A 144,179-nucleotide genomic window follows, 5' to 3' on the forward strand; every position below is an offset into this window, starting at 1 on the left:
TTCCCTCTCATTCCCTCACATATTGAGCAGAAATAATGACTATTCTTGTGCTAGGCTGAGTATTTGTGTTATTGTTGTGGAGTGTCAGCAGCGGCCCCAGACGTTTGCCTAACGTGCTATCAGCGGGAGTGTACAAATACAAACACATTTGTCAGAGTTATTGACCTTTATCTCTCCACTTTCTTGACAGCCTTCTCCAGTTATTGACAATACAAACACGCGGGGCAAAGCATAACCTTTAATTTACAGAGTCCTCTCTTCCTCTCTCTCTCTCCCTCTCGTTTTCTCTATCCTATCTCTCTCTCCCTCCTCTCTCTTGCTATATATCCTCTCTCTCTCTCTCTCTCTGCTCTTTCAATTTGTTGAAATAAGATGGCAGACAATAGTACTGTTGATTTCTGCCATTTCTCTTTCATTCCAAATTTCAGAGGCTAATGTCATTAGACAGACACAATAGCTGCTATTCAGCCCCGGATATAAAGATACGTCAACTATTCAATCTAGTTTTGACATGGTGACATTAGAGCAGACTGTTGTTTTCATATTTGTTTGCTTACAATGCCAATAATATCATAAATCATATATTCCTTTAAACAAGCTATCTGTCCCCCTCGCATTTTCAAATGACCACTATATTTATATGTATGTAGGTATACATACAATTTATACTGTGGACATGTTCAAGTTCTAATGGCATATTCTGACACAAAACAGGGGACATAACTCACCATAATCAAACTAAGTCCATCTGTAGTAAGAGTAACATGTTCATGGCATTACAGGACACCTTTTATGAGAAATAATAATGATCCTGAGAATAGGCTTGAAGAATTTTCCTGCATCCATCTTTAATGGTAAACAACACAGTGATGATTAATTTACTTCACCGCCATCCTGCATCTGTGCAAAAAATAATGCTGCTTGTAAAAGATATTAGCACCACTCTTCCAGGAGAATTCACAGTGTTTTTGAATGTATCATTTTGCATTTTAATAATGAAAAATAACATCCATAATATATGGGTGTCCCCACCAGCCAGCCACTCTGCGGGCACTTCAGAGCTGAACATTACATTCTAAACTATCCAGACCAGTGTTTGGTGACCACGGTTAATCATCAAGAAACAAAGACATCAAACAATATTTGATAATGAGAGAAATGCCTCCAGGATATTAGGAATGGGGGAGAGAGAACACAGCATGAGCCTCGCTGCAGAGGTAGAGAAGCACACCAGACACAAGCCGCATTCCCCCAGCCACACTTTCCCTGAGCGGGGGACAAAAAGCACACACTCATCCACACACAAACACACGCCAACGGTTCTTATGGAGTTAAAAAGCCATTAAACATTGTCTCTTTTATTAAAGTTCATGATGAGATAATTAGAATTCAGCGAGTGGAGCCAGTGGTGAGATTAGAGCTTGTGGAAATGTGTTTCATTTTGAACCTCACTGCATCACAATTGAACCCAATTATCTGCAGTTAAAATGGCTTTGTGAGGGCCAGAACAGTAAAGCTCACACTGACAAAGATCCAAAGGAGATTAAAAAGATTAAGACAAAGATTAAAAAATAAGGTTGGATGGGATTTATTTTCCCCGGGTAAAAAAATATATTTCAAATCTTTCTACGGTATATGCATGGCTACAGGCTTGAGTTGTGTTCATATTTTACTGTACTGACTATACATATGGTATTCATTGAACAAAATATACCCACAAATTCCTGTAGATATTTGTACAAATACACATCGCATATCTATATACTTAAAAACTCACTGTGCTGTTATATAATGCAGACAGCATTTTTCCTAATATAGAAAGACTCAGTGGGCATGATATATGTTTGTTTCTCAGCTGATAATAAATCCATACTCTATTGGTTTCATTTTAAGACTTCTCGTCGTCAGTTTAATTAGTTTAGCTGAAATCAGTAGTTGGGGGGCCGATGTGTGTGTGTGCTTGAGTGTGTGTGTGTGTGTGTGTGTGTGTGTGTGTGTGCGCGTTTGTGTGTGTGTGCGTGTGTGTCAGGGCCCCTCTTCCCTTTCCCTTGCCTCAGACAGGGCATTACTTGGTTATCCTTGATTGACGTGATGTTAACGGTTTGGCCAAATCGAGGCAGATCCAGCAACCTGGGCCCAACTGCAGCATGTGTCGCCACCTCCGTCATGCAAATTGCATCCGGGCAGCCCGTTGACTATGATTAATGAGCCTGGGCTACAGCCTTTGTTTCCGCGTGCAGCCGTTTAGTGTGAAACACAATCCCAAAATATTATCTATCCCCTATTAATGCAGTAAATGTGTTCACACCACACAAGTTGTTTAGAGCAATTTACAAGGAGAATGAGAGGGGAAGAGTTTTGTGAGCACTATTGCATTTAATTACTTGCCCCCTAATTAAATGAAAGAAATAGCTCTGAAAACTCCAGCAAAACACACTTCTTGTCTTCCTTGATGTAAAATATGGATGTGGGATTTTCAGGGGCAGTCATGCTGTTAGGGGGGACGTTTTGTAGAAACGCACGAATCCGATACCTTGCTAATACTACAGGCATTTCCTGGTTATGGCTTGCCTCAAGATTAAACTGTTATTTTTTAGAGCTGAGAACCTAGACTCCCTGATGATTGGAGAGCAATTCTGTGGTGGAGAGAAGTGATGTCACTGAATGTGCAAAGACTGGGGGAAAAATGAAACATTATGACAACACGGCTGCCTGTATTCTATTACAAAAGTGTACCTTGTTATATGGTGAGTGATATGATATCATTGAAGATGGTAAGGTCCAATGTGGCGAGAGTGCAATTTCCTTAAACATAGTGTGATGTGTAAGGGAAATGAATCAAGGTCACAAATCCTCAGGATTAAACAGTTATGAACTGAAAGAATCAATAAAAAACAATGATTACTTTCTCTATGTCTCTCTCTGTCACACACACACACACACACACACACACACACACACACGCTCTCCCTCCGCTGATAGCAGAATGCAAATGTTTACCAGGCATTAAGGTATATAAGTGCCATTAGTACCACGGCGCTTAGCACTACAATTGTGTGCCCAGAGCTGTGGAGCAGAGATCAGTGCAGCGTCGTCTGGATATCAGAGGGAAACATCCTTTGTAAATGTATCTCCCACTGTGAGCAGGCTTCACAGCTGGTTAACGGCACTGTGTGTACCGCTGTCCTGTTTACATGCCGCCTCCAAAGCACTCCTCTCCTTTCCTTTCTTCCCCTCTCTCTTCTCTCTATCCTCACTCCTCTATCTCTTTCCTCTTCCAGCTACAGTGCCTTTGCAGCCTGCTGTGGCTCTCACTGTGTGTGAGACACACACGCACACACATGAACACATAGACTCAGACACTACTTGCATCCAAGCACACAGAACTGCTCAGTGCTCCCCCCATCTCCCCCGTAACCTCTGATACCAGCCTTTGGAGCCATTACAGTACGCTGCCTTACTGATTTTTGTATTTTTATACCATCACATTGATCCTTTATACTGCCTACTATAATGCCTATTACAAACTCTGCTCCCCACCAAAACCCCCTGATCCTTTGATACCTAGACGGGTAAACTGCTCCAGCCGCCCCTGACCTCAGCCTTTTATACCAATTAGATGAGACTGCCTCAGAGGCCCTGATTTTATCTCCTCATACTGATCCCAGTACACTGCTCCCTTTTGTAGCACATCACGGTACACTGAGCCCTTTTAGTCCCCGAGACCAGGCTGGTTCATACAACCCCCAGACCTGGGCTCATCACAGCCATCATACTACACTGCCCCACAACAATACAGCTTTATTTTGATACACCGCAGGTCAGGTCACAGTGAGTCTGGCAGGCCCGCGACACCTTTGTGTTCACCGTAAAGGGAAAACCATGTTCATTCATACAATACTAGTGCCAGGTGGTGTTGTGATGTTATGATACAAAATGACACATTATGACAAAAGTATAGATATAATCAAAGAATTGGAGACAATATCAAAGAAAAATAGGCAGGTCAATTTGTTTTCTTTGATCATTTATTGTGATTGAGAGATTTGATTTAATTTAAGTTCATGTTTTATTATCTTTTAAGCGCCAGACTATTCTAGGGTAACTAAACATCTAACATTGGCCTATTGTACAAAAATAAATAAATAGTCAAACTCACCGTAGAAATGACTTGATTATACTGCTTTCCTTCCATCAGGTACCTGTAAATGAAGTGTGTGAGAGAGACATTCTATTGGTCAAGACTGTGGTTTAGCACTGCCCAGAGAGTAATTGAGCCTATAAAATGAGACCATTGTAAAAATATATATTATATATTGATCTGACAGGAAATATATGACATAGTACATAAAAAATTTCAAAAGAGAGCACTCAATAACTGCATCATACAACATAGGCAAATACAATTACCCACAATTTCACTAGATTCGTGTTTTAAATAAATAATGTCTGTACCAGTGGAGGCTGCTGAGGGGAGGAAAGCTCATAATAACGTCTGCAATGGAGTCAATGGAATGGAATCAAACACGTGGTTTCCATGTGGTTGATACCATTACATTGACTCCATTCCAGCCATTATTATGAGCCATCCTCCTCTCAGCAGCCTTCACTGGTCTGCACTCATATATTACACTGAGTATATTGACAGTAAAATACAAGTCTAAATACTTTACTCTTTATGTAGGCCTATGCCACCAAATAATGAAGGGTATTTCACTTGAGGCACACACTTATGCACTAAGCTCAATAACCCAGCTTTTACAAATCTTCTGAGCTTTGTCTTCTATTATCCACAATGTTGTATATGTGTTCCTGCCACAGGCACTCGGAGTATAAACTATCAAGAGCTCTAATGAAATGAGATATAACACATCAAAAAATGATGCCTTCCTGCCTCATAGTAGGCTACCTTGTTACACGTTCCTTTCATACTTCATAAGAGCCAAAGTTGGCCCTGACCAACGACTACTTTTAAAGAGCAACATTTTCTAAACTACTCCCATTTGAAAACTGATCTGGAGTCAGTGGCGAGGGGCATCTTGGGATGTCACTAGGGTTTTGGAGTTAAAAAGAAGCCACTGTGTATTAATGCCTAAAAGAACATCCAGGTATTGTCTCTTTAATACAAAATCCCTTTAAAATATCCTTTGGCAGCAAAAAGAGGATTTCAGGGTTTCTTTAAGTGTTGATATATGATTGAGCGGAAAAAACTGACACCAGTTTATAATAGCCATATCAGTTTTGCAATTTATAATTTTAGATTTCCAGTTCATTATAAAAATGGCAAATGATTCAGGTTGTCATTTTGGTGAAAAACATTCAAAGTGAATGTATTATTCAGTAGTTTATTTAAATGTTTTAAGTATGCTCTTCCTTTCAATGCAGCTATTGTAGGCTATCAAGTAAATATTTATAGGTAAATACAGAGTTTTTTTTAAATCAGAAATGCATTTTGTATTTTGCTGTAGGGCTCAATTTATTTTTAGGCCACTATAATGAAATAGAGTACCATGCACTGGTCTTGAATGCAGCATAATTTGTCCAACTTCATGCTGTTATTAAATTACCGGACTATTTACTATCATTTATGCCACCGAATTCAAAGAGTTTGATACGCTGAACAAGATGGTTAGCTAAAAACACACTAGCAAACAATTTCACAGCTGATCTTGCCAGATGTTATCACGACAACATTATTTTGTTTGTTTAGACAAGCAGATTTAAAAAATAGTCCGTCTCGAGCTGAATACAAGGAGATAGTTAAATTAACCGAACATCTAAGACTCACATGTCAGTGTATGAAGATATAGAGGGAAATATTTCCAACGTGAGTGATGATGCTTCATAATGGATGTTTCAGACTTCGAATAGTTCACCTTATTGATTTTGTTATCAGCTTTTGCTATTTCATTTGCTTCTTATCTACTGTAGAGGCTATCCTAGCCCTAGCTCTCGAAAACTCTATTCCCTGGGGTCTTCAGCGGTTAGCGTCACCACGTTTGGCTGTGTGTAAACTACAATTCCGACACTGTTTCAAGATTTTTTTTAAATCATCACTTGTGAAACGGTTTTCGAAACATATGATGATATGCCCCTTATCTTTCAAATACAAAAGCTACAGTTACTGGAGCAGGTTTTCACAGATCCATGGCTGTGTGCTTCCAGTTAACTACACTGCATGCCCAGTTATGCTCACACACAGGTGTTCGGCGAAAGCTAGCTAGCTGATTAACACAGGTGGCCGCCTCTGTCTTCTGCAAACAAGCGTTGTAACATATAAAGGTGTGTATTAATTTTAACTTGTTTTTTGAAAATAATTTCTCACTGATATGAAAGATGCATTCTTTATGTTTCCAAAACCGCAAGCGATGCGTTTTAACGCATCAGGGCTCTGAACAAAACTCCCCTGACCAGAAGATACTATTGTGAATAATCGCTAAAAGGTAGTTAGCATCTATGAATGGGTTATCCTAGCCCTTATCATGACCCAAATTACATTGTATTACATTGGGTCATTGCACGTCACCTTTTGCCATGAGGGAAATGCCCCGACACTGGCCAAATGCTCTGTCTAAACGCAAATAGCCTACACCTCGCACGCGATACGGCTTAACTTTCATATGAGCGAGAAACATTTTCAAATACAAAAGATAAACTTAGGCCTGCTGCACACAGTTTAGCATAGTTGCACCCGGCTGTGTTTTGAGTAACACCTGCTTCCGGACAAAAAGGTGGAATGGAGTGGTCCAATAGAGGAAATGTGAGCGCAAGGTGAGAGGTTGTCTTACCTCGGCTTGAGGCTGTGTTACAGCCGGGTGCAACTTTGTTTAAACTGTGTACCATAAGTGTATCTTTTTTTTTAAGATTCTTAAACGCTCGTATGAGAGTTAAGTTCCAAAGGTTTCCAAAACCGTATCGCAAGCGACAACTATTAACGTCTCTAAATGTTAAAACAGTGTGTCGGCATTGCAGTTCACATGAAGCAAACTGTGGTCCATACTTTCAGCTGAGAACCCAAGAGGGGGAAGCTGTAAGCCCCTTTGGGTTCTCAAGAGCTAGAGGCTATTCCTGCATAATTTTGTAGCTGGAGGCTGTTGGGTGCTTTTGCTCATGTGTTGTTACCTGGGTAGGCTACTAGTCTCGCGAGTCAACCCTTCCAAATCTCGTCACATTGACTCCACTATTACCCGTGGCCACTGTTGAGAAAGATTTTAGCAGAGATTCTATAGGTTTGAAAACTCTGATATTAGCCTATTTAAAGCAGCGCATCTCTTTGAAAGGGGCCTATGTGGCATCGATGTGGGTCAGAAACAGTTATTCTAGTGTCACAATGTACTACGAAGTGTAAATAGGATCATGTTGGTCATAAAGTCAGTCTCGTATAAAACAGAGTTTGGAACATCCGTGCGTCACTATGGGTAAATTAAGGTTGGGTTTTGATTTAACAATATACATTTATTTGCCCACTACATTGGGTGAACAGTTGCGGTGATTGGATAGAGCGCAGTGAAACAGACAGAACTACTACACCAAGTTAGATGTAAAATGATGCAACTAAAACATCCTATGAAAAAACGTCAACATTTATTACAGATTTCTTGAGTTATCTTAGATACATTTTGGGGGGATTTTGAGGAAGTGAAATATGCTTCCGGGTCTACAGTGTCTCATGGGGGACAAACGTCGTAATCCAAATGCGGAATTGGTCAGGAAACACAGTTCCAAGACTTTCTAATGAGCAACAGAAAAACACACGTGCCAATCTGCTTTTCAGTGGCTCTTTAAATTACAGTAGAGGTTCTGCCTCTGCAACATAACATGCCTCCCACACCAGTAGGCAGTGTACTGTATGTCCAGACAAGGTCAATAGCTAATATTTTGTTAAAGAACATGCTTATTGAGAAAATATAAATACAATGAAAATCTGCTGTTTTCATGCATAGTAGTGTTTAAACTAATATTTTTTACATTGATTGACTGAATTATTTAAGAAATATATGTATCTTCCATTATGTAGGCTATAATATGAAGTGCAAAAAAGTGTGCATTTATTTCAAAATATTTTGTCCATAATGTCCTACTAAATTCAGCCTCAGTAAGAAATCATCTACAGACAATACTGTTCAATGTTTCTGCATTGAATTTCATTACATCAGCCAGCGTCTCCTCTGGTCCACTTATGTAGCTGGCTGCATGTTCAGAAATATAAGCGGGGGTTAATGGCTGTGTTTGCGTTTCTCCTTGACACTGAGGGGCAGCTCTTTATTGAATGTAACACATGTAATCCCCCAAGGCCACCAGGACACCGCTAGATTCTGCCGAGGTCACTTACAAAGTCGAATGAATTTGGAGCTTCCTACAAGCATTGTGCCCTAATCACCGCCAGAAGAAGGTACCGGGGTCCCCAAGGGGGGGGGGGGGGGGGGGGCACAGCCTACCTGCCTTTGTTCTCCGTGTCAGCATTTTACAGAATATGTTATGTGCAAAGTGCGTTTCAGCTACATATGTACTACCTTTTTGTCCATATTGGAATACATCTTTGTAATGTTTATTTAGGTTCTGAATGTGATCTTTAACATTAGTGTTTCTGTTTCTCAACCAAACCTCTAACTACCAGTATCCCTCCAGTAAGAACCGTTTTTTGGGGGTGATAATTAAAAGAAAACAAACATTTTCGTTCCAATATTTCTATATGGCTGGTCCTCCCAGCACTGCTGGCTCTTTTGTTTAGTCTTAGCAGTTATTGTTATTATTTCCTTCGACGTAACCGATCACGGGGAGGCCCCTGCTCTTTAAAAACCCTGAGTCTTGTCACCGGGCCTGACAGACAGGCACGGCAGCAGTGTTTTCACAGCCTGCAAAATTATTCTGCTTGTCCAATCAGCTGAGCCTGGCTCTGGAGGGTTAGTGATTGGACTGGCAGGAAATCAGGCTCTCAAGACATAACATATCGACTAGGCCATCCATCATCTCTTAGCATGCGTTCAGGCACGGCAGGCAGACAGGCAGGCAACCCCCCCCTCCCTCCCTCTCCTCTGACTGTGTGGGAGCCCTGCCACTGCGTAAATACTGGCCAGGCCGGATGTAGGCAGGTGGGTGGTTGGGAGAGTGGGAGATGGTGGACTGGCCCATACAGGGGGGGAGCAGCGATAGGAAACAGGTAGGCAGAGGGACAGGTATCACAATACTGAAAGGCTAAGGATGGATATAAAAGTAGCTGGTATAATGACTAGGCTACCTTAGAATCAGTGGTTTCATGACGGTCATGTTAATAACAAAACTGTCTCAATGCAGATGTATGACAAGCTAGATGCAGGAACTATTGGCTGTGAATAAAGTTATCTTAATATGGAACTGGTGATGTAGGCCTATGTCCTAAACATGGATAGCCTATTTCATAAATAGTTTATTATGTGAGTTCTGGCTGGGAACGCAGTTCATGCTATGTCATAAGGTAAAAATAAAAGAATAAAATTAACGTTTTACCTAACTTTGAGTTGCACTTACAGCCCAATTAATTGGAAAATATATTTCACGGTTCTAAGTGTTTAAGCACAATAGCATTTAGCAGTCATTGCTTTTGATAGGAGATTCAATGGGAAGAGGATCAAATCCCAAACGATAATGATTGTGATAGGCCATTTCAAGGTAATTTCCACAGGGCGTCTGTCAGTCTTTCTGCTGGGATATGAGTAGGGAGGGAGCAAAAGAGAAAGGGAGGGATGTGCCGGCCGCTGTCCCTCGGCTGTATTGCCTGCATAACACAGATGTTGGGAGTCATCTGTGAGCATGGCCTTTCCTGCAGAGCCCGGGCTGTTCTGAGGGGAAAAGAATTGGACACAGTGCTGTCACTTTTACCCCCCCTCACAATGAAGGGACATGCAAATGAATCCCCCCCGTCACCTCCCTCCTTCCAGGCTGTCCCTGTTCCTGCCTAGTGTCTGGCTGCCTGAGCCCCGGTCACAATGAGAACCAGGGAGGCAGCAGTGCGGGGGTGGGAGAGGGCTCAACACAGCCAATGTGACATCAGGCCTTTCTCTCAACAACATATTAGAATTGGAAATGATGGGCTGCTGCTCTGAGGCCTCGCCTGGCTTCCCCCGGTCCAGAGGGGACCACTGTCCCTCCACTCTCTTTGTCCCCAGGGAGAGGGAGGGGGGAGAGAGAGAGAGTGTGGGGGGACTCCTCTGGCCCTCTGTGCTACCTTATGAATGAATTTGGATGTAATGATTACTCCCCTCTTTAACACCCCGTTCAGCTCATTCTGCATGGCTCCTCTTGAGTTAGAGAAGGGTGTGGATGGGTGTGTGATGTGGGGGAAAAGAATGTGGCAGATGCTTTTGTTTTGGATACGTTTAAAATGAAAAAGTGTGAAGTCTACCCACCAACACACACACACACAGTAGTCCCCCGGCCCGTAGTCCCTGAACGTTTTCGAATCAGGCCCTAATTTGCCGTTTTCATCAGCAGTGAGGCGGGCTGCAATATGGTGCTGGGGGAATATGAATGTTGATTAAGCATGCGTTCAGTCTTTTGAAATTCTGAAGAAGTGTCAGAATAATGGATGTTGAGCAAATGTCAAGCATTTGTTAATTTCTCTGTTATTTGGGGTTTATCTAGCGTGATCTGGGGAGGAAAGCGGAGGCCAGCGTTGTTGTGGCATGTGCCATTGATATGGTGATTTCTTGGCTAGAGACACTTTGTTTTTGATGGTAGTATTCAGGCTAGGGAGGAAGCTGTGGGACTTGCTCATTGATTATTTATTGCGGCTATGGTGTTTCTCTCTATTACATGCCAGTTAATCCCAAGGATGCCACATTATTCTTTAACTAACTTCTGTGCCTGTGCTGATTTAACATTTTCAGCTTTGCACAAAGAGGATGGAAAATCATGTTGTTTTTGGTCGAATTGTTGACAAAAGTTATCCTGTTTATTTCCTTTTCCATGTTTTGCCCTATTTTCAGTTTAAAGTTTATTTAGCAAAATATGTGCCATGTATTTATACTGTTTATTGAATGTATTGAAGTCATTGTTGAGAGCTCTGTGGGCGATTTTCACTTCAAACATTTGGAGACTTGAGACTAGGCTAGCTAATTAAACTACTACATATCTTGGAACAGAATAGTTCACACGAACACACATAGCAACAGAAAAACGAAAACATTCGTTGCTAAATATCTCTGAAAACTCAAACACTTGGAAGAACTTAGAATCACATCTTTCTTTTCACTTTTACCGTAAAATGTAGTTTATTTAGGCCAGATTTCATTGTACCATTATTTTGTTCATCTTTTCACTGTACCCCAAGAATGTGTCCTACTGTACAATTGGATTTTAACTGAGGGTGTCTGAGCCTGGATGTGGGGATGACATTATCCAGGGCTGGGTCTAGCCCAGAGGCTGCAAGACAGGTCAGTAGTGAGGGCTAGCCTAACATCCTCCCCTGGCCTGGATGACCACTCCACATGCCTCTGGCTCTCAGCTCAGACGTAAACACAAGCTGTCAGCTAGGGCTTATGGGTGAAAACCACCCATTCAGTAGGAGTGCTGTCTGGAGCAGGCTGGGATGCTGTCGCTGGCTGGGAGGACTAATCACAGAACTGGACAGGTTTATGTAATCAGAAAGAATGGAGGGAGGGAGGAAACGAGGGAAGGAGCAGTGAGACTATGCTGAGTTTACAACTTGATGTCAGGCTGAGGAACTCATGAATAATAGATGTGATCAATTAGTTGATTAGGAAGCGGTGGAATAATATGCTTCCTCACAGGGATGTCCTACTCTGGCTTCAGCAAGCTCCCCAAATTGTAATGTAACGCCTCATTGGGCTAAAAAGTACTCCAATAAGATGCTGTCTATTGCCGGGAATGTGTTGTCAATGATAGCAGAACACTAGTTAATTTTCAGTAATTTTCTGCATTGTGGAAGTCACTTATTAAGTAAAGATTTGGAGTTAAAAAATAAATGAAACAACATTCACTGATTTCCATAGCAAACTCTGACAAATTTCTGCTATAAAATGGGCATGACTTTCAAAGATGATAAACAACACACAGGACACACACGGGGGAAGACATATGTAGTGCAGTGTACAGTACAGCTGGGCAGCTGTAGCCCCAGGATCTGTTTGCATACTGGGATCAATTGCGAAAAGGAGAATGGAACAAATTGCCCAGAATGGTGGCGTAACCGTGCTTGAGGGAGTAGGCAGGCAGTTGGTCAGCGTAATTTGTTTTCTTGCCAGACCAGATGACCCTTGCTGTATATGATGGACAACCAAGGTCTCATTTAAAAAAATGTCCATGAGTTTTCAGAGACAGCTATGATAATAATTGCACTGTAACAATAGTAACGTGCCATAATAGCTGGAACGTAGTTTGTCACGAAACACATATGGAGAGGCTGCTACCTTTCATGGCTATTCATAATTATGTCTGTGATGGTCTTATGGGACACTACTTTTACCACAGTTACATGAAAGCCCTGACATATTGGACACCTCTGAAGACACTTGATTTAAAAGATGATAATAATGAAGGGAGTGGGGTAATATATTCCTATTTCAGGACAGCTCTAGAGAGATACCCTGTTGTGTGCTTCTGTTAAAGCCATCTCTGTCGACACAGTCACACTACTCCGAAGAGAGCTGCAGTGGGCTATGGCTTCCTCGGAGAGAAGGAGGGAGATCCTGTCTGTAGTTTGATCCTCCCTGGTGCTGATGGGAGATGTGGTTCATTCCTGGGGGTTCTAATCTGAATCACTCTGAAGCCACAGATATTAATTGTATTGTTCTCCTGTCAATTAAATATTTGACTTGGTTTTCAATATAGGTCTTTGTTCATTGCTCTTCATTGCTTTTAAGGAGCATTTGCCACAATGTAACCACAATGGTGATTTATGTGTGTACGTGGTGACCTTGAAGATATCTTCACAAGAAAAGGAACACATTTCTGTTAACAAGATTACATTTTGGTTAAGTTGGTGTCGTGACTCTTTACATGCACATTCCCATTCTAGATAGGGCAATAGTAATGAAGAAAAAAAAATGTAATAGTAAATATTTTTGTTCAGTTAACAACTATTTGTTTGGAATGCCATTACTCTGAGATATCTATTTGTTTTTTGTGTTTTGTGTAAATGTATCACAGTTATACATGAAGAACTACACACCCCCCCTCCCCGATTCTGTCTTGCTGATGATGGTAGACTTTGGTAAGCAACATATGTTAGGCATCTTATCAGCATGTGTCATTAGAGGGATTTGCATATGCAGAGTATTTAACCAAAGCACATCCAGCTATATTCCTTTCAGTGCAATATAGATAATTTTATGGGAAAGATAATGTGTTTGAAATAACATTTCAGAATTATGTTTTTACTCATATATTAAATCTATTTTCACAGGGATGACTAAATATTTAAAAAATATGGATCAGATAATGGGTTGTTAATTGTTTTTAGCCATTCCACTCTCGGCCATATCACTGAGAAAAGGTCGTAATATCAACACTTAGCTAGACCAACTGTACAGCAGATGAAGGTACAGTAGCTTAATCAGACCTGGATAAACTGTCAACCATTAAAATGCTGACACCGACACTCATACTGACTTTCCTTTTCGTTTTCACCCCCCCCCAAACGTTGGAGTCATTAGTAGGAAATGTGCTATGCCTCAGTGAGCTTCGTGCCCTGAAGAGTCACGACACACACTGCTCTCTACATATAGATCCTCCAAATGCTAAGTACTGTCGCAGCATATGATACCCACACCATTAGCCAGGTGGCTTTCATTAGGGAAATTACTGCTATTGTTTATAATTAATTATTTGTAAATAGGAAGATTCTGAGAATAATTGATAGCTTGAAGTATAGCCCCTCAATTAATTAGCTAGTGAGACAATCTGGTGGTAATCTATTCACCGTTGGTCGTTTTTATTGTTTGTGATTAAAAAGCACTTCTGCCTTTTCATTGGTAATATTATGATGGTGCTTTTTTGGACAACTAAAGTAGGAAAAAAGGAACACTATTCACACTAAAATGATTTCATAAGAGAAACCGAGTGGGACTAGTTTCATCCTCGAGGGGGTTGGGGGAATCTACAGCATTGACAACATATGCCAACCAGAACCAGTATACATGTACACGGACTCAATTTGTTATTTACAATCCAATACTCTCTTCAGTGTCTTACAACGAACTGGCTTAAAATGTTAAACACATGGCGATGTGTAATATATCCCATGGTGAATTCTAGAAGTGAACAGACAGTCCTAGCAGCGTAGTAACAAAGTGAACATCCTAATTGTTTTATTTAAATCTGAGGCCCTACTATTTTGGGCTCCATGCATATTAATGTGGCTGTCTAGGGTTGTGGGGCTGGGTAAGGGTAATTACACAGAGAGAGAATGATTCCCTAACCACTCTTCTGTTTCCTAACCTTCTGTCTCTCCACATTCACAATTCACGGGCCGCCGGGAAGGATTGGATTCTGTTTTCCTTTTTGCAGAAAGGTCACTGTGTTTGTGGCAATTTTGACCCTTTGCAGCTTCATAATGACATGTTTTTCCTAAAACACTCAAGTTGCAAACGATTTTAAGATAGCTATGAATTGGCCAAACTAGATTATATAGATCATATATGCATTATTTGGTAACACTTTACTTGACACTCAGCTTCATAACACATTATGACACGGTCATAACCATGGCATAATGTCGTAATAGCTGACATAACTTGTCATAACCTGTCATATGGTCATAACACTGTCATGACATATATTTAGACCTGTTGTGACATATTGCATTATTTTATGGCTGGTTATGACACCGACATAAGTGTCAAAACCCACAAAACCTACCACACAAGGCAAATCATTCCATTACACCTTAGCCTGTTAACAGTATGTTTGTTATATAAAAATGTCTGACATTAACCATATTAAATGATCATTGTAATTGCGCGCACATGGATGTCAGACATGCACCTACCCAGATGCTCTGTTACTAATGAAGGGAATGAATACAGGAGCAGGACAAGACACCCTCTTTTTACTGATGACTGACATAAGGGCATTAACGTGATAGACCTATCTGGCTTATATGATTATGATGGTCATAATGCTTCTTGACAGTGTCATAAAGTGCATTTTCATATTCTAAGTAAAGTGACACAGGATGGTCATAATGCTTCTTGAAAAATCAAATTGTATTTGTCACATGCTCCGATTACAACAGTGAAATGCTTACTTACAAGCCCTTAACCAACAATGCAGTTCAAGAAATAGAGTTAAGAAAATATTTACTAAATAAACTAAAGTTAAGAAAATCTTATCAAAACGTAACACAAGAAAATGACAACAATAACGAGGCTATATACAGGGGGTACCGTTGCCAAGTCAATGTGCAGGGGTACAGGTTAGTCGAGGTCATTTGTTAAGTGACAATGCTTAGTTAACAAACAGTGTGTAGCAGCAGTGTAAAAACAGAGGGTGGGATGGTCAATGTAAATAGTCCTTGTGGCAATTTGATGAATTGTTCAGTAGTCTTACGGCTTGGGGATAGAAGCTGTTAAGGAGCCTTTTGGTCCTAGACTTGGCGCTCTGGTACCACATGCCGTGCAGTATTAGAGAGAACATTCTAATATGACTTGAGTGACTGGAGTCTTTGACAATTTTTGGGCCTTCTTCTGACAGGAAGCTTGGCCCCAGTGATGTACTGGGCCGTACGCACTACCCTCTGTAGTGCCTTACGGTCAGGATGCTCTCGATGTTGCAGCTGTAGAACTTTTTGAGGATCTGGGGACCCATGCCAAATCTTTTCAGTCTCCTGGGGGGAAAAGGTGTTGTCGTGCCTTCTTCACAACTGTACTGGTGTGTTTGGACCATGATAGATCGTTGGTCATGTGGACACCAAGGAACTTGAAACTCTCGACCCGCTCCATTTCAGCCCCGTTGATGTTACTGGGGGCCTGTTCGTCCCTTCTTTTCCTATAGTCCACAATCAGCTCCTTTGTTTTGCTCACGTTGAAGGAGAGATTGTTGTCCTGGCACCACACTGCTAGGTCTCTGACCTCCCTATAGGCTGTCTCATAAACTTAATGATGATGTTGTAGTCGTGCTTGGCCATGCAGTCGTGGGTGAACAGGGAGTACAGGAGGGGACTAAGCATGAACCACTGACGGTCCCCAGTATGGAGGATCAGCGTGGCAGATGTGTTGTTACCTACCCTCACCACCTGGGGGTGGCCCGTCAGGAAGTCCAAGATCCAGTTGCAGAGGAAGGTGTTTAGTCCCAGGGTCCTTAGCTTAGTGATGAGCTTTGTGGGCACTATGGTGTTGAACGCTTAGCTTAGTCAATAAACAGCATTCTCACATATATGTTCCTTTTATCCAGGTGGGAAAGGGCAGTGTGGAGTGCGATTGAGATTGCGTCATCTGTGAATCTGTTGGGCGGTATGCGAATTAGGGTGAGTCTAAGGTTTCCGGCATGCTGGTGTTGATGTGCGCCATGACCAGCCTTTCAAAGCACTTCATGGCTACCAACGTGAGTGCTACATGGCAGTAATCATTTAGGCGTGTTACCTTTGCATTCTTGGTCACAGGGACTATGGTGGTTTGTTTGAAACAGGTATTACAGACTCGTTCAGGGAGAGGTTGAAAATGCTTTGAGGACACGTCCTGGTAATCCATCTTGCTCACATCGGCTACGGAGAGCAGTCGTCTGGAACAGCTGGTGCTCTCATGCATGATTCAGTGTTGCTTGCCTCGAAGCGAGCATAAAAGGCATTTAGCTCGTCTGGTAGGCTCACGTCACTGGGAAGCTCACGACTGGGTTCCCCTTTTAGTGCATAATATTTTTCAAGCTCTGCCACATCCGACGAGTGTCAGAGCCGGTGTAGTAGGATTCAATCTTAGTCCTGTATTGACACATTGCCTTTTCGATGGTCCCGCTCCTTGAAAGTGGCAGCTCTAGCCTTTAGCTCGGTGCGGATGTTGCCTGTAATCCATGGCTTCTAGTTGGGAAATGTACATACGGTCACTGTGGGGATGATGTCGTCGATGCACTTATTGATGAACCTGGTGACTGAGGTGATATACTCCTCAATGCCATTGGGTGAATCCCGGAACATATTCCAACGGTGCAAGCAAAACAGTCCTGTAGCGTAGCATCCGCATCATCTGACCACTTCTGTATTGAGCGAGTCACTGGTACTTCCTGCTTTAGTTTTTTCTTGTAAGCAGAAATCTGGAGGATATAATTATGGTCAGATTTGCCAAATGGAGGGTGAGGGAGAGCTTTGTATGCATCTCTGTGTGTGGAGTTAAGATGGTCGAGAGTTTTTTTTTCCTCCGATTGCGTATGTGACATGCTGGTAGAAATTAGGTAAAACGGATTTAAGTTTGCCTGCATTAAAGTCCCCGGCCACTAGGAGCACCGGTTCTGGGTGAGCATTTCCAGCTAGCTCTATATTATCTGTGTCGTCGTTCAGCCACGTCTCTGTGAAACATAAGATATTAAAGTTTTGAATGTCCCGTTGGTAGGATAGTGTTAATCATAGATCATCCAGTTTGTTTTCCAGTGATTGCATGTTAGCCATTAAGTGTTGAAGTTAATTAAAATATGATGAAAGAAACATGACTATAAAGAATTCATTACAACAACAAAGGACTTAAGAAACAAACTTCCGAAGAAAATGAAACTTCTTGACAGGGAAAAAATACATTTGAATGTTGGTTTTGAAATTCTTATGTAGGTGTCATAACCATCCATAAAATAAAGCAAAACATGTCACAACAGGTGTAAATATAGGGGTCATGACAGTGTTATGGCCATATTATGACAGGTTATGTTAGCTGTTATAACATATTATGACATGGTTATGACCGTGCCATAATGTGTTATGATGCTGGGTGTCAAGTAAAGTTTCCCATTATTTTATATCTATTACTGTTATCATAATGGCTAGATAATACAACAGTCATAATACAACGCAAATGTCTCCTGCAGCAAGTCTAACCAAATGTTGACTCAGTTGGTCAGTACCTGGGTCACTGGCTCTCTCACCTCACACAATGCAAGGGTTAACTCTTCAGATTGACATAGCATCAGTATCAGGATGATATCCCAGTCCATAGTATCTGTTAGTCATACTGTGTATTGCTGGGGTAAAAACCGTCACTGTATTCACTCCTGAGATTCATCATGACATGATAAACTGAGAAGAGGCAGTGGTGAGTTCAGTTGAATCTCTATGTACTTAGCAAGGTGTGAAGTAACATCTTTATATACCTGGGTATTCCCAGATGCTGGGTAATCAGTGGTGGGCAGGTCATCCCAGGTACTGGACATTGTGAATTACCCCAGGTCTTCCATGGGAAAGAATTCATTTGATCTGCAGATAAACTCCTCCTTGTCTTATTTACCTTATCCTGTTTGTTATCTTTTGTTGATTTGTTTACTAGCTACACACTGATGTATGAAATATGAGGTAATATAGTACACTAATGTGCATCGTTACTGTTATCTCCTGTCGCCATGAACCTCTTATCTAGAATAGGATTATTAATCTTAGCCTGCTTTAGGATGCAATGAATGGGTGCACACACGCATATTGGAGTCTTAATAACTTTCCACTCAAAAAGGAAATCAAATCTGGTTCAGTTGGGCTCTTTTGTTGTGACATTACTGTGTTTACATTAAAAAAAAATGTTATCATAGCCACTAAAAAGAGTCAGAAATCCTCTTATTATGAAGCAGAGAGAGTGGTGAATAAATGTGGATATGGGAATGTAATGCTACTGTTGAGCGGGCTGGGAGATCAGACTATACTCTTGGCTCTCTCCTTTTTTGCATGAATTGAGCATACTGCACCCAGGAGTGCACAGGTTGAATATACATTAATGTAAAGCCTGCAATAACTTACTATTAATGTCTATTCAATGGATAGGGGGATTGCTTCAGTGTAAAACCTTGACAGACTCTGTAAACCCAGGACAAGCCTTGGTTTGTGTCCAGTTATGGAGCGCTCAAGCTCCCTGCTCTCCATCTTGTAATTTGTCTCTCCATGTCCAGCTTTTGTAACTTGGAAGAATAGAACAAAATGTTTTTTTTCTTCTATTCTGTGTTTTCACTGGATTTCCAGGTGGGATTAAAGCATCGCAGACAGAAGCGAAAAACAAAAACCAAACATTCTTAACCGCGCTGTTTGAAACATATGCTTTCACAGATATTAAGAGCAGTTTGTGTCCCTTTAAACTTAACAGGGTAAAAATGTAGCAATTAGGCAGTAATCACACTCATTATAAAGAGTAATCCATTTAAAACCTAACAGATGTCTGTTTCAGCAGAGGGAAGGAGGTTGTCCCGCTCAGAGAATAGGGCTGTAATGTTGTTGAAATGCTCAGGTGCAAGGTGGGGGAAAGTTATATTTTCTTTCCCCTAAGTGTCCACATGTTGACAGTTGACCGTTTAATGGCCCACTTAATTGCAGTGGCCTCTTGGTCCCTACGTATCATTGTAAATTAATGCCGTGTTTTCTCTCTGAGACCCTTTTTTTATTTTTTCATGTTACTTTCTTTCTTTCTTGACTTGAAACATTTTGACAAATAGTAGTTGATGGTTGTCCACATGACAGTGACATTAAACACTAGACACTAGCAGTATTGAAAATTAGGCTAGTTTTAGTCTTCCACAGTCACAGTGGTAAAACTGTTTACAACTGACATCTGGGGAAGTTAACACTGAGGCTTTTGCAGGGTTTAGGCCTATAGTCATCATAAACTACTAAACTATTCCAGTGCTGTAGTCCTTTTATCAATGCCTCAGATTCCTCTGGCTTTGTTTACATGTCACATATGGTCATTTCATGGTCTGCAGTGATTGATGGCAGAGGGCTATATGGACTCAATATTTCAATGCAGCTAGGAAACTAGGGCTTCTAGTCAGTATTTACATACCATTCTCAGGTGACTTGTAAAGAAAAGTCCATAAAATTTAACAATGAAATGTACTGAGAGCAGTATATGGAGACACAAAATCTCAGGAGACCATTGCTCTCTGCAGTTGGTGTGTGTGTACTGTACTTGCATGATGTGTGGGGGGATGTTTGTACCGTCCAATTAGGAAAAAAATCTGTCACTGCTTTAAATATTTTTGATTCAAAGAGAGGAGGTTTAGGTGGGTGGAAGAGAAGAGTAGCATCGGAGGGACTGTGAATCCCCGTCGGAGCACCAGGTTTTCCCCCACTGCCAGGTGTTTGACATTGACTGGAGTTGGAGATGAATGTAGCTTATGGCAATCCATGGAACTGACCGACTCCTGGGAGTCCCAGCTTCCTGCCGTGAAAGTTTCCATTTTCAAAGCACATCAGTTGCACTGGGAATGTTCCAGAACGTCCCATATGCCAGCACTGACAGTGCGGCAAACTTTCTCCCACCCCAAACACCCCCTGCCTACACCCCCCCTAACACCCCCACTCCCCACCCCTTTTGGAATTAGAAAGAATGAGGGCTCCCTAATCGCTAACAAAATGTATTTCAATATGTTGCCACTGGGCACTGTGTTCCCTGTACTGCTAATGGAATTGAACCCCATCAATTATTTACATGGATTTGCTTTGTTTCTCCCTCATGTTTGTGCCTTTGAGCTTGGTTACAAGCTAATAATACTGTCTCAGCGGTTTTCTACACCACCAGGATGCACTCAAAATAACAACGACGATACGACGATGGACTGGTCTATTGTGTCTGTGTTCGAGGGGCAGGAAAAGATGGTGTGAGCAATAAAAAAACAAAAATCACCAGCTAGACTATATTTTCTCTCATCTCATGCCACACACACCAACCTGCCCCTCCTCGCCTCTCTCCCTGCTGCTGGACCATCTCTGCAGGAATCCTTTGTCCGAGGTGTTCATCTGGAACAACTTTGCCACACTTGTTTTCATGTTCTTTTAGATTACAGGGCAGCCGAGCCGGCCCTGGCTTTGAAGCTACTCTCTCGCTCCCTTTGTCTCTGTGCAATGCACTCTGGTAATTAACTTTGTCCTTCTTTTATTTGTTCCAGTCACTCACAGTCCACTCTTCTGAGCATCTTCTCCCTGGAGTACCAGGTTAGACATTTTCTACCTTTGTGAGCCCTGACAGGTGCCTAATTGAATGATGAATGTCCCTTTATATCTTTGTAATTGAACTGCCAGCACTCTGATTGGTTTGGAGGATGCCCCCTCCCTCGTTGTCCTCTCTTTCACGTGGAGGGCCCTGCTTGCCTGAGTCTCGGTGGATGTCTGCCAAGCCTTCCCATCCATCTGTCTAATAACATCTAGCCGCTGCTTATTTGGTGGACCTGTAATAAATTATGCTAAACCATTATTATTCTGACAATAATAATTTCCCTGTGTAGTGCGGCTGCGTGTGCTAAATGTTTGCTGACTCGCACTGTCACTGCCGCTTTCCACGTCTGACAGCGGATGATGATAAATGACCGCTGCCGCGAGTGGCAGAAGGCAGCACAGGCAGAAAATGGAGTCATTTATCATCCCCCTGACAGGTGTCAGTCACGCCGCCCATCTCCAGGGAATTACATTTTTTGGTGTAGTAGTTTTTAAATAAGTCATTTTTTAAGCAATGCTCTTTCTCTCCTATCCCTCTGGTTAAGATGGGTTCAAATTGCATGATGGAAATGCGTAATGTTGGGGTGGCAGGCTGAGGAATAGGTTGCTGTTTGATCGAGGCCTTGCCTTGACTCGCTGTGAGACCCTAGGCAAACTTATATAGATTAAATTACTATGACCCCTCTCTCACTGCCTGTTCATACACAATACCATAGAGCCCCCAAGGCTGAGTGATTCTGTTCTTTGATTCGGGGAAAGAAAAGCTATATGTTTTTTTGCCTTTGTATTGCATTGCATGGATAACAAGTTTACCATATGGATATCAGCTGAAGCATGTGTAGAATGTCTTTCTTGCAAGCATGTTTATTCAAATGTTACTATTAATAATTGTTCCATTACAAAAATAAAATGTAATGCATTTAATATTAATAACATTGTGTACTCTTTGTTCCAGAAAATAACCAAAAGAACCATATCGAGGCATCATGCCCTTCCCTCACTCTCTCGCCTCCTGTCTCTCTTCTCTCTCAGGAAGGGAATCATTCAAGTCGCGTGATATGAAGTGGACAGGGCCTCCATGACAGATATAATCTCCTCCCAAAAAATCACCACCTTCAGGATTCATTCCAGACATCCACATGCACCTGCTGAGCCTTTCCTATCACACAGCCTCTCGTTCCTCCCCTGAAGAAAAGGCAAAACAGCAGGTGGACATTTACCTCACACAGGCTTTTGATTGGCTGATTATCCCTAATTCTATTAAATGTTAAACAAATAAGAAAAAAACTATAAAAGACAGGCTGAAGGGGGGTCAGGAAAAGCTTCTTTGCATATCACAATTGACCTTTATCTAGTTTATTGTGCTGTTGGAAATGAGGCCAGGATAATGCACTTCTAATCCACTTATATAACAACAAACCTCTGATGATCTGGGTTAGATCTGAGGGAGCTTTGGTGATTTCAGTTGCAAGGGGGGAAAAAAAACATTTTTGTGCAGACTGGGGTGTTAACTAACTAACTATCATGCTTGTCTGGCTTTAAAGAAATCTGAGTCTTCCAAGCACTGCCGTTTTAACCACAGCAAGCCTGCCATATGCCACTGAGGCCAAAGTCATCAGGGACATTAACATGTCTTGGCTGGCCTGGTCTCGTCCCCTCTCTCCTTCCGTCTGCCTTTGTGGGCTGTTCTTTTTTTCAGTACTGTCTGTTGTTTCTTTGTTATAATGAAGGTACACGAGCGAAGCCCTGTTGGAGCTGGTCAATGAGGTAATAGCATATAACCTCTTTCTCTCTTCCTCTACCCCCCCAACACACTTTATTTGTACTTTTATTTTCCATTTGAAGTGCACACAAGCAAGTCTGCACCAAATCTAGGTACAAACATAATTATCCCTTGAATACCCCTGAATGCGTTTCAAATAATTGTTTTTCCTTATGGAAATTTGACAACTGGTCCGGTCTATGGACCAATTATAATTGGTATTTAGTCCTTAACCCATTTAAGACAGATGTGAAAGTAGTTTGTTTTATTACATCTTTATTATGTCCATTTTATAATTGACATTCAAAACTGCCACAGTTACTTCAGACAGGTGAGGTGCAGGCAGGGCACTGGTTCACTCTTCGATTCATCACAATATTGTTTTAATCAGGCACCGCACTTCCCAATTACACCACAGAAAGAAATACGCTACTCTAAGCCTTCATGTTTGGGGTTTGGAATAATATACATTTTCACACTACTCAAAATATGTAATGCTAATTGAACATGTACCTGTCAGGTCAAACGTCAGTGTTTAGAAACTATTCTAGGTTACTGTGAGTTTTTTTTTTGTTTCAGTGTGTGAAAGCGCTGGGTGTTTGTATTAAACACTTGCTTGGTGCTATGAGTATTAAATTGTTGCACACGGCCAAGCTCTGACATATCACATTAATAAGAATGAATGTTCTTTGCGCTAACTGGTGTTTCCTGTGCATTGCAGCCAGTCAGCAAATTAACAATTAATATCGTGTTAGTCTCAAGGTTTAATGGGTAGTGAAAAGGTGTGTGCTACAGTAGCCGTAAGATGCTATGCTATTAGGGTAGCTACTTTCACACCATCCACATCCTTAGTACTGTTCCATGGGGGAAATGGAGCTAATGGACTCGTTGAAACAGAAAGCCTGGAAATAGATGTTTACCCAGACAGTAGCAGAGATTAGGTTTTAATATCCCCTTCCAATAATGATAATCTCTGTTCAAATGCGTTGGTGCAGCCATAGGTATCTAGGTCATGTAATTTTTAAATAAAATGTAGCCTATCAATAAACCTTACATATCAAAAAAAAATCTCAGTTCGTGACCTATTCAATTTCAAAGCATAGGCTTTTTTAAGCTGGAAAGCTAAAAAAGTATGACTAAACATATTTATTTATTTGGTTCACTCACACCTCTTTCTGTTGTCCTGGGGTCGTGTGTGTCCTGGGGTCGTGTGTGTCCTCTTTAATCTTTTTAAATTACATTCAAAATGTTTACTGCAGTGAGCAATTTTTCGAAATAAAAACATCTGAATAGTTCACATGCATCAGTGGCACCTCAAAGCTAACTGTCATTATTCATTCTCCATTTAATTGACATATGATTTTTTTTCAAATGATTAAACTCGAAGATAACTGTCTATGAACCATTTAACTGTCATTTTAATACACTACTTAACATTTAAACCAAGCACATGCTCTTGCAGACAGCTAATTGATGTAGTCTCAGCCATTTATGTGACATTATATCTCCTACAGGGGGAAATGATTAACATTGATGAACTATTATTTTTCCATGTGAAATATTTTTACATTTAAAAGTTGTTGTTTTTCGTGCATTTCTATGGTGCTACGTGAAGGTCAGTTAAGCACACATGCTTTAGGCTACAGGCATTAGACTGCATTAGGCTGTCTGTGAGTGTAACACCCTTTAGCATCAGGCTAATAAAACCAAGAATGGAGAGTTTCTTCATAACTGTAATTCTTTTCAGCAGGCATTCAAGGGCCTGTGAATCTTAGTCACATGTTAAACTCATGAAGTACTGTGATTTGAGAAGCTGGGAGATGGACTGATGATTAATATGAAAATTAGGGAGATGCAAGTACCTGAACTAATCAGCTGGTCCTTATGCAAGCTGGGCCAGCGTGGGTAATGTTGCCATTTTTCATGTGTCATAGCTGATGTGGGTTACTGGGGATGCAACCCTCTCTTGTTATCCCAGGGTTTATGTGAATGGAAGAGAGGGATGAATCTTGGAAGAGGGGAAGAGATGGCAAAAGAGAAAGAGGGGGAGGGGGAAGAGAGAGCGATTTGGAGAGATACCTGTAAACTACACAGGCTAAGATGCTCCCACACTAATAAAGATTTAGATTGTCTCCTAACCTCTGTTATAATTATAGACATGTTTGGTCTTAAGCTAGCTGCCTTTTGTATGCAGAATTATGGAGATGTTAACAAATACTACCGGCGATTGTTAAAGTCTTCGTGCAGAGTGGAGTACTCTCTCTCGCTTTCTCTGCTTCCAACACCACTAGGAAGGATCACACAGATGAAACACTACAATCTCACTACAAGCTGAGGGCAAAGTCACTTTTGGTCCCCAATTATGCTAACAAGAGAAAAATGTTCCCCGGCTGTAAGAACATTCGGTTTCCTAAAGAAGTCACTGAAAATGGCACACATTTAACTAGCCATCTTTGTGTATTATTGAGGCAATGGTGTTATTAGGTATTGAAAAGCAAAAATACAAATTATAAGCACAAATGTATGCTAAGTGGCATAAAAAATCAAAGTCCAGGCACTTGTGTGGGTTTGAAAGTTAAAAAGCCTTTAATGTGTTGGTTAAGTCATTATTAAAATAAACTAGCGCATATCGGCTAACGCCTTCATCAGGGTGTCTTGTTATTAGGTAGTTTGTCATTTCAAGTGTTTTCCATGTTGATATTGTGCTGTATTAACTTTTGTCCATACTGCTTGTTTTTGTATAATTTTCCTAACATTTTGTTACACTCTGTGTGAATAAGAAAAGAAAACACCTTTCTTTCCTCAAATCATTGCATTTCAAGGTGCCTGTTTGTAGAAGTTTTTTTCTTTAGCCTCCACGAGAGATAATCAGTTGGTGCACCTGTCCTTATTCCTAACCTGTCTTGAATAATACATAATATGGGGCTACTGAACAAAATAAGTAGCGAGATGGAATGAGGGAGTGGGCTGGTGGGCTTGTTGTCAGGGCCAAATTCGCACTGGTAATCAGGCCCCCAAATGAGTCATTAGAATTCCTGTCAGGCTTACCCTTGATCTCCATCCTACTACGGCCTTCTCACTTCTAAAGGTGTTTTCCCTTCCCTTCAGACTGCCTCTGCCATAGGTCCGCCACTCTTCCTCTTCCAGTGCCTGTGATATTAGGCATTGTACTGTAGTTACTATCTCCAGTCTCTCTGGTGTGTCCTGTCCTGTATTTTCACATTGGTAATCGTCATATGATTAAAGCTCTGTCTCTAGGTTGGTTGGTCTTATTGTTGCTTATTAAGGAAATGTTAGGTCGACGGAAGGTTTGCAAAAAACAAAATGATTTGAAGACTGCTGTCGAAAGTTGGGTCAAGGATGTAAAATAGAACAATATAGTCCTACTGCAATTTAGCTCCATTAGAAAATGTAATTATATCTGTGACATCAACCCAACATGGACAGCCAATGTTATTCCAATGGAGTCATTCTTAGTTCTTTAAAAAAAACTTTGACATATCCAAATGATCCAAAATTGTGGGAATGTCCTTGAATGTCTCACAATTGTGCCATTCTTTATGGAGGAAGGATAGCAGAGTCCCCCCACCCTGCTCTGTTTTGATTTGAACTCTAGATCCTCTTACCACACAATACTCATCCATTCTCCCCCTTGTTCTTTTAACCCCTTCACCAGTGAACCTCTCCCCCACACTCATTGCTCGTGTCATCGTGGACAGGTTCCTTCTGGATCAGGAGGGCAAAGTGTGTGAGTAGGGCCTTTCTTTCAATCGTTCTCTCAGTCTTAATTCCCTTCCAGAGAGAAGCTTGCACCACAGTGCTGCTGCTGATGTTGTACAGCCCACACAGTCTTAATGAGAGATGGGCCCCTGCCACTGCTACTACCTGGGGTAGATGACTGACAATTAAGCACTCGGAAGACCACCCACCACTTAACTGCTGTTTAGATCAATGCTAGTTCATTTCATCAGTGTTATTTATAACCCCCCTGATCACCCCCTCTCCCCCTTCTACTCCACCATACACCCACCCTCTCTTCCTCCCTCCCTCCCTCCCATTTCCACTAAGGAAATGGAATTGAGGGGAAAGTGTGGCAGAAAAAGCAAATGGTTGCTGCATAGCGCAGCTGATGGACACAAAGGGAGAGGGAAAAAATAAAAACACTAATTTTTTCTTGAATGTACAGAAAGTGTCCCAAAAGACCGCTTGAAAAACAGTCCTGATGCATCATGGTTAGTCTGTTTTCTCTCATGGCTTGACATCATGGAATGTGTATAGTTATTATAGATTTTAAAATCCAATCATGTGTTTTTTTTATATAATGGCATAATTAGTTCCTATTTAAAACACTTATATGCTAAAGGTGTCACAAATTATTCAACCCTTTCAAACATTTGATAATCTAGAATCCTTAAAAATTATACTAATATTACTTAAGTATATATACTAAATAAAATAATATTGTATGAAGAGTTGCACAGATCATCATACCAATATAGGTAATAGCAAACTGTGTGATTATTTCTTTTAGCACAGTCTATAATACTCCTCCTTCGCCCATCCATACAGTAGCAGTTGTCCACGTACCTTGTGCACCCACAATAACGTTACAAAGAGCAACAGGATGGAGGGAACCAGGAGTTAAATTGCCACTGGATAACGAAGAATCCTTTAGTTATTTTCCAAGTGTCAACTGAATGATTAAATGTGCTTTTACGTGAACTCGGGGGACGTGCCTGTAAAGGGTTGATGAGTAGGTGAGACTGGGGTCAGTTGAGCGACCCTTGTTTCTAGGGAACCACACACAAAATGTGTCAGTTTACCAAATATTTAGCGAGAGATCATCATTTCATGGAGTCTGTGAAGAAAGAAACCACATGGAAGAAGTGGTAACCAAGTTAGGTCCAAAGAACGGATTTTCACCAAGTCAAATTCATTTCTTGTGTTAGAGGTTTCATGAGGCTTGTATCTAAACCAAAGTAGATACATTTTTAGCTTGTTCTACACAGTTGGCGTCTCTAGAAACTTCAATATGAGGTCCTAAACCGAGCATGAATGTGCATCTTTGTAGCTGTGTGGGCTAATACAGTCAAAGTGTGCCGTGGGGTAAACTGAGCCAACGGACATTGGGTAAGTTGAGCCAATAGCTGGGCCAATGGCAAGTGTTTTCTTCTTTGTAACAACAAAGTGTTAACACTTTGCACTTTTTTTAAAGGGAAATTTCACAAATTCTAAACTTTACATTCATCATCTCCAGCACCCCAACATCAACATACGTGAAAATGGTGTTTCTATGTTTTCTAGTAAAAAGATACGTTTTTCCAATTACATCAACCATTTAGTAGGCAATGCCTGCTAATAATTGGTTAAAATCACAATGCACAACCGATGATGTTATTGGAAACACTTATATCCCTCAATCTTTTTTTCCACAAAATGCGCCATTTTCACATATGCTGTCATTGGGATGGTGCCGGAGATGCTTAATTTCCCCTTTAAGCCTGTGTTAAAGGTCCTTAAAATGACTAAAAGACAAAAGCAATTGTGTTTGGGAAATAAAGACATGATAATATTTAATATTATAATATTTCATTCAGTACAGACATTTGTAATTGGCTTAACTTACCCTGTCCTGCTGTTCAACTTACCCCATTCCCAGGGCAAGTTGTGCCGAGAGACCACTATTTTTGGACAAACATGAATTCAGATTATTTCCAGTGATACACAACATCCTGAAATAAACTCAGCAAAAAAAGAAACGTCCTCTCACTGTCCATTGCGTTTATTTTCAGCAAACTTAACGTGTAAAGATTTTTATGAACATAACAAGATTCAACAACTGAGACATAAACTGAACAAGTTCCATAGACATGTGACTAACAGAAATGTCATAATGTGTCCCTGAACAAAGGGGGGGTAAAAATCATAAGTAACAGTCAGTATCTGGTGTGGCCACCAGCTGCATTAAGTAGTGCAGTGCATCTCCTCCTCATGGACTGCACCAGCTTTGCCAGTTCTTGCTGTGAGACGTTACCCCACTCTTCCACCAAGGCACCTGCAAGTTCTCTGACATTTCTGGGGGGAATGGCCCAAGCCCTCACCCTCCGATCCAACAGGTCCCAGACGTACTCAATCGGATTGAGATCCGGGCCCCTCGCTGGCCATGGCAGAACACTGACATTCCTGTCTTGCAGGAAATCACGCACAGAACAAGCAGTATGGCTGGTGGCATTGTCATGCTGGAGGGTCATGTCAGGATGGGCCTGCAGGAAGAGTACCACAGCGTTGAGATTGCCTGCAATGACAACAAGCTCAGTCCGATGATTCTGTGACACACCGCCCCAGACCATGACGGACCCTCCACCTACAAATCGATCCCCGCTCCAGAGTACAGGCCTCAGTGTAACGCTCATTCCTTCGATGATAAACGCGAATCCGACCATCACCCCTGGTGAGACAAAACCGCGACTCGTCGGTGAAGAGCACTTTTTGCCAATCCTATCTGGTCCAGCGACGGTGGGTTTGTGCCCATAGGCGACGTTGTTGCCGGTGATGTCTAGTTAGGACATCACATTAGTAAACTTTAGTGTCTTAAGTTTTCATAACTGTGACCTTAATTGCCTACCGTCTGTAAGCTGTTAGTGTCTTAACGACCGTTCCACATGTGCATATTCATTAATTGTTTATGATTCATTGAACAAGCATGGGAAACAGTTTTTAAACCCTTTACAGCGAAGATCTGTGAAGTTATTTGGATTTTTACGAATTATCTTTGAAAGACAGGGTCCTGAAAAAGGGACGTTTAGATGTAGATATCTTTGTTATAAAGAATACTATATTTCCCTTGACGGAGTGATGCTGAATGTAATAAAGGGCTCAACTTACTCCTACTCCCCTAATAGTCACCGAAATGAGTGAGCCATGAACACCACAGTAATTGCTCTCCATCCATCTCTGCTCCACCAAGCGCAACACATCAACCCAACCGGACAGACCTCTGTATATTTGCGTTGTTATTTTGAGGATAGGGTAGAATATGGCTGTCTGTATTTCATCGTTTTTCACTACTTCACACCCTGTGTAATGTTTACCTTTGCTGGCTGACAGTCTGCAAAAAAAATCTCCCTTTCATTGATGCAGAGGAAAACACGATCTGCAATGCAAAACATTCAGGAGGACATACTGTAGCCTACCTGATTAGCAGGGTTATTTTTCTGGAGTATCTACTTTCTCGTGTGGTTTGATGGTATTTTTCCCACTGTTTGATTCTGCGATCCTTTCCCTCACCTAATTCATTCAGATGATTGTTCGGTGTTCATTTCCTTCTCATTTCTCTCATTGACTCTCTCTTTTTCTCTCTCTCTTCTCTCTATGTCACACACGCACTCTTACACAGCCACTCATACAACTCACATACACACAGAGAAAGAGAGATCCCATATCATTTCAATTGAAGCATCCTGGAAAGCGTGTGCTAGTGGGGTGCTTTATGAGTGAATCACATGGTGTCAAAACGTAGCGCCTTAAATTGAATCAAGAAAGAGATTAAAGTGGATGTGTGTTATTTTCAACTTCTCCACAGCAGAGCCATTTGTCAAAGTCAAGTCTGTTATTGCTTTGGACCCACCGTTATCCGCTCCCTTTCAAAATAGTAGTCAGAGCATTGTGTAGAACAAGGCAGTCTTCCAGCAGACAGAGGCATTCTCTCTCTGAGATGCTGCCTAGGAGGCTGTCTGCAAAACCCACACACTGGAACTATCTGAGATTAACTTCTTGAAGGCTATACAGTACTAAGGATGGTCATTTGAAATTATTTCACTTTTCAAATAATATCATATCATTTTTTCAGATATCCAACATAGTTGAAAATGCATACTCACACAAGTGATCAAATACTAACGTCCGTTCGGATATTCTAATAACAATGCCCATCCTTAGTGTACTGTATACACTGAGGGTACAAATCATTAGGAACACCTTTCTAATATTGTGTTGAACCCCGTTTTGCCCTCAGAACAGCTTCAATTCGTCAGGACATGGACTCTACAAGGTGCCGAAAGCGTTCCACAGGGATGCTGGCCCATGTTGACTCCAATTCTTACCACAGTTGTGTCAAGTTGGCTGAATGTCCTTTGGATGGTGAACCATTCTTGATACACACGGGAAACTGTTGAGTGTGAAAAACCCAGCAGCGTTGCAGTTTTTGACACACTCGAACCGGTGCGCCTGGCACCTACTACCATACCTCGTTCAAAGGCACATCAATCTTTTGTCTTGCCCATTCACTCTCTGAATTGTCTCAAGGCTTAAAAGTACTTCTCTAACCTGTCTTCTTCTCTTTCATCTACACTGATTTGGATTTAACAGGTGACATCAACAAGGGATCATAGCATTCACCTGGTCAGTCTGTCATGGAAAGAAAAACTATTTAATAATACATTTTAGAATAACGTGGTAACATAACAAAATGTAGAAAAAATGAAGGGGTCTGAATACTTTCCGAATGCTTGGTACATACTTACACTACATAACCAAAAGTATGTGGACAAATGCTCGTCGAACGTCTCATTCTAAAATCATGGGCATTAATAGGGAGTTGGACCCCCCTTTGCTGCTATTACAGCCTCCAGTCTTCTTTCCACTAAACGTTGGAACATTGCTGCGGGGACTATGGCTTCCATTCAGACGTAATAGCATGGGCTCCCAAGTGGTGCAGCAGTCTAAGGCACTGCATCTCAGTATAAGAGGTGTCACTACAGTCCCTGGTTCAAATCCAGGCTGTATCACATCTGGCCATAACTGAGAGTCCCATAGGGTGGCGCACAATTGGCTGGGGTAGGCAGTCATTGTAAAAATAATTTGTTCTTAACTGACTTGCCTAGTTAAATAAAAATACATTTTTTAGTGAGGGCAGGCACTGATGTTGGACAATTAGGCCTGGCTCGCAGTCAGCATTCCAATTCATCCCAAAGGTGTTCGATGGGGTTGAGGTCAGGGCTCTGCGCAGGCCAGTTAAGTTCTTCCACACCGGTCTGGACAAACAATTTCAATATTATTTTGCACATGAAATATGTAGATTTGTGATTGAGACCACAACAACAACAAAATCAAAATAGTAATGACAAAGACAAATTATTTGAAAATGAAAATGTGGATTTTTTCAATCTATAGATCATAAAATTCTAAATTAAGTATAGGCTACACAAAATGCATACATGCACGCAGTTATAGCCTGTCTTCAAGCACAATATAGTTAGGCTGTAGCATCTATGCAGCTTTCCCATGTAGATAGATGGTTGTCTGCTGCTAGCCAGCTATCCAACCTGTGTGAGGGTGACATATTTGACACAGCCTCTCTCTCCTTCGCCTCCCCTCTCAGCAGTGACCTGCCTGGCCTTTGGCAATGAAGCGCTGCACACACAGGCTCCATGGTCAAATCCTGGAATCTCCCTGTGTGTATATTAGACGTCTGTTATGTGTTTCCATTATGAAACAATGCTAGGATAATTGTCTTTGCTGGCATTTAGCTAACAGGTTTGTTCAGGGCTATTGGCAGGCGTATCCATCATTGCCCCCCACCCCCCGCCGGACACACTGTGAGCGTGTGGCAGGAGAGCGAGTGGTCTGCAAAGATCAATATACTTCTATATAAGGGACATTACCCCCAACTGGGTGAGAGACTTGCCTTTGCCTATCACCATCCTTTTTTTAAATTCCCATGCTCCCCTCTTTCCTTTGCATTTAAGAGGCACAGAAATGGGGCCTTTGGGACTGTGGAATATATGTACATATTACTACAGCCAGATTGTTACAGACTTAAATAGTTCTCTATACTTTTCATTGTTTTACTGGTGGTTTGTCCTTTTTCCTCCTCTTCTTCTCCTTCCTCTTCCTGTTAAAGGATTGGAAGGAGTATCACTCAGGCAGGACCATAGCAAGGCTATTTGGTGGCGCATGTAAATAAATCAATAGATTCAAAGCAGTTTCATCACGTTTTGAATATGACATCAACGTCCAAAATGCTCCTCGTCTCATGAAGACAGACTGGCTGGTGGGGAGGGGCAGGTAATACTGTTGTAGCCACTCCTTTATTCCTAGAGAGACACCAGCACTTCGAGACAATAGTATTCCCCTGTAATATCTTTTTCCCCAATACATTTCTTCATCATGTTTTGAAGATGTCTCTCATCTATGCACACTAATATAAAAATATAGATTTTTTTTATTGGTCACCTTCAGAACTTCCTAGATACTACTTTTTCGACCCCTTGACCTGTATGTATGAGAGGGTCCCAGAGCCAATTGGTGATGATAATGATGGTGATCCTATTAGCAGCCGCTTACTTGGAGATTAAAAAGGCACACTGAGGAAGTTCCTCCTCTTTCCATCTCTCTCTTCATCCCTTCTTTCTATTCAGCCCTTTTGTTTTGAATAGTAAGAGTCACGGCACTTCATTAGTAAGGAAAAGTAAGGAGAGGAGGCAGAGGAGGAGGGGGGGGGGTGGTTGTGGGTGAGGTAAGCAGGCACGTGGCACTTCACTTGACAAGTATACTAATTACTCCTGTTCAGCAGAGGAACTGGAGTCAGACCCTGCTGCAGTCTAATGTGCTGACCCATGGAGATCTCTGTATGGTAGAGCCAGCCTAGCCCCAATATATACACACACACACACACACACTCTCATTTCACTGCTATCAGGTGGAAGCGGATCAGTTCTGCCCCAGTAACCCCTTTTGGAGCTCTGCTCCTCACCACACGGCACCACCATACTAACGGCAGGAGGAAAGAAACAATTTAAGAAAAAAACAGATCTTTCGCTCTCTCTCTCTCGCTCTCTCTCCGTCTCTCGTCTTATTTTTAAAGCGGAGGATAAATTTAAAAGGAGTAAATTGGAAAATCAAATGAGGGCTTTAGGCAACCGTAGAGATTTGCAGAGCTGTCCGCCGGTGTCTAGGAGGCTCATCCATCATGTCCCACAAGTAGTCAATTCCTCTAGTATCTGTAAATGTTTTCAGATATTAGCCAATTTATATGCTCCGAGATTCATCATGGAAAATCAGCTTTAGCAGTGCACATTATCAGGACCCGTCTCTCCCCTGCTCCATGAAGTTTGATGAATGAGAGCCCCTCCACAGCTCAATGGCTTGTGTATGGGAACGATGAAGGGGGGCTTGGATGAAGGTGGGGGGATATGCAGGGCTGGGTTGTCATGCATCTCCCATCTCCCATGGGAACAAATCTTCTTTTTTTTAAATGTATAAATAAACTTGCAGAGGAACTCATCAGTGTCGGGGGCAATAGCAATCGTCATTGGTTATTGTGTATTACGGTCCTCCCTCAACAAATATTGCCTTCTAATGAGCTTTCCTGCAATTAATGACTTTTTCACCCTACTGGAAACAAGGGGGAGCGACGATACAATGACATGAGAGTAAGGAAAGAGAAATCAAGCAAGGTTACGTTGTTGTGTTTACAGCACCGAGCTACTTACCTGGTAGCGTTGAGCTTTTTGTTGTGTTTGAAGCTTTATTAAAAGGGATGTTGTGTTGTTTGTTAACACTAGCTGTTTTCTTTAGCAAATCCCAATGGGAGGTGAAGCGTTTGCTTCTAAATTCTCTTCTCTCCTGCTCCTCAGATGTTGACGATATGATACCTCAGTCACAATGTATGCCAACATGGGACAATTACAATGCATTTGGTGTATATTTACATGGTGAAAAGGCATGCTGCAGGGCTTTGTTCTCTGCATGTGAGGCTGGAACATTGTGTTTGAGAGTGTGTAATGTATGAATTTGTGTGTGTCTCTCTCGCTCGCTCGTCCAGTGCAGCGCACGGTGGAGTGCATTGTGAGGCAGGGACGTCTTTAATAGCATGCTGATGTTATAGGAAGGCTGCAGCGACGTGAGGGAGAGAGCCAGGGATGCTGTGCCATGTTGTTATTTACTGCCGTGTGGCAGGCGATTCCCGGCCTACAAATGGCATTAGGGCCTGTGATGAATGAGCATTAGGGTAAAGTCATTTCAAAGGCAGCCTGATTTATTAGCGGCCTGGTCTTCCATTTTCATCAGGTCAATGATTGGCTGAAACTCCACAATGTCAGCTCCAAGGTCACGTGAAAAAAGGCCAAGAAAAAAACCTTTGTGCTTATCATGGCTACTCTAAATAATATAGAATAAATAACAAGATGGAGGGAGAGAGTATACTAGTCCGTTCGGGGCTCAAGCTCAACTGTACACGTGTTAGTGTCGTGTTATGTGAGAGACCAGAATGTGGTGGTGGTCAACCTCCAATTATGCGCACTAGTAAGACAAGCTTTAATGATGCTGCTTAAGGTCATGTTTATTACACACTACTGTTTGCAGAAGCAGCATCAAATCTATAAAACTACCTTCAAATATATAAAACTACCATTAAATCAATAAAACTACCATCAAATCTATAAAACTACCATTAAATCTATACAACTACAATTACATCTATAAAACTACCATCAAATCTATAAAACGACCATTAAATCTTTAAAACTACTATTACATCTATAAAACTACCATTAGAAGCAGCATCAAATCTATAAAACTACCATTACATCTATAAAACTACTATCACATATATAAAACTACCATCAAATATATAAAACTACGATTGCATCTATAAAAAAAACAACCAAAATATATAAAACTACCAACAAATCTATGAAACTACCGTCAAATCTATACAACTATCAACAAATCTTTTAAACTACAATGAAATCTATAAAACTACGATTAAAAGCAGCATCAAATCTATAAAACAACCAACAAATCTATGAAACTACCGTCAAATCTATACAACTATCAACAAATCTATTAAACTACAATGAAATCTATAAAACTACAATTAAAAGCAGCATCAAATCTATAAAACTATCATCAAATCTATCAACTACCATCAAATCTATAAAACTAGTATCAAATTTATGAAACTACCATTACATCTGTAAAACTACCACTACATCTGTAAAACAACCATCAAATCTATAAAACTACCATTACATATATAAAACTACCATCAAATATATAAAGCTACGTTTGCATCTATAAAGAAAACAATCAAAATCTATAAAACTACCATCAAATCTATAAAACTACCATCAAATCTATATAAACACCATTAAATCTATACAACTACAATTGCAAATATAAAACTACCATCAAATCTATAAAACTACCATTAAATCTTTAAAACTACTATTACATCTATAAAACTACCATTAGAAGCAGCATAAAATCTATAAATCTACCATTACAACTATAAAACAACCTTTAGAAGCGGCATCAAATCTATAAAACTACCAACAAATCTATTTAACTACCTTCAAATCTACGAAACTAACATTAAATATGTAAAACTACCATCAATCTATAACAATACCATAACATTTATAAAATTACCATTAAATCTATAAATCTACCATCAAATCTATTTAACTACCTTCAAAACTAACATTAGATGCAGCATCACATCTATAAAACTACCATTAAATTTATAAAACTACCATTAAATCTATAAAACTACCATCAAATCTATCAACTACCATCAAATCTATAAAACTAGTATCAAATTTATGAAACTACCATTACATCTGTAAAACAACCATCAAATCTATAAAACTACCATTACATATATAAAACTACCATCAAATATATAAAACTATGATTGCATCTATTAAAAAAAACAATCAAAATCTATAAAACTACCATCAAATCTATAAACTACCATCAAATTTATAAAACTACCATTAAATCTATAGAACTACCATCAAATCTATAAAACTACTATCAAATCTATAAAACCACCATTAAATCTATACAACTACAATTACATCTATAAAACTACCATCAAATCTATAAAACTACCATTAAATCTTTAAAACTACTATTACATCTATAAAACTACCATTAGAAGCAGCATAAAATCTATAAATCTACCATGACAACTACAAAACAACCTTTAAAAGCGGCATCAAATCCATAAAACTACCAACAAATCTATTTAACTACCTTCAAAACTAACATTAGATGCAGCATCAAATCTATAAAACTACCATTAAATCTGTAAAACTACCATCAATCTATAAAACTACCATCAAATTTATAAAACTACCATTAAATCTATAAAACTACCATCAAATCTATCAACTACCATCAAATCTATAAAACTAGTATCAAATTTATAAAATCTATAAAACGACCATCAAATCTATACAACTATCATCAAATCTATACAACTACCATCAAATCTATAAAACTACCATCAAATCTATAAAACTACCATCAAATCTATAAAACTACCATCAAATCTATAAAACTACCATCAAATCTATAAAACCACCATTAAATCTATACAACTACAATTACATCTATAAAACTACCATTAGAAGCAGCATAAAATCTATAAATCTACCATTACAACTATAAAACAACCTTTAGAAGCGGCATCAAATCTGTAAAACTACCATCAATCTATTTAACTACCTTCAAATCTACAAAACTAACATTAGATGCAGCATCAAATCTATAAAACTACCATCAAATCTATTTAACAACCTTCAAATCTACAAAACTAACATTAGATGCAGCATCAAATCTATGAAACTATCATTAAATCTGTAAAACTACCATCAATCTATAAAACTACCATCAAATTTATAAAACTACCATTAAATCTATAGAACTACCATCAAATCTATAAAACTACTATCAAATCTATAAAACCACCATTAAATCTATACAATTACAATTACATCTATAAAACTACCATCACATCTATAAAACTACCATTAAATCTTTAAAACTACTATTACATCTATAAAACTACCATTAGAAGCAGCATAAAATCTATAAATCTACCATTACAACTATAAAACAACCTTTAGAAGCGTCATCAAATCTATAAAACTACCATCAAATCTATTTAACTACCTTCAAATCTACAAAACTAACATTAGATGCAGCATCAAATCTATGAAAATACCATTAAATCTGTAAAACTACCATAAGTCTATAAAACTACCATCAAATGTATAAAACTACCATTAAATCTATAAAACTACCATCAAATGTATAAAACTAACATCAAATCTACAAAACTAACATTAGATGCAGCATCAAATCTGTTAGCAACCATTAGAAGCACCATCAAATTTATAAAACTACCATCAGATGTATAAAACTACCATCAAAACTATAAAACTGCCATTAGAAATGACATCAAATCTATAAAACTACCATTACATCTATAAAACTAGCATCAAATCTATAAAACTACCATTTATAAGTAGCATCAAATCTATTAAACTACCATCAAATCTACAAAACTAACATTAGATGGAGCATCAAATCTATTAGCAACCAATAGAAGCACCATCAAATGTATAAAACTACCATCAAATGTATAAAACTACCATCAAATGTATAAAACTAGCATCAAAACTATAAAACTACCATTACATCTATAAAACTACCATTAGAAGCAGCATCAAATCTATTAAACTACCATCAAATCTACAAAACTAACATTAGATGGAGCATCAAATCTATTAGCAACCAATAGAAGCACCATCAAATATATAAAACTACCATCAGATGTATAAAACTACCATCAAAACTATAAACTGCCATTAGAAATGGCATCAAATCTATAAAACCACCATTACATCTATAAAACTACCATTACATCTATACAACTACATTTAGAAGCAGCATCAAATCTATAAAACTACCTTTAAAATCTATAAAACTACCTCTACATCTGTAAATCTACCATCAAATCTATAAAACTACCATTACATCTATAAAACTACCATGAAATCAAATATATAAAACTACCACTAGAAGCTGCATCAAATCTATAAAGCTACCATTAGAAGGAGCATCAAATCTATAAAACTGCCAATAGATCTATACAACTACCATCAAATATATAAAACTACCATCGAATGTATAAAACTAGCATCAAAACTATAAAACTACCATTACATCTATAAAACTACCATTAGAAGCAGTATCAAATCTATGAATCTACCATCAAATCTTTAAAACTGCCATTAGAAGGAGCATCAAATCTATTAAACTACCATCAAATCTAAAAAACTAACATTAGATGCAGCATCAAATCTATTAGCAACCAATGGAAGCAGAAATCAAATCTATAAAACTACCTTCAAATCTATAAAACTACCATCAAATCTATAAAGCTGCCATTAGAAGGAGCATCAAATCTATAAAACTACCAATAGATCTATACAACTACCATCAAATCTATAAAACTACCATCAAATGTATAAAACTAGCATCAAAACTATAAAACTACAATTAGAAGTATTATCAAATCTATTAAACTACCATCAAATCTACAAAACTATGCTCCATTAGATGGAGCATCAAATCTATTAGCAACCAATAGAAGAACCATCAAATCTATAAAACTACCATCAAATGTATAAAACTAGCATCAAATGTATAAAACTACCATTAAATCTATAAAACTACCATTACATCTATAAAACTACCATTAGAAGAAGCATCAAATCTATAACTCTACCATTAAATCTATGAAACTACATTTATATCTGTAAAACTACCATTAGAAGCAACATCAAATCTATAAAACTACCATTTACATCTGTAAAACGACCATCAAATCTGTACAACTACCATCAAATCTATAAAACTAGCATCAAATGTATAAAACTAGCATCAAATGTAAAAAACTACCATTAAATCTATACCTACCATTAGAAGAAGCATCAAATCTATAAATCTACCATTACATTTATGAAACTACCTTTACATCTGTAAAACTACCATTAGAAGCAACATCAAATCTATCAAACTACCATAAAATCTATAAAACTACCATCAAATCTATAAAACTACCATCAAATCTGTAAAACTACCATTAGAAGCATCATAAATCTATAGAACTACCATTAGAAGCAGCATCAAATCTATACAATTACCATCAAATCTTTAAAACTACTATTAGAAGCATCATACATCTAAAAAAACTACCATTAGAAGCAGCATCAAATCTATACAATTACCATCAAATCTTTAAAACTACTATTAGAAGCATCATACATCTAAAAAGAACTACCATTAGAAGCAGCATCAAATCTATAAACTACCATCAAATCTTTAAAAATACCATTATAAGCAGCATCAAATCTATAAAACTACCATTACATCTATAAAACTACCATTACATATATACACTATCATTACATCTGTAAAACTTCCATCAAATCTAGAAAACTACCATTACAGCTATTTAACTACCATTATAGCTATTTAACTACCATCAAATCTATAAAAATGCCATTAGAAGCATCATAAATCTATAAAAATGCCATTAGAAGCATCATAAATCTATAAAACTACCAATAGATCTATAAAACCACCATAAAATCTATAAAACGACCATCAAAAATGACCATCAAATTGAAAAAACTACCATTACATGTGTAAAACTACCATCAAGTATATAAAACTACCACTAGAAGCTGCATCAAATCTATAAAACTACCATCAAATCTGTAATACTACCATGAAATCTATAAAACTACTATCAAATGTATAAAACTAAACTACATTTTGAAGCAGCAACAAATCTATAGAACAATTATCAAATCTATAAATCTACCATTAAATCTATAAAACTACCATTAGAAGCAGCATCAAATCTATAAAACTAACATTAGAAACAGCATCAAATCTATAAAACTACCATCAAATCTGTACAACTACCGTAAAATCTATAAAACTACCATCAAATGTGTAAAATGACCATCAAATCTATGAAACTACCATTAGAGGCAGCATCAAATCTATAAAACTCTTTTTAAACTCCCTTTGGAAGCAGCATCAACTCTGTAAAACAACAATCAAATCTATAAATATACCATTAAATCTTTCAAACTATAATTACATCTATAAAACTACCATTACATCTAAAAAACTATCATTACATCTGTAAAACTACCTACTAATCCATGAAAATACCATCAAAACTATAAGACTACAATGAAATCTATAATACCACCATAAAATCTATAAAACTACCATTAGAATCATCATAAATCTATAAAACTACCATTAGAAGCAGCATCAAATCTATAAAACTACCATCAAATGTATAAAACTACCATCAAATCTATAAAATTACCATCAAAACTATAAAACTGCCATTAGAAGGAGCATTAAATCTATACAACTACCATCAAATCTATAAAACTAGCATCAAAAGTATAAAACTACCATCAAATCTATAAAACTACCATTACATCTATACAACTACAATTACATCTATACAACTACATTTAGAAGCAGCATCAAATCTATAAATCTACCTTTAAATCTATAAAACTACCTCTTCATCTGTAAATCTACCATCAAATCTGTAAAACTACCTCTACATCTGTAAATCTACCATAACATCTATAAACCTACCATTACATCTATAAAACTACAATCAAACCTATAAACCTATAAAACCTATAAATCTTTAATACTACCATGAAATCTATAAAACTACCATGAAATCTATAAAACTACCATTAGAAGCAGCATCAAATCTATAAAACTAACATTAGAAACAGTATCAAATCTATAGAACTACCATCAAGTCTATAAAACTACCATTACATCTATAAAACTTCCATCAAATCTATAAAACTACCAACAAATCTATAAAATTACCATCAAATCTATAAATCTCCATCAAAAACTACCATCGAATTGAAAAAACTACCATTACATCTGTAAAACTACCATCAAATCTATAAAACTACCATTAGAAGCAGCATCAAATCTATAAAACTACCAACAAATCTATAAAACTACCATAACATCTATAACACTACCGTAACATCTATAAAATTACCATAAAATCTATAAAACTACCATCAGAATGATCATAAAATCTATAACTATAATACTACCATTATAAGCAGCATCAAATCTATAAAGCTACCATCAAATCTTTAAAACTACCATTAGAAGCAGCATGAAATCTATAAAACTACCATTAAATCTGTAAAACTACCAATACATCTATAAAACCACCATTAGAAGCAGCATCAAATCTATAAAACTACCATCCCATTTCTACAACTACCAATACATCTATAAAACTACCACCAAATCTAAAAACCTACCATCAAATCTATAGAACTTCTATTATTTATGTAAAACTACCATTGAATCTATAAATCTACCATACATCAATAAAACTACCAGCAAATTTATAAAACTACCCTTAAATCTATAAAACTACCATCAAATCTATTAAACTACCATCAAATCTACTAAATTAACATTAGATGCAGCATCAAATCTATAAAACCACCATCAAATCTATAAAACTAGCATCAAATGTATAAAACTACCATCACATCTATAAAACTACCATTAAATCTATAAAACTACCCTTACATCTATAAAACTACCATTAGAAGCAGCATCACATCTATAAAACTACCATTAAATCTATAAAACTACCCTTACATCTATAAAACTACCATTAGAATCAGCATCAAATCTATACATCTACCAGTCAATCTATAAAACTACCTTTACATCTGTAATACTTGCATTAGAAGCAGCATCAAAACTATAAACTACCATTACATCTGTAAAACTACCATCAAATCTATAAAACTACCATTACACCTGTAAAACTACCATCAAATCTATAAAACTACCATTACATCTATAAAACTACAATCAAACCTTTAAAACTTCCAACAAATCTATAAAACTACCATCAAATATATTAAACTACCATCAAATCCATAAAACTACAATTAGAAGCAGCATCAAATCTATTAACTACCATCAAATCTATACAACTACCATCACATCTATAAAACTACCATCAAATGTATAAAACTACCGTTAGAAGCATCATCAAATCTATGAAACTACCACCAAATCTATAGAACTACAATTAGAAGCCGAATAAAATCTATAAAACTCACATTACATCTGTAAAGCTACCATCAATTCTACAAATCTACCATCCATTCCATAAAACTACCATCAAATCTAGAAAACTACTATTCTGCAACAGTCCTGACCTATTTATGTTAGTTTTTATGTGTTTTTGGTCAGGGCATGTGTTTTGGGTGGGCAGTCTATGTTATCTGTTTCTATGTTGGTTTCGGTTTGCCTGGTATGGCTCTTGATTAGAGGCAGGTGGTTTGCATTTTCCTCTAATCAAGAGTCATATTTAGGTAGGGCATTCTCACTGTTTGTTGGTGGGTGATTGTCTCCTGTGATGTCTTCGTTATGTTCGATGTATTCACTTTTGGAGCTGTTTAGCTGTTCGTTCGTTTTGATGTACGTTCCTGTTCGTGAGTTTACGTTTGTTGATGTGAGTTTATGTTCAGGTTCCGTTGTACGTCGTTTTCTTATTTTGTAGTTTGTTAAAGTGTTTGTTTTCGTGTCATCGGTTTTCGTTATAAAATAAAGATGGCATATTTCCCTGACTCCGCATTTTGGTCCGAAGATCCTTCTCTCCTCACCTCATCCGAGGATGAGGAAAGCGACAGCTATTACAGAATCACCCACCAACAAAATACAGTGACCAAGCGGTATGGGAATGCTCGACGGAGTCAACGGAGAAAGGGACAGAAGAAGGAGCAATGGACATGGGACGATGTTCTGGATGGAAAGGGTGTCTACACATGGGAGGAAATCCTAGCTGGTAGAGATCGCCTCCCATGGGAACAGCTGGAGGCACTGAGGAGAGCGGAGGCTACCGGAGAGAGGAACCGGAGCTATGAGGGAACGCGTCTGGCACGGAAGCCGAAAAAGCCCGTGAGTAACTCCCAAAAATTTCTTGGGGGGGGGGTAAAGGGTAGTGGGCCAAGGGCAGGTAGGAGACCTGCGCCCACTTCCCAGGCTTACCGTGGAGAGCGGGAGTACGGGCAGGCGCCGTGTTACGCAGTAGAGCGCACGGTGTCTCCTGTACGAGTGCATAGCCCGGTGCGGGTTATTCCACCTCCCCGCACTGGGAGGGCTAGATTGGGTATTGAGCCAGGTGTCATGAGGCCGGCTCAACGCGTCTGGTCTCCAGTGCGTCTCCTCGGGCCGGCATACATGGCACCTGCCTTACGCATGGTTTCCCCGGTTCGCCTACATAGCCCGGTGCGGGTTATTCCACCTCCCCGCACTGGTCGGGCAACCGGGAGCATTCAACCAGGTAAGGTCGGGCAGGCTCAATGCTCAAGAGAGCCAGTACGCCTCCACGGTCCGGTATTTCCGGCACCACCTCCCCGCCCCAGCCTAGTACCTACAGTGTCTACACTACGCACTAGGCTACCAGTGCGTATCCTGAGCCCTGTTCCTCCTCCACGCACTCTCCCTGTAGTGCGTGTATCTAGCCCGGTGCCTCCAGTTCCGGGTCCACGCACTAAGCTACCTGTGCGTCTCCAGAGCCCTGAACCCACTGTATCTTCTCCCCCTATTAATCCTGATGTGCTTGTCCTCAGCCCGGTGTCACCAGTGCCGGTACCACGCATCAGGGATAGAGTAGGCTTTGAGAATACAGTGTGCCCTGTCCCTGCTCTACGCACTAGTAGGAAGGTGCTTATCATTAGCACGGTGCCTCCAGTTCCGGCACCACGCACCAGGTCTACAGTGCGCCGTATCCGGCCAGAGCCATCCGTCTCCCCAGCGCCATCTGAGCCATCCGTCTCCCCAGCGCCATCTGAGCCATCCGTCTCCCCAGCGCCATCTGAGCCATCCGTCTCCCCAGCGCCATCTGAGCCATCCGTCTCCCCAGCGCCATCTGAGTCATCCGTCTGCCAGGAGCCTGCAAAGCCGCCCGTCTGCCATGAGCCTGCAAAGCCGCCCGTCTGCCATGAGCCTACAGAGCCGTCAGCCAGACAGGAGCCGCTAGAGCCATCAGCCAGACAGGAGCCGCTAGAGCCGTCAGCCAGACAGGATCTGCCAGAGCCGCCAACCAGACAGGATCTGCCAGAGCCGCCAACCAGACAGGATCTGCCAGAGCCGCCAACCAGACAGGATCTGCCAGAGCCGCCAACCAGACAGGATCTGCCAGAGCCGCCAGCGAGCCATGAGCAGCCAGAGCCGTCAGAGAGCCATGAGCAGCCAGAGCCGTCAAAGAGCCATGAGCAGCCAGAGCCGTCAGTGAGCCATGAGCAGCCAGAGCCGTCAGAGAGCCATGAGCAGCCAGAGCCGTCAGAGCGCCATGAGCGTCGAGAGCCGTCAGTCTGCCATGACCTTCGAGTGCCGTCAGCCTGCATGGACCTGCCAGAGCCGTCCAAACAGGACCTGCCAGAGTCCTTCAGCCGGGATCTGCCCCTTGTCCCGGTGTTGCCCCTTGTCCCGGTGCTGCCCCTTGTCCCGGTGCTGCCCCTTGTCCCGGTGCTGCCCCTTGTCCCGGTGCTGCCCCTTGTCCCGGTGCTGCCCCTTGTCCCGGTGCTGCCCCTTATTCCAGTGATGGTCCTTATCCTGGTGCTGCCCCTTGTTTTTGTGCTGCCCCTTGTCCCGGTGCTACCCCTTGTCCCGGTGCTGCCCCTTGTTCCGGTGCTAGCTGTTTATTTAGGGGAAGCTAATGTTTGGGTGGTCAGTGGAAGGGGTAGAAAGAAGAGGGGAGTGACTATGGTGGTGCGGGGACAGCGTCCTGAACCGGAGCCACCACCGTGGTCAACTGCCCACCCGGACCCTCCCCTGGACTTTGTGCTGGTGCGCCCGGCGTTCGCACCTTGGGGGGGGGGTACTGTAACAGTCCTGACCTATTTATGTTAGTTTTTATGTGTTTTTGGTCAGGGCATGTGTTTTGGGTGGGCAGTCTATGTTATCTGTTTCTATGTTGGTTTCGGTTTGCCTGGTATGGCTCTTGATTAGAGGCAGGTGGTTTGCATTTTCCTCTAATCAAGAGTCATATTTAGGTAGGGCATTCTCACTGTTTGTTGGTGGGTGATTGTCTCCTGTGATGTCTTCGTTATGTTCGATGTATTCACTTTTGGAGCTGTTTAGCTGTTCGTTCGTTTTGATGTACGTTCCTGTTCGTGAGTTTACGTTTGTTGATGTGAGTTTATGTTCAGGTTCCGTTGTACGTCGTTTTCTTATTTTGTAGTTTGTTAAAGTGTTTGTTTTCGTGTCATCGGTTTTCGTTATAAAATAAAGATGGCATATTTCCCTGACTCCGCATTTTGGTCCGAAGATCCTTCTCTCCTCACCTCATCCGAGGATGAGGAAAGCGACAGCTATTACATATTCAATCTAGAAAACTACCACCGAATTAATTAAACTACCATTAGAAGCAGCATCAAATGCATAAAACTACCATCAAATCTATAGAACTACAATTAGAAGCAGCATTAAATCTATATAATTACCATCAATCTATAAAATTACCATCAAATCTATAAAACTACCATCAAATCTATAAAAATACCATCACATCTATAAAACAACCATTAGAAGCAGCATCAAATCTTTAAAACTACCATTACATCTGTAAAATTGCCATCAATTATATAAAACTACCATCCATTCCATAAAACTACCATCAAATCTATAAAACTAACACTAAATCTATAAAACTACCATCAAATCAATTAAACTACCATTAGAAGCAGCATCAAATCTATAAAACTACCATCAATTCTATAAACTACCATCAAATGCATAAAACTACCATTAAATCTTTAAAACTACCATTAAATCTATACAACTACCATCAAATCTATAAAACTTCCATCACATCTATAAAATGACCATTAGAAGCAGCATAAAATCTATAAAACTACCATTACATCTTTATAACTACCCTTAAATCTATAAAACTACCATTAGAAACAGCATCAAATCTATAAAACTACCATTAAAACTACCATCAAATCTCAAACTACCATTACATCTGTAAAACTACCATCAAATCTCTTAAACTACCATTAGAAGCAACATCAAATCTTTGAAACTACCATTAAATCTATGAAACTACCATTAGAAGCAGCATCCAATCTATAAAACTTCCATTAGAAGCGGGAAAAATGCCATTACAGTGTGATAAGTTCCCAATAATGCTAATGTGGTATTCGGTCCTTTGATTTCCCTTCCGATTATTAGGAACAGTCGAGTAGTAACTGTTAAGTGAAACAAGTGTTGTTGAGGAGTAATATACCTCCTGGCATCATAAAGTTTGCTGCCTAATATTTCCCGCTTTTTTGATTATCCATTATCATTTGTCATGACGTTTCCTATCTCGAGGAGAGAGAGAGCTTTCTTTCAGCACTGGGAAGAGCAAGCGAGTGCTCGGAGCAGCATATTTGTTCTTCCTCTGCCAGGTGTTTGCGGGGAGGGATGTTCTGGGCTTTTTATGTGTTCTAGCAAAGATATCTTCATAATGAGTGTTTAGGTTTAATAGAGGCTTATAGTAAGTCAAGTCTTATAAAATAACAGTCCTTTTAAGTCGACTTTATTCCATTGGACACTGTTCACTCTTCTTTTTATAAATCCCTCAAATTAGCCATCCTGTCTTCAGCACTAACTATCTATCTACACATCTCAGGTAGAGATCCCCCAGCTAGCCATGTTTTTGGAGGGGATCCATAATGCCTGAAATATGAATAGAAATATTCCTAATATTGTCAGTAATGCAGTGAGTCTGTCACGACTGTATATATCATTAGAATGGCGCGCCTCAACCATTTTGTCACACAATGATACAATCCATTTAATCTGAATTTAAAAAAATATATATATATATGTTTAAAGAATTTTTGCTGTTGCAGTAATAGGTAATCAATCTAGCGGCTTACAGCTCACTGATTTATAATGTTAGTGGAGCTTGAATGGAGATGAGAGATGCAAAATAGTCATCATTCATAACTTAAACTACATGGGGCTCCTGGTCTCCAGAGAGAAAAATCTATGGAAAAACTCAATAGGCCAGGCAGGCTATGGACTAGGCTAGAAATACTGCACTAACACTGGCAGCAGCATGGTCATTTATGGCAAACCTGTTCTTGGTGTCTATATACTCTGTTGATCCTCCATCTTTGTATCTCCCCAGTCAATGTTACATTTCTGAAAGGTTTGTGATGGATATTTGGATTGGAGCATTGCTGGGACTGGGATGACTTACCATAGCTTATGTGTTGTGTTTTGTCCTCTTTTTCTCTCTGCCCTACTCACAGCCTCCAAGCATGTCCTCAACAGCATGCTACAGGAGTCATCTTTGATTCCAGACCAGACTTTAGCCACTCACGTCTACCAGGTATTGGGTGAGGTACACGTTTGTATAGCAGATTACAATATAATTACTCACTGTAATTTAAAAATATAAACGCAACAATTTGAAAGAGGAAAAGGAAATCAGCCAATTGAAATAAATTCATTAGGCCTTAATCTATGGATTTAACATGACTGGTAATACAGATATGCATTACCAGTGTTGGTCACAGATACCTTATAAAAAGGTATGGCCGTGGATCAGAAAACCAGTTAGTATCTGGGGTGACTAGCATTTGCCTCATGCAGCGCGACACATCTCCTTTGCATAGAGTTGATCAGGCTATTGCTTGTGGAATGTTGTCCCAGTCCTCTTCAATGGCTGTGCAAAGTTGCTGGATTTTGGCGTGAACTGGCACACGCTGTTGTACAAGTAGATCCAGAGCATCCCAAACATGCTCAATGGGTAACATTTCTGGTGATTATGCAGGCCATAGAAGAACTAGGACATTTTCAGCTTCCAGGAATTGTGTACAGCAGTGGTTCCCAACTCCTGTCCTCAAGTACCCCCAACAGCACACATTGTTGTTGTAGTCCAGAACAAACGTATCTGATTCAACTCATTGAGGACTTGTTGTTTAGTTAACAAGTCGAATCAGGTGTGCTTGTCCGGGGCTACGAGCACGCAGATGAGCTTCCCTAAGACGATTTGTGCAGAAATTCTTTGGTTGTGCAAAACCCACAGTTTCATCGGTTGTCCTGGTGGCTGGTCACAGACGATCCTGCAGGTGAAGAAGCCGGATGTGGAGGTCCTGGGCTGGCGTGGTTACACATGGTCTGCAGTTGTGAGGCTGGTTGGACATACTGCCAAATCCTCTAAAACGTCGGAGGTGGCTTATGGTAATGATATAAGCCACCTCTGTCATTTTAAACGGAGGTTATATTCTCTGGCAACAGCTCTGGTGGACATTCTTGCAGTCAGCATGCCCATTGCACGCTCCCTCAACTTGAGACATCTGTGGCATTGGGTTGTGTGACAAAACTGCACATTTTAGTGTGGCCTTTTATTGTCCCCAGCACAAGGTGCCTGTGTAATGATCATGCTGTTTAATCACCTTCTTGATATGCCACACCTGTCAGGTGGATGGATTATCTTGGCAAAGGAGAAATGGTCACTAAAAGGGATGCAAACAAATGTGTGTGTATGAAACATTTCTGTGATCTTTTATTTCAGCTCATGTAACATGGGACCAACACTTTACATGTTATGTTTATTTTTGTTCAGTGTAAAAATGTGTTATTGGAAATGAATCCACACAGTATCTTTCTCATGACTACGGAGCTATTGCAGCCAAGTTTTGCATGTGTGGGTAAAAACTTTGAAATATTAAACATGACTCGTTATTTGTATTATTTAGTTTGACCTTGCCTTGTACTCCCAGGTTGTAAGCTGTTCATTCATAATTGGCTCCTGAATGTTTGCAGTTTACAACTGGCCTGCAGACTAAGCATCAAGCTCACGTTTACTAATAAAGTCACGTCAGAGCCGCCGGTCACGCCTGCCAATCCGCCACCGTGTGTCTCCCGTGTTTTCTCCCCATCCCAGATTCCCCAACACTGTTTAACGGGTGTGTGGGCTTCCCCCCCCCCGCGCTGCCTGCACGCTGTAATATTTATTCCCCCTCTTTTCAGTGCACAATAAATGACTGCTGTTATGGACCACTGGTAGACTGCATCAAACAGTATCCTTTCCCATAAAATGTTAAGCCTGAAATTGACGAGGAGCTATTGAAGGGGATGAGATGTCTGGCTTCACCTAACATAAAAGTTCTGCTTCTGAGGGGAGGTGTTTCATCCTGCATGCACCCTGCCATCCTCGTTGCAGGGGTTGGAGGAGAGGATGAGGCTGATGTAAATGCATCTCTCTTGTTCACAGAGTGAATCAGGCCCAATGTTCTATGCCACAGGAAGGGGATAGGCATGTTATTCACAGCCATTTTTATTTTCTTCCGGTGGGTTATGTGGCTCTTAAAATATGGCAACTCCAATCACAATAGAACAAAGGGATAGACAGGGGGTTACTGTCTAAGTTTAAGATGCATTATAAAGGTTTTGTGTAATTTCAGCCAGTAGTTTTGAAAGTACCGCTCACGAGCCAAAACGGGTCCCCAAAAATGATGCACAATTGTGTACAACGTCACCCATTTTGTATGATATGTTGCGTTCTCCAAACAAAAAAGAATTGTATATTATGTTACGAATTCCAATTTGTACAATATGTTACGAATTTTTAAGTGCTTAAGATCCCATTAAATGTCTTTAAGCAAAGTTGGAATTGTTTTGGTCCCCTGAAAATGTGAGTGTATGAGTGAGCAGCAATGGAGCAGCAATATTACTGTCTGGCATTAGAAAGACGTACTCTACTGCCATTATGCTCAGTTGACCATTTCCCTGTTAGCCTGTCTGCTCAGTGAAGAGACCAGTCAGAGAGGTATCAGCACCATGGAGAGTTCTTGGCATGTCACAGCCACATGAAATACAGCCCTCATAACTACTACTCTCTCTACTCTTACTCTTTCTCTCTTGGTCACTCTCTTTTCTCGCAGGTCTCTCTCTCTCTCTCTGTTGGTCGGTCTAGCAGTGCAGACCTAGTGATCAGAGGGCTGGAGATGGGAAGTCATAGGCTGTCAATGCCAGGTCATCACCACCAGCACTTATTCTCTCTTTCCCTCTCTCCCAGATAGGAGAGCACGGGTTGGGGCAGCAAGCGGTCGGAGTGGGGGTCTATTTGGCTATTTAGGGGCAAGCAGCTGGGGACTGCCATGTTTGCTGGAGGGCAAGAATGGGGTTGGGTGAGAAGGGAGGGGTAGTTCTCTGTTCACAGGCAGTCAACCCTGTCCTACCTTGGCCTCCATCCTCATCCCCCTCTTTACCTTCCTTTCACAATCCTCCCTCCAGTGTCAACTCACATTCACTCAGTCTGCACGGCCAGTTCATGAAAACCGCCCCACTCCTATGTGCTTTTGGAACGGCTCCATGTGGACATCAGAAGATTGGCTCTGATGTGTGTGCCGCTCAGAGTATGCATGTATTAATCGCTAGTGTTTTTTGAGTGATTTGTGTGTGTGGGGGGGGGTTTAACGCCTGAAGGAGTTTTATCAGTTTTCCAAAAAGCAAATGATGCATGTTATCTGCCCCTTAATGAATGCAGAATGCTTTCCACGGTGTCTACCCAGTTTCCCTTGATTCACAATGGCATGTATTCTCAAGGCACATTATTGTTTAGAGTTTTTTTTCCTTTAGGGAAATTAGCAACACAGTTCAGGGGCTGTATGCATTTTGACAAATTGGCAAAATTAGCATTTGTTCTAGATTTTTGTTCTCTCTGAAAGTTCTGTCTCTTGTTGTTGTATTTGAATATGAAGATTTGTTGTTAAAGTTGAACTTTGATGAATGACCTTCAAACCCCTGCTCAGATTATGTACGGGCTAATATTGTGATGGCGGGAGCATATGATATGCATATCAAGAACAGAGCTTAGCAGGAGAGACCTGATATTAGCTGTCTGATCTGTCCTGTGATGGGTAACTTCCGTTCCTGTACCCCACGCAGACACATAAACGCAGGCGCATTCTTAACTCCCGCACACATTCACATTGTTGCCACAGCAACCCTTTAAGCAAGGCTTGACATTTCTATAGCAACCCAATTGACAGGTAAAAAAGTCCCTTTTGCAGTGGAATTTGATAGATTTGGAGGGAAGCTTTATTCACCCTCGAATGCAGTTTCAAGTATCATTAATGAGCGGTGAATGCTGTACAAATACAATGTTTCAGGTTGTGAGCCGTACTTCAAAATGAGCTTAAGACTACAACACTATGTGCTTGATTTTATCTAGACTAGAGGGACATCAGTGTTTGTCCTTTGAAAAGTGAATGAAAGTTACTGAGTGTTGGTGGGTCTCCGTAACCTTTCACCCATAGTGCTATTGGCCAGGAGGCTGACGTGCTCCAACGTGACAAGCTGAAGGAGAGAAACCTGTCCTTAGGTAAAACTACACCTCTCTCACACACAGTCTCTCACACACCACAACAGTTAGCTAAGGTAATCTGTCCTTGCATTGATTCTGTTCTCAGGGGTAGAGTTAAAAAGGAAACGTGGACATGATTGATGTAGTGGGTGGTATCGCCCATTGATTTACTTACAACCAGGAGCTGTGTTATCTAATACCCTGTATGTTTAATTCATGCACTCACCCAGTATGAATATTTGATCAAATAAGAGCTTCAAATATACAGGCCTAATGTTTGATCCTCTCAGGTTTCCCCACTCAACCCGTTTCATTTACAACATTTTACAAAATGGTCACTTTCTGCCCAGATAGATTTTACCATTGATTACCTTCACCTCCTGCCTCCTGAAGGAGAGAGGAGGAACATGGAGATGTATCTGTTATTTTAATATTGATGCTGTTTAAATGGTCATCTGCAGTAGGAAGACATTATGGTCTTAACAAGTAGTCAGTTGTAGTCTCATGAACAGATTATTAATCCATTAAAATGTTTTGCATATTTAACACCAACACATTGCTGAATTCATCTTGTGTAACATGTGGTTTCAATATTCTAATAGCTAATAAGCTTAGTCAGTTTTGAGCCATAATCACGCGGTTGACCATGAGAATTGGTCATTTCCCCTCCAGCAACACTAGAGGCTTTTCAAACGTGTCTTCTATGTTAGTGTTGCCCTCCCCCTAACACTATTGTCTTGTCCAGAGGCTCTATGTCAAGGTAGTGAGTGTCCGGGTGTGAAATTTCACCCCATCCCCTCGATCAGATGAGTGATGAAGAAAACAAGTCATTCCCCCGTCATTAAGAAGATATTATTTATTTGGGCCGGCGGTGCTGACCTTTCTCCAGGCCTGCGTGGAGTACTGTTCTAAAACTGTCAGAGTTAGGGGGCCACGGAGGCAGCCCTGCCTCACGACACCCGGCCTGATAAATGGATTGGAAATAAGCTCCCCGACAGTGGGGACGGACCATTAATTTTAATCAAAGGTGGTGTAAAAATGCGATCAGCCTCGCATGACAATGTCAACAGCCCGGTAGGTGTTAGGAGAGAGACCACACAGCCCCTCCACCACTACTATGGACCTCTGGGTGGAGGCTGCCTGCCACAGACCTTCGCTTCTCCTCTTTCAACCGCCCCACCCCACACCTTCCCTCTCCCCCTCTCTGGCCCATTAGTCGAGCTTGGCTGGCTACGAAGAGGCAGGCCTCCGGAATTGAATGACCTGGTCAGCCTGAGATTTAATGGAGAAATCAGGTGTTGGGCGGATAATGGCCGAAGCGCGCCAGGAGTCAAGGACAATGGCTGCGGCCCGTGCAGGCAGGGGTCAGGCTCACAGCGGCTATAATGCCAACCCTGTCTGTCTCCTTTATGCTTTATGAAGCTCCACCAACCCATCTACTGCTGAAGCTAGTGGAGAGTGGAGTAACTACCAGGCTTTATAGACATTGTGCAGTGGTTCCGCAGTAAGTGTCAGATATAGTTAATGGTTTCACTGTTTCCTGTTGTCCTAGGCTGTGTCTCGGTGCTTTTGCAACTGAGCTTTTGTTATCACTGCTGTGGTGGTAAAGAAAGGCATCTTGGGTAAAATATGCTAGTAAGTGTGAAATGGCTACTGGGGCTATGAAGGGTCAATCTGGAGAAATTAGATTCTAAGGTTAAATTTGTGAGTGCATAAAACATACACTGTAGGTTGTCACCAAATAAGTGCCCATGTTTCTTTCTCTCTATGACATGGTCAAATGCCAAAATGACTGTGATTGCTGTAGATGAATCCAACTGTGAACCAAAGGTTATGACAAAGACGCCTGACATTATCCTGGAGGTGCCAATTGGTACGTTTTTTTATTTATTTTTCTTTTACCAGGTAAGTTGACTGAGAACACGTTCTCATTTGCAGCAACGACCTGGGGAATAGTTACAGGGGAGAGGAGGGGGATGAATGAGCCAATTGTAAACTGGGGATTATTAGGTGACCATGATGGTTTGAGGGCCAGATTGGGAATTTAGCCAGGACACTGGGGTTAACACCCCTACTCTTACGATTTATTTATTTATTTACATTATTAATGTCAATGATTTTATTTCATTCTGATGTGTTAACACTATGGTCAGTTGGCTATGATAGCTAGTCTTTTACAGTTCTCTTGGATATTTACAAGGGTGTGAAGCCTTTCTCACAACAACACACATTTCCTTCCATGCTAGTTGCCATTCTAGTTGATATCACTGAAAAGCTTCAAAGTTAATTTAGCACAAAAATGTCACGTCTCCTCCAAATGCTAGTTGTGTGACTTGCCCGACTACACTGTCTGATTGTTGTAGTCTACAATATAATATGTTTATACAGTATGCTTGTGTTTTATTATAATGGGCCGATAGATACTCAAAAGCGCTGTTCTTATTTGGAAACATCTCAGGCGTGATTGTAAATTCTAGGTTAGACCAGGGTAAATGCACAGATCTGACTATCCTACGACCTTTGTGTTTTCTTGTTTCAGCTGTGGATGGCCATATCGTCCACTGGATTGAGAGCAAGACCATGTTTGGGCATGACCACAGCCATTGCACCTACCCGAACAAGCAGTTCTGGAGCGACTGAAAAATGTATGTCTTCTCTTTGGAATCCATTCTGCATCACCAAACCTACAGTATACTATGCTTGCAATACATTTTCTAACATCTCCCAAACATTCCCTTTTCATATCATTAGCCGCTCCCCCCTTTTAAAGTATTCTGAAGGCAGGTCATATAGTTGTGTTATTGACAACTTCCTTCCAATGCAGGCCATGTCCAGTACAAACCTCCACACAGTGTAACATGACCCACTTCCTCCCAAAGAGGCTCAACGTATGAGCATACATGTAGTAGGACTACATTACAACACTAGTCACATCCATCCTGGTCCTGGGATCTGAATGAACATTTATGTTGTAGGACTGCATTACAACACTAGTCACATCCATCCTGGTCCTGGGGTCTGAATGAACATTCATGTTATAGGACTGCATTACAACACTAGTCACATCCATCCTGGTCCTGGGGGTCCTTGAGAACTTCTCAGAGCTGGCTGCCTCGCTGTGGCTGGATTGTTTTTCCAGAGTACACAACACATTGTTTAAGAATGGAAACAGAGTAACATAAGGGTGATTAATCCCTTACATCTGTTGTCATAAGAACCCCTTGACAGGAACGAGAGACGGGGGGCTGGATGGTCCCACACTGGGGAGGAACAGAGGCGTGCTGCCCGTCTCATGTAATGGCCCCTCTGTCAGACCTCAACCACAACGCAACATACATGCAGTACAGGACCTCTTGTCATTGTCTCTGAGTAGCACTTGCACTCCAGGCATCTGCCAGGGAGTCTCTGAGAGGGAAGCCAGGCCCACGACATCTCCCTCGAGGAGGATACAAACTTTGAAAACAAACTGTAGCGGCAGTAAAGGGGAAGAGAAGTGAGGTATGTGGGGGTGTAAACAGCTGTTCGTGGATTCAGCTTTCTCAGAAGTTAAAAGTATTTTCTTATTATATACAGCAAATGTACAAATGGTGCTCAAGGAGAAATCCTTAGTCCTTGGGTTGTACTGGTGAAATGATTGATGATGTGTACCGGAGCGTCATTCACAGCGTTGTGGCTCATATAACCTATAGCGTCCCTCTGAGTGCCCACTCACTCGCCCTGTGGCCATCAGAGGCTTCTCTTACTCCCTCACCTTGGTGATGGCTTCCGTAGCGCCTGGCACCATGGAGACCTCACCTTGCAGGTTTACTAACTAGGCGACCGACACAACAACCAAGTGTGCTTGTGTGTCAGGGCATGGCAGAAGCGAAATGAGGAACCAAAGCGCTCGTGCGTGGCCTCTCCCTCTATCCTGGCCTCAACCATGGCTTCCAAACTCACTGAGCCTGAAAGGGCGACCCTACCACCCCGCTCCTGATGCTCTGACTGCTACAGCCCCAGCCCCCCTCAGCTGTGACGGCTGGCTGACACATAGTGACATGGCGGGCCAGTGCCGGAAGGTTCCAGATTCTCCATGCTGTGACCAGAGAACAGGCAGAGCCCGGCTGTGTGGAGAGGCTGCAGCAGGGAGAACATAGACACAGTTGTCACTTTGTCAAAAGGTCATAATGGCAGAGTAATATGATTGGGCCTATCTGATTGCCAGTAGTGTGATAATGACAGTTATGATTGACAGCACTTTGTCAGTTTTGTACGTCTATCACAAATATAATCACTTGGATTATGTTGATGATATTACTGATATTTATATTAAAACGTAAATTAGGCAATTGAGGTGAACGGCATGGATTGTTATACAGCAGGAGAGCGTTAAGCATGTTTATAGACAAATGACTTCCTGATTGACTTAACAGATGCCATTAGCCCAAACATCTGTCTTCCAGGGAGGATGATTCAACAAAGTACTGAGCAGTGAAATTAGAGAGACTAGCAGGATGCCAAGGTCATAATCAACAATGTGTTTTATTTTCTCAGTCTAATATATATTTGGGGGGAAATGGCATGCAGGGGAGGGGAGAAGCGCTCTGCTGTGGCATTTGATAGTATTGGGGACCCCAAGAATCCACTCACTGGAGTGTGACATTCAAAGGACCATCACCTTTGATGGCTGACATTTTTAGTAGGCCACATTAAAGAAGCACCTTTAAGAAAGTTTGTTGACCAGAAAAAAGCTTCGGTCGGGATCCAGAACATTCCTAGACCATGAGGGGATGACCAGCATTTAATAAGAAAACACTTGAATCAGAACTGTCTCAGTCAATCAACTCTGGCATCATATATGAGTCAAAGTTTGATTCCTATAAGATCCTATGATTAGTACCACAGGCAGCACGACACGGCAGCAATAACAACAGACTGAGACTCTGAGGTCCATGTATCCTAGTCTGTTGTTGTACGGACAAAAATAGCACATCTACCTGCTTCAATAGAAGCGCATTGTATTAGACTAGAGTTATGGCATATAGACTGATTGTAAGATGGCTGCTCTAAGCCTAAGAACCTAAGAAATCTGTCCATTCCAATCTTCATTGGTATTCAGTGCAGCGGCCTTGTCGGGGTGCATTAAGGAACTGACAGTGTAGATCCCATCATGTCAGCCAGCGGCCTGGTCAGATAAACGCTGCCGTGTCAAAAAAATGTCTGTCCCTTCAGACCCCACTTTTCCCAGCACCCTTGTAATTTTTAATTGACATTTACTGCTGACATTTTGTATGCTCTCCCTCATATTGTTAGGCCTGCATCGTAGAGTCTGAGAAGCATGAGCTGCCCCTGCACTTGTGTGTGTTTGTGTTGAGGGAGGAAGGCAATGAATCTGGGGTCACTGCATTGTTTGCAATCACAACCATGTCAAGCCACAGAGAGGGAGAGCAAACGAGAGAAGGGGAGGGAGGGAGGGAGGGAGGGAGGGAGGGAGGGAGGGAGGGAGGGAGGGAGGGAGGGAGGGAGGGAGAGAGAGAGAGAGAATGATGGGGTGACATCATTCTCCCTTCTCTTCTCATTAGCGGTATCATTTCATGTGACGGGTCCTGGAGGGCTCAGGGCCTTTGTTTGTCCATTCCTTCATTCCTTCATTCCTCCAAGACAGGTTCCAGTGGAGCCAGTCCCAGCCCTTTGGTTTCTCATCAACATGACCTTGTAATACCACCACCACATTGTTTATGACTTCCCTACTTCTGACTGACGTTTACAGTGATTTGTTTATTTTTTCATGTATTTTACCCCCCTGCCTTTTAACCAAACTCTAGCACACAGAGCTTGCGTTAATTGTTCTTTGTTTGCCCTCCAGTCTTACAAAGTGAGCAACGGCTGTGTGTGTCCTCGAAACTAAAACGACATAACTAATTTTCCCTCCAAAGCCCTCACCAACAGCATTCATCATCCAAACAATAGTCTTGCCAACACACTAACCTCATATTCAACCTCTCTTTAGTGGAGTGAGGGGTAATGATGCTGAGCCGAGGCTCCGCCTCCAAGAACAGAGAAGAAACTGCCTGGGGAAAAAAAAACGTTTAGGCCCAGTGCCTGGATGAGATGGCACGGCATCTCCACGGCAGCCATTGGTCTCCTCTACCCATCAATCTCTGCTGGTGGCGTTCCAGACTCCGAGGCACACAGAGAGGAAAGGCAGCCCTACTGACAGACGGGCAGATCATTGAGATATCCATCTCACCAACTATCAGAGTTGCATAAAAAGGATTCATTTGCCGGTGAATATTAAAAACATAATGAGCCTGCTGTGTGTTTTAGGAGAGGTGGGTAAGGTTAAACGGAACACGGCATGAAATGAAATATGGGCCTCGTGTTGCCCAAGGAACTGCCCCACCTCTGCCCCCCAATGAAGATGTAAATCAATTGTTGCCCTAATAAATACTGGGTGGTGGTGATAACAGGAGAGAATATGTCTCTGCTGTGTAATCAATGTGTTTCTTCTAGACGTAGTCATTTATTATTCAGACGTTGGTTGGCAATTAGCCTTTGTCTATCTGAATTACAGCTGTAACGATTATGGAATTTTGGGTAATGGTTAAATGTCATGGAAATGGTCACAGTTATTGTCATTTTTGGTGAATAATTTTTTGAGCTTGTAATGCATCATAATGCATCTTTGAAAATGAGCTATGACATACAGTACCTAATGAATACAACACAGCTTTTGTGACACCCCTGTCGAAAAAACAAATGGATTTGACCGCTTGAAGCTTCTCCTCCCGACCGTGCCATTCCGCTTGTAAAATTATTACAAACTTTACCCACTTCCTGTAAAAATGAAATACTGCTATTGGGTAAACTATATTGACTTGTATATGAAGTTGAAACCCCCCTTCAAATAAAATGTATGTATTAAGACAAATTTGGCAATCATTTTTTTGTTGTTGATGGTTATTGTCCATAATTGTAGGGCGGTTTGTCATCCTATACAGTGCTGTATTATAGGGGTTGTCATGATTGGGTTTGACTCGTTGATTCAGGCTTGTCATGATTGGGTTTGACTCGTTGATTCAGGCTTGTCATGATTGGGTTTGACTCGTTGATTCAGGCTTGTCATGATTGGGTTTGACTCGTTGATTCAGGCTTGTGCCGACTTGTTTGGTCTCTTTTGAATGAATGTTGTGTGTGAGTCATGTCTTGGGGAGGGGAGGGAACAGGGGACTGGGCTGAGTGGCGAATGTCCTTCTGGGATGCCAGTCACTCGTCTGATCTGGACATTGGTGTTCCTTAATTGCAGCATTGCTGACTGGAGGATGCGCTGTGCTGATACGCGCTCTTAAGGTTCACCTGTTCTTTAGGCCTATACAGTATGTTTAAGTACCACAGTAAAGGCATGCTCATCAAGTTCACATTTTCCAATCATATTCCAAACACACAAGTAAATCTTAATGTAGCCTGGTTGTAAAAAGACATATCACTTTATCTCTAAATGATAATGCATCAGCTAAACAAATGAAAAAACCCTTTCATTCAGTGATATTGGTACAGATTAAAAGGGCAAGTGTAGAGCTAAATCATTTTTTCCCAGCTTCACCACCCCCTCCACACCACACCATACAAGACGATGGACGTCCTTTGTGGAAATGAGTGTGATCGCAGCCCAGCTCTCTCGCCCCTGCCCAAAGTTAATCAGCTGTGCAGTTCTTAAACTGCAAATGTGTCAGAGTTGAAAATGTTAGCGCTCCTAATGGAGACTTGAAAAGGTTAGATCTGATAAAAAGCTGTCAGGCGTACACAAAAATGATTTATGACATTTTAATGGGACAACATGGCTCATTTCTCCCTCATATGAAATGGGGGTTAAGACTTTTGCGTTCGTCATATACATCATCGCACTTGACCACTTGGATGTTGTTGCTGTGGACACACACTCTCTTTCTCTCTCTCTCTTTACAGCTTGGCTAACGGACAGCTAGAGAGTTGTTTTATGTAATAGTTTATATTAGTTGACACAGCTGCAATCATATCTTGTGTACTTTCAGAACTTTTTCCAATTATTTCAGACACTGTAGTGCATGCTGTGGTTTCAACAACAGAAATGTCATAATAATTATGTTATAGTCTTAGCCTGGTATATCTGATTGCCCTGACATCAAATTAAAAGGTTGATGTAAGATATTGCTATAATGTATTCATTTTTAATGGATATGTCCATCATTTTGCATTACATCATAAAACACCAAGGCCAGGAATGTCTAATTAATAAATTGTAATGACTTGCTCTCTTGTGGGCAAGCCTTATTGAATTCAGCTGATTTGACCTTGTTCTCTGTAGGAAGGTGTTCTGGTTGGACACTGTGTGAGATACAATATGGTGTGTTTGGTTTGGGAAGTATCCTTTGTGCTCTTGGGTGTGTACAGTATGCAGTGCCCATGCTTACAATGCTATTATGTGGTGTGCGTGTGTGTGTGTGTGTGTGTGTGTGTGTGTGTGTGTGTGTGTGTGTGTGTGTGTGTGTGTGTAGGCAGGTTATGGCTAAAGGGGAGTGTGCTTCTGGCCCAGTGGCAGAATCGAAGTGGGGCCATCATAGATCCAGAGCAGATAGAGGATGTCACCTAAGAATCGGTTGCCCAGGGGCCACAGCAGCCACGGCTGATCCTATGAGGCCAGACATCACAGGGCTATCCTCAGGGACAGGGCCCCCGCACCTCTGGGGTGACAGGGACAAGACCTGTGACATGCTACACCGCAACTCTCCACGAGAGACGTGTGCAGAGAGGACAATGTGGCGATAGTGATGGGGATTCACAGAGGTGCATGGGTTTAAATGCATCATTACCTCCAGAACTGACAAGGCCTCCTGTAGGTTTCGGGGATCATAGGCCGACGTTAAGAGGACATACTGAAGTGATTGTGATACTTTTTTAAGGATGTTTATGTAAACACCAGGTGTGGATTAGTTAATTTGACCCATTCATTGTGGAAGTGTTGACATCAGCTTTTCTGGGTAGAAGTGTCCGTAGTCCTCCTGACATTGTCTTTTCCTCCCATTCATTATGTTGTTGATACCCCATGTGGAGTTGGAACGTGCCTTCTTTTATTGTTTCCTTTGTTATAATATCCTCCTGGAGAATCTACCACAGCTAGAAAAATAGATCCACAATGGAGGTCCCCCAGGGCTCAGAGAGATAGAGAGTGTCTATTTGGCCACAGAGGTAATACATCACACCGAGGTGGAAAGCTACAGCTACTCCCGTATAACAAATCAAATCAAAAATCGAATCAAATCAAACATCATTTGTTACATGTGCCGAATACAACAAGTGTAGACCTTACAGTGAAATGTTTACTTACGAGCCCTTAACCAACAGTACAGTTCAAGAAGAGTTAAGAAAATATTTACAAAATAAACTAAAGTAAAAAATACTAAAAAGTAACGAGGCTATATAAAGGGGGTACCGGTACCGAGTTAGTGTGCAGTGTACAGGTTAGTTGAGGTAATTTGTCAATGTAGGTGGGGGTGAAGTGACTATGCATAGCTAATAAACAGTGAGTAGCAGCGGTGTAGAAATCAAATGGGGGGGTGTAAATAGTCAGTGGCCATTTGATTAATTGTTCAGCAGTCTTATGTCCTTGGGGGTAGAAGGAGTTAAGGAGCCTTTTGGTCCTAAACTTGGCGCTCCGGTACAGCTTGCCGTGCGGTAGCAGAGAAAACAGTCTATGACTTGGGTGACTGGAGTCTCTGACAATTTTATGGGCTTTCCTCTGACACCATAGATCCTGGATGGCAGGAAGCTTGGCCCTAGTGATGTACTGGGCCGTACGCATTACGGTCAGATGCTGAGCTTTTGATGCAACCGGTCAGGATGCTCTCGATGGTGCAGCTGTAGAATTGTTTTGAGGATCTGGGGACCCATGCCAAATCTATTCAGTCTCCTGAGGGGAAAAGGTTTTGTCGTGCCATCTTCACAACTGTCTTGGTGTGTTTGGACCATGATAGTTCGTTGGTGATGTGGACACCAAGGAACTTGAAACTCTCGACCTGCTCCAGTACAGCCCCGTCAATGTTAATGGGGGCCTGTTCGGCCCGCCTTTTCCTACAGTTCACGATCAGCTCCTTTGTCTTGCTAACATTGAGGGAGAGGTTGTTGTCCTGGCACCACACTGCCAGTTTTCTGACCTCCTGCCTATAGGCTGTCTCATCATTGTCGGTGATCAGGCCTACCACTGTTGTGACGTCAGCAAACTTAATGATGCTGTTGGAGTTGTGTTTGGCCTTGCAGTCATGGGTGAACAGGGAGTACACGAGGGGACTAAGTACACACCCCTGAGGGGCCCCAGCGTTGAGGATCAGCGTGGCAGATGTGTTGGTGCCTACCCTTACCACCTGGGGACGGCCCGTCAGGAAGTCCAGGATCCAGTTGGAGGGCGGTGTTTAGTCCCAGGGTCCTTAGCTTAGTGATGAGCTTCGTGGGAACAAGAGCAACTCAGAAATACTCATGCAAAAGACAAGTGGGCTTGATGTTTTAAGGATTTCATGCTTTTAAGGACGCACATTTGTGTGCATTGTTTGAGGAGTCTAAGTTGGAATCCTAAACACTTCAGGTCCCCAGCAGCCTCAGTATTTAGTCGCTCTGCGCTAAGCTAAGCCTCCATGTCACCTATTTATTTTACTGCCTGCACATTTATCCACATCTGTCTCTTAACGTTGAGGGCGGCTGAGTGCGGGGCGACGGCAACAGCAAGCAGGGGGTGTGTACTGTATAAATGAGGAGTGGGACACAAAGAGGCACCCCAGCGTTAGGAGGATATCCTCGACCTCACCATGTGACAGTCAGTTTAAGATAGAAAAGAAAGCCTTCAGTAGCCTAAATGGAGGAGGCAACGTGAGCTACATGCCTCACGCACAGATTCCTGTTTGGTTGCGGAAACTTAGTCTGAAAATGAGCTTACATATTTTTTGTCAGCCTTCAAGACTTGTAGAGGCACATGCTTGTTTTTCTTTTCGTTTTCTTCCCCTCCTTCTTTTTTCCTTTGGTTGACCTTCCGGGTTTCATTCCAGGCAGGAGTCAGCAGCATTTATCATCCCTGTGAGATCCTGTCTAGGGGCGCAGAACAGAGAGGAGTAGGCCTGGATTAGAATGGCTCTTTGTAAAACCCAATCGTACAGGAGAATTCTGATGGCTGGAATAGTTTTGAGCAGATGTGGGCCCCTGACCCCCCAAAGACATTGGGGCCCGGCCGTATTATAGCCGACGTGGCGGGAGATGTGCACTGTTATTTTTCTGACACAAAGATAGCCTTGTGACAAAAAGAGTGTTCACACCGAACAGAACAACCACTCAATCCACTGTATCTCACATCACACAGGCCTGTTCGACATGTCCGCTGTATAAAGCATTACAAAGAGATGGCTGAAGATAGCAGGATAATTACAGGGGTGTGGGGGGACTGAGTGTTATCATTTGATGGCTATGCTATTCTAGCTTGCTGACTCGAGCCATTGTAAAGAAGGGCAAATGTGGTTTGAAGACATTTTATAGACACACACACACACACACACACACACACACACACACACACACACACACACACACACACACACACACACACACACACTAGGAGAGAGTTGTTGTTATAATGTAATGTATTTCTAAAGGCCCTCAGATAAACCCCCTCTAAGTGTCTCATCTTATGTAGCTCCACAGTGGGCTTTAATAGGAGCCTAAAGTCAGAACCTATTAAACAGCTTAATTATGGTCTCTAGGAGTGCAGAGGAGGGCAGAAAAAGCCTAGAAGTCATCAGATGATCCCTCTATTCAACACAGAGGGCTAAGGAGAGCGCTGGACCATGAGGCTCAAGCCTGTCAAAAGGAAATGAAGGAGGCTGAAAAAGGGGATCCATACCCTGCCTGCTCCACAGCCTCCGCCACAGCTAAAATATACCCAATTGAACAGAAACAATCTGGGCTTTTGTTCTTCTATCAAGCAACATGCCGTGACATTTGGTTTTAAGGAATTGCATTAGGCGCAGAGGGAGAGGTTTTTCCACCCTCTCTACTCTCTTTCTTTCCACATGAAATGGAGAGAAGTGGAATGCATATTTTAGTTCTGGTTGCGCTAGCTTCATGACATGGCAAGTGTTTAACAGCCTTTTGGGGAGGATTACTTTCCCCCTGGTATGTTTCTGATTTATTCATCTTTCCGTTGAGGCATTAAATACCCACTGGATATGGGCTCACTGTATATCCTTTTCCTCAAAATAGTACATGACTACTATAGGTCTAGTCAGTGTGCCTGCCCTCTCAAAGGTACAGTTGAAGTCGGACGTTTACATACACCTTAGCCAAATATATTTAAACTCAGTTTTTCACAATTTAATCCTAGTAAAAATTCCCTGTCATAGGTCAGTTAGGATCCCCACTTTATTTTAAGAATGTGAAATGTCAGAATAATAGTAGAGAGAATTATCTATTTCAGCTTTTATTTATTTCATCACATTCCTAGTGGGTAAGAAGTTTACATACACTCAATTAGTATTTGGTAGCATTGCCTTTAAATTGTTTAACTTAGGTCAAATGTTTCGGGTAACCTTCCACAAGCTTCCCACAATAGGTTGAGTGAATTTTGGCCCATTCCTCCTGACAGAGCTGGTGTAACTGAGTCAGGTGTGTAGGCCTCCTTGCTCGCACACGCTTTTTCAATTCTATCCACAAATTTTCTGTAGTATTGAGGTCAGGGCTTTGTGATGGCCACTCCAATACCATGACTTTGTTGTCCTTAAGACATTTTGCCACAACTTTGGAAGTATGCTTGGGGTCATTGTCCATTTGGAAGACCCATTTGCGACCAAGCTTCAACTTCCTGACTGATGTCTTGAGATGTTGCTTCAATATATCCACATAATTTTCCTCCCTCATGATGCCATCTATTTTGTGAAGTGCACCAGTCCCTCCTACAGCAAAGCACCCCCACAACATGATGATGCCACCCCCGTGCTTCACGGTTGGGATGGTGTTCTTCGGCTTGCAAGCGTCCCCCTTTTTCCTCCAAACATAATGATGGTCATTATGGCCAAACAGTTATATTTTGGTTTCATCAGACCAGAGGACATTTCTCCAAAAAGCACAATCTTTGTCCCCATGTGCAGTTACAAACCGTAGTCTGGCTTTTTTATGGCGGTTTTGGAGCAGTGGCTTCTTCCTTGCTGAGCGGCCTTTCAGGTTATGTCGATATAGGACTCGTTTTATTGTGAATATAGATACTTTTGTACCTGTTTCCTCCAGCATCTTCACAAGGTCCTTTGCTGTTGTTCTGGGATTGATGTGCACTTTTCGCACCAAAGTGCGTTCATCTCTAGGAGACAGAACGTGTCTCCTTCCTGAGCGGTATGACGGCTGCGTGGTCCCATGGTGTTTATACTTGCGTGCTATTGTTTGTACAGATAAAAATTGGAAATTGCTCCCAAGGATGAACCAGACTTGTGGAGGTCTACCATTTTTTTCTGAGGTCTTGGCTGATTTCTTTTGATTTTCCCATGATGTCAAGCAAAGAGGCACTGAGTTTGAAGGTAGGCCTTGAAATACATCCACAGGTACACCTCCAATTGACTCAAATTATGTCAATTAGCCTATCAGAAGCTTCTAAAGCATGACATAATTTTCTGTAATTTTCCAAGCTGTTTAAAGGCACAGTCAATTTAGTGTATGTAAACTTCTGGCCCACTGGAATTGTGATACAGTGAATTATAAGTGAAATAATCTGTCTGCAAACAATTGTTGGAAAAATGACTTGTGTCACACACAAAGTAGATGTCCTAACCGACTTGCCCAAACTATAGTTTGTTAACAAGAAATTTGGGAAGTGGTTGAAAAACGAGTTTTAATGACTCCAACCTAAGTGTATGTAAACTTCCGACTTAAGCTGTACATATTTATATATTAATCTGATATAGACAGAATACTAGATGCAAGTATTTAATTTAGTTTGAGTCAAAACTTATTTCATATATTGAATACATTTAATAATATAGAGAAAATTGATATTTTCCCTTTTTTCTTGTGTTATAATAGCTACTCTCTGTCTAACACATAGTTGTGTTATAATAGCTACTCTCTGTCTAACACATAGTTGTGTTATAATAGCTACTCTCTGTCTAACACATAGTTGTGTTATAATAGCTACTCTCTGTCTAGCACATAGTTGTGTTATAATAGCTACTCTCTGTCTAACACATAGTTGTGTTATAATAGCTACTCTCTGTCTAGCACATAGTTGTGTTATAATAGCTACTCTCTGTCTAACACATAGTTGTGTTATAATAGCTACTCTCTGTCTAACACATAGTTGTGTTATAATAGCTACTCTCTGTCTAACACATAGTTGTGTTATAATAGCTACTCTCTGTCTAACACTTAGTTGTGTTATAATAGCTACTCTCTGTCTAGCACATAGTTGTGTTATAATAGCTACTCTCTGTCTAACACATAGTTGTGTTATAATAGCTACTCTCTGTCTAACACATAGTTGTGTTATAATAGCTACTCTCTGTCTAACACATACTTGTGTTATAATAGCTACTCTCTGTCTAACACATAGTTGTGTTATAATAGCTAGTCTCTGTCTAACACATAGTTGTGTCATAATAGCTACTCTCTGTCTAACACATAGTTGTGTTATAATAGCTAGTCTCTGTCTAACACATAGTTGTGTTATAATAGCTACTCTCTGTCTAACACATAGTTGTGTTATAATAGCTACTCTCTGTCTAACACATAGTTGTGTTATAATAGCCTCTCTCTGTCTAGCACATAGTTGTGTTATAATAGCTACTCTCTGTCTAACACATAGTTGTGTTGTTCGTGGTCTTCAGGAGCCCATCACTCATAGTGTGTTGTGGTGCTGTGGGCTGGTGATAAGTCATTCTTCATAGATAACCCAGACTGCTTCCCCTTTCTAGTCTGACTGTCTTGCTCAACCCTGTCCTTGTCTGCTCTCTATTTCCCTTAACCCCTCTTTCTCTTTCTGGGTGCCTGTACTCTACATTTTCAGAGTCCCACATCTTGCTGTTGTAATCGAGGACCAGAGAAATGCAGTTATAGACACTTCTTCCTAATCTGGAACAAAAGTGGAACGATGTCATACGTACCACTCCTCTCTGTCTGCCCACACACTACTGTGTGTAGTAATTCAGTTTGTGATGTTTTCCTAGCTCTCTGTTCTGTTACAGTGTGACCTCTGCATGTACTGACCTCAGAGAGTCACACATGAAGGTCTTTGGCTTATTTGTACCTGAAAAGAGCCTTTGAGACTACAACCTGAGGGCAATGCAGGGTCCAACAAAATGTTGTTTTTTTTTTTTTATAACCCATGGTCGCCTAAAGGTCTTCTTGAAAATATCACAATTAGCAAGCAGCCTTCACTACGAATCTGCTCTGAGTAAATAACATGATGGTTATAAACAGAACTCTGAGAAAATAAATGTCACCAAACACCGCTCTTAATTTCCAACCTTATGAACAATGTCAGGAGAATAAATCTATTTCAGGTGTTTGCAACCATTTTAGAAAATTAAGTTCATGTTATATTGTCTCCAATGCTCAGTATCCTTTCATCAGAATAATGTAAACGTAAGCTTTTCAAGAAATTAGTATGCATACTTTAAGTCATCATAGTTAAGAGTGCAGTTTTTCATTACAGTCCCTCCTTCACCTACATTTGTTTAGGCTCTTTTAGCTTATCTGCATTTGAATAAGACTTCTAAAATGAATAAATAAATACGTAGACATAATGTATGAGATTTATATCTGGTCACACTTAGTGGTGGCCCTGACATTGTTTAATGGATGTACCAGTCTCACTTAGTGGTGACCCTGACATTGTTTAATAGATGTACCAGTCTCACTTATAGGTGGCCCTGACATTGTTTCATGGATGTACCAGTCTCACTTAGTGGTGGCCCTGACATTGTTTAATAGATGTACCAGTCTCACTTAGAGGTGGCCCTGACGTTGTTTCATGGATGTACCAGTCTCACTTAGAGGTGGCCCTGACGTTGTTTCATGGATGTACCAGTCTCACTTAGTGGTGGCCCTGACATTGTTTAATGGATGTACCAGTCTCACTTAGTGGTGGCCCTGACGTTGTTTCATGGATGTACCAGTCTCACTTAGAGGTGGCCCTGACTTTGTTTAATGGATGTACCAGTCTCACTTAGAGGTGGCCCTGACGTTGTTTAATGGATGTACCAGTCTCACTTAGAGGTGGCCCTGACGTTGTTTAATTGATGTACCAGTCTCACTTAGAGGTGGCCCTGACGTTGTTTAATGGATGTACCAGTCTCACTTAGTGGTGGCCCTGACATTGTTTAATGGGTGTACCAGTCTCACTTAGTGGTGGCCCTGACATTGTTTAATGGATGTACCAGTCTCACTTAGATGTGGCCCTGATGTTGTTTCATGGATGTACCAGTCTCACTTAGTGGTGGCCCTGACATTGTTTAATGGATGTACCAGTCTCACTTAGTGGTGAACCTGACATTGTTTCATGGATGTACCAGTCTCACTTAGTGGTGGCCCTGACATTGTTTCATGGATGTACCAGTCTCACTTAGTGGTGGCCCTGACATTGTTTCATGGATGTACCAGTCTCACTTAGTGGTGGCCCTGATGTTGTTTCATGGATGTACCAGTCTCACTTAGTGGTGGCCCTGAAGTTGTTTAATGGATGTACCAGTCTCACTTAGTGGTGGCCCTGATGTTGTTTCATGGATGTACCAGTCTCACTTAGTGGTGGCCCTGACTTTGTTTCATGGATGTACCAGTCTCACTTAGTGGTGGCCCTGACATTGTTTAATGGATGTACCAGTCTCACTTAGGGGTGGCCCTGATGTTGTTTCATGGATGTACCAGTCTCACTTAGTGGTGGCCCTGACATTGTTTAATGGATGTACCAATCTCACTTAGTGGTAGCCCTGACTTTGTTTCATGGATGTACCAGTCTCACTTAGTGGTGGCCCTGATTTTGTTTTATGGATGTACCAGTCTCACTTAGTGGTGGCCCTGATTTTGTTTTATGGATGTACCAGTCTCACTTGCTGGTGGCCCTGACTTTGTTTCATGAATGTACCAGTCTCACTTAGTGGTGGCCCTGATTTTGTTTTATGGATGTACCAGGCTCACTTAGTGGTGGCCCTGACGTTGTTTAATGGATGTACCAGTCTCACTTAGTGGTAGCCCTGATTTTGTTTTATGGATGTACCAGTCTCACTTAGTGGTGGCCCTGACATTGTTTAATGGATGTACCAGTCTCACTTAGTGGTGGCCCTGACGTTGTTTCATGGATGTACCAGTCTCACTTAGTGGTGGCCCTGATTTTGTTTTATGGATGTACCAGTCTCACTTAGTGGTGGCCCTGACATTGTTTAATGGATGTACCAGTCTCACTTAGATGTGGCCCGGATGTTGTTTCATGGATGTACCAGTCTCACTTAGTGGTAGCCCTGCCATTGTTTCATGGATGTACCAGTCTCACTTAGTGGTGGCCCTGACATTGTTTAATGGATGTACCAATCTCACTTAGTGGTAGCCCTGACATTGTTTCATGGATGTACCAGTCTCACTTAGTGGTGGCCCTGATTTTGTTTCATGGATGTACCAGTCTCACTTAGGGGTGGCCCTGATGTTGTTTCATGGATGTACCAGTCTCACTTACTGGTGGCCCTGACGTTGTTTAATGGATGTACCAATCTCACTTAGGGGTGGCCCTGATGTTGTTTCATGGATGTACCAGTCTCACTTACTGGTGGCCCTGACGTTGTTTAATGGATGTACCAATCTCACTTAGGGGTGGCCCTGATGTTGTTTCATGGATGTACCAGTCTCACTTAGTGGTGGCCCTGCCATTGTTTCATGGATGTACCAGTCTCACTTAGTGGTGGCCCTGACATTGTTTCATGGATGTACCAGTCTCACTTAGTGGTGGCCCTGCCATTGTTTCATGGATGTGCCAGTCTCACTTAGTGGTGGCCCTGACATTGTTTAATGGATGTACCAGTCTCACTTAGTGGTAGCCCTGCCATTGCTTCATGGATGTACCAATCTCACTTAGTGGTAGCCCTGCCATTGTTTCATGGATGTACCAGTCTCACTTAGATGTGGCCCGGATGTTGTTTCATGGATGTACCAGTCTCACTTAGATGTGGCCCGGATGTTGTTTCATGGATGTACCAGTCTCACTTAGTGGTGGCCCTGCCATTGTTTCATGGATGTACTAGTCTCACTTAGTGGTGGCCCTGACATTGTTTAATGGATGTACCAATCTCACTTAGTGGTAGCCCTGACATTGTTTCATGGATGTACCAGTCTCACTTAGTGGTGGCCCTGACTTTGTTTCATAGATGTACCAGTCTCACTTAGTGGTGGCCCTGACATTGTTTAATGGATGTACCAGTCTCACTTAGGGGTGGCCCTGATGTTGTTTCATGGATGTACCAGTCTCACTTACTGGTGGCCCTGACGTTGTTTAATGGATGTACCATTCTCACTTAGTGGTGGCCCTGATGTTGTTTCATAGATGTACCAGTCTCACTTAGGGGTGGCCCTGATTTTGTTTAATGGATGTACCAGTCTCACTTAGTGGTGGCCCTGATTTTGTTTTATGGATGTACCAGTCTCACTTAGTGGTGGCCCTGATTTTGTTTTATGGATGTACCAGTCTCACTTGCTGGTGGCCCTGACTTTGTTTCATGGATGTACCAGTCTCACTTAGTGGTGGCCCTGATTTTGTTTTATGGATGTACCAGGCTCACTTAGTGGTGGCCCTGACGTTGTTTAATGGATGTACCAGTCTCACTTAGTGGTGGCCCTGACCTTGTTTAATGGATGTACCAGTCTCACTTAGTGGTAGCCCTGATTTTGTTTTATGGATGTACCAGTCTCACTTAGTGGTGGCCCTGACATTGTTTAATGGATGTACCAGTCTCACTTAGTGGTGGCCCTGACGTTGTTTCATGGATGTACCAGTCTCACTTAGTGGTGGCCCTGATTTTGTTTTATGGATGTACCAGTCTCACTTAGTGGTGGCCCTGACATTGTTTAATGGATGTACCAGTCTCACTTAGATGTGGCCCGGATGTTGTTTCATGGATGTACCAGTCTCACTTAGTGGTAGCCCTGCCATTGTTTCATGGATGTACCAGTCTCACTTAGTGGTGGCCCTGACATTGTTTAATGGATGTACCAATCTCACTTAGTGGTAGCCCTGACATTGTTTCATGGATGTACCAGTCTCACTTAGTGGTGGCCCTGATTTTGTTTCATGGATGTACCAGTCTCACTTAGGGGTGGCCCTGATGTTGTTTCATGGATGTACCAGTCTCACTTACTGGTGGCCCTGACGTTGTTTAATGGATGTACCAATCTCACTTAGGGGTGGCCCTGATGTTGTTTCATGGATGTACCAGTCTCACTTACTGGTGGCCCTGACGTTGTTTAATGGATGTACCAATCTCACTTAGGGGTGGCCCTGATGTTGTTTCATGGATGTACCAGTCTCACTTACTGGTGGCCCTGACGTTGTTTCATGGATGTACCAGTCTCACTTACTGGTGGCCCTGACGTTGTTTAATGGATGTACCAATCTCACTTAGTGGTGGCCCTGACGTTGTTTAATGGATGTACCAGTCTCACTTAGGGGTGGCACTGATGTTGTTTCATGGATGTACCAGTCTCACTTAGTGGTGGCCCTGACTTTGTTTTATGGATGTACTAGTCTCACTTAGTGGTGGCCCTGACTTTGTTTCATGGATGTACCAGTCTCACTTAGTGGTGGCCCTGATTTTGTTTTATGGATGTACCAGTCTCACTTAGTGGTGGCCCTGATTTTGTTTTATGGATGTACCAGTCTCACTTGCTGGTGGCCCTGACTTTGTTTCATGGATGTACCAGTCTCACTTAGTGGTGGCCCTGATTTTGTTTTATGGATGTACCAGTCTCACTTAGTTGTGGCCCTGACGTTGTTTAATGGATGTACCAGTCTCACTTAGTGGTGGCCCTGACCTTGTTTAATGGATGTACCAGTCTCACTTAGTGGTAGCCCTGATTTTGTTTTATGGATGTACCAGTCTCACTTAGTGGTGGCCCTGACATTGTTTAATGGATGTACCAGTCTCACTTAGTGGTAGCCCTGATTTTGTTTTATGGATGTACCAGTCTCACTTAGTGGTGGCCCTGATTTTGTTTAATGGATGTACCAGTCTCACTTAGTGGTGGCCCTGACGTTGTTTCATGGATGTACCAGTCTCACTTAGTGGTGGCCCTGATTTTGTTTTATGGATGTACCAGTCTCACTTAGTGGTGGCCCTGACATTGTTTCATGGATGTACCAGTCTCACTTAGATGTGGCCCGGATGTTGTTTCATGGATGTACCAGTCATACTTAGTGGTAGCCCTGCCATTGTTTCATGGATGTACCAGTCTCACTTAGTGGTGGCCCTGACATTGTTTAATGGATGTACCAATCTCACTTAGTGGTAGCCCTGACATTGTTTCATGGATGTACCAGTCTCACTTAGTGGTGGCCCTGATTTTGTTTCATGGATGTACCAGTCTCACTTAGGGGTGGCCCTGATGTTGTTTCATGGATGTACCAGTCTCACTTACTGGTGGCCCTGACGTTGTTTAATGGATGTACCAATCTCACTTAGGGGTGGCCCTGATGTTGTTTCATGGATGTACCAGTCTCACTTACTGGTGTCCCTGACGTTGTTTAATGGATGTACCAATCTCACTTAGGGGTGGCCCTGATGTTGTTTCATGGATGTACCAGTCTCACTTACTGGTGGCCCTGACGTTGTTTCATGGATGTACCAGTCTCACTTACTGGTGGCCCTGACGTTGTTTAATGGATGTACCAATCTCACTTAGTGGTGGCCCTGACGTTGTTTAATGGATGTACCAGTCTCACTTAGGGGTGGCACTGATGTTGTTTCATGGATGTACCAGTCTCACTTAGTGGTGGCCCTGACTTTGTTTTATGGATGTACTAGTCTCACTTAGTGGTGGCCCTGACTTTGTTTCATGGATGTACCAGTCTCACTTAGTGGTGGCCCTGATTTTGTTTTATGGATGTACCAGTCTCACTTAGTGGTGGCCCTGATTTTGTTTTATGGATGTACCAGTCTCACTTGCTGGTGGCCCTGACTTTGTTTCATGGATGTACCAGTCTCACTTAGTGGTGGCCCTGATTTTGTTTTATGGATGTACCAGTCTCACTTAGTTGTGGCCCTGACGTTGTTTAATGGATGTACCAGTCTCACTTAGTGGTGGCCCTGACCTTGTTTAATGGATGTACCAGTCTCACTTAGTGGTAGCCCTGATTTTGTTTTATGGATGTACCAGTCTCACTTAGTGGTGGCCCTGACATTGTTTAATGGATGTACCAGTCTCACTTAGTGGTGGCCCTGACGTTGTTTCATGGATGTACCAGTCTCACTTCGTGGTGGCCCTGATTTTGTTTTATGGATGTACCAGTCTCACTTAGTGGTGGCCCTGACATTGTTTAATGGATGTACCAGTCTCACTTAGTGGTGGCCCTGACGTTGTTTCATGGATGTACCAGTCTCACTTAGTGGTGGCCCTGATTTTGTTTTATGGATGTACCAGTCTCACTTAGTGGTGGCCCTGACGTTGTTTAATGGATGTACCAGTCTCACTTAGTGGTGGCCCTGACCTTGTTTAATGGATGTACCAGTCTCACTTAGTGGTAGCCCTGATTTTGTTTTATGGATGTACCAGTCTCACTTAGTGGTGGCCCTGACATCGTTTAATGGATGTACCAGTCTCACTTAGTGGTGGCCCTGACGTTGTTTCATGGATGTACCAGTCTCACTTAGTGGTGGCCCTGATTTTGTTTTATGGATGTACCAGTCTCACTTAGTGGTGGCCCTGACATTGTTTCATGGATGTACCAGTCTCACTTAGATGTGGCCCGGATGTTGTTTCATAGATGTTCCAGTCTCACTTAGTGGTGGCCCTGCCATTGTTTCATGGATGTACCAGTCTCACTTAGTGGTGGCCCTGACATTGTTTCATGGATGTACCAGTCTCACTTAGTGGTGGCCCTGCCATTGTTTCATGGATGTACCAGTCTCACTTAGTGGTGGCCCTGACATTGTTTAATGGATGTACCAGTCTCACTTAGTGGTAGCCCTGCCATTGCTTCATGGATGTACCAATCTCACTTAGTGGTAGCCCTGCCATTGTTTCATGGATGTACCAGTCTCACTTAGTGGTGGCCCTGACATTGTTTAATGGATGTACCAGTCTCACTTAGATGTGGCCCGGATGTTGTTTCATGGATGTACCAGTCTCACTTAGTGGTGGCCCTGCCATTGTTTCATGGATGTACTAGTCTCACTTAGTGGTGGCCCTGACATTGTTTAATGGATGTACCAATCTCACTTAGTGGTAGCCCTGACATTGTTTCATGGATGTACCAGTCTCACTTAGTGGTGGCCCTGACTTTGTTTCATAGATGTACCAGTCTCACTTAGTGGTGGCCCTGACATTGTTTAATGGATGTACCAGTCTCACTTAGGGGTGGCCCTGATGTTGTTTCATGGATGTACCAGTCTCACTTACTGGTGGCCCTGACGTTGTTTAATGGATGTACCAATCTCACTTAGTGGTGGCCCTGATGTTGTTTCATGGATGTACCAGTCTCACTTAGGGGTGGCCCTGATTTTGTTTAATGGATGTACCAGTCTCACTTAGTGGTGGCCCTGACTTCGTTTCATGGATGTACCAGTCTCACTTAGTGGTGGCCCTGACTTTGTTTCATGGATGTACCAGTCTCACTTAGTGGTGGCCCTGATTTTGTTTTATGGATGTACCAGTCTCACTTACTGGTGGCCCTGACTTTGTTTCATGGATGTACCAGTCTCACTTAGTGGTGGCCCTGATTTTGTTTTATGGATGTACCAGTCTCACTTAGTGGTGGCCCTGACATTGTTTAATGGATGTAATAGTCTCACTTAGTGGTGGCCCTGATGTTGTTTCATGGATGTACCAGTCTCACTTAGTGGTGGCCCTGACTTTGTTTTATGGATGTACTAGTCTCACTTAGTGGTGGCCCTGATTTTGTTTTATGGATGTACCAGTCTCACTTACTGGTGGCCCTGATTTTGTTTCATGGATGTACCAGTCTCACTTAGTGGTGGCCCTGACTTTGTTTCATGGATGTACCAGTCTCACTTGCTGGTGGCCCTGACTTTGTTTCATGGATGTACCAGTCTCACTTAGTGGTGGCCCTGATTTTGTTTTATGGATGTACCAGTCTCACTTAGTGGTGGCCCTGATTTTGTTTTATGGATGTACCAGTCTCACTTGCTGGTGGCCCTGACTTTGTTCCATGGATGTACCAGTCTCACTTAGTGGTGGCCCTGATTTTGTTTTATGGATGTACCAGGCTCACTTAGTGGTGGCCCTGACGTTGTTTAATGGATGTACCAGTCTCACTTAGTGGTGGCCCTGACCTTGTTTAATGGATGTACCAGTCTCACTTAGTGGTGGCCCTGATTTTGTTTTATGGATGTACCAGTCTCACTTAGTGGTGGCCCTGACATTGTTTAATGGATGTACCAGTCTCACTTAGTGGTGGCCCTGACGTTGTTTCATGGATGTACCAGTCTCACTTAGTGGTGGCCCTGATTTTGTTTTATGGATGTACCAGTCTCACTTACTGGTGGCCCTGACTTTGTTTCATGGATGTACCAGTCTCACTTAGTGGTGGCCCTGATTTTGTTTTATGGATGTACCAGTCTCACTTAGTGGTGGCCCTGACATTGTTTAATGGATGTAATAGTCTCACTTAGTGGTGGCCCTGATGTTGTTTCATGGATGTACCAGTCTCACTTAGTGGTGGCCCTGACTTTGTTTTATGGATGTACTAGTCTCACTTAGTGGTGGCCCTGATTTTGTTTTATGGATGTACCAGTCTCACTTACTGGTGGCCCTGATTTTGTTTCATGGATGTACCAGTCTCACTTAGTGGTGGCCCTGACTTTGTTTCATGGATGTACCAGTCTCACTTGCTGGTGGCCCTGACTTTGTTTCATGGATGTACCAGTCTCACTTAGTGGTGGCCCTGATTTTGTTTTATGGATGTACCAGTCTCACTTAGTGGTGGCCCTGATTTTGTTTTATGGATGTACCAGTCTCACTTGCTGGTGGCCCTGACTTTGTTCCATGGATGTACCAGTCTCACTTAGTGGTGGCCCTGATTTTGTTTTATGGATGTACCAGGCTCACTTAGTGGTGGCCCTGACGTTGTTTAATGGATGTACCAGTCTCACTTAGTGGTGGCCCTGACCTTGTTTAATGGATGTACCAGTCTCACTTAGTGGTGGCCCTGATTTTGTTTTATGGATGTACCAGTCTCACTTAGTGGTGGCCCTGACATTGTTTAATGGATGTACCAGTCTCACTTAGTGGTGGCCCTGACGTTGTTTCATGGATGTACCATTCTCACTTATTGGTGGCCCTGATTTTGTTTTATGGATGTACCAGTCTCACTTAGTGGTGGCCCTGACATTGTTTAATGGATGTACCAGTCTCACTTAGATGTGGCCCGGATGTTGTTTCATGGATGTACCAGTCTCACTTAGTGGTAGCCCTGCCATTGTTTCATGGATGTAACAGTCTCACTTAGTGGTAGCCCTGACATTGTTTAATGGATGTACCAATCTCACTTAGTGGTAGCCCTGACATTGTTTCATGGATGTACCAGTCTCACTTAGATGTGGCCCGGATGTTGTTTCATGGATGTACCAGTCTCACTTAGTGGTAGCCCTGCTATTGTTTCATGGATGTAACAGTCTCACTTAGTGGTAGCCCTGACATTGTTTAATGGATGTACCAATCTCACTTAGTGGTAGCCCTGACATTGTTTCATGGATGTACCAGTATCACTTAGTGGTGGCCCTGATTTTGTTTTATGGATGTACTAGTCTCACTTAGTGGTGGCCCTGACTTTGTTTCATGGATGTACCAGTCTCACTTAGTGGTGGCCCTGACATTGTTTCATGGATGTACCAGTCTCACTTAGTGGTGGCCCTGACTTTGTTTCATGGATGTACCAGTCTCACTTAGTGGTGGCCCTGACATTGTTTAATGGATGAACCAGTCTCACTTAGGGGTGGCCCTGATGTTGTTTCATGGATGTACCAGTCTCACTTACTGGTGGCCCTGACGTTGTTTAATGGATGTACCAATCTCACTTAGGGGTGGCCCTGATGTTGTTTCATGGATGTACCAGTCTCACTTACTGGTGGCCCTGACGTTGTTTAATGGATGTACCAATCTCACTTAGGGGTGGCCCTGATGTTGTTTCATGGATGTACCAGTCTCACTTACTGGTGGCCCTGACGTTGTTTAATGGATGTACCAGTCTCACTTAGGGGTGGCCCTGATGTTGTTTCATGGATGTACCAGTCTCACTTAGAGGTGGCCCTGACTTTGTTTCATGGATGTACCAGTCTCACTTAGTGGTGGCCCTGACTTTGTTTAATGGATGTACCAGTCTCACTTAGTGGTGGACCTGACATTGTTTAATGGATGTACCAGTCTCGCTTAGTGGTGGCCCTGACTTTGTTTCATGGATGTACCAGTCTCACTTAGTGGTGGCCCTGATGTTGTTTCATGGATGTACCAGTCTCACTTACTGGTGGCCCTGACTTTGTTTCATGGATGTACCAGTCTCACTTACTGGTGGCCCTGACTTTGTTTCATGGATGTACCAGTCTCACTTAGTGGTGGCCCTGACTTTGTTTCATGGATGTACCAGTCTCACTTAGTGGTGGCCCTGATTTTGTTTTATGGATGTACCAGTCTCACTTAGGGGTGGCCCTGATGTTGTTTCATGGATGTACCAGTCTCACTTACTGATGGCCCTGATTTTGTTTCATGGATGTACCAGTCTCACTTAGGGGTGGCCCTGATTTTGTTTTATGGATGTACCAGTCTCACTTACTGATGGCCCTGATTTTGTTTCATGGATGTACCAGTCTCACTTAGTGGTGGCCCTGATTTTGTTTTATGGATGTACCAGTCTCACTTACTGGTGGCCCTGACATTGTTTTATGGATGTACCAGTCTCACTTACTGGTGGCCCTGATTTTGTTTTATGGATGTACTAGTCTCACTTAGTGGTGGCCCTGACTTTGTTTTATGGATGTACCAGTCTCACTTAGTGGTGGCCCTGACGTTGTTTCATGGATGTACCAGTCTCACTTACTGGTGGCCCTGACTTTGTTTCATGGATGTACCAGTCTCACTTACTGGTGGCCCTGACTTTGTTTCATGGATGTACCAGTCTCACTTAGTGGTGGCCCTGACTTTGTTTCATGGATGTACCAGTCTCACTTAGTGGTGGCCCTGATTTTGTTTTATGGATGTACCAGTCTCACTTGTGGGTGGCCCTGATGTTGTTTCATGGATGTACCAGTCTCACTTACTGATGGCCCTGATTTTGTTTCATGGATGTACCAGTCTCACTTAGGGGTGGCCCTGATTTTGTTTTATGGATGTACCAGTCTCACTTACTGATGGCCCTGATTTTGTTTCATGGATGTACCAGTCTCACTTAGTGGTGGCCCTGATTTTGTTTTATGGATGTACCAGTCTCACTTACTGGTGGCCCTGACATTGTTTTATGGATGTACCAGTCTCACTTACTGGTGGCCCTGATTTTGTTTTATGGATGTACTAGTCTCACTTAGTGGTGGCCCTGACTTTGTTTTATGGATGTACCAGTCTCACTTAGTGGTGGCCCTGACGTTGTTTCATGGATGTACCAGTCTCACTTAGTTGTGGCCCTGATGTTGTTTCATGGATGTACCAGTCTCACTTACTGGTGGCCCTGATTTTGTTTCATGGATGTACCAGTCTCACTTGCTGTTGGCCCTGACTTTGTTTCATGGATTTACCAGTCTCACTTACTGGTGGCCCTGACTTTGTTTCATGGATGTACCAGTCTCACTTAGTGGTGGCCCTGACTTTGTTTCATGGATGTACCAGTCTCACTTAGTGGTGGCCCTGATTTTGTTTTATGGATGTACCAGTCTCACTTAGGGGTGGCCCTGATGTTGTTTCATGGATGTACCAGTCTCACTTAGTGGTGGCCCTGATTTTGTTTTATGGATGTACCAGTCTCACTTACTGATGGCCCTGATTTTGTTTCATGGATGTACCAGTCTCACTTAGTGGTGGCCCTGATTTTGTTTTATGGATGTACCAGTCTCACTTACTGGTGGCCCTGATTTTGTTTTATGGATGTACCAGTCTCACTTAGTGGTGGCCCTGACATTGTTTAATGGATGTACCAGTCTCACTTAGTGGTGGCCCTGACGTTGTTTCATGGATGTACCAGTCTCACTTAGTGGTGGCCCTGATTTTGTTTTATGGATGTACCAGTCTCACTTAGTGGTGGCCCTGACATTGTTTAATGGATGTACCAGTCTCACTTAGATGTGGCCCGGATGTTGTTTCATGGATGTACCAGTCTCACTTAGTGGTAGCCCTGCCATTGTTTCATGGATGTAACAGTCTCACTTAGTGGTAGCCCTGACATTGTTTAATGGATGTACCAATCTCACTTAGTGGTAGCCCTGACATTGTTTCATGGATGTACCAGTCTCACTTAGATGTGGCCCGGATGTTGTTTCATGGATGTACCAGTCTCACTTAGTGGTAGCCCTGCCATTGTTTCATGGATGTAACAGTCTCACTTAGTGGTAGCCCTGACATTGTTTAATGGATGTACCAATCTCACTTAGTGGTAGCCCTGACATTGTTTCATGGATGTACCAGTATCACTTAGTGGTGGCCCTGATTTTGTTTTATGGATGTACTAGTCTCACTTAGTGGTGGCCCTGACTTTGTTTCATGGATGTACCAGTCTCACTTAGTGGTGGCCCTGACATTGTTTCATGGATGTACCAGTCTCACTTAGTGGTGGCCCTGACTTTGTTTCATGGATGTACCAGTCTCACTTAGTGGTGGCCCTGACATTGTTTAATGGATGAACCAGTCTCACTTAGGGGTGGCCCTGATGTTGTTTCATGGATGTACCAGTCTCACTTACTGGTGGCCCTGACGTTGTTTAATGGATGTACCAATCTCACTTAGGGGTGGCCCTGATGTTGTTTCATGGATGTACCAGTCTCACTTACTGGTGGCCCTGATTTTGTTTCATGGATGTACCAGTCTCACTTGCTGTTGGCCCTGACTTTGTTTCATGGATTTACCAGTCTCACTTACTGGTGGCCCTGACTTTGTTTCATGGATGTACCAGTCTCACTTAGTGGTGGCCCTGACTTTGTTTCATGGATGTACCAGTCTCACTTAGTGGTGGCCCTGATTTTGTTTTATGGATGTACCAGTCTCACTTAGGGGTGGCCCTGATGTTGTTTCATGGATGTACCAGTCTCACTTAGTGGTGGCCCTGATTTTGTTTTATGGATGTACCAGTCTCACTTACTGATGGCCCTGATTTTGTTTCATGGATGTACCAGTCTCACTTAGTGGTGGCCCTGATTTTGTTTTATGGATGTACCAGTCTCACTTACTGGTGGCCCTGATTTTGTTTTATGGATGTACCAGTCTCACTTAGTGGTGGCCCTGACATTGTTTAATGGATGTACCAGTCTCACTTAGTGGTGGCCCTGACGTTGTTTCATGGATGTACCAGTCTCACTTAGTGGTGGCCCTGATTTTGTTTTATGGATGTACCAGTCTCACTTAGTGGTGGCCCTGACATTGTTTAATGGATGTACCAGTCTCACTTAGATGTGGCCCGGATGTTGTTTCATGGATGTACCAGTCTCACTTAGTGGTAGCCCTGCCATTGTTTCATGGATGTAACAGTCTCACTTAGTGGTAGCCCTGACATTGTTTAATGGATGTACCAATCTCACTTAGTGGTAGCCCTGACATTGTTTCATGGATGTACCAGTCTCACTTAGATGTGGCCCGGATGTTGTTTCATGGATGTACCAGTCTCACTTAGTGGTAGCCCTGCCATTGTTTCATGGATGTAACAGTCTCACTTAGTGGTAGCCCTGACATTGTTTAATGGATGTACCAATCTCACTTAGTGGTAGCCCTGACATTGTTTCATGGATGTACCAGTATCACTTAGTGGTGGCCCTGATTTTGTTTTATGGATGTACTAGTCTCACTTAGTGGTGGCCCTGACTTTGTTTCATGGATGTACCAGTCTCACTTAGTGGTGGCCCTGACATTGTTTCATGGATGTACCAGTCTCACTTAGTGGTGGCCCTGACTTTGTTTCATGGATGTACCAGTCTCACTTAGTGGTGGCCCTGACATTGTTTAATGGATGAACCAGTCTCACTTAGGGGTGGCCCTGATGTTGTTTCATGGATGTACCAGTCTCACTTACTGGTGGCCCTGACGTTGTTTAATGGATGTACCAATCTCACTTAGGGGTGGCCCTGATGTTGTTTCATGGATGTACCAGTCTCACTTACTGGTGGCCCTGACGTTGTTTAATGGATGTACCAATCTCACTTAGGGGTGGCCCTGATGTTGTTTCATGGATGTACCAGTCTCACTTACTGGTGGCCCTGACGTTGTTTAATGGATGTACCAGTCTCACTTAGGGGTGGCCCTGATGTTGTTTCATGGATGTACCAGTCTCACTTAGAGGTGGCCCTGACTTTGTTTCATGGATGTACCAGTCTCACTTAGTGGTGGCCCTGACTTTGTTTAATGGATGTACCAGTCTCACTTAGTGGTGGACCTGACATTGTTTAATGGATGTACCAGTCTCACTTAGTGGTGGCCCTGACTTTGTTTCATGGATGTACCAGTCTCACTTAGTGGTGGCCCTGATGTTGTTTCATGGATGTACCAGTCTCACTTACTGGTGGCCCTGACTTTGTTTCATGGATGTACCAGTCTCACTTACTGGTGGCCCTGACTTTGTTTCATGGATGTACCAGTCTCACTTAGTGGTGGCCCTGACTTTGTTTCATGGATGTACCAGTCTCACTTAGTGGTGGCCCTGATTTTGTTTTATGGATGTACCAGTCTCACTTAGGGGTGGCCCTGATGTTGTTTCATGGATGTACCAGTCTCACTTACTGATGGCCCTGATTTTGTTTCATGGATGTACCAGTCTCACTTAGGGGTGGCCCTGATTTTGTTTTATGGATGTACCAGTCTCACTTACTGATGGCCCTGATTTTGTTTCATGGATGTACCAGTCTCACTTAGTGGTGGCCCTGATTTTGTTTTATGGATGTACCAGTCTCACTTACTGGTGGCCCTGACATTGTTTTATGGATGTACCAGTCTCACTTACTGGTGGCCCTGATTTTGTTTTATGGATGTACTAGTCTCACTTAGTGGTGGCCCTGACTTTGTTTTATGGATGTACCAGTCTCACTTAGTGGTGGCCCTGACGTTGTTTCATGGATGTACCAGTCTCACTTACTGGTGGCCCTGACTTTGTTTCATGGATGTACCAGTCTCACTTACTGGTGGCCCTGACTTTGTTTCATGGATGTACCAGTCTCACTTAGTGGTGGCCCTGACTTTGTTTCATGGATGTACCAGTCTCACTTAGTGGTGGCCCTGATTTTGTTTTATGGATGTACCAGTCTCACTTGTGGGTGGCCCTGATGTTGTTTCATGGATGTACCAGTCTCACTTACTGATGGCCCTGATTTTGTTTCATGGATGTACCAGTCTCACTTAGGGGTGGCCCTGATTTTGTTTTATGGATGTACCAGTCTCACTTACTGATGGCCCTGATTTTGTTTCATGGATGTACCAGTCTCACTTACTGGTGGCCCTGATTTTGTTTTATGGATGTACCAGTCTCACTTACTGATGGCCCTGATTTTGTTTCATGGATGTACCAGTCTCACTTAGTGGTGGCCCTGACTTTGTTTTATGGATGTACCAGTCTCACTTAGTGGTGGCCCTGACGTTGTTTCATGGATGTACCAGTCTCACTTAGTTGTGGCCCTGATGTTGTTTCATGGATGTACCAGTCTCACTTACTGGTGGCCCTGATTTTGTTTCATGGATGTACCAGTCTCACTTGCTGTTGGCCCTGACTTTGTTTCATGGATTTACCAGTCTCACTTACTGGTGGCCCTGACTTTGTTTCATGGATGTACCAGTCTCACTTAGTGGTGGCCCTGACTTTGTTTCATGGATGTACCAGTCTCACTTAGTGGTGGCCCTGATTTTGTTTTATGGATGTACCAGTCTCACTTAGGGGTGGCCCTGATGTTGTTTCATGGATGTACCAGTCTCACTTAGTGGTGGCCCTGATTTTGTTTTATGGATGTACCAGTCTCACTTACTGATGGCCCTGATTTTGTTTCATGGATGTACCAGTCTCACTTAGTGGTGGCCCTGATTTTGTTTTATGGATGTACCAGTCTCACTTACTGGTGGCCCTGATTTTGTTTCATGGATGTACCAGTCTCACTTAGTGGTGGCCCTGACATTGTTTTATGGATGTACCAGTCTCACTTACTGGTGGCCCTGATTTTGTTTTATGGATGTACTAGTCTCACTTAGTGGTGGCCCTGACTTTGTTTTATGGATGTACCAGTCTCACTTAGTGGTGGCCCTGACGTTGTTTCATGGATGTACCAGTCTCACTTAGTTGTGGCCCTGATGTTGTTTCATGGATGTACCAGTCTCACTTACTGGTGGCCCTGATTTTGTTTCATGGATGTACCAGTCTCACTTGCTGTTGGCCCTGACTTTGTTTCATGGATTTACCAGTCTCACTTGCTGGTGGCCCTGACATTGTTTTATGGATGTACCAGTCTCACTTAGGGGTGGCCCTGACTTTGTTTCATGGATGTACCAGTCTCACTTAGTTGTGGCCCTGATGTTGTTTCATGGATGTACCAGTCTCACTTACTGGTGGCCCTGATTTTGTTTCATGGATGTACCAGTCTCACTTGCTGTTGGCCCTGACTTTGTTTCATGGATTTACCAGTCTCACTTGCTGGTGGCCCTGACATTGTTTTATGGATGTACCAGTCTCACTTAGGGGTGGCCCTGATTTTGTTTTATGGATGTACCAGTCTCACTTAGTGGTGGCCCTGACTTTGTTTCATGGATGTACCAGTCTCACTTACTGGTGGCCCTGATTTTGTTTCATGGATGTACCAGTCTCACTTACTGGTGGCCCTGATTTTGTTTCATGGATGTACCAGTCTCACTTAGAGGTGGCCCTGACATTGTTTCATGGATGTACCAGTCTCACTTACTGGTGGCCCTGATTTTGTTTCATGGATGTACCAGTCTCACTTAGTGGTGGCCCTGATTTTGTTTCATGGATGTACCAGTCTCACTTAGTGGTGGCCCTGACTTTGTTTCATGGATGTACCATAGGACAATATGTTCAAAAACTGATAAAAAGTGATATGTCGTGTTAGGATTTATGCACGTTGCTGTATATTACTGTATTATTTCTCTAAAATCATATTAACAGGCCTGTCAGATAAATAGAGATACACTTTAGTACTCTTGTCTTTATTTTCACGCTGGCTTGGCATTTGTTGAAGAGATTTAGCGAAACCAAGTTCTCCCCCGACCCCCGACCGTGGCTGTTCCCACCGCTCTCCTCTCTAGTCTCTGGTTTGAGTTTCACGTCTCTCGGCGGACTGATTGCTTGATAGCTTAAACATCTCAGCCATCGTTGGGAGTGGTGTGTAATCAAAGACACATGAGGAGCCGGCGTCCAAGCTCTGACCTGATTTCCCTTATCAATTCTGGAGGACTAATGTACGATATCGATCAGGTCAACAGATTTGTCTCTTCAAAGCCTTGCAAATTTATAAACGATTAGGGAAAAGGCATTTGTGAACTAATCTAAACCTCTTATGATAAATAGTGCCCTCCAACCAGAAGTCCTTAGCTGCGAATATGGTAACGTTCTTTATTATTTTCTGTGCCATAAATTAGGCCCACAGCGCAGAACTTTGTGGCCGGGGCTTGAAAGGGTTAACGGTGTGGTATGATCCACATTCCAGACTGTCATCGATGTAATGTTTTATCGGAGACGGGAGGTTGTAACAGACGAGGCAGATATCCCCTCCTCTTCTTTGGAGTGATGCAAGATAACAGGGGTGGACATTTTTTAGCAAGTAAAACATAAACTATGTCCGAGCTTGAACTTTGGGCCGCCTTTGAATGGCGGCCGCGGAGACGTCGAAGAAATCCATTTCTCATTTTGATGGATATCTCTATCAGCAGACTTGTAGGCCTTGGATCTTGGTTCATGTTAAACCCAGAGTCTGTCTCTTCAATGACAGCAGCGTGTTTTAAGTGACCAGTCTTATTTTTATTATGGCCGTCTGTGTCAGGGAAGTTAGAAATGAGGAGGCAGAGTAGAGTTGTCTGGTGAAAGGCCTCTGATAGAAAGTGCCACTTCAATTTGATCCAGCTGCGGCTAGGCCAAGGCAGGCTCGCTGTCCAGTCCGACGGTTCACATTCTCTTCTCCTCGGACTGGAATGAATGTGAAAACTATTCACTTCAGACAGAGTTGCACCCGTCAGTTTCTGATCCCAGCAGCAACTCCCACTCACTCAGCCATGCAAGTTTTACCATACTGTTGTTTTTTCATGAACTCAATTTAAAGATACTGTTTTTCAGAAAATAAACGTTGTTCATTTTTTGGTTCACTGGCTCAATAGTTTATCTCTTCAGGGTTGACAAAACATCCAAAACAAAAATCTATTTTCATGAAGAACAAACCACAGGTAACCCATGACAACATTGACCTCAGAGTATTATTACATTCTTACTGTCCTGAACTTTTCATTTGAATCGTATTTGAAAAGTAGGTTTCTTGATTGCATTGGCGTAGGAAAGGGCAGTTCACTACACCTCTCCTAATTTGTCGATGAGGGGGTTTAGCAGCTTGGGGAACTCTATCCTCTGAGTTGCTGACAGTCCACAGCCCCCTGAGTCCCCTCTGAGGGAGTGGCGGTCAGAGAAAAGACTACCGACTCTGTTTTGAGTAATCGTTGTGGTTTAAATTAGAAAGGGGATAAATTCTCTGAATAATGATCGCAAAACATTTCGCTTCAGCTGCCTGGGTGAAACTAAGCACACTCACTTCAAACCTTAAACTGCTCTTTTTTCCCTGCAGTTTTGTTTTGGTATTGTAGCACTGAGTTCATGGGAAACTCACTCCATGGTTACCTGCACCCTTGCAAAGTGACAGAAAAAAAGTGTCATGGCCACTAGAATGTTTTTGCAGTTAGTTGAAATATTACTATCCTTGTCAAATGTCATTTTGAATGAGAAAGCAAACATATTTTAATCAGCGTTTTAGAAGCTGGGCTTTTTAAACCGTTGACTCTTGCAGAAAGGGGTCAGCTTATTGCGACATTTGATGTCATGTTTGGTCTCCCTCTCCATTTTGATGCCACTGCATGGAAAGTTATACTCTCACCCTCCACCCCTCCTCCTTTTCACACTCTTATACACACACAAACACAGGCAAATGTAAAACTACTAACATTCTCAACACTGTAATCTTCCCAAAGTGTTTGCTGCTTTTTCCTGTCAGCCCTCCTCTCAACTTCAACCTCCAAACCTGACATATACCACTGCCACTGAAGCCATCCTACACTGTTCTAACAAGGCTGGGGTGGAGGGGGGTTGAAGCCGTGTCCCTCAGGGCTTGGTCCTCAGTCTGTCTCAGGCTCCTGGCTGGCTCGCCACCACATGACCACACCATAGCTAAACACGAAGGGAGCACTCCCTTTTAAAGCCCTTCAACGGGCTCGGCTCAGCCTTTAACTACACAGCGGCCCGTATCGCTTTGGCTCTCATAATTACTGTTATAACAGCACAAGAGGGGGGGAATATACATTGTAAATTGTGTTTGACAACGTGGGATTAGTGGTTTTGTCGTGGCTTGTCTTTCGTTATTAGTCAGACTTCCTCCCTCCACAGATAAGTCCTGTTGCCGAACATACCAAGGTGAGCATTGTAGTAGTGATACCCTTATCACCAACATTGATTTAGGGCATGTACCCTGTGACAGAGGTCATTGTGCACAAGAGCTATCCATCATCCAGGTTTGATTTCTGTTCAGGCCTGCCTCCAAGTTGTCTACACATAGACAGTCTGCTTGACACGTGGGTGAAGGGTTGGGTTGGGAGGGTGGCGCAATGCGCAAGATCTGTAACCCTCTATGGCATTACACAAACAGCCTGTTTTAAGATGTACAAGTAGTAAGCACTTAAAGGAACGCGTTTGTCAGCTGACTTGTGCATTGTGGTTTGAACATGAGAAGGCTGTGTTTGTTTAGTTGGATTTACCAAACACTGGACTGATCCACAGGCTCTCTATCTCACCCTATAATAGCTAGTCACATTCAGACCAATGTTAGCATAATCCTTGATACCTCACAACAAGATAAATGTAATGCGTTTCTTTATCACATTTATTTCCCAAGGCTCCAAAGCTGTAGGTACATATTTGAGCTGTTCAGATTTTCCTCAATTTAAATTCCAATGATAATTTTGTACCCGATGTTAAGTAATCTTATTCATAAACACACTAGTTCAGTATTTTTTCTTAGCAAGGTTTTTTTTCCACTAGTCTGGAGATGGGTATTTATTGCTGTTATTGTCATTCATGGCCAGACTTGTAACCTCTGGCTTAAATGTTGTATTTACTCTGGCGTCGATTTAGGAAATCATACTTTCAAATATGTCATGCAGGTTATTTATTGCGATTTTATTTTCCACTTTAAAGCTGTCAAAGATTCTCCTGGAGCGATTGTATTGTTTTTGTGCTCTTAGTGCTGTAAGAAGATGCATTGTGTTTTTGAGAATGGCTGGTGTTGGTTTTGTGGAAAATGTCTTTGTAGCCAACTTGTTATGGTGCTGCTCTACTCACTCTCTCCCTTCAGAAGATGATTTAAGTAATTACACTTCAGTCTATAATCAAAACCGTGTCAGGTAGTTTGAGAAACCCTGGATTTATACGGTGGATTCTTTTAAATACAAGGACAGCTTTAAGCATTTTTATGGTTCTCTCCTCACATTATATTTTTTCCTCAAGCCCCTCTAACATGTCACATCCCATTACACAAATGTGGATACGCTAAATTAGCGAGGAGGGTTCTTATGCTGAATATGTTATGGAGCCTTTTTTTTGTTATTCTGTTTTTTTCTTCAACTTTTTACAGTTTGCTGAGGTTCGCTTGTTGGTTGGGGGGAAATGTAGGTCTTCCCAACTCTGGGAAGTTGTCTCAAATTTTCTCCCTTTCGAAAGATGTGTTTTTGCAATTCAAATATTTTTTCATTCTCCTCTCCATCGTTGAGCCCCTTTGAACCAGGGAAGTTCTATCAGGCCCAATGACAGTGTGAGTGTGCAGCATGACAGTGCCAGAGGCAGAGCCACACTATTTCTAACCGTATATTTAAATGGAAAGGATATCCCAAAAAATTACTACATGTTTTGCATGCTGATATTTTTGTGATTTGGGGTTTTGCATATTCAGGTGGTGGACAGTACATGCAGAGCCTAAACAACATTGATTTAGTTAATGTAGTTTGTATGTGCTTGTTATCTTTATGAAAACCAACATTTCTTGAGAGGGAGCCAACAATCTGACAGATTTACTTTTGATGAAAGGGTTGGTTAGTGTATTTATGGCCTGCGTTAAGTAGAAAGAGGCAGGTAGCCTAGCAGTTAAGAATGTTGGGCCAGTAACCCAAAGGTTGTTGGTTTGAATCTCTGAGAATAGGTGAAAAATCTGTCTGTGCTCTTGAATAAGGCACTAAACTCTAATTGCTCCTGTAAATCACTCTGGATAAAAGTGTCTGCTAAAATGAAAGATGCTTTTTAGGTCCAAGGCTTTACATTACATTACATTACATTACATTACATTACATCCATGGTCTCTTTCATAATATAAATAGGATATCTGTACAGGTTCCATTGATGTGCACAATTGTTATGTGCACTATCATTACTGTAGTGTCTGGATGGTTCTAGAGAGAAAGATTCCCCTACACATCCTATCAGTGCCTGTCCTTGACTTTCACCACAAACCAAGCCCAAGACAAACAAACCATAAACGAGCCTCCATTGTCCTCCTCTCCCTTCTCAACGTACAGAATATATCAAATAATGAATCGAAGAATTGTCATCTCGAAGATGAGCAGTCCTTGCACTCCGCACCCTATAATTTCAACCCTTTTCTTCCCTTCTCCTCGTTAACAAAAAACAAAAAACAGCAATTAATCTAATTTTAGGTCCAATTTCCATCCCGCTCCTGAAGTCAGAGCGAGTCCCCTGTTTTGTTCCTCTTTGGCTTGGTGCCTCTGCATAATCATTAAAGGTCCAATTAATGTCACCCTTTAGCTGAAGAGTGCTCATTTTTATTGGGGAGCTGACAGTCGCCGCCATGAGTGCCGCAGTGTAATATGCATTAATTGCCCCGTAACACTGGTAATTACTAGTTCTTCAAGCCTCTCAGTAAACTGTCAAGCCCAGACACGACTGCTTTGAAATAGATTACTCATTAAGGGGACCTGCCCTGTTTTCCAACGTGGGCTTGCTGTGTTGCCATAAAAAAATAAAAACAATTGTTGTGCTCTTGAACAAATAGTTGCCAAGAGCAATTTCCTATTACAACTTCCCGGTGATGGGTCCTCTCTTTCTTTCTCTCTCTTTTTTGCGTGGGCAAAATGCCGTTTCAGCCATCAGAGGTGAGGGGTCAGGAAGGTGGAGACAGGTGTCCATCACAGATCTTAAAGGAAAGCGCTCAGCAGTTTTTCCCTGGTTTATTCATCATACATTCACCTGCTCTGATGTTTTTACTTTCATGTTTTAGGTTGAGCTTAGTTCTCATTCTCCGGTACCAATACTGTCTTTTCTGTCCCATTTCATAAATTAACTATATATTCCTATATATAAGGAATAAATAGGAGTATTTTATTTTTTGTTTGATTTGTTGTGTTTCATCACCCCGGGTCCGTCTTTGCAGATCGGATCAAGGCTGTCTTGTTCAAATAGTGAGGTTGGCCTTACCTCTGTTGATTGTTCTGTCTCTAACCTAACGTCGTTGCTCACTTCACTAAATGGGCCCCACATCACGTGATGGATAGAAAAGACTTGATACGGAGTGCAAATAAATCATTGAAAAACAGAAGGGAAAACATGGTGGGATGGCGTGGGTGTTGACGTTGTGTCGTGATAAGATACTGTACTAGAGGAAGAACAGACTAAATCAAACAGGGCCAGCTATCGCACGTCCTCCACGGCTGAAGGCGTTGGCCTGTTTAGTCATGCTAGAAACAATATTTAGATTTCGCCAGAGCTTCGTAAATTCTCCAAGTGGTGCACTGAGCCGGCTTCTCTCCTCCTTATTGTTTTTACAAAGCACCTTTTTGTCATTACTAATTTAGCTCAGCAAAGGAAATCACAGAATGTGAAGACCATGAGAAAAAACCTCCCCTGTACACACACACACACACACACACACACACACACACACACACACACACACACACACACACACACACACACACACACACACACACACACACACACACACACACACACACACACACACACACACACACACACACACAGACCACTTTTGTTTTATCTCCCTTATAGCACCTGCTTCAGGCAATCTGCTCCCACTCCTCTCAAATGAATGTTGTCACAGCCCTTCAGATTCACACCGAGCTATGTGCTAATGAAAGGAGATGGTACAATTTGAAGAGACCAGGTAGGAGCCAGCAGTGCACAGCTGAACCAGAAAGAGGGGTAGGGGACACACACACTGCAGTGAGACAAAAGACATGCCAACCGTTAGTCCTATCGCTCGCTGATATACCCATTACGCTTCTCAAATATCACCCAGACCTCTGTGTGTGTGTCTGTGTGTCTTTGTATATGTGTGTGTGTTGGTCGAGCACTTATCGAATTGTTTATGACAGGCTTAATTGGGATAATTGAAGACATTAAGATTACCTGTCAGCTATGTGTATCCAAACTCCCCATCCGTCTGACAACTAGTGACAAGTGAGGGACCCCGTAACATCTTTCATGATGGCGCCTTCCCAAGTGGTAATAGTGACAATAGAGGCCGCTCTAATTTGATGTAGACAGCCTCTATCACGTGTAGCGGCCGGTGGGGGGGAGGGGGGGGGGGGGATAGGGGCTTTGGGCTAGGCTGGCCTAATGGAGTCCCCTTTGGCATCCTGACAGGCCGATGAGGGAATTTGAAGTGGAAAAGGGCTCCAGCGTTTTCAAGTGTTGAGGAACACGAGTCAAGATGCTCGGGGCAGTGGCCTTGAAGAGAGATAGAGACAGGCGAAAGAGGAGGGGAGAGGGGGATGGGTGTGTGTTTGTGTGTAGGGGTAGTGGCTGGCCACCCATGGTTGGAGATAAAGGCAGTGTCCTCTACCATTTAAGATAATATCATCAGTGATCCCGTACATTTACATGTAAGTAATTTAGCAGACACAATCCAGAGCAACCTACAGTAGTGTGCATATGTTTTCATACTTTTTATTTTTTATTTGTTTTACTAACCAGGCAAATCAGTTAATTAAGAACAAATTCTTATTTACAATGATACCTACCCTGGACGACGCTGGGCCAATTGTGTGCCGCCCTATGGGACTCCTAATCACGACCGGATGTGATACAGCCTGGAATCAAACCAGGGACTATAGTGACACCTCTTGCACTGAGATGCAGTGCCTAAGATCACTGCACCACTCGGGAGTCGTGTGTACTGGTCCCCCATGGGAATCAAAGCCACAACCCTAGCGTTGCCTGAGCCATGCTCTACCAACACAGTGACCATAGAGCAGTACGTAGGATGCAATATCTTTGTCTCAGGACTGACAATCATCATTTCTTGGAGCTAGTAAGTTATCATCAACATATATCAATGTCAATGTCTGAACAATGCACCAAAGCAATGCCTGTATTTAATTCCACAAGATTACATATTTGGCCTTTACCAATGCTTGTTGTGCTCCTTTGGTATGGTAGTCTTTTAGCCATAGAAATGAAGGACTTTCCACACATGAACTGTGAGCAAGCTTTGGTTGCCAGATTTTGGCCAGAGAGCTCGCTATCCTTCCAGTCAGGGAATGTACTTCTGTATGTCTTAAACTGCCCCCCTCCTGTCCCCTCTGAGAGCATTGTGTGTGTGGGGTGCTATGCTGTGCAGTGTCATCGCTATGACAGATCAACACTGTCATCCCCGGAGATCCCACTGTTTGTTTTTCCTTCTTTCCAAAAGGGTTAAACTGTCAGGTTGACAACTCTCTAGACCCTCAGATCTTCCTCTCGCTTTCTCTCCCCCACCCCCACCTTCATCTCCAAACCAGTGAAAATCAATACCAGATTGCCAAAGGACCACTGTTTTGGCGTCTGCCTGACCCTTGGTTGTCCTCCCTCTTTCTCGATCTTTCATTACATGTAGTGGAGTATTTAACTTCCAGTCCTCGCCTAATTAGTTTTGCCGGGTCCAGGTCGAGGAGCCTCCCTCTTTCCTTCCCTTGCGCACTCTTTCTCTCTCTCTGTCTGTCTGTCTGTCTGTCTGTCTGTCTGTCTGTCTGTCTGTCTGTCTGTCTGTCTGTCTGTCTGTCTGTCTGTCTGTCTGTCTGCCTGCCTGCCTGCCTGCCTGCCTGCCTGCCTGCCTGCCTGCCTGCCTGCCTGTCTGTCTGTCTGTCTGTCTGTCTGTCTGTCTGTCTGTCTGTCTGTCTGTCTGTCTGTCTGTCTGTCTGTCTGTGGCCCTTTGAATGGACACGTCTGGGAATAATAAAAAGGGCAAATCCCAGCACACACACGGACTGACGCACAGACAGAAACCCCTGGAGTTGCTTGTATAGGGATCTTTGTTTTGTTTTCTTAGCAAATTTTTTAAAACTACAATGAAATTTGATTTGCACCCCTGATCATCAGAGAAAACACTGGTGGTATCCCATGTAGCCCATCGCTAATGGAGAGTTGTGCTTGGACTACTCCCAGGCCTGCTCTCTCTTCTGGGCTAGTGCTGCATCCTGGGAGGCCTACTGATGTCCACCAATGATGACCTCAGTTCCAACTGGCTCAAAGTTAACCTACATGGAGTGGCCACCAGCCTTTTACAAAGTGGACATGAACATATATTTATTTAATGAAGTTATCTCTTAGAATGTCTTTGTAATATTTAAACTTTTGTTATTGTAGATAATATGTATCAGGTTGCTATTTAAGGGTAAATCATTGATTTGGCTAAGCCACTGATATTGGAGAACTTTCTGTGGCTTGTCTACTGGAGGTGTGTGTGTGTGCGCCAGTGTGTGTGTGCGCCACGGTGTGTTTAAGCCTCTGTGTGTGTGTGTGTGTGTGTGTGTGTGTGTGTGTGTGTGTGTGTGTGTGTGTGTGTGTGTGTGTGTGTGTGTGTGTGTGTGTGTGTGTGTGTGTGTGTGTGTGTGTGTGTGTGCCACCCACATGTCCATGTTCCGCCAGTTCGCCGACCGCTGGAGAGACCCAGCGACATGTAGCCCCCTGGCCTCCTCTCCCTGGGGCTAAAATGACCCCACAGGAATATAAACACAGTGCAGAGTAAGCAGACTCTTCTGTAGACATTTCGCCCTGCATCGTCAGTCTCTAAATACCCAGGCTACCCAACCTAACCCGGGCCTGTCCCACATGGAACCAGAGACGGGGGTGACACTTAGCATGGTGGTTCTGTGCAGAATCTGGGCTGACTGCTAAGTCCTTTCGAAGCTAGCCAGACTAGACCACGTTCCAAAGCTTACTGTCAAGGAGTGGATGGATGATACCACTCTAGCCTATATCTGTCGAAGAAACGGTTGAAGAAGTCCCCTTTTTCTTCTCTCTCTCTCTCTCTCTCTCCTCTTTTTCGTCTCAGAAATGGGCTTGCTCGCAGCACCAATTCATTAGCTGTGTGGAGTAGCTGTAAGCAATAGGGGTTGGAAGGAGAAGTTCAGATGGCTGAGTGCTGACATGTTGATTTAGTAGTGGTAACGCGATTGTGCACTTCCAAAGGTGCTGACTAGGACGAAAGCCAGGCCTGGTTTCTCCCAGGGAGACTCTAGGAGGGCTGCACTCTAATTTTGGGTTCCCCTTTCTCGGAGATGGAAAGGCCTCTGGGCCTCCAGACAACAAACATTCACACCTCCGTATATGCTGCTATTGATTCAGCTTTCATTGAAGCAACAGAGGGGGATTGAATATGTGACACGCTTACCTTGATGCTGGTCTGACAGGGGGCTTAAAGGGATACTTCGGGATTTTGTCAATGAGGCCCTTTATCTACTTCCCCAGCGTCACATGAACTCCTGGACACCATTTTTTATAGATAATCTTCAAGCATGAATAAGTAAAATACTGACCTTTTTACGCAACACAAAATGTAAATGAAGGCTAGTAGTTAGCTATATACATCCAGTCTTTGCACTTACGCTAGTTAGCAATGGCTCACAAAACTACCTCAAACTACCTTCACACTGGAAAAATAAAAATGGTATCCACAAGTTCATCTGGGGATTTAAATAAAGGGCCTTAATGCCACAATCCTGAGGTATCCCTTTAAGCTCTGTGTATTGTGCATATTGATTCACAGGCAAGAAATGCAAACATCCAAAGCAAGCTGAGTGAGTGGCGTGATGAGGCTAAGGCGGATAGATCTATTCCATGTGTGTGATTTGTCTTGAGTTCCTATCAGCAGCACGAGGTCAGGTCAGGCCCTCTGAGACCAGACCAGGGCTAGACCATGGACGCTGTGTGTTTATCTCTGCAGAATGGTGGGAGGTAGAGGACACACACACATGCAAGTACGCACACAGCCATATAACCTCATATACACACACCTATACCCTCTCTGCACCCCACACACACACACAGTTACCTACTTTCCTCTGTTGGAGCCATCAGTGGGGCGGTGCCCAGGCAGCCTCAGCAGGGCCAGATTGGGTTACAGTCCAAACTGTTGTTGATTAGGGCCGTGGCTGTAGAGGGGGCTCATCCCAAATTGAAAGCACATTAGCAGGCAGGGTTAAGGGCAGGATTAGGGCTGGGGCCTAGCGCCGTGCCGGAGCACAGCAGAGCGGACACAAAATGGACGCCCTTTCACTGGGTTTCCCCAGAGAGGGGCGGTAATTATCGTCCGGGGCTGCTGGGAGTTCACAATAACAGGTTAAAGGAGTGTGTATTCCCCTGACACTGTCATCCTCCTCTCTGTCTGCAGCGCTCCCCAGCCTGTACCACGGGACACTTCCTGTCTCTGAGCGGGGCTTAGAGACATGGGGATTCATCAAAGAGCCAGGGGGGGACTGTATACATCTCACAGTTAGCACAAGGGTCTGTGTTTGGTTTTGGAGCTTAACAGGCCTTGTCTGAACACAGCTTTTTTTAAAGGCATATTCGTCTTCTGTTTTCATACTTGATGTTATTGAATATTACAAATGTATGAATAAGTAAAATACTGACACTCAACACAAAATGTAAGTGTGTGTTCAGTAAAACAACACTCCGGCACACAGATTAAATTGGTCCTGGCTTTGTTACATGAGACACCATTCATGAAACAAAATGAGGTCCTGTAATAAAATGCCATTTAAATGTATCATCTCCTAATGAATTCCTACTGAGCATGTCATAATGGAAGGGGTTGGTCCATTCTGGTGATGTAGAGAGCCATTCAGAGGTGATGGGGAACACATCTCTGGGAAAGATCAGAACTCTAAGTCACCTGACACTTGATCCAGTGACTGAGGGTGAGGAGAACAGAGCGATGAAAAGTGAGAGAGTTGGAAAGAGAGACCGTGAGAGAGATGAATAGAGAAAGATGGAAAGGGCGAGGGAGCGGGAAAGAGATGGATGAAGGTGCAGCAACAGTGGATGGATGAAGGTCTGTGCTGTAGCTGTAGCCCAGCAGCTTGAGTGCTTTGTGCTTTATGTTTTGTAGTTGATGAAAACATCATGGTAGGTTGTTGTATGACGGTGTTTTTAGGGCCGGCCCTGCTGCTCTGAACACAAACCAGCCAGGACCATGGCCAGACCGCCAGTTGTTTGGTTTTGCTCCGCAGCCAAAACAGGGGAGTGTGTGTCAGAGCGCATCGGACCGTAACGCAGCAGATCTGAGAATGATCCGACCCATACCCACACACACACACTGGTTGCCCTGATATGCGACTCTACTTGAGGTTGAGTACGTGCTGAGTTAATGGTCGCACTAAGCATTAAACATATACTGAGACCTCTTGACTATGTTTGGTAAGCATGATATTACACATGCTGTGCTAACACAGACCAAATGTGACTGACCGCCTCGATTCAGTCTTATGTAGCAAAATTTGAAATTGTGTGTTTTACATTGGATAAAAGTAGAGACTCAGAGCTAGGAAATTGTATATCATATACTACAGTTGAGGAATGATGGGAAAGTAATTCTACTTTGAAAGTCGATAAACTTGTAACCCCAGTTTTGAGAAAATTGCCCTTGAATGTTTTGGTACACCTACTGGAGAGCTCTTCTCTGTCTCCACCAATTCAGCATCATTCACATCCTCTTAAGCCTTAGCTCCACCCATCTCTTTAAGGATTCACATGTGAGGCCATGTGGTAAACACACATCGAAGTCTATTTGTCACATGCACAGGATACAGAAGGTGTAAACTGTCACGTCTGCTCCCGCTCTTCCCTCCCCTGGCGCTTGAGGGCGCCAGGCTGCCCTGCATCACGCACTCCTGCCATCAATTACGCAAACCTGCCTTCCTTCGTCACGCGCTTCAAAGATATTGGACTCACCTGGACTCACTTATCATCTGTTTATTACCTCCCCTATATTTGTCAGTTTCCCTGCTCTGTTCCCTGCTGATGCATTGATTGTTTTTTGTCTTTGTTTTCTTGTATGCTGACGCTGTTCCTGTCTTGTTCCATGTCCGTTCCTCGTTAAATGTTTGACCTGCTTTGTCTCTCCAGCGTCAAGTCATGTGACAGTAAACGGTACAGTCATAGAACTTGCATACTTGATTTGTAGCAATTTCAAATACAGAAAGTGTCCAGATACAAATATTTGATAAATATTTTATTGTTATAAGACGACGCTTACCCGACACAGTTCTAAATTGATGGGTCATGTGAAGGAAATGCTATAACCACCCATCACCCACATCTAGCTCAGTGGATGGGTCACTATTGTCTAGACATGGCCGTAATCAGCCACAGACACACCTGCTAATTTGATGGGTCATGTAATAATCCGGCCGAAGTGGAGTCTTTTGTTTAGACATGTAGTTAGCTCGGTAGCAAGCTACCTAAACAATGAACTGGCATAACCCCAACTCATTCTACTACCAAAACAAACAATGTCCTAGCTGTAGTATGAATCTGCAGAATATAAACAATCTAGGTACAATGTTCACTAGCTAACATTAGGCTATAACTAGCAATGCAAATATATTTCTGATTCGAATAATATTATTACACAGATCATACACGTAACGTTAGCTAATGAGCCAGCAAGCTAACATTTGCTGGCTAACAAACAGTATGCTTTAACTTGCAATTAAAATGACAAAATTAGACACCTTTATCTGGAAAATGTAGCTAGACACTTACCCATATACATGGATGAACACTTCACGGCAGACTGGAACCATTGAACATTTTGTTTGTAGCTACATCTTGTTTGGCCAGCTTTGTGTCACGTCACTCCGGTTCACACTGACAGTGGCATATGCAGCCCATCACGTTTTCCTACTGATCTGTCGATAGCGCCCGCTAAATTCACACCAACGATGTTGTTGAGAAAAGTAGCAACGCTTTTGTAGTTCTCAATGACTCACGTTATCTCTTTCAAAAAACAGCGTGGTAGAAAGGACTGTCAACACATACTGAACCGCTCACATTATAGACAGAAGCGTGCTACATGGCAGACTAATCCAAACTCATCTCCCGGCATGTCCAGCCCATACACTATCTCAGCCAATCATGGCTAGTTGGAAGGTTCCTGTCTTTTTCCATGGCTGAACCAACTAGGCTCATAATTTAACAATTTAAGGATGGAATACAAGTTTGTTATTAACGCACATGAAAGTTCACATGTTCCAGAAGGCATTTCTGCCCAAAAAAAACGCATTTAGATAAAAAATGTATGTTGCTCCTGTGAAGTAGTGACGTGTGACATACGCCTAGTTTCCTGAAACAACTCACAAACGGTCGGAAAGTACAGCTACAGTATAGTATGGTTTTCCACTGCACCATCCATACTGCGGAAAACGCATCTAAAGGAATATGCGTTCGTTTTGCACATGATTTCATGCAGTGGTCATTAGGGCTCTCATCCATAAGCAGACAGGTCCTGTGTATCCATTAATAAACCTCATAGAATCATCATCATTACGATCATCCACTGAAGGAGCTCCACCTCCATCCACTTCTCCCCAGCTAGCACCGTGCCAGCTTTACTAGATGAGGAGTCTAAATCTGGCCCTCCATCTCAGTTATCACAGACATGCCTGGCCTGCTGGTCATTACATGTCTCAGTCCCACTCTCACCCATAGAGGCCAAGTGATTAATACACCAGAGCAGGGTAATGAGCTTTAGCAGTTTGATACAATTATAACATCCAGAGTCGCCTGAAGACGAGCCTCTGTACTCTCTGTGTATTAACCAGGTTATCAATACAGCTGCTTGATAGGCTTTAGGGTTGTGGAAGGTGATCATATTAGAACACGCAGCTAGTTGGTGTCAGAAGTGGGATCCTTTTAGGGAGGTGATATGGTTGTGAGGAGTGATAGGGGTCTATAAGTGGCCTAGGTTTCAACATGGTGATGGGCTGGTGGGAAGATGACAGTTTTAGGAAGATGATAGTGCAGTGGGAGTGTGAGAGGACAGGGAGGGGTTCTAGAGTTAGAGCAGATAGTGGGTGTAGATTTGTGTAAGGTCAAACGGAGGTCCTGAGTGTTTTTTCTGTCAGAAGTGGGATCCTGGCTGTCGGAGCGTGGGGTAATGGGAAGGGATTTGAGGTTCTAAGGTAATGAGGTTGTTTGCTTACAGGACATGATCGTTTATGGGGTCGACCATGTTTCATGTGTTTGAAGCTATAGAGCAGGGTTCTCCAAAAGGTCTAGCGCGTGCTACCAGTAGCTGGCAGCTCACCTACTATATGTGGAACTCGCCAAACTATTCTGAAAGTATATGCAATTTGTCATGTGTTCCATCGCAAACTGTTATAAACAATTCTTACAAGTATTCGACACCGAAAGCTCCCAGATATTATCTAATCAATGAAACATTTACATTATTCCGCCACTGGTTAGCCACTATTGGCTTAAAAAGCCAAACCTAACACCATATCTGCCAATTAATTACCAACAATATTTCCTCTGTCTGATTGTGTGGTGTGTACGTTTGTCTACCACTCCTGCATTTGTCCATCACTCCGTGTAGCCAGTTGATGTGATAACCGTCTTGTGGGTTGACAAATACTTTCCCCAAAACCTTCTCAATTAAATGTTAACTGCAAAGTAGGCTTACCTGGCAGAAGTCTATCATGAGCAAGTACATCATTTATTTCTATTATTTAGTATTTGCCATGAAATGAGCAGCAGCAGGACAGAACCATCGCTAGACCAACACATTTGACGGGAACATTTCTCACTCGCTAGACGCACAGTGGGCGCATGAACCGCTAGTGGGACACCTATGACAACATCCGGTAAATTTGCAGAGTGCGAAATTCAAAATACAAAAATCGTAATATTAAACATTCATGAAAATACAAGTGTCATACATCATTTAAAAGCTTAACTTCTTGTTAATCCAAATTTCAAAAAGGCTTTACGGCGAAAGCATACCATGCGATTATCTGAGGACAGCGCACCACATCAAAATACTTTTTCAACCAGCACAGGCGTCACAAAATCACAAATAGCGATTCAATAAATCACTTACCTTTGAAGATCTTCCTCTGTTTGCAATCCCGAGGGTCCCAGCTACACAATGAATGGTTGTTTTGTTCAATAAAGTCCTTTATATCCAAAAAGTCTGTTTAGTTGGCGCCAATGATCTCAGTAATCCACTCGTTCAACATGCATACAAACGAATCCAAAAAGCTACCGATAAAGTTTGTTCAAACAAGTCAAACGATGTTTCTAATTCATCTTCAGGTACTCTAATATCTAAATAAACAATAATATTTAAGACAGAGAATAGTATGTTCAATAGGGAAGATAAATAACGAAGAGGGCGCACCTCATTCACGCACTAACAAGACTGCTTTTCTAATTAGAGACACCATGGAAAAACTACAACTACTTGCTCATTTTGACATCTAGTGGAAGCCATAGGAACTTCAATCTGGGACCTATCTATTTGTATATCCCATAGGCTAGCATTGAAATGGCCTGTGACCTCAAAAAAAAAAAGAATCTGGATAGATTTTCCTTGGGTTTTTGCCTGCCATATCAGTTCTGTTATACTCACAGACATTATTTTAACAGTTGTTTAACAGTTTACTTTGGGCACATCAGTCATATGAAATTCCGAACAATAACCATTATGCTAAAGAAGTTAAAGGGATAGATGCACAATTAAAGGAGAATTGCACTCAAAAACCTATTTGTTAGTTTTCCTCCACACCTAAAGAAATTGTCTCTGTTGTGATGTAAGCATTGACATGGACTCAGAACATCGAATTTCGTTGTTTCTCTATGAACAATTGACATTTTCAGAGTGAAAAACTAAAAATATATACAAGGAGGAAAAAAGAGAACTGAGAACATCATTTGGAAATGTAAAGCATCATTTTGGAAAAAGAGAGATTTTATAGGGTTCCCCCATAGATTTGTTTAGTAGCCATTATTTGACCAGTTATATTGACAGATTATGGTGCTCTACTTTCTCTAGTACACTAAGAACCCGGGGAGTGTTACAGGGGAGAAGAGAAGAATGGGCCTATTTGAAAGCTAGAAATAAAATTGTTGATCACGGTATGTCTTTTTTTTTTTAACGTAGATTGGAGACCCCTGCCATAGAGCATGAGCAGAGCTTTGACCAATGACAGGCAGGGTCAGAGGGCCCAGGGCAGGGGTCAGAGGTTTGTGTGGTTTCCTGATAAAACTCCATAATCCCCTCTAATCTCCGTCACTCCTATTGGCATACTGCGCCGGTGGGCATAAATGACCCTTTCATCCCTCCATCCCGCTCTCTACCACCAACAGCCATAGAAGAAAAAGATCCACATCCGTGTCACGTCCCATTTCCAAACCCCATCGACACCAAGAGAGAGAGAGAGGCATAAAAACATCTAGGAGAGTTACACCTGGCGGAAGATGTTTTATTCTTTATTACCCTCTTTTCCACCTTAATTGCGGTGCTTGTATACGTTCGTGGGGTTCATTTGGAGGCTGATTGTTGGCTATGGCCACCTTGTATTTTACATACCTGGGTGGAATTGAACATTTCCAGCAGCATAAAGGAGGGAGGAGGAGGAGAGAAGAGGTGATTTGTGTTGTGTTCTATTCTTAGTTGCAGTGATGTCAATAACCAGGCTAGTGGTTGGCTGACTGTTCTGTTCACCTTGTGTTATTTATGAACAGTCGGGCAGCAGGATGTGGGCGGGCTGTTTATTTACCACCTGCTTTGTTGGAGGCCACCTCAATTGGCAGAATCAGCCCTAAATGTCCTGTGGATAGGCTGGTGGAAGGGCCTTTTTTTATCAGTACTGTGCTTATCATTGGGCTGGCTGACGCAGACAGACTTCCATACTGGGCCATTGAAATATGCAGGCAGTATGTACAGACAGATGCAGGCCGTATCGGCTCGCTTGCAGGCTTTGAGTCCCCCCCCCACCACCTCCTGCAACCCAGTTCAAGCCCTATAAATAAGCAGCTATTAATCAGCCACCCACAGCAACAACTGACCACGGCTGTGACAGCTAGGACCTGGCTGGCCATCTCTCTATCGCAACCTCTACCTCTTTCTTTCTTTCTTTCTTTCTTTCTTTCTTTCTTTCTTTCTTTCTTTCTTTCTTTCTTTCTTTCTTTCTTTCTTTCTCTCTCTCTCTCTCTCTCTCTCTCTCTCTCTCTCTCTCTCTCTCTCTCTCTCTCTCTCTCTCTCTCTCTCTCTCTCTCTCTCTCTCTCTCTCTCTCTCTCTCTCTCTCTCTCTCTCTCTCTCTCTCTCTCGCTACCTCTCTCTCTACCTCTCTCTCTACCTCTCTCTCTACCTCTCTCTCTACCTCTGTCCCTCCTGTTCTATCTGTCTTTGCCTTAGTTACTCTCTCACTCTTTCTCTGAAGTGGTTGAGCAGGTTCCAGACCTGTATTTCAGGGGAGAGAGAAAAATAAAATAATCCCTGTGCCTTTACCAGTTTACCTTGCGACCTGATGTATGGACCTGCGAACAAAGACGTCTTTATGGAGAGAATCATTGCAGGGCCATTTGTTGAAAAAGTTTGGATGGTGATGTAGAATTAGGTAAAGGTGTGGTAACATCAGGGGTCATTTTGTCTCCATTTCATTTACACCGCAGCAGTAATTTATAAATAAAATAGTGTTGAATAAATGTTGTTTTCTTGCCCAGATTTTTCAGAGCACCGTCTCACTATTCCTGACACATCAAATGAACCTTGACCTTCTTTTCTTTTGGAATGTTAAATGCTGAAATATAGGCCTTGCTCTCTGACATCCAGGGACATTCACAGAGTGTCCTCACTGTGCTGAGATTTCTATAACTTTCTATTAGAGCTACTGAGGAGAGGCTGAAACTGACACTGTGTATAGCTACAATTAGTATTTTAATTATGCTACGATTGTGTGTGTGTTAGTATTCATGTGTGTTATGTGTCTGTGCTATTATATGTGCCTGTGTGCGTGTGCCTGTGTGTGTGCCTGTGTGTGTAACTGTGTGTGTAACTGTGTGTGTAACTGTGTGTGCAACTGTGTGTGGCAGGCAGTGCTAATAGTACTCTGTACACCTCCATTTGGGTCTTTTTTGTTCCTGAGTGCCGTGCTCTCATTAAGCTGTCGTTCTAAGCAGCATGGCACCTGCTTTAAGAGAGAACCGTTAGCGCTAATGACAGACAGCGCGCCTGGCAGCCTCAATCTTCGCCCCTCCCGACTCGTCCACTTGCTGAAATTAGCTACATTTCACAAACAATTTCACAAACTCGTTAGGCAGTTAGGTGTTTATTGGAAGATGGCAGACTTTCCCTTGAGCGGTGTATAATACACACCCGCTAGGTTAAGGAGAGAACCAGCCCACATAATAAGCCACAATTACAGAAAAACTAGAGGCTGAAATTGGTTTCTAATTCATTACCAGACTCCTTTTAGAGGAAGTTTTTTATGGTTTATACGTTTACAACAGTTTTTCTGTTTCTTTTGATTTGGTTCATTGAAAAGACTTGGACCTCTTTGTGCTATCCAACCTTACTTGCTTAACTTCACCCCACCTTACGACCCTTGACCCTTTGCTTACCTCACCACCTATCCTCTGTCAGTACCAGTGTTAATGTGCTAGGACTAGGCCTTGCTCTGTGATTTTACTTTAAGGTCCCCCACTATTATTGACTCTTATTCATTCAGAGTAGGATTCAAAGCCCATTTATTTTCTTTACGGTATGGTGACACTACTTCCCCTGTGTTTATAATTTAGCTTGTTTCAATTTGTGCCCGGCCTCCCCTGACAAGCCATGGCCTTGATGTATCGTTCGCCGCTGTACGTCTTATCTGTTGATGTACAGTTTTAACCTTTTCAGAAGGTTGCCTCTACCAACCGTTCCCCCGTCTCCTCCCTCACCACACCCCCCTTCCCAAGCAAGGAATGCATATTGTACAGGAAAGAGGAGCATAACCCCTTTTCCAAAGTCATCTAATGTAAATGTTTAGGTTTTGTTTCCATAACATTTCCATAAAAAGAATTGGGGCCCATACAGTGGCTGGTTGAGATATGAGAGGGACATGGAGGCCTGTGTATGTGACTTTGCGGTGAACTTGCAGTGTGCATCTGTGGTCTTTCTCCATTTGTTCGCTCACAGATACAAGGCCGTAAATCACACACTGTAAAACAGGGAATGCAGGACAGTGGTGCAGGAGTATGTACTGATTTTAGGGGCTGGTACAGGAAGAGGGAGGGTGTGTGTGTGTACATGTATGTGTGTGTACTGTATGTGTGTGTACTGTATGTGTGTGTACTTCATGTGTGTGTACATGTATGTGTGTGTGTACTGTATGTATGTGTACTTTACGTGTGTGTACTGTATGTGTGTGTACTTTACGTGTGTGTACATGTATGTGTGTGTACTGTATGTGTGTGTACTGTATGTGTGTACTTCATGTGTGTGTACATGTATGTGTGTGTGTACTGTATGTATGTGTACTTTACGTGTGTGTACTGTATGTGTGTGTACTTTACGTGTGTGTACATGTATGTGTGTGTACTTACGTGTGTGTACTGTATGTGTGTGTACTGTATGTATGTGTACTGTATGTGTGTGTACATGTATGTGTGTGTACTGTATGTGTGTGTACTGTATGTGTGTGTGTGTGTGTACTGTATGTGTGTGTACTTCATGTGTGTGTACATGTATTTTTTTTTTTTTTCACCTTTATTTAACCAGGTAGGCTAGTTGAGAACAAGTTCTCATTTGCAACTGCGACCTGGCCAAGATAAAGCATAGCAGTGTGAACAGACAACAACACAGAGTTACACATGGAGTAAACAATAAACAAGTCAATAACATGGTAGAAAAAAGAGAATCTATATACAATGTGTGCAAAAGGCATGAGGTAGGCAATAAATCGAATAATTACAATTTAGCAGATTAACACTGGAGTGATAAATCATCAGATGATCATATGCAAGAAGAGATACTGGTGTGCAAAAGAGCAGAAAAGTAAATAAATAAAAGAAGTATAGGGGTGAGGTAGGTAAATTGGGTGGGTAGTTTACAGATGGACTATGTACAGCTGCAGCGATCGGTTAGCTGCTCGGATAGCAGATTTTTAAAGTTGTTGAGGGAGATAAAAGTCTCCAACTTCAGAGATTTTTGCAATTCGTTCCAGTCGCAGGCAGCAGAGAACTGGAAGGAAAGGCGTCCAAATGAGGTTTTGGCTTTAGGGATGATCAGTGAGATACACCTGCTGGAGCGCGTGCTACGGGTGGGTGTAGCCATCGTGACCAGTGAACTGAGATAAGGCGGCACTTTACCTAGCATAGCCTTGTAGATGACCTGGAGCCAGTGGGTCTGACGACGAACATGTAGCGAGGGCCAGCCGACTAGGGCATACAGGTCGCAGTGGTGGGTCGTATAAGGTGCTTTAGTAACAAAACGGATGGCACTGTGATAAACTGCATCCAGTTTGCTGAGTAGAGTATTGGAAGCTATTTTGTAGATGACATCGCCGAAGTCGAGGATCGGTAGGATAGTCAGTTTTACTAGGGTAAGTTTGGCGGCGTGAGTGAAGGAGGCTTTGTTGCGGAATAGAAAGCCGACTCTAGATTTGATTTTGGATTGGAGATGTTTGATATGAGTCTGGAAGGAGAGTTTGCAGTCTAGCCAGACACCTAGGTACTTATAGATGTCCACATATTCTAGGTCGGAACCGTCCAGGGTGGTGATGCTAGTCGGGCGTGCGGGTGCAGGCAGCGAACGGTTGAAAAGCATGCATTTGGTTTTACTAGCGTTTAAGAGCAGTTGGAGGCCACGGAAGGAGTGTTGTATGGCATTGAAGCTCGTTTGGAGGTTAGATAGCACAGTGTCCAGGGAAGGGCCGGAAGTATACAGAATGGTGTCGTCTGCGTAGAGGTGGATCAGGGAATCGCCCGCAGCAAGAGCAACATCATTGACGTATACAGAGAAAAGAGTCGGCCCGAGAATTGAACCCTGTGGTACCCCCATAGAGACTGCCAGAGGACCGGACGGGGCTGTTGGCCAAGGTTGGAGTCGCTAGGAGGAAGGCATGGCCAGCCATTGAGAAATGTTTGTTGAATTTTTCGATTTACCACGGACTTATCAGTGGTGACCGTGTTACCTAGCCTCAGTGCAGTGGGCAGCTGGGAGGAGGTGCTCTTGTTTTCCATGGACTTTACAGTATCCCAGAACTTTTTGGAGTTAGAGCTACAGGATGCAAATTTCTGCTTGAAAAAGCTGGCCTTTGCTTTCCTGACTGACTGCGTGTATTGGTTCCTGACTTCCCTGAACAGTTGCATATCGTGGGGGCTCTTCGATGCTATTGCAGTTCGCCACAGGATGTTTTTGTGCTGGTCGAGGGCAGTCAGGTCTGGAGTGAACCAAGGGCTATATCTGTTCTTGGTTCTGCATTTTTTGAACGGAGCATGCTTGTCTAATATGGTGAGGAAGTAACTTTTAAAGAATGACCAGGCATCCTCAACTGACGGGATGAGGTCAACATCCTTCCAGGGTACCCGGGCCAGGTCGATTAGAAAGGCCTGCTCGCAGAAGTGTTTTAGGGAGCGTTTGACAGTGATGAGGGGTGGTCGTTTGACCGCGGACCCGTGGCGGATACAGGCAATGAGGCAGTGATCGCTGAGATCTTGATTGAAGACAGCAGAGGTGTATTTGGAGGGCAAGTTGGTCAGGATAATGTCTATTAGGGTGCCCATGTTTACGGATTTAGGGTTGTACCTGGTGGGTTCCTTGATGATTTGTGTGAGATTGAGGGCATCAAGCTTAGATTGTAGGACTGCCGGGGTGTTAAGCATATCCCAGTTTAGGTCACCTAACAGAACAAACTCTGAAGCTAGATGGGGAGTGATCAATTCACAGATGGTGTCCAGGGCACAGCTGGGAGCTGAGGGGGGTCGGTAGCAGGCGGCAACAGTGAGAGACTTATTTCTGGAGAGATTAATTTTTAAAATTAGAAGTTCGAACTGTTTGGACATAGACCTGGAAAGTATGACAGAACTTTGCAGGCTATCTCTGCAGTAGATTGCAACTGCTTCCCCTTTGGCAGTTCTATCTTGACGAAAAGTGTTATAGTTGGGTATGGAAATCTCAGAGTTTTTGGTGGCCTTCCTAAGCCAGGTATATGTGTGTGTGTACGGTATGTGTGTGTGTACTTTATGTGTGTGTACTGCATGTGTGTGTACTTTACATGTGTGTACTGTACGTGTGTGTACATGTATGTGTGTGTACTTTACGTGTGTGTACTGTATGTGTGTGTACTTTACGTGTGTGTACTGTACGTGTGTGTACATGTATGTGTGTGTACTGAATGTGTGTGTACTGTACTGTACGTGTCAGGTGGGTTACATCATACATGCATTCCTTGAACATGTAGCTGAAGGCTGATGTCATGACACCTGACTACCGCTGCAGGTTGTGGTTATTTACGTCGTCAAGATGCCTTGTTGTCACGCACATGTCAAAGGTCAACAAGAAGATTCATAATCACACCTATACAGTATCACCACCAGTATTGGGGTTAATGTGGTACAAAAGGAATGTTATGTAATCAGAAACATGTTACTTTTTCAAATTGGGTAATATTATTACATTTACTTTGTCAAACAACGTGTGCTTTACTTTCAGAATCATGTCTCTACCGGGTGCGTGTTTCCATGATCCGATTTCCACTTGTTTCCTCATTTAGTTCTTAAGCGAGCGGAGAAAGGCTGTTCGAAGAAATGTCATGACAGCTGCTGTTGTCACGTTCCTGACCTGTTTTCCTTTGTTTTGTATTCATTTTAGTTGGTCAGGGCGTGAGTTGGGTGGGTTTGTCTATGTTTGTATTTCTATGTGGGGTTTTGTGTTCGGCCTGGTATGATTCTCAATTAGAGACAGGTGTGTATTGTTTGTCTCTAATTGAGAGTCATACAAAGGCAGCCAGGGTTTCACTGGTGTTTTGTGGGTGTTTGTTCCTGTGTCCTCACAGGACAGTTGAAGGTTAGTCTCGTTTGTTGTTTTGTAGTTTTGTAGTGTCTTGTTTGCTGTTTTCATTAAAAGATGGCTTATTTCCCTCAATCCGCATCTTGGTCCTATCCATGCTCCTCCTCGTTTGAGGAGGAGAACAACATTGACTGCCTTTACAGAAACACCCACCACAACAGGACCAAGCGGATTGAGGAGAGAGAACAAGAACTAAAGCAATGGAGAGAAGAGGAATGGAGTTGGGAGCAAATTTTCAATGGAGAAGGACCCTGGGCTAAGGTGGGAGAGAATCGCCGCTCTCGGGAGGAGAAGAAGGCAGCCACAGCCCAGGAGCGCAGGTATGAGGGTACGCGGCTAGCACGGAAGCCCGAGAGGCTCACCCAAAAATTTCTTGGGGGGGGGGGCTAAAGGGGAGTGTGGCGAAGCCGGGTTGGATACCTGAGCCAACTCCCCGGGCTTGCCGTGGAGTAAGAGGGCGTCGTACTGGTCAGACACCGTGTTATGCGGTAAAGCGCACGGTGTCCCCAGTACGCGTGCTTAGCCCAGTGCGGGCTATTCCACCTTGCCGCACTGGGAGGGCTAGGTTGGGCATCGAGCCGAGTGCCATGAAGCCGGCCCAACGTATCTGGTCTCCAGTACGTCTCCTCGGGCCGGTGTACATGGCACCAGCCTTACAGGTGGTGTCCCCGGTTCGCCTGCATAGCCCAGTGCGGGCTATTCCACCTCGCCGCACTGGCAGGGCTACGGGGTCCATTCAACCTGGTAAGGTTGGGGAGGCTCGGTGCTCAAGAGCACGTGTCCTCCTTCACGGTCCGGTATATCCGGCGCCACCTTCCCACCCCAGCTCAGTACCACCAGTGCCTACACCACGCACCAGGCTTCCAGTGCATCTCCAGAGCCCTGTTCCTCTTCCACGTACTCTCCCTATGGTGCGTGTCTCCAGCCCGGTGCCTCCAGTTCCGGCACCACGCACCAAGCCTCCTGTGCGTCTCCAGAGCCCTGGACGCACTGTTCCTTCTCCCCGCACTCGCCCTGAGGTGCGTGCCTTCAGCCCGGTACCTCCAGTTCCGGTACCACGCACCAGGCCTAGAGTGCGCCACGAGAGTCCAGTGTGCGCTGTTCCTGTTCCCCGCACTCGCCCTGAGGTGCGTGCCCTCAGCCCGGTACCTCCAGTTCCGGTACCACGCACCAGGCCTATAGTGCGTCTCAGCCGGTCAGAGTCTGCCGTCTGCCCAGCGGTGCCTGAACGGCCCGTCTGCCCAGCTCCGTCTGAGCCATCTGTCTGCCCAGCGCCGTCTGAGCCATCTGTCTGCCCAGCGCCGTCTGAGCCATCTGTCTGCCCAGCGCCGTCTGAGCCATCTGTCTGCCCAGCGCCGTCTGAGCCATCTGTCTGCCCAGCGCCGTCTGAGCCATCTGTCTGCCCAGCGCCGTCTGAGCCATCTGTCTGCCCAGCGCCATCTGAGTCAGCCGTCTGCCACGAGCCATCTGAGTCAGCCGTCTGCCACGAGCCATCTGAGTCAGCCGTCTGCCACGAGCCATCTGAGTCAGCCGTCTGCCACGAGCCATCTGAGTCAGCCGTCTGCCACGAGCCATCTGAGTCAGCCGTCTGCCACGAGCCATCTGAGTCAGCCGTCTGCCACGAGCCATCTGAGTCAGCCGTCTGCCACGAGCCATCTGAGTCAGCCGTCTGTCCCGAGCCAGTAGAGCCGTCCGTCAGTCAGGAGCCGCTAGAGCCGTCCGCCAGTCAGGAGCCGCCAGAGACGCCCGCCAGTCAGGAGCCGCCAGAGACGCCCGCCAGTCAGGAGCCGCCGGAGACGCCCGCCAGTCAGGAGCCGCCGGAGACGCCCGCCAGTCAGGAGCCGCCGGAGACGCCCGCCAGTCAGGAGCCGCCGGAGACGCCCGCCAGTCAGGAGCCGCCGGAGACGCCCGCCAGTCAGGAGCTGCCGGAGCTGCCCGCCAGTCAGGAGCTGCCCGCCAGTCAGGAGCTGCCCGCCAGTCAGGAGCTGCCCTACAGTCCGGAGCTGCCCTACAGTCCGGCGCTGCCCTACAGTCCGGAGCTGCCCTACAGTCCGGAGCTGCCACTCAGCCCGGACCTGCCGGAGTCCCTCAGCCAGGACCTGCCGGAGTCCCTCAGCCAGGACCTGCCGGAGTCCCTCAGCCAGGACCTGCCGGAGTCCCTCAGCCAGGACCTGCCGGAGTCCCTCAGCCAGGACCTGCCGGAGTCCCTCAGCCAGGACCTGCCGCTCCTTATCCCGGTGCTGCCCCTTGTCCCGGTGCTGCCCCTTGTCCCGGTGCTGCCCCTTGTCCCGGTGCTGCCCCTTGTCCCGGTGCTGCCCCTTGTCCCGGTGCTGCCCCTTATCCCGGTGCTGCCCCTTATCCCGGTGCTGCCCCTTCATTTAGGTGGGGTTAGTGGGAGGGTGGTCATTGGGAGGGGGATAAAGAAGCGGGGATTGATTATGGTGGGGTGGGGACCTCGTCCACCGCCAGAGCCGCCACCGTGGACAGACGCCCACCCAGACCCTCCCCTAGACTTTGTGCTGGTGCGCCCGGAGTTCGCACCTTAAGGGGGGGGTTCTGTCACGTTCCTGACCTGTTTTCCTTTGTTTTGTATTCATTTTAGTTGGTCAGGGCGTGAGTTGGGTGGGTTTGTCTATGTTTGTATTTCTATGTGGGGTTTTGTGTTCGGCCTGGTATGATTCTCAATTAGAGACAGGTGTGTATTGTTTGTCTCTAATTGAGAGTCATACAAAGGCAGCCAGGGTTTCACTGGTGTTTTGTGGGTGTTTGTTCCTGTGTCCTCACAGGACAGTTGAAGGTTAGTCTCGTTTGTTGTTTTGTAGTTTTGTAGTGTCTTGTTTGCTGTTTTCATTAAAAGATGGCTTATTTCCCTCAATCCGCATCTTGGTCCTATCCATGCTCCTCCTCGTTTGAGGAGGAGAACAACATTGACTGCCTTTACAGCTGTCCTTTCCATTGATCGCTTCTGAGGTAGCAAAGCCCATATAGAGGGCTTTCCCGTCTAGTGGCAAGTGTGCCCTCTATCTATCTTTATGGGTCCGTGCACGTGCGATCCAGAACCAGAATTTGCGGCACGAGAGAAAGATTTTGATTGAAAAGTCTGGCTTACAGTATATATGGCTAATTAAGCAGCTCATATATAGTGCAGCACTTGTAGACTAGCACAGGAAAGAACCCCCACAGATGAAAGGAGGAACTAGTGATCCAACCTGAGTTAGTAAGTAGCCTGTCTTTGGTAGAGTGGGTGTGGCTCGCCTTGCTCCCTCCAACAGTCAAACAAATGGTGAGATTTATACCACCGTATACCATGGGTATGACAAAAACTGTATTTTTACTCTTCTAATTACGTTGGTAACCAGTTTATAATAGCAGTAAGGCACCTCAGGGGTTTGTAGATATGGCCAATACACCAAGGCTAAGGGCTGTATCCTAAGAACTTAGCCGTAGTATATTGGCCATATACCACACTCCCTCTGGCTTTATTGCTTAAATATAACGCGTTACTTTCCACACAAAGTAGTATTGTAAAGTAACATGTTACTTTTGTTAAACCTAATGAGGATTATTACTTTTCCAAGTAACTAATCCCAACTCTGATCACCACGCACATAACATGTAAAACACACACAAACACTCCAGAGAACCCCAAGATCAAACCCATACAGTATCACCACAGACATAACTTATAGTCTCTACTATACTTAGCATGAATGTTCCTATCCTTCTAATGTACCAGTGTTGGTTGTGGTCGTTACTTCTAATAGGCTGTGATTGGTGATTGATCGTGGAATCTTCCAAGATTATGAAGGTTTTATGAACTTCCTGGTTCTCGCTCTGCAGTCCCTGTGTGCAGCTTCCTGTCTGGCTCTTCAGAGACTTCTTCAGAGACCCCAAAACACCCTTTACTGTCTGAGGATAGAGTGTCGGGAACCAGACAGCCTTACTTCACTGTTCTCTCCCAATCTGTTTTTGTGCACGAAGGGGGCTCCTCTCCCGAGCCCAAAAATTCAACTGTGACATGACTTTATGCACGGCAGCTAGAGTTCAAAGAATAGGTATGATATGCGCTACACAGAGGGGGCTACTGGCGGATCTTTGGGGTGTAATAAATAGCTTGAAAGATGATTTATCACATGTCAGGGAGAAGCAGTGAAATAACGCTGTGCTTCTCCAGCAGAACTGCCATTTGAATTGCTTCTGAGCCTTTTCAATGGGGCTCAGGATATATGATGGGGCTAATAGAGAGAGAGAGAGAAAAAAACACCTTACATTTAAATGTTGTCTGAACTTGACTTTTCTTAGGCAGCTTGGCAAGTAGTTATTATTCATATTGCTTAGAACAACACTGTGAGCCAAGGCAAAGTATCTGTCTGTCTGTCGGGACCTGGGGAGTGAAGCACTGTGAGCCAAGGCAAAGTGTCTGCCTGTCTGTCTGTCTGTCTGCCTGTCTGTCTGTCTGTCTGTCTGTCTGTCTGTCTGTCTGTCTGTCTGTCTCTCGGGACCTGGGGAGTGAAGCACTGTGAGCCAAGGCAAAGTGTTTGCCTGTCTGTCTGTCTGTCGGGACCTGGGGAGTGAAGCACTGTGAGCCAAGGCAAAGTGTCTGCCTGTCTGTCTGTCTGTCGGGACCTGGGGAGTGAAGCACTGTGAGCCAAGGCAAAGTATCTGTCTGTCTGTCTGTCGGGACCTGGGGAGTGAAGCACTGTGAGCCAAGGCAAAGTGTCTGCCTGTCTGTCTGTCTGTTTGTCTGTCGGGACCTGGGGAGTGAAGCACTGTGAGCCAAGTCAAAGTGTCTGCCTGTCTGTCTGTCTGTTTGTCTGTCGGGACCTGGGGAGTGAAGCACTGTGAGCCAAGGCAAAGTGTCTGTCTGTCTGTCTCTCTGTTTGTCTGTCGGGACCTGGGGAGTGAAGCACTGTGAGCCAAGGCAAAGTGTCTGTCTGTCTGTCTGTCGGGACCTGGGGAGTGAAGCACTGTGAGCCAAGGCAAAGTATCTGTCTGTCTGTCTGTCGGGACCTGGGGAGTGAAGCACTGTGAGCCAAGGCAAAGTGTCTGCCTGTCTGTCTGTCTGTTTGTCTGTCTGACTGTCTGTCGGGACCTGGGGAGTGAAGCACTGTGAGCCAAGGCAAAGTATCTGTCTGTCTGTCTGTCGGGACCTGGGGAGTGAAGCACTGTGAGCCAAGGCAAAGTGTCTGTCTGTCTGTCTCTCTGTTTGTCTGTCGGGACCTGGGGAGTGAAGCACTGTGAGCCAAGGCAAAGTATCTGTCTGTCTGTCTGTCGGGACCTGGGGAGTGAAGCACTGTGAGCCAAGGCAAAGTATCTGTCTGTCTGTCTGTCGGGACCTGGGGAGTGAAGCACTGTGAGCCAAGGCAAAGTGTCTGTCTGTCGGGACCTGGGGAGTGAAGCACTGTGAGCCAAGGCAAAGTGTCTGCCTGTCTGTCTGTCTGTTTGTCTGTCTGACTGTCTGTCGGGACCTGGGGAGTGAAGCACTGTGAGCCAAGGCAAAGTGTCTGTCTGTCTGTCTGTCTGTCTGTCGGGACCTGGGGAGTGAAGCACTGTGAGCCAAGGCAAAGTGTCTGCCTGTCTGTCTGTCTGTTTGTCTGTCTGTCTGTCGGGACCTGGGGAGTGAAGCACTGTGAGCCAAGGCAAAGTGTCTGTCTGTCTGTCTGTCGGGACCTGAGGAGTGAAGCACTGTGAGCCAAGGCAAAGTGTCTGTCTGTCTGTCTGTCTGTCTGTCTGTCTGTCGGGACCTGGGGAGTGAAGAACTGTGAGCCAAGGCAAAGTGTCTGTCTGTCTGTCTGTCTGTCGGGACCTGGGGAGTGAAGCACTGTGAGCCAAGACTAAGTGTCTGTCTGTCTGTCTGTCTGTCTGTCTGTCTTTCTGTCGGGACCTCGGGAGTGAAGCACTGTGAGCCAAGGAAAAGTGTCTGTCTGTCTGTCTGTCTGGCTGGCTGTCTGGCTGTCTGTCTGTCTGTGTCTGTCAGGACCTGGGGAGTGAAGAACTGTGAGCCAAGGCAAAGTGTCTGTCTGCCTGTCTGTCTGTCTGTCTGTCTGTCGGGGCCTGGGAAGTGAAGCACTGTGAGCCAAGGCAACGTGTCTGTCTGTCTGCCTGTCTGTCTGTCTGTCGGGACCTCGGGAGTGAAGGACCGTGAGCCAAGGAAAAGTGTCTGTCTGTCTGTCGGGACCGGGGGAGTGAAGCACTGTGAGCCAAGACTAAGTGTCTCTCTGTCTGTCAGGACCTGGGGAGTGAAGCACTGTGACCCAAGGAAAAGTGTCTGCCTGTCTTTCTGTCTGTTTGTCTGTCGGGACCTGGGGAGTGAAGCACTGTGAGCCAAGACTAAGTGTCTGTCTGTCTGTCTGTCTGTCTGTCTGTCTGTCTGTCTGTCTGTCTGTCTGTCGGGACCTGGGGAGTGAAGCACTGTGAGCCAAGACAAAGTGTCTGCCTGTCTGTCTGTCTGTCTGTCTGTCGGGACCTGGGGAGTGAAGCACTGTGAGCCAAGGCAAAGTGTCTGTCTGTCTGTCTGTCTGTCTGTCTGTCTGTCTGTCTGTCTGTCAGGACCTGGGGAGTGAAGCACTGTGAGCCAAGGCAACGTGTCTGTCTGTCTGTCTGTCTGTCTGTCTGTCTGTCTGTCTGTCTGTCTGTCTGTCAGGACCTGGGGAGTGAAGCACTGTGAGCCAAGGCAAAGTGGCTGTCTGTCTTTCTGTCGGGACTTGGGGAGTCAAGCATGGAAATAAAACAGCTGGTCTAGTTTAGCTAGCTTTAGTGGGGCAGTTTAGTTTATGATAATACTTTTGTGTGTTCTTATATTTGTCCTATTTCACACATGTACAAGTGTGTTTTAACATGCAGGTATGAATTGGAAATGTTTTTTTGCATATCTCACTCTCGCTGAGACACCCTGGAGCATGTCGACAGATTTCTCTCCTTGTCGGGTCAAGGATTCAAACTAACGACCTTTCGGTTACTGACCCATCACTCTAACCGCTAGGCTACCTGCCGCCTGTGAACTCTCGCTGGGCACTGTGCACTGTACAGGACCCTTCCCATGACAGATAGGTTTCTGGGGATGCCTGGGGCTTTGTTCCTACTATGATTATTGTTATTTCAGTGCCATTGTAAGGTGATCCGGTGTGTATATCACTGTGTCAGTGGGATCTTATCACACCGGCAGCTTTTTATTTGATTCAGCACAAGTTTCCTGGACAGGGATCAAAGGAGTACATCTCAGAGAGCTTATCTCCTCCTTTATATCTCTCACTCTCTAATTCACTGTCTCTGCTGCAAATGTCATGCTCCCCAAATCCAAAGTAAACAGCCATAAGCATATGGGATTTGGATGGAAAACTATCTGAAAGCTACTTTAGTATCTCACTATGATGTCACTGTTCTGTTGATGAATGCCTTGCTTTGATAACATGAACGTTAATGTATTTCTGTCTTCTCCCCCTCCATAGGTTTGGTCCAGGACTGGTCATCTACTGGCATGGTTTCATTGAAGAGCTGGACAGCCAGAGAGACAGAGGCATTCTGCTCAAAGACTGCTTCCCCTCTGACATCGTGGCCCTCTGCCACGGGACCAGCACAATCACAACTGACTGACTGGCTGACACTGACCTAAACAAGGGGGGGGGGGGGGAGAGGTGGGGGTAAGGAAGGGTATCCCAGAGCATTGCAGAAGTGAATACGTGGATCCGGAAGCAATTTAGCTTTCCTGTGGCGCGAGACTACTGGCAAACATCTGCCCTGAACTCCAGATGAACCTCCCTCATCCCATCCCCCTTTCTCTCTCTCCGTCAGCCAGCCCAGAGTCAGGCTCATACCTCGGTGCGAAAACAAGGCTGGGAGGTCTGTCTTAGTGCTGGTCAGCTTGTGGCCCCCACCGTGGCTCCGGAGGCCCCTGGAAGAGGACAGGAACAGAGTTAGGCCAGGGCAGGACATGCCCTTACCAAGCAGTGATCCCTGGCCCTCGTCACTCGCTCCTTTGCTCTCCATAGGCAGATAAGGGAGGTGGGTTTGGGGGAAAATGGGGGCAAACAGTCACCCTGCAGGAGGCAAACAGATCACTTCTGATTGGCTTGGGACTTTTCTCTGACCTCTTGCCCTCTGGTTTTGAAAATGTTGTCTTTATGTTAGGATATGTCACGTTGTTAGGAGGAATGTTGTCCTGCTCAAACAGGTTTACAAATGTGAACATGTGTATTTGAATCTCTTATGGACTATATGTTCAGTCCTGTTGTTTGTCATTCTAAAACATATGGAATGCACTGATTGTATACTTTTTGAATTATAAAATATTATCCAAGTAAGAACAGGCACTCACACAAAGCACACTTCCATGTGCAGTATGTCCTGTAGGGGATAGAATCGTCTTGGAGCCACAGCACCAAACCGTGTAGATGTCTAGGTACATGCAGACACCTGATGTCCATGGAGTGGCTGAGTCTCTCCAGGTGTCGTTGTCTTTTGCTCATCTTTCCAGCCTGAGAGAGATCCTTTTATTTACAGCTCCTAATGGAAGAAACACAGCTGAGCCAGGAGCAGTGGAGATAGCAGCGTAAAGTTGAATTATGTTTTTAGAGGCATATATTCACTGCCAATAAGGGGTCCTTCTCGTGTCTGAAAAAGAGTATGAAGACAGAAAAGGGGGTGGCGAGTGGGGGTGCATTTACCCAAAATAGTAACGCATACATTACAGTTCGTGAAGCATCTTGGAGTAAAAGTTATTTTTGAAGTCTTGAGGCCAAAATACATTCATAAAACAACCTTGAAATATATTCTTTATTTAATTTGCCATAGTATTTCCCCATTAAAATATAATTTCACAGGGAAAAGAGATCTTTTTATTCTCTATGTTTGGTTGGTCAGGGTGTGACTCGGGTGGGAAACTCTATGTTCTTTATTTCTATGTTTTGGCCGGGTATGGTTCTCAATCTGGGACAGCTGTCTATCGTTGTCTCTGATTGGAAATCCTACTTAGGCAGCCTGTTTTGCCACCTTAGTTTGTGGGATGTTGTTTTTTGTTAGCTCTGTGAAGCCTACAGAACGTGACGTTCGTCATTCTATTGTTGTTTTGTTTGGGTGTTCTGAGTAAATAAAGAATCATGAACACGTACCACGCTGCACCTTGGTCTACTTCTTCCGACGGGCGTTACAAGCACATGATACATATGGCCACCAATTCACCAGCCAGTGCAAGGTTTGAGGATTCAGCTCCACTGACACTCTGCTTAGAGTCCAGTCCTGCTGAAAGATTGAGAGGAGCAGGCCTCTGAGTGAAGGGTCACCGTGGGATATGAGTGAGATCAAAAAATGTATTCTCTCTCTGCTCTCCTAATCATGCCCAGACCAGACCTGACCTGGTCCTCAGCCTGACTGGCTTTACTGGTGACTGTTTTGTCAGAATCCTGTACTTCCCTCATACTGGTGGGATATACAGTGGGGAGAACAAGTATTGGATACACTGCCGATTTTGCAGGTTTTCCTACTTACAAAGCATGTAGAGGTCTGTCATTTTTTATCATAGGTACACTTCAACTGTGAGAGACGGAATCTAAAACAAAATTCCAGAAAATCACATTGTATGATTTTTAAGTAATTAATTTGCATTTTATTGCATGACATAAGTATTTGGTACATCAGAAAAGCAGAACTTAATATTTGGTACAGAAACCTTTGTTTGCAATTACAGAGATCATACATTTCTTGTAGTTCTTGACTAGGTTTGCACACACTGCAGCAGGGATTTTGGTCCACTCCTCCATACAGACCTTCTCCAGATCCTTCAGGTTTTGGAGCTGTCGCTGGGCAATACGGACTTTCAGCTCCCTCCAAAGATTTTCTATTGGGTTCAGGTCTGGAGACTGGCTAGGCCACTCCAGGACCTTGAGATGCTTCTTACGGAGCCACTCCTTAGTTGCCCTGGCTGTGTGTTTCGGGTCGTTGTCATGCTGGAAGACCCAGGTACGACCCATCTTCAATGCTCTTACTGAGGGAAGGAGGTTGTTGGCCAAGATCTCGCGATACATGGCCCCATCCATCCTCCCCTCAATACGGTGCAGTCGTCCTGTCCCCTTTGCAGAAAAGCATCCCCAAAAAAGGATGTTTCCACCTTCATGCTTCACGGTTGGGATGGTGTTCTTGGGGTTGTACTCATCCTTCTTCTTCTTCCTCCAAGTGGAGTTTAGACCAAAAAGCTCTATTTTTGGCTCATCAGACCACATGACCTTCTCCCATTCCTCCTCTGGATCATCCAGATGGTCATTGGCAAACTTCAGACGGGCCTGGACATGCGCTGGCTTGAGCAGGGGGACCTTGCGTGCGCTGCAGGATTTTACTCCATGACGGCGTAGTGTGTTACTAATGGTTTTCTTTGAGACTGTGGTCCCAGCTCTCTTCAGGTCATTGACCAGGTCCTGCCGTGTAGTTCTGGGCTGATCCCTCACCTTCCTCATGATCATTGATGCCCCACGAGGTGAGATCTTGCATGGAGCCCCAGACCGAGGGTGATTGACCGTCATCTTGAACTTCTTCCATTTTCTAATAATTGCGCCAACAGTTGTTGCCTTCTCACCAAGCTGCTTGCCTATTGTCCTGTAGCCCATCCCAGCCTTGTGCAGGTCTACAATTTTATCCCTTATGTCCTTACACAGCTCTCTGGTCTTGGCCATTGTGGAAGGTTGGAGTCTGTTTGATTGAGTGTGTGTACAGGTGTCTTTTATACAGGTAACGAGTTCAAACAGGTGCAGTTAATACAGGTAATGAGTGGAGAACAGGAGGGCTTCTTAAAGAAAAACTAACAGGTCTGTGAGAGCCGGAATTCTTACTGGTTGGTAGGTGATCAAATACTTATGTCATGCAATAAAATGCAAATTAATTACTTAAAAATCATACAATGTGATTTAGATTCTGTCTCTCGCAGTTGAAGTGTACCTATGATAAAAATTACAGACCTCTACATGCTTTGTAAGTAGGAAAACCTGCAAAATCGGCAGTGTATCAAATACTTGTTCTCCCCACTGTATGTGTATGTATGCAAGAATGAGTGGGGTGGATAACAGTAAAGTGTTGCATCATGTGTTACCCTTAAACCTTTAGCCGGCTCCCATTTAGGCCTGGGTCCCACCATGAGGAGGCCGAGGGATCGTGGCTGGGTCAGTCAGGCCCTCTGCACCAAGCCCTCTGCTCCAACCTCAAGCCCCGGTACAAAACAACTATCCCCAATGCCCAGTTAAACACTGCCTTATGGCTGGGGCCGTGGAATGCTTAGACATCACTTTACGGCTCCTTTCAGAGACAAAAACAAGGTTTTTCTGAACAGACGGGGGAACAGTTCAGTGAGTGGCGAATAAAGAAAGAAAAAATGTGTCAACAGCAGATTCATTTCCTCTCAGGTTTCAAGCCTTCCTGCCATTGTTTTCTAAGATGGCTGTCTTACATAGAGGAGCCAGGGTCAACCCTTATAAATTATTTTCTGCACACAATGCTAAACCAAATAGGGATTTTTTTTAATCCACTTCAAAGGTTCTGGGTCAACCCATGCGTCAGCTGGAGAGACTTCCATGATGTGAGAGCAAATTTAGAAAAAGGTTCCATCGGATGATTTTGTGAAAGTTGATGTCTTTATTTTGTGTTTTCCTTGCCCTCCTCTTGTCTGCTGTCTCTTTTTAGATTCATTGTTCTTGTCACAACAATGGGGAAGTGAAACGGCTCTCCAAATAAGGATGGTCTGGAGTGGAGTAATTACAAGCCTCTATATCAATACAATCCAGTTTATAAATACAATCCATTGACACTGGTGGTGTATAAAACTATAAAGTTAGCTGTGTATTATATACTGAAATGCTTACCCTTTTTATGAAATGAAATGCCAGAGGTATAAGTTCGATCCTTCCATTTGAGCAGACGTTCAGAACACCAAACCAACTTTCTCAGAGGTCTTGGTTATTTATGGTGAGGGAGCCCTGGCCTGTATCTGCCCCAGGCATCATCTTTCTCTTCCATGGGAGTCTCCCTGCCTGCTCAGCCTCTCCCCACCACGAAGACATCCACCGACGGGTGGAAATATATAAAAGTCCAGACTGGCCAGGCCCAGATTAAACGCATGTTTTGGAGATGGGTCGAGTAACATCAAGGGGAATCGGTACTCTCTGTGCGCAGGCCTCAAGTGGAAACCGATATGTTAAGCACATTTTTTTCATATTTTTTGTTCGGTAACAGTAATCAAAGTTTATGATTCAAAGAACAAAAATGAATCATGGGAAAAGCAAAAAAAAATTATTGGCAGTGTGGTGGAATTCTGACTGACAGGATAAGGGCTTCAGTGTGTGTTCGAAGGGAATCTAGACAACTAGCACATCCAGGCCTAGTGGTTGAAACTGAAAGGGGGTAGAATGACTCACTGGCAGTGTGGGACAAGCAGAGGCAGTCCTTAACTTTGGGAGAGAGAGAACTTCAGAGGGACGCTGATCGCCCTCCAAAAATGATTCCTGACGTGACCGGAGATCGCATGCGCCTCAACATTAGGCTTACCAACGCTCGGCAAGCCACTCAAATATCCCAAATTCTGTGACGGCCTTAAATGAGCAGCATGGAGTATCGGTTTAAGCCCTTCTGGTAACACAAGTCACTTCCTGTTAAAAGTGACTGCCAGTTGGTGGAAACCCAAATATCTGGGATGGGGATACTATGTTGGAACGTTGGAAGGTGTTGACTGAGGATTCTTACTAAGTGAGGTATTGCATTTTAACTCATGTGCCCATTTGTAAAAACAGTGTGCTTGAGGTGTAGCCATGGCTTCAAATAAATCCTAAGCACATATTTGGGGTTCCTCCGTGTGCGACGTGATACGCTGTGTGTCTGTAGGCATCGTTTAGGACCATGAAGTTCTTCAGGGTGAAGCTGATAGGCTATACATGAGCCATATCTACAGTGGCTATATTTGCGTGTCGGCTTTGATTTGTTCACTTTGCTGTAAATTGTATTGACGTTGATGAAAGAAGTAGAAGAGGAGAGAAAGAAAGCAGTCTTTGAGTGGAGTGGAGGAAGGAGTGAGGGTTGGTTTAAGTGGAGTGGAGTGGAGGAAGGAGTGAGGGTTGGTTTGAGTGGAGTGGAGGAAGGAGTGAGGGTTGGTTTAAGTGGAGTGGAGGAAGGAAGGAGTGAGGGTTTGTTTGAGTTGAGTGGAGGAAGGGGTGAGGGTTGGTTTAAGTGGAGTGGAGGAAGGAGTGAGGGTTGGTTTGAGTGGAGTGGAGGAAGGAGTGAGGGTTGGTTTAAGTGGAGTGGAGGAAGGAGTGAGGGTTGGTTTAAGTGGAGTGGAGGAAGGAGTGAGGGTTGGTTTAAGTGGAGTGGAGGAAGGAAGGAAGGAGTGAGGGTTGGTTTAAGTGGAGTGGAGGAAGGAGTGAGGGTTGGTTTGAGTGGAGTGGAGTGGAGGAAGGAGTGAGGGTTGGTTTAAGTGGAATGGAGGAAGGAGTGAGGGTTGGTTTAAGTGGAGTGGAGTGGAGGAAGGAGTGAGGTTTGGTTTAAGTGGAGTGGAGGAAGGAGTGAGGTTTGGTTTAGGTGGAGTGGAGGAAGGAGTGAGGGTTGGTTTGAGTGGAGTGGAGGAAGGAGTGAGGGTTGGTTTAAGTGGAGTGGAGGAAGGAGTGAGGGTTGGTTTGAGTGGCGTGGAGGAAGGAGTGAGGGTTGGTTTAAGTGGAGTGGAGGAAGGAGTGAGGGTTGGTTGGTTTAAGTGGAGTGGATGAAGGAGTGAGGGTTTGTTTAAGTGGAGTGGATGAAGGAGTGAGGGTTGGTTTAAGTGGAGTGGAGGAAGGAGTGAGGGTTGGTTTAAGTGGAGTGGAGGAAGGAGTGAGGGTTGGTTTAAGTGGAGTGGAGGAAGGAGTGAGGGTTGGTTTAAGTGGAGTGGAGGAAGGAGTGAGGGTTGGTTTAAGTGGAGTGGAGGAAGGAGTGAGGGTTGGTTTGAGTGGCGTGGAGGAAGGAGTGAGGGTTGGTTTAAGTGGAGTGGAGGAAGGAGTGAGGGTTGGTTTAAGTGGAGTGGAGGAAGGAGTGAGGGTTGGTTGGTTTAAGTGGAGTGGATGAAGGAGTGAGGGTTTGTTTAAGTGGAGTGGATGAAGGAGTGAGGGTTTGTTTAAGTGGAGTGGAGGGAGGAGTGAGGGTTGGTTTAAGTGGAGTGGATGAAGGAGTGAGGGTTGGTTTAAGTGGAGTGGATGAAGGAGTGAGGGTTTGTTTAAGTTGAGTGGAGGAAGGAGTGAGGGTTGGTTTAAGTGGAGTGGAGGAAGGAGTGAGGGTTGGTTTAAGTGGGGTGGAGGAAGGAGTGAGGGTTGGTTTAAGTGGAGTGGAGGAAGGAGTGAGGGTTGGTTTAAGTGGAGTGGAGGAAGGAGTGAGGGTTTCTTTGCGATGGTGGTGGAGACGAAGGGGTTAGGGGAGGTAGAGAGACAGCCTGCATGGAGGCTGCAGCATTGCCCACCTCAAAGGTCAGACCCCTTGAGTGGCATTTGGACTCTGACAGAGGTGACCCAGATACTGTGTGATTTCCCCTTCCCAGCGTGGGTCCAGCCCACGCTCGGTGACATACACCGGTCCACGCCAATGCACTGGAGGGGGGTGTAACACTAACTGGGGTACAGCAGGTGTGATGGGGAGGTAGGATGTGTGGGGTATAGCTCTGTCTGACATTCTAAAAGAGGTAGGAAAATGTGATTATTGGAGGTGGAGGGAGAGGGGTTTGGGGGGCATGGAATCTGATACAGGAAAAACAAATGCTGGTGCACCCTCCCACTAGCCCTCCGATTGTGAGCGCCACCGACCTGATGAGAGCTGTCACTGGCTTGTTATTAAAAAATAAATGTACTTAGGAGCTGGCGAAGGGGAGGGGGGTGGTAATATTATGGGCTGTCTCAACCACAGGCTGTGATTAGTGATGAGAGCGCAGAGCATAGCCTCAGACCTGATACGGAGCCCAATCGGAACCCACTAATGCTGCTGACAGCAATGGGCCTGGTTCTCTGTACATGCTGCATACTGCACCACACTCAAGATCATTCGTAAATACATAGCCCGGCTTTTGTCAAAACAAGCCCAATGATCATTTATCAGTGTGTAATAAATCATGGCCTGAGATCCTAACAACACTGAGATGAGACGACCCGCCATTATGTACTGCCCCTGCTTCTTTTGGAACTGTTTGAAAAGGCAGATGTGATTGGTTATTTTGTGAAATTGTTGCCACAGGCAACATAATATTTTTGTCCTGGAAAATTGTGGAAGGGCAGGGGTGGAGGGATGGAGGAGCGATGAAGCTAAGCAGGATGCTAGCCGGATGAGTGGAGAAATGGAGGGATGAGGGGTTGGACTTGTCTTTTTCGTTATGTTTTATGAGCATTTTGTTGGGCCTGGTCGTGGAGAGCAATTAACTCTGGCGAGCAATTAACTTTGGCTGTGAGCGTCGTGTTGGCTCCTGTGCTCCCCGTCTGAGAAATGGGGTCAGTTTGTCACTTTTACAATTCATTTTCCCCCAGAACCTTCCAACGCCGCTGGATTCAACCGGGCTGCCATGTACTTGTGTTCCATGTGACAGGTGAATAAGTATACACCTCCACACCAACACATCCTCTATCCACTATAGTTGATGGGAGGTCACTCTGCAGAGGCATTAATGATGGCGTTCATTTTTAGAGATGCAATGATGTCAAATTGTGTTGGACGGTTACGGGCCTAAAAAGACATGTTACTGAGATGAAAAGAATCACCATTAATAATGTCTACATATTGGTTTGTTTACATATCAGATCATGTGAACAATGGACGAATAATGACGTGATGTACCGTAAAACCTCAATTAATCGCAGTCTCAAATAGCCACCTGTCCCTTTTAATAGCCAGGCATCGGCACACAATTCAGATAATAAACGCCTGTTTCAAATAAACGCCGGGTCTAAATGAAAAGTTTACGAGTGAACTTCAGTGAGTACCATAAAGATTGCGTAAAATAACAAAAGGAGAGCAACATCAATGCCATGGATGAAACAGCATGGATCTCACGCAACAAGATCTTGTGGTCTCACTTCAGTATTCAACGTTTGTCCAGGGGGGCAATTACGTCTAGGGATGAAGTGAAAGTAGGTAAATATTCTACGTTTGTCCAGGGGGGCACAAACATTTGTGGGTGAAGGGAAAGTAGGTAAGGGTTAAGATTGTTAAAGCAGAATAAACTAGACGGCTAAGCATAAATAAACTTGACTAGTGGACGGTATTGAAGGCATCACCCGATGTCTTGGGGAACTAGACAAACATGGAATACTGAATTCTATCTGGTGTGATCCATGCAATTATGGGGAATACAAGGGCCAAAGAGTGAGAGAATAGTGCTGAAGCACGAAATTGGGGTGTGTGATTAGCAGCTTCGTCTTTGCAAGTCTGATCTGCAATGGATTTGTTATTATAATATTAATACTGGTCATACTGGTCACAATAAACGTGTGGTTGTCTTTTCAGAATTGTATTGAGCGAAAGCTGAACGCACTAAGGAAATAGACGCCTGGCTCAAATAGAAGCCTGTCTTTAATAAGTGCTGTTTGTGTTCAGTGATTGAAGCAAATAAACGCCCGGGATATTAATCAAAGTTTTACGGTAGCAATCTTATTCAGATGTCACAGCTCACTTAAACCCCATGGCCCTGTTGTAAAGGAGTTGTAATGGTCTGTTCCCAGTGGGTTAGAGAGAAACCCTAGACGGGCCATTCAGGTGTGCTGCAATAAAGTGCTTTTCACATTCTGAAGACTTCCTGTCTCCAGTGGCATCCTCCGTTTCCTCCCCCACAGCCAGACAACAGGCTTTCTATTGGCCCAGCCGCTCTGTATCACAACGGTCCCAGTCCCCCAGGTATTACTGTACCTAGACATAGATAATAAATCCTCTCTTCACCAAAAATAAGAGCAATCTGGATATTGACAGCAGTTGACAGCATTCTTCAAGCTTTTTACCATTGTGGATGACTGTCTGTGTAATTAAAGTTTGGACATCCCACTGTTGCTAATTATTACCACTAGCTACCGGTGATGGGCTAAAAAAGTTATTGACTACAAGTATTGCTTTTCAGCGCTGGAGCTACTGACTGCTAACAGGCTCCTGCTACAATATATATACAAAAGTATGTGAACACCCATTCAAATTAGTGTATTCTGCTATTTCAGCCACACCTGTTGCTGACAGGTGTATAAAATCGAGCACACGGTCATGCAATCTCCATAGACAAACATTGGCAGTAGAATGGCCTTACTGAAGAGCTCAGTGACTTTCAACGTGGAACCATCGTAGGATGCCACCTTTCCAACAAGTCAGTTCGTCCCATTTCTGCCCTGCTAGAACTGCCCCGGTCAACTGTAAGTGCTATTATTGTGAAGTGGAAGTCTAGGAGCAACAACGGTTCAGCTGCAAATTGGCAAGCCACACAAGCTCACAGAATGGGACCGCCGATTGCTGAAGCGCGTAGCGCGTAAAAATCTTCTGTCCTTGGTTGCAACACTCACTATCGAGTTCCAAACTGCCTCTGGAAGCAACGTCTACACAATAATTGTTTGTTGGGAGCTTCATGAAATGGTTTTTATTGGCCGAGTAGCAGCACACAAGCCTAAGATCACCATGCGCAATGCAAAGCGTCGGCTGGAGTGGTGTAAAGCTCGCTGCCATTGGACTCTGGAACAGTGGAAACGTTGTCTCTGGAGTGATGAATCACATTTCACCATCTGGCAGTCCGATGGACGAATCTGAGTTTGGTGGATGCCAGGAGAAAGCTACCTGCCCAAATGGGGCTGGTTTTCATGGTTCGGGCTCCTTAGTTCCAGTGAAGTGAAATCTTAGCATTACAGCATACAATGACATTCTAGACAATTCTGTGCTTCCAACTTTGTGGCAACAGTTTGGGGAAGGTCCTTTCCTGTTTCAACAAGACAATGCCCCCATGCAGAAAGTGAGGTCCATACAGAAATGGTTTGATGAGATCGGTGTGGAAGAACTTGACTGGCCTGCACAGAGTCATGACCTCAACCCCATCGAACACCTTTGGGATGATTTGGAACACGACTGCGAGCCAGACCTGATCGCCAAACATCAGTGCCCGACCTCACTAATGCTCTTGTGGCTGAATGGAACCAAGTCCCCACAGCAATATTCCAACATCTAGTGGAAAGCCTTCCCAGGAGAGCAGAGGCTGTTATAGCAGCAAAGGGGGGACCAACTCCATGTTAATGCACATGATTTTGGATTGAGATGCAGGTGTCCACATACTTTTGATCATGTAGTGTATCTGTGCCCTCCGCCTGCCTGCTTCCCTATGCCCCCACTCTACACACACACACACGCACACGCACACACACACACACACACACACACACACACACACACACACACACACACACACACACACACACACACACAGGATAGCTGTTGCATAGTTAGGTGTTTTTCTGTCTATGACATTAATTAGCCATGAAGGATAACACCTACAACCCTATGAAAGTGTTTCAGTAGCTAGATACATGGATGTAAGCCTAACAGTAGGCTTACTAGTGATAACATGGTGTAAATACTCATTTTGATTCAGGTGCTCTCTCGGCTGAGAAGAGAGTTAACGTGCTGCAGAATGGATTCAATAAGCTATTGATTATCGATGACTGAAGTATAGTGGCACATTCATACTGAGTCGGTTCAATTAATGAAAATGGACAGGCCAAGGAAGTAAAAAAACACACCGAGGGGAACACAGTAATGTGCGGGATTTTTTTTTCTGGTTACTGCTGATATCTTCTTCCACCTCCCAATGTAACAGTATTTCCGTTGAGATTAGACAGCCTGGCAGGCTGGGGAGGATGCGTGCCCTGGCATTTTAGATTATTTGACGTTTAGAGGCGACCTGTCAGACACACCCAAACGTGGATTTCCCAAATTAGCGACCAGCTCACTCAAGATAAATGACAGCGTCGACATTTTGATTTAGGGTGGGAAATGTCTAAGTAAATTGATTGACATAGCCTTTATATTACTGAAATTATACAAATATTAAATATACTGCATTATGAGTTCTAAGGCATTGATTATAATAAATAGTGTTTTACAGTGTGTAATATGCAGCTATTTTTATGTTATCTTAATTTCTTTCGAATTTTGAAATCAGACGCATCTTAATAAATGTTAAATTCATGAGGCCTATCTTACATTTTATGCTCTGTATTTTCTAAATATGCATTCCTTTTTCGGGACATTTGATAATTAAGCATTATCTTCTTAACTCTCTTCCGGGGTTGTGTGGGGTCGTTAACGAAGTGGCCATTCCTATTTTGACCATATTTGTCTCGAAAGTGTCTCGAAAGTGTGGGCTAAATCTCGTTATCGAGTTCTCTAAACTGCTGAGTTAACATTTTCTGTCTCTTTAACATTTTTTTTCGTCAGAGTGAGCAGCAAGAAACCTTGGGCATCAAATAATACCCAAACTACCCTTGTGTAATCTGCGTTTACACTGTTCATAGTGTGAATTATTGTGGTAATTAGGAGAAACTAAGAATTTCCTGTGATGTATTATCAAACTAAATGTCATTGCCCATTAATTAAATTACTACAGTAGCATTGTGCACAATATCTTAATTCATTCAACGCTACGCTAAAGCTTTGCAGTATATGTTTTTATTAAAATAACGAAAAAATAAAATAGCTAATAATAGCCATAATAATAATGGTTTATTATTTTCATTTGAATGTTGTGTATTTAACAAAGTACTGAAATCAATACATTCCCTCTCTCCTTGAACGTTTCCCTCTTCAATATGTTCCTCAAGGGGAGAGGACATGTAAACTATAAATCAGATTGGGCATATCCACCTGAAAGTGACACCGACTCTCCCTCTTCCTATCTGTTTTTTCTTTCCCTCTCCTTCTCCTTGTTCGGATACACCATTACTATGTTTTGAAAATAAGGCGCAATTTATACTGCCATTCGAGAAGATAATGGTTACTGATTCTATTCTTTCAGTCATAATCTTCAAGTGGGATAAAATCAATTGTCGTCGTGTTAGCTACTCAGAGCAGGGTGCTTCTGGTTCACTGCTGTGTGACTTTAGCCGTGCTGTTTACTCTTAAACCTGACAGTCCAGAGCAGAGATGGCTACTTGCTTGGCTTGGTTGTGGTGTTTGAAACCTCACTAGAATACACAAAGGAACGAGACGCCTAGCTCGCAACGGGTCCCTAGAGCTCACATATTTACCCTAAAATCCATTTTTATTGATTATACCATCAATGGCCCCCTAATACATGCATAAGGAGGTCTATACCTGTGAATAAATAGATGCTGAGAGTATTTTCACCTATATACAGGGTCATCTTGGCTGTGGACACTAAGACCAGATAAGCCTGTATTGACCATTGTTTTGGACATTTTGGTTATGTAGACCTAATAACTTCGTGAATGTTTCACAATTCGTTTCATAAAACGTATAGCATAGTGGTTGAGGACTGTGGAACAAACATAAATCGAAATGCTTTACAAATTAATGATATATCATCAATCACGGGGAGATATATGTGATTTATATGTAGGCTATATGATTTTCCCGATCCGTGCAAAATATGAAAGCAAGCACCTGAATTTAAAATCCACTAGGCTATAGCAAAAAGTAGGAACTCTCAAGAGCGGATATACAAAAACAATTGCAAGTAAATAATTTTCAAGGGATTTCCAATATGTTGTCAGCTTTTCGATATACCATCACTAAATGCATCAATATAGTGTAGGCCAATTCAAAATGTTAGAATGAATTCGTGTCTAGGGAGGAAGGAGAAGGAGAACGCAGCTCAGTGCATTCCAAGTGAACACATTATTTTATCTTCCAGAAGGGGTCGCCATGGTGTTGTAACACAGTGCCCAGGCGTCCGCTTGTAGCCTACTCGATAAACATGGGGGGAATCTCTTGCTGCTTGTCCCTGCTCTCTGCCCTCCATCCTCTTTCCCTCTCTCCTTCTCTCTTCACCCCCTCTCTCTCTCTCCACTGCCCTCTCTCTCCTTTTTCCTGCAGCGCCCTACCTTTCATTGCCAGAGCCCTTCTGTTATTTACAGTTCTCATGAAATGTCTCACTTTGCTGCCCAAAGCTCCCCGCAAGGTATCTACGGTTTTTTGTTCAAATAAGTGTAAGAATTATACATAAAGGCGAGTTAGAGACGACGAATTATAAACATTTGTGCCCCTGTTAGTTCCGCCGAATGAGGCAAGATTTATTTGCTGAGTTAAATCCTCGAGCTACAAACCGTGATTATTTCAGTGGAAAACTGGTCAAATGTTGACAACCTTTAAGCCCATGTAACGCTCAGCATTGGGGAAGGCAACCTAATGAGGAAATATCAGATCGTCCGGCCCTAGGCTGGCTTAATTAAATGTAAACTTATTCAAATATAAAGGCTTGAGCTGCACCTCGCGGCTTAACTAAACTTCCAGCTTTTTCCCTTTATTGGGCTTTATTTATTCTCCACTCACACGTGCAAATCCCCTTCTATTTCCCCAACGCACCGACTAGAATGACCATTGCACTGCATGACCATTGCACTGCAGCTTTCTATTGCCAATTCTGCCCCCTTTAGCTATGTGATTTAACTAATTAGAAAAATGTAATTCATTAAATTTTAGAGAGGAGGAGGGGGAGAGCTCAATCTGTCACTCAGTTTTAAGAAGACAAGCACCACTGGAGTGTAAAGAAATCGGCTCTGATTCAAAAAAGCGACCAAGCGCAAAAAGTCCTCAACATTAGCCTGCTAGTTATTAATGTGATTTCCCCCTGAAACAGAAAACCCCATCGTTAGTTTTCTCTACTTTTCCACAACATAATTTTGATGCATGTTTCCACTCACCCATAGATTACGAATGGCCTTTAAGTATTTACTATTTAGGCTGTGTGTAGTCAGTGGGATGCAGGTTGGGATATTGTGGCAGTGGTGAAGACCTGACTGTCTGATGAATCTCACTAGTCAATAGTCATTTAATTATCTCATTATAATCATGCCTCTGAATTATAATGCACGATTGGTGATTTTTATGTGTTTATTGTAGCCTGTAATGGTATGATTTTAAGCAAATTTCAGAAGAAAAACTATGCCTGTTATTTACAAAACTATTATTAGGGACATCATTATCAATGGGTATTATGATATAAATGTTAATGTCATTATTTTTATTATATTAGTAGTATTATTACTGTGTTGCCGATATTGCTGCATTTAAGTATATTGTATTTTAGGCTATAGGCCTATTTCTTTCTTACTTCAAATAAAAATGGCTTTCTGTAAATGTGTGGGGTGTTTTCTTTTTCTTGCTGCAGTCACTGTTCAAATAAAAAGGAACGCTTTTATTCGAATACAGTAGTTGTGTGAAAATATCCTAAATGCTAAATAGGTTGTAGGGAGCTGTCTTCAGCAGATGCGTTCAACAAGCGTACATGGGAGTTAGCATGGAGAATTAGGAGAAAGAGTCAGCAACATTCCTGCAGGGGATAAGTTGGTGACAATTAAAACACACACACACAGGGAAAGAGATACCCTCACTATATGCATATGCTGATAAATTACTATGCTGAGTATTTGAACACATCCCTCTCCTTCATATCCAAACACTGTGCTCAATAGGGGTATATTGAAGTCAAAGAAAACATACACTTCACTGTAAAACAGCATTTATGAGAAGGCCTCCGAAAGATTGTTTTTCAACCGAATGAAAAGTATTTTATATTCAGTTGGAAACTGTTTAATAGCCTATTAGAAACGCACTCAATACCAACGGTTACTGAAAGTGTTTACATCTCATTTTTAGACAACATATTGATAAATCAAATATTTTGGCATCCTCATGAACCAACAGGGGATCCGATTAAAATATCTCCACCATGTCTAGTCATGTCACAGCAAAGCAATCAAACACTATCTCCAACGCTCCCTCCGTCAAAGTCAAGTTTGTTTCCTATCCTCCACCAACTCGATATCCGTCCCTATTCCCTATTTAAATGAAATTACGTTTGAAACAACGTGGAATAGACGTTGAATGGACGTCTTTTCCCAGTGGGAAGCCTCCCTTGGCCTCCACAATCCTTTTCCGTGTGCTATAATAAACCATTTTCCCCGTCCTTTATTGATCAGTCAGTCCGAGCTAATGTAATTATCCTCATCAATAGGGGACTGCAGGGAGAATCATTATGCGTTTGACAATGATAAATGATCACCGAAATGCGGCCTTTCCCCAGCGGACCCCTGCCTCTGACCCGCTCACATACACAACGTAGTCATAGAAACACCTTATGGCAAAAAGAGAGAACTGCTGAAATGTTAAAAAAGGAGGTCAGCATTCAAATAAAACAAAAACACACAGAGAGATAGAAACCCGCCCTAAATAAAAACTGTTCCCAAAGCAAGCCATTTCTGTGAGGCCAGCTGCAAAGCGAAGATGCGTGAAGCCCCACCACTCACGCGCACCCACCTACAATGCAGCGTTTAGAAAGAAGAAAGCTACAAACTTAGAGCAATGGAGGTATAACCTGACACACAACCGTGAATAAAATACCGTTTATTTGCAAAAAAAAACATCTTAGTAGCAATGACATTTTGTAGCCTGTTTCTTGAGACTCACTCCGAAGAGCCCAAATCCTGAGTCAGTGTTGCAGATCGAATAACCTACTTCTCAAGGTGCTATATAAGAGACGATATTATCAGAAGGTTAGGGCTTTATTAACGTGTTGCCTGTGTACACACAGCCAGCAACGGCGTCGTGTTCTGCAGGGTATTGTGGACATTTAATATCGTTGTCTGAGACTGGGGAGAGGAGAGGAAAACGGTCTGGGAAGGTGGTTTTGTGTTGTGCAGAGAGAGCAGTGCAGGGGGACTATTCCTTATTTTATTCCTGCAGTAGTACCCGAACTAGCTTTGACAGGGAGGAGATGAAGGGGCGGTGTTGTTTAGCTCGGCTGGATCATCCATCATTCCTGTCACACCGAATCGGCAAAGGGAAACAGCAGAGGCAATCTACCTTCTGTCTTCTCGAAAATGGAGAAAGGGGGAAAAAGGAGAAAAAAACTATTAATATTACTACCCCCCCCCCCCCCCCCACCGCCACTACCACCATCCACAATAATCAAGGCGTTTTTTCTCTTTTAGATCAGATAATCTTCACACAAAATGGAGGGCTTCTTCCTTCCGTTCATCCACATAATATGATGATAAAAGAAGTGTATAAGCTTTTAAACAATTCCAATGGTACATCATCAAATGCGTTGTGAAAGCGGATGAAAACTTAACAGTTTGTCCAAACTGTCAAAGGCTCAGAAAGTTGTTTTTGTATCTTCATTTGACGCAGTTTTAAAACAATTATATTTGGTTATTTTGCATATTTACTGGATACTTTATTCTTTTGTTTATGTTTCAATATAGGCCTACATATTTTAATTCCTGTAATATAGAAATACTCATGCAACTAGTTGTAGTCTATTACCAACGCAATCTTCCATTTGTAAATTATTTCTTATTTTCACAGAACCTAATAATATCCTTTATCAACATAATTTCATAGGAATAATGAATTATTAGAATTTAGATAAATCAGGCGAAGGTTATTCAGCAATTGGAAAACGGATTTGAAAAATCTCTAAAATCACAGGGCAATTTGTGTTTTGCGTCAGGATCACGACTGTAATAATATTTCCCCCATTTCCACCAGCTCTATGCTTGTTCTGGCTCAACAACCCAATGCCCTCCCTAGACGTCACTCACCTACAGGCTACAGACAGGGCTGAGCGGTGGAGTTAAAACGGGAAAGCCCTATAGCTCTAACAGTTCTCCACAGTAGACCATTTGAAGAACAAAACAAGTGTTTTGTGTAGTGACCTTCCTAATACAGAATTTCGTATAGCCTAATAAAAAAAACGATGTATTAATATTATTATTATCAACTGCTTTCAATATGTGGAAGAAAAATCTAACACAATCCACTATGTTTTACAATAGCATTATGGACAGGAGTGTAAAAAGAAACCCAGCCATTACAGCATTGTCGGAGTTAAATCCCTTATCTGAAAGGCAGAAAGATTTCATCCTGCAAGACAGAGAGATAGTCATTTCTGGTTTAAGGCTATGACTTCTATGGCCGCGAGCAAACACCGGGCAAGGAGATATCAAAAAATTATCAGTGAACCCGTGAGCGATTCAGATTACGCCGACAGGGGTCGCTGTAAAGCGGCGGAAATATTCACTTGCAGCACTTGTATGTTGTCAGTTGGAAACGGCTGCAGCAAAAGGGAAGGGACAAATGCATATTCTATTGTTTGAAGCCAATGGTAAAACTGAGGTTATTATAAATATGTTGAACTGTATGCTATCGAAATCGATGATCTGTTTAAAACTCAACTCAAATGAGAAGGCATGCAAATCCAAGGTTTTGCATCTCCATTTCCACTGACATTATAATGAAAACAAAAAATCATGCCATATTTGTGTTTCTGACAAAGCAAACCATTGCAAATATAATTAAAACACAGATTTAAAATTCATTTTAAATGATTAATTTCTTTTGTTGCAACAGGTCGCCAGAATGCTTTTCTTTCTTCATTCCACTAAAGTGGCACCACTCCCTTGGGGGTTTTGCAACTATAAACTTTGACGGGTAAGGTAACCTAAGTGTGTAGAAATGCACTGTCTTTGAATGAACAATCGCGCTTTATAGCATTACCCTAATATTGATATAGCTATTTAGCCAAATTTTGTTAACCATTTTCTGTCAGAACCATTACCATGATAACTTTGTAATAATATTAATAATAATAATAATAATAATAATAATAATATACGACCTATAATAAATATAAACCCATTACTATGTAGGCTTAATTACTATTACTCTTAGTTATGTTCGTAACACACAGCACACACAAATCTAACAAAAATCAAAAATGAAATATTTATTACAGCATTTGTGACTGAACACCTTTTAAACATCACGTCACAGTCCTCATACAAGTATTTAATAATGTATTTTTGACAAAGCTTAAGGGAGATGGCATTGTATCATCTAGTGAGGAACACGTGCTGAAAAAGGAAGGAATTCATGGACATACAATATCAATGCCACAGCAGATCTGAAACTAGCAAAAACATTCTTTTTCAATTGAGGTAAACACATAGAATATCTAACATGAAACAATTAATAGACTGAACTCTGTACGAAGTTTGTTGCAATATTCTCTTAGCTTTTTCCCAAAGCTTTGAGTTCATAATTTAAGTTATTTTTTTGTCTTTTTGTCTTTTTTTATGTTTTTTGGTGCATCAACCATCAATTGTTTCTCCCAGTGCCAAAGAATCCACCATTGTGTCAGTATTGTCCATATGGCAAGTATGTTTATCCAGAGGCAAAGAAGCAAAGTAGGATGCTGCTTTTCCACTAGCTTCCTTCAATAGGCTCTGTCAATGAGAGTCCAGGATACAAAAAAATAAAATAAAATAAAAATGTATAAAACCAACACAATCCAGTGCTTGGGCAATTCAAACCAAAAACTTTTTTTATATACCTACAGGGCAACATTCATTCATGAACCAAAAAAAGAGGGGCATGAAACATTTTTAAACTGAATCTTCTGGAGAGATCAGGTGTCATTTAGCAGCCTTTTCCCATCATGCCCTGTTCTCTATGGGGGACAGCGCCCGTTCTGCTTGTTGCTCTGGTTGGGAGCGAATGGGAGTCCGTTGTTGAGATGTTCCATCTTTTCTTTTTTAATAGTGCTGCTGCGCCACCGAGACAGTTTCTCCTCCAGGAAGGAGCACACACAGTGTGAGAGAAAGGGTTAACCTTTTATTCTAGAACTAGCTCAGGAAACATAAATTGAGTGATCAACGAAAAATGCACAAGTTTTAACTTTGTTTCTATAATTTGTATACTACAGTAGTTATAACTCTTGGGAATCTTTTCTTCTCTTTTTTTCTCTCAATTTTCCAGAGTGATTTCATTTGAAAATTAGTTGAACGTGTCATTGGAGAGAGTGGGTACTGTGTTTGTATGTGTGTGTCTTGAGTTTGTGTGCGTGTCCGTGTTTGCACGTGTCCGTTGTCAGAACATCTTCTGCTGATCTGTAACAAAAGCCCAAGACTTTACAAAGTGTTTATGTCAGCTTGGTCCTCCATTTGGATGAAAGTAACAAAATTGACAAGTTAAAAAAAAAGAAGAAGAAAAAATCATCACAGCTCATCTGGAATTCTGTTTTCAATGTCTAATTCCGGTCAAAAGGCTTTGCGCTTTTATTCTGAAATCTTTTCTGAAAATATCTTTGTTGTAGGGTTGTTGTTGTTGATCTTTTTTCTATTAGTAGCTGCTATTGTTGTTGTTGATGATGTTGACGTCATTGTGGTAGTAAAGTTCCCTTATACAATTGGGCATGGATGTCCAGGCCTTGTCCTCCGGCGCTGGGGTCAATGGTGCTCAGCGGGGGGTGGCGGGGGCTATGTGCAGACATGGGGATTCCTGGTTGAGAGGGGGGTCCTCCGTGCATCAGCATGGCTGGGTGATGGGGATGGTGGGTGTGATGAAGGTGATGGGGGCCGGGCAGTTAGGGGTGGAGGGAGGGTCCGTGTTGAAGCTGGGTGGGGTGAGGTGTCATCTGATGAGGAGGGGTGTAACTTTGCGGGGCCATGCGCATGCCCATAGGACCACTCTGAGGTACGTACTCCCCTGGCATGCCTTGCAGACCTGAGATGAGAGAGAGAGAGAGAGAGAGAGAGAGAGAGAGAGAGAGAGAGAGAGAGAGAGAGAGAGAGAGAGAGAGAGAGAGAGAGAGAGAGAGAGAGAGAGAGAGAGAGAGAGAGAGAGAGAGAGAGAGAGAGAGAGAGAGACAGACAGAGAGACAGAGAGACAGAGAGACAGAGAGACAGAGAGACAGAGAGACAGAGAGACAGAGGTTAAGAACAAGCACTCACTTGAATGGAAAAATATTTTAAAAATGTACTACTGAATTCCACATTTCGTGACTCTGACATAAAATAAAACATTCATTTATACCTTGTATAAAGTGAGCTCATTTTGTGGTGTAAAAATTAAGTCAAATAACATACTAACTACATTAAGGATTACACATGCACCAAAAGCCCAAAGCTACTTCCAAAATGTTGTTTCTAGGAGCTAAAAAAGCTATTTCATCACTCTATTTCAGGTGATTGAGAGTCTGTTACAATGTCAATAGAATCATGGTCAGTTCTCAGGTTGGAAAGTGATCTCCAACCATCCAGAGACAATCGTCCTGGAGGATGTGAAGCTAGCAGCCATATTGATGTTAGCAACACTAATACTTTTACAGGCAGAAGAGTCAATTCCCCCACTGAATGTAGTGACAACCCAAATAGAGGCGTTTTCTCAGGGGACGCACTACTGGGAATATATTTGATTTAAAACCCATTAAAGAAGTTATTTAAATAATTTAGAGCCCATTTAACTATAACAACACGCCAGTCTAAGAATAGCATTCAAGGCTTTGCGTTTTTCCCTCCAATAAGAGGCACTTTTAACCAAAACAAAATACTGCTCTTGGAAGAGTATAATGACAACAACAGCTAAAGCACAGAGATAGCAAGAAACAGAGGCAACAGAGAGATAAAAGGAGAGAGAGAGAGATGTCGAGAGGAAGAGAGGGAGGGAGAAAAAGGAGGTAGGGAGGAGAGGGAGGAATATGCTGAAGTGATACCCCTTGGTATGGGGAGAAGGGCCCTGTGTTGATGTGATACCCCTTGGTATGGGGAGAAGGGCCCTGTGTTTATGTGATACCCCTTGGTATGGGGAGAAGGGCCCTGTGTTGATGTGATACCCCTTGGTACAGAGAGAAGGGCCCTGTGCTGATGTGATACCCCTTGGTATGGAGAGAAGGGCCCTGTGTTGATGTGATACCCCTTGGTACAGAGAGAAGGGCCCTGTGCTGATGTGATACCCCTTGGTATGGGGAGAAGGGCCCTGTGTTGATGTGATACCCCTTGGTACGGAGAGAAGGGCCCTGTGTTGATGTGATACCCCTTGGTATGGAGAGAAGGGCCCTGTGCTGATGTGATACCCCTTGGTACAGAGAGAAGGGCCCTGTGTTGATGTGATACCCCTTGGTACAGAGAGTAGGGCCCTGTGTTGATGTGATACCCCTTGGTAAAGAGAGTAGGGCCCTGTGCTGATGTGATACCCCTTGGTACGGAGAGAAGGGCCCTGTGCTGATGTGATACCCCTTGGTATGGGGAGAAGGGCCCTGTGTTGATGTGATACCCCTTGGTATGGGGAGAAGGGCCCTGTGTTTATGTGATACCCCTTGGTATGGAGAGAAGGGCCCTGTGCTGATGTGATACCCCTTGGTATGGGGAGAAGGGCCCTGTGTTTATGTGATACCCGTTGGTATGGGGAGAAGGGCCCTGTGCTGATGTGATACCCCTTGGTACGGACAGAAGAGCCCTGTGTTGATGTGATACCCCTTGGTATGGAGAGAAGGGCCCTGTGCTGATGTGATACCCCTTGGTACGGAGAGTAGGGCCCTGTGTTGATGTGATACCCCTTGGTACGGAGAGTAGGGCCCTGTGTTGATGTGATACCCCTTGGTACAGAGAGAAGGGCCCTGTGCTGATGTAATACCCCTTGGTACGGAGAGTAGGGCCCTGTGTTGATGTGATACCCCTTGGTACAGAGAGAAGGGCCCTGTGCTGATGTGATACCCCTTGGTACGGAGAGAAGGGCCCTGTGTTGATGTGATACCCCTTGGTATGGAGAGTAGGGCCCTGTGTTGATGTGATACCCCTTGGTACAGAGAGAAGGGCCCTGTGCTGATGTGATACCCCTTGGTACGGAGAGAAGGGCCCTGTGTTGATGTGATACCCCTTGGTATGGGGAGAAGGGCCCTGTGTTGATGTGATACCCCTTGGTACAGAGAGAAGGGCCCTGTGTTGATGTGATACCCCTTGGTACAGAGAGAAGGGCCCTGTGTTGATGTGATACCCCTTGGTACAGAGAGAAGGGCCCTGTGTTGATGTGATACCCCTTGGTATGGGGAGAAGGGCCCTGTGTTGATGTGATACCCCTTGGTATGGGGAGAAGGGCCCTGTGTTGATGTGATACCCCTTGGTATGGGGAGAAGGGCCCTGTGTTGATGTGATACCCCTTGGTATGGGGAGAAGGGCCCTGTGTTGATGTGATACCCCTTGGTATGGGGAGAAGGGCCCTGTGCTGATGTGATACCCCTTGGTATGGGGAGAAGGGCCCTGTGTTGATGTGATACCCCTTTGGTCTAGAGAGAAGGGCCCTGTGTTGATGTGATACCCCTTGGTATGGGGAGAAGGGCCCTGTGTTGATGTGATACCCCTTGGTACAGAGAGTAGGGCCCTGTGTTGATGTGATACCCCTTGGTATGGAGAGTAGGGCCCTGTGTTGATGTGATACCCCTTGGTATGGAGAGAAGGGCCCTGTGCTGATGTGATACCCCTTGGTATGGAGAGAAGGGCCCTGTGCTGATGTGATACCCCTTGGTATGGGGAGAAGGGTCCTGTGTTGATGTGATACCCCTTGGTACGGAGAGAAGGGCCCTGTGTTGATGTGATACCCCTTGGTACGGAGAGAAGGGCCCTGTGCTGATGTGATACCCCTTGGTATGGGGAGAAGGGCCATGTGCTGATGTGATACCCCTTGGTATGGGGAGAAGGGCCCTGTGCTGATGTGATACCCCTTGGTATGGAGAGTAGGGCCCTGTGCTGATGTGATACCCCTTGGTATGGGGAGAAGGGCCCTGTGCTGATGTGATACCCCTTGGTATGGGGAGAAGGGCCCTGTGTTGATGTGATACCCCTTGGTACGGAGAGTAGGGCCCTGTGTTGATGTGATACCCCTTGGTATGGGGAGAAGGGCCCTGTGCTGATGTGATACCCCTTGGTATGGGGAGAAGGGCCCTGTGCTGATGTGATACCCCTTGGTATGGGGAGAAGGGCCCTGTGCTGATGTGATACCCCTTGGTATGGAGAGTAGGGCCCTGTGTTGATGTGATACCCCTTGGTATGGAGAGAAGGGCCCTGTGTTGATGTGATACCCCTTGGTACAGAGAGAAGGGCCCTGTGCTGATGTGATACCCCTTGGTACGGAGAGTAGGGCCCTGTGTTGATGTGATACCCCTTGGTACAGAGAGAAGGGCCCTGTGCTGATGTGATACCCCTTGGTACAGAGAGAAGGGCCCTGTGCTGATGTGATACCCCTTGGTACGGAGAGTAGGGCCCTGTGTTGATGTGATACCCCTTGGTATGGAGAGAAGGGCCCTGTGTTGATGTGATACCCCTTGGTACAGAGAGAAGGGCCCTGTGCTGATGTGATACCCCTTGGTACGGAGAGTAGGGCCCTGTGTTGATGTGATACCCCTTGGTACGGAGAGAAGGGCCCTGTGTTGATGTGATACCCCTTGGTACAGAGAGAAGGGCCCTGTGCTGATGTGATACCCCTTGGTACGGAGAGTAGGGCCCTGTGTTGATGTGATACCCCTTGGTACGGAGAGAAGGGCCCTGTGTTGATGTGATACCCCTTGGTATGGGGAGAAGGGCCCTGTGTTGATGTGATACCCCTTGGTACAGAGAGAAGGGCCCTGTGTTGATGTGATACCCCTTGGTACAGAGAGAAGGGCCCTGTGCTGATGTGATACCCCTTGGTATGGAGAGTAGGGCCCTGTGTTGATGTGATACCCCTTGGTACAGAGAGAAGGGCCCTGTGTTGATGTGATACCCCTTGGTATGGAGAGTAGGGCCCTGTGTTGATGTGATACCCCTTGGTACAGAGAGTAGGGCCCTGTGTTGATGTGATACCCCTTGGTATGGGGAGAAGGGCCCTGTGTTGATGTGATACCCCTTGGTATGGGGAGAAGGGCCCTGTGTTGATGTGATACCCCTTGGTATGGGGAGAAGGGCCCTGTGTTGATGTGATACCCCTTGGTATGGGGAGAAGGGCCCTGTGTTGATGTGATACCCCTTGGTACGGAGAGAAAGGCCCTGTGTTGATGTGATACCCCTTGGTATGGAGAGTAGGGCACTGTGCTGATGTGATACCCCTTGGTATGGAGAGTAGGGCCCTGTGTTGATGTGATACCCCTTGGTACAGAGAGAAGGGCCCTGTGTTGATGTGATACCCCTTGGTACAGAGAGAAGGGCCCTGTGCTGATGTGATACCCCTTGGTACGGAGAGAAGGGCCCTGTGTTGATGTGATACCCCTTGGTATGGGGAGAAGGGCCCTGTGCTTATGTGATACCCCTTGGTATGGAGAGAAGGGCCCTGTGTTGATGTGATACCCCTTGGTATGGGGAGAAGGGCCCTGTGCTTATGTGATACCCCTTGGTACAGAGAGAAGGGCCCTGTGCTGATGTGATACCCCTTGGTACAGAGAGAAGGGCCCTGTGCTGATGTGATACCCCTTGGTACGGAGAGTAGGGCCCTGTGTTGATGTGATACCCCTTGGTATGGAGAGAAGGGCCCTGTGTTGATGTGATACCCCTTGGTACAGAGAGAAGGGCCCTGTGCTGATGTGATACCCCTTGGTACGGAGAGTAGGGCCCTGTGTTGATGTGATACCCCTTGGTACGGAGAGAAGGGCCCTGTGTTGATGTGATACCCCTTGGTACAGAGAGAAGGGCCCTGTGCTGATGTGATACCCCTTGGTACGGAGAGTAGGGCCCTGTGTTGATGTGATACCCCTTGGTACGGAGAGAAGGGCCCTGTGTTGATGTGATACCCCTTGGTATGGGGAGAAGGGCCCTGTGTTGATGTGATACCCCTTGGTACAGAGAGAAGGGCCCTGTGTTGATGTGATACCCCTTGGTACAGAGAGAAGGGCCCTGTGCTGAGGTGATACCCCTTGGTATGGAGAGTAGGGCCCTGTGTTGATGTGATACCCCTTGGTACAGAGAGAAGGGCCCTGTGTTGATGTGATACCCCTTGGTATGGAGAGTAGGGCCCTGTGTTGATGTGATACCCCTTGGTACAGAGAGTAGGGCCCTGTGTTGATGTGATACCCCTTGGTATGGGGAGAAGGGCCCTGTGTTGATGTGATACCCCTTGGTATGGGGAGAAGGGCCCTGTGTTGATGTGATACCCCTTGGTATGGGGAGAAGGGCCCTGTGTTGATGTGATACCCCTTGGTATGGGGAGAAGGGCCCTGTGTTGATGTGATACCCCTTGGTACGGAGAGAAAGGCCCTGTGTTGATGTGATACCCCTTGGTATGGAGAGTAGGGCACTGTGCTGATGTGATACCCCTTGGTATGGAGAGTAGGGCCCTGTGTTGATGTGATACCCCTTGGTACAGAGAGAAGGGCCCTGTGTTGATGTGATACCCCTTGGTACAGAGAGAAGGGCCCTGTGCTGATGTGATACCCCTTGGTACGGAGAGAAGGGCCCTGTGTTGATGTGATACCCCTTGGTATGGGGAGAAGGGCCCTGTGCTTATGTGATACCCCTTGGTATGGAGAGAAGGGCCCTGTGTTGATGTGATACCCCTTGGTACGGAGAGTAGGGCCCTGTGTCGATGTGATACCCCTTGGTACGGAGAGAAGGGCCCTGTGTTGATGTGATACCCCTTGGTACGGAGAGTAGGGCCCTGTGTTGATGTGATACCCCTTGGTACGGAGAGTAGGGCCCTGTGTTGATGTGATACCCCTTGGTACAGAGAGAAGGGCCCTGTGCTGATGTAATACCCCTTGGTACGGAGAGTAGGGCCCTGTGTTGATGTGATACCCCTTGGTACAGAGAGAAGGGCCCTGTGCTGATGTGATACCCCTTGGTACGGAGAGAAGGGCCCTGTGTTGATGTGATACCCCTTGGTATGGAGAGTAGGGCCCTGTGTTGATGTGATACCCCTTGGTACAGAGAGAAGGGCCCTGTGCTGATGTGATACCCCTTGGTACGGAGAGAAGGGCCCTGTGTTGATGTGATACCCCTTGGTATGGGGAGAAGGGCCCTGTGTTGATGTGATACCCCTTGGTACAGAGAGAAGGGCCCTGTGTTGATGTGATACCCCTTGGTACAGAGAGAAGGGCCCTGTGTTGATGTGATACCCCTTGGTACAGAGAGAAGGGCCCTGTGTTGATGTGATACCCCTTGGTACAGAGAGAAGGGCCCTGTGTTGATGTGATACCCCTTGGTATGGGGAGAAGGGCCCTGTGTTGATGTGATACCCCTTGGTATGGGGAGAAGGGCCCTGTGTTGATGTGATACCCCTTGGTATGGGGAGAAGGGCCCTGTGTTGATGTGATACCCCTTGGTATGGGGAGAAGGGCCCTGTGTTGATGTGATACCCCTTGGTATGGGGAGAAGGGCCCTGTGCTGATGTGATACCCCTTGGTATGGGGAGAAGGGCCCTGTGTTGATGTGATACCCCTTTGGTCTAGAGAGAAGGGCCCTGTGTTGATGTGATACCCCTTGGTATGGGGAGAAGGGCCCTGTGTTGATGTGATACCCCTTGGTACAGAGAGTAGGGCCCTGTGTTGATGTGATACCCCTTGGTATGGAGAGTAGGGCCCTGTGTTGATGTGATACCCCTTGGTATGGAGAGAAGGGCCCTGTGCTGATGTGATACCCCTTGGTATGGAGAGAAGGGCCCTGTGCTGATGTGATACCCCTTGGTATGGGGAGAAGGGTCCTGTGTTGATGTGATACCCCTTGGTACGGAGAGAAGGGCCCTGTGTTGATGTGATACCCCTTGGTACGGAGAGAAGGGCCCTGTGCTGATGTGATACCCCTTGGTATGGGGAGAAGGGCCATGTGCTGATGTGATACCCCTTGGTATGGGGAGAAGGGCCCTGTGCTGATGTGATACCCCTTGGTATGGAGAGTAGGGCCCTGTGCTGATGTGATACCCCTTGGTATGGGGAGAAGGGCCCTGTGCTGATGTGATACCCCTTGGTATGGGGAGAAGGGCCCTGTGTTGATGTGATACCCCTTGGTACGGAGAGTAGGGCCCTGTGTTGATGTGATACCCCTTGGTACGGAGAGTAGGGCCCTGTGTTGATGTGATACCCCTTGGTACAGAGAGAAGGGCCCTGTGCTGATGTAATACCCCTTGGTACGGAGAGTAGGGCCCTGTGTTGATGTGATACCCCTTGGTACAGAGAGAAGGGCCCTGTGCTGATGTGATACCCCTTGGTACGGAGAGAAGGGCCCTGTGTTGATGTGATACCCCTTGGTATGGAGAGTAGGGCCCTGTGTTGATGTGATACCCCTTGGTACAGAGAGAAGGGCCCTGTGCTGATGTGATACCCCTTGGTACGGAGAGAAGGGCCCTGTGTTGATGTGATACCCCTTGGTATGGGGAGAAGGGCCCTGTGTTGATGTGATACCCCTTGGTACAGAGAGAAGGGCCCTGTGTTGATGTGATACCCCTTGGTACAGAGAGAAGGGCCCTGTGTTGATGTGATACCCCTTGGTACAGAGAGAAGGGCCCTGTGTTGATGTGATACCCCTTGGTACAGAGAGAAGGGCCCTGTGTTGATGTGATACCCCTTGGTATGGGGAGAAGGGCCCTGTGTTGATGTGATACCCCTTGGTATGGGGAGAAGGGCCCTGTGTTGATGTGATACCCCTTGGTATGGGGAGAAGGGCCCTGTGTTGATGTGATACCCCTTGGTATGGGGAGAAGGGCCCTGTGTTGATGTGATACCCCTTGGTATGGGGAGAAGGGCCCTGTGCTGATGTGATACCCCTTGGTATGGGGAGAAGGGCCCTGTGTTGATGTGATACCCCTTTGGTCTAGAGAGAAGGGCCCTGTGTTGATGTGATACCCCTTGGTATGGGGAGAAGGGCCCTGTGTTGATGTGATACCCCTTGGTACAGAGAGTAGGGCCCTGTGTTGATGTGATACCCCTTGGTATGGAGAGTAGGGCCCTGTGTTGATGTGATACCCCTTGGTATGGAGAGAAGGGCCCTGTGCTGATGTGATACCCCTTGGTATGGAGAGAAGGGCCCTGTGCTGATGTGATACCCCTTGGTATGGGGAGAAGGGTCCTGTGTTGATGTGATACCCCTTGGTACGGAGAGAAGGGCCCTGTG

At 43.7% G+C, this 144,179-nt stretch overlaps 1 pseudogene; it reads left to right on the forward strand.

Moving 5' to 3' along the window:
• The first annotated feature begins 25,244 nt into the window (after positions 1-25,244).
• LOC129813371 (CDAN1-interacting nuclease 1-like) lies at positions 25,245-115,698 on the forward strand (annotated as a pseudogene).
• The last annotated feature ends 28,481 nt before the right edge of the window (positions 115,699-144,179 follow it).

Source organism: Salvelinus fontinalis, chromosome 16 (genome assembly GCF_029448725.1).
Source record: "Salvelinus fontinalis isolate EN_2023a chromosome 16, ASM2944872v1, whole genome shotgun sequence".
In the NCBI taxonomy this organism is placed as follows: Eukaryota; Metazoa; Chordata; class Actinopteri; order Salmoniformes; family Salmonidae; genus Salvelinus; species Salvelinus fontinalis.